General features: G+C 41.6%; 3 protein-coding genes across 6 annotated transcripts; 2 read left to right on the forward strand and 1 right to left on the reverse strand.

The window, feature by feature from the left end:
- The first annotated feature begins 2574 nt into the window (after window positions 1-2574).
- FUCA2 (alpha-L-fucosidase 2) lies at window positions 2575-20626 on the forward strand. 3 transcript variants are annotated; one of them, XM_054722548.1, is made up of 8 exons: window positions 2575-2869; window positions 8847-9034; window positions 11601-11940; window positions 13697-13907; window positions 14152-14342; window positions 16525-16633; window positions 16827-16870; window positions 17400-17480. In XM_054722548.1, the coding sequence occupies exons 1-7, from the start codon at window positions 2631-2633 to the stop codon at window positions 16830-16832; spliced, it is 1284 nt and encodes a 427-aa protein (XP_054578523.1). In that variant the 5' UTR covers window positions 2575-2630; the 3' UTR covers window positions 16833-16870; window positions 17400-17480. The 3 variants fall into 3 exon arrangements, with proteins under 3 accessions (XP_054578523.1, XP_008138501.2, XP_054578522.1); XM_008140279.3 differs by lacking the exon at window positions 16827-16870 and having other exon boundaries at window positions 17400-20626; XM_054722547.1 differs by lacking the exon at window positions 17400-17480 and having other exon boundaries at window positions 16827-17361.
- Window positions 20627-22297: 1671 nt separating this feature from the next.
- On the reverse strand, window positions 22298-52053 carry PEX3 (peroxisomal biogenesis factor 3). Its single transcript, XM_054722549.1, has 12 exons — window positions 51834-52053; window positions 46406-46537; window positions 42268-42349; window positions 38585-38628; window positions 37238-37362; window positions 36882-36948; window positions 36722-36776; window positions 35997-36165; window positions 34205-34275; window positions 29979-30101; window positions 24125-24221; window positions 22298-22860 (listed from the first exon to the last, which is right to left on the reverse strand). The coding sequence occupies exons 1-12, from the start codon at window positions 51904-51906 to the stop codon at window positions 22777-22779; spliced, it is 1122 nt and encodes a 373-aa protein (XP_054578524.1). The 5' UTR covers window positions 51907-52053; the 3' UTR covers window positions 22298-22776.
- Window positions 52054-52177: 124 nt separating this feature from the next.
- Window positions 52178-69419, forward strand: ADAT2 (adenosine deaminase tRNA specific 2). 2 transcript variants are annotated; one of them, XM_054722550.1, is made up of 6 exons: window positions 52178-52400; window positions 57862-57966; window positions 61365-61515; window positions 62931-63037; window positions 64952-64994; window positions 65617-65679. In XM_054722550.1, the coding sequence occupies exons 1-5, from the start codon at window positions 52305-52307 to the stop codon at window positions 64961-64963; spliced, it is 471 nt and encodes a 156-aa protein (XP_054578525.1). In that variant the 5' UTR covers window positions 52178-52304; the 3' UTR covers window positions 64964-64994; window positions 65617-65679. The 2 variants fall into 2 exon arrangements, with proteins under 2 accessions (XP_054578525.1, XP_008159915.1); XM_008161693.3 differs by lacking the exon at window positions 64952-64994 and adding an exon at window positions 65802-69419 and having other exon boundaries at window positions 52218-52400; window positions 65617-65689.
- Window positions 69420-121312: the final 51893 nt, after the last annotated feature.

The raw sequence follows: 121312 nt of genomic DNA on the forward strand, positions 1-121312 counted from the left end.
CTTGCCATGCAGGGACTAGCCCACAGTATGAACTGAAGACATGTGCCGAGGTGGGAGTGGGAGAACAGTTGATTTTTGTTTGTTTGTTTTTTTAAGGTATAACTTGTAGCAAAGAGATGGGTTGCTAAGGGAAACAAAACCACAAACTCACCTTATTTGTTTTCTAATTGGTGGACAGCTGGTTCAGTGGTCAGCAAGTGGGGCTGTGAGATGAGAACAATGGGTAACATATCAGTCATCTGTCAAGTCCCAGTTCTGGCTCAGGGTTGTAGAATGAAAGCTTTGGGTGACTTACCAACTGAAATCCGACAGCACAGAGAGGCGCTGGTTCTGCAGGCAGTTTCCAAGTCCAAGGTGCAGAGTCGTGTGCTATGAAGTAGACTCAGATTTCAAACTGCACAAATCCAAAAGGTGGGCCACAAATTATGATGTTAAAGTTCCTGTAAGTCATCTTCTTTGTTCTTTCATAGGACCTCATCCTTAGAACCCCGGTTCTCACCCATTGAAGGACTTCAATCAACATGCCTTGAGGGCTGCCCTCTGCTTTAAATGCAGTGGCATCCCTGTCCTCGGGAAGCTCACAGCCTAAGAAGTGAGAGCTGTGTCCTTCTAACTACAAGGCAATTTTTGGATCCTCTGCTAGAGGTTGGCAATAGATGTTAATGGGAACACACAGCAGGGAGTAAACTGTCTGGCAGGGAAGGTGTTGACAGAAAGCTGGGAGGAGGTGACACTGAACTGGCCCATGAAGGAGAGAGATGCTTTGCAGAAGCGGGGAGGGGTTCTGGCTTTACTCTGAAAGCATAAGAAGAGGAGACGTGAGCCTTGGTGATGCCCCTTGATGGCTCATTCCACGTCTGGCTTCTTTTCCCAAGCCTGCAGATTTCTTAAACATTGACCCTGATACAGGACTTTTGGACTGGAACATGCTGTGTTCCCCTGGGCAGGATGGCTTCCCCAGATTCTTTGTCCATGGACGGAAGATGGTATGGCAAAGGTGGACATTTATTGAAGAACAAGTACAGATCCCCATGTGGGGAGGGGGAAAGAGTCCCACCGAGTTCCTTTATCCCAGGTTTATAAAGGCTGGTTTTTGTGCCACGATATCCCCTCTGATTTGCCACCATTCCCCTTTGATTTGGTCACTATAGCAACTCCTGAGCTCAAAGGTCAAACCTCACCTGGGAGGTGAGAGTCCCTCCTTCTTTATTTTGTAAATATAGACCTTTGGCTACTCCCAGTTCCCTTATCTTATGGAAATGTAACTTCTGCCTTTCCCTTGTCTTATGGAAATGTACCCTTTTGTAATTCTGTAGTCAGGTGTTTTTTCCATGGGCCCCTTAATTTTAAAAAAACCCCTAAACCTGTCTATTTCACCCATAAAATTCCTATTTCAACCCCACTGGTCTTGTTACAGGCCAGTAAGGAGCTAGGAAAATTCCAGGGCAGGTGGAATAGGGAAACTGAGACAGGAACGTTAAAACAAGGCCAAACAGCATGGGCAATTTGCAGCCAGCTTGTAAATAACAAGCCATTATCTTCCCCAGCCAAGACACTCCAGAGCAAATGGTTAAAAGCCTCCGGAACAAGAGAATGCAGGAAAGGAGGCAGGGAGGGGAAAGGGAAAAAGGGCAATTTACTCCCTAAGCAGAGAAGGCAGCTGTCTTGATGCTTGGCAGGATAAAATTGCCAGGTGCTTCTCATAAAATCTGGGAAGGCCACAACAAAATAAAAAGAATTAATCTGTACCAAAACAGTCAGCAGAGGAATTCTGAAACCTATAGACAGGCGGGTACATAACACCTCAAACCCCCCACCCAACTCACTCTTCTGATTCGCTGAGAGAAAGTCTGTGCTTCATAAACCAGATGTGTAGATTTGCTTGCCTTGCTTCTTCAATAAAGGTGCATGCATTAATTGCTTTAATAAAATTGGCTTCATCACAACGCAATCAAGGCCTCTCGTATAAATTCATTTATAGGAGAAGACAAGAATCGAGGTTGGGGACAGTCCTGACTTAGGGCGCTGTCCGGTAGCACCTCCGGGCGTCTGTGAGCGGTGCCTCTAACAGTGTCACCAGATGCCTGTAACTGTCACCGCCTTAGCCCGCCTGGGTTTCTGATGCAGTTCTGCTCAGAAGCTGGCGCCGGAACCAGCAGGGCAACCAGCGCTTGGTGTGAAATGCACATTCCGAGGCCCCCCGCCCTGAATGAGAAAGTTGGAATGTCACCTGATACAGACTCGGGCTCCCAGAGCTAAGCACGATTCCTGGCGTGCCGGTCCCCTTGCCCTCTCAGGAGGTTTCTGTAATCATCCTGCAGCTGGAGGAGAGTTCCTCCCACAGGTCCCCAAACCCGACTCATTCTCATCCCCCAAACCGGGAACCTCAGCTCGGCAGGCACCGGGCTGGCTGGCGTGGGGGTGAAGCTCCTAGGTTGTGCCAGTGAGCAATGCAGCCCTCCCGGGGCCGCCCGCCCCACGCCCGCCCACAGCGGCCACTACCACGGATCCGGCCCGCAGCGGGGCCTCGCCTTCTCGGGACAGTTTGGTCAGGTGACAGGAGGCGGAGCCTACTTAGCGGGCGCTTCGGAAGGCCGGGGGGCGAGCCGGCAGGACGCAGCGGCGGGAGCATGCCGGCCCTGGCCCAGCCTGGGGTGGGGGCGGGGGTGGGGGTAGGGGTAGGGCTCGCGCTCCACCTGCTGCTGCTGCTGCTGCCCGCGCCCTGTCCCGCCCGCGCCCCGCGCTTCGACCCCACCTGGGAGTCCCTGGACGCCCGACCGCTGCCCGCTTGGTTCGACCAGGCCAAGTTCGGCATCTTCATCCACTGGGGCGTGTTCTCCGTGCCCAGTTTCGGGAGCGAATGGTTCTGGTGAGTGTGCCTCCCTCCGTGACTCCTCGGGCTCTCTTTCTGTCCCCCCGGCCTCCAGCCACCTCCTCGCCACGGCTTGCGGTTTCGCCTCCCAGTGGGTTATCTGCGTTTAGAATTTCCGGGTGTGAAATGTCTAATTTATTGTGTAAGCTTTCGGCCTGGGTGAGCATTGACTTTTTCCTCCAGGTGACTGCAGTTATTGTCAGACACTTAAGGTGGCTCTGACTTCTCAGCTCCTGGATAGTTGCACTTGCCAACTTGTATTTATCACGCTACAGTGTAACCATCCAACGACGAAACTAGCCCAAATTAATCGACTTGTGAGGGTCACATGATGAGCACTGAAGCTTGCACCTTAACTGCCCCTGGAGAGGGCGATGTCCTCTCTGCTATTGGCTCATTTTCAGCTGTTTTGCCATGAAGTATGGTGACAACATAAATGCATGGGTATGAGACACATCTGTTCATTTGGGCATTCACTGGCTCTTCAGTGTTAAAATGTTACCATGTGTGCCTCTAGGAATTAATAAAAAACGTTCTAGAATGTTAGTCTAATAAAAAGAACACCTTACTATATGAAGAGTATTGCCCTTTAGATTTTACCTTGCCTGTGCAAGAATGTGCATGTAATCTCTTACAACTTTGAAGTGTTTCACATACCTTTCCTGATTAAATACTTTGTGTTAAATTCTTCAAGATAAATGCTATCATATATATATATGATATATCTTATATATATAAGATATACACTGAGTGGCCAGATTATTATGATCTCTGAATGCATAATAATCTGGCCACTCAGTGTGTGTGTGTGTGTGTGTGTGTGTGTGTGTGTGTGTGTGTGTATTTGAGGCCTGGTGCATGAATTCATGCATGGGTGGGGTCCGGCCAGCCTGGCCAGGGGAAGGGGACATGGATGGTTGGCCGGCCTGCCTGCTGGTCGAACTCCTAGTCAAGGGGACAATTTGCATATTAGCCTTTTATTATATAGGATATACACTGAGTGGCCAGATTATTATGCATTCAGAGATCATAATAATCTGGCCACTCAGTGTATATATATATAGATATATATATACTGTATATATAAGATATATATGTCTTATACTAGAGGCCCAGTGCACGAAATTCACGCACGGGTGTGTGTGGGGGGGCGTGTCCCTCAGCCCACCCTGCACCCTCTCCAATCTGGGACATCCCTCTCACAATCCAGGACTGCTGGCTCCTAACTGCTCGCCTGCCTGCCTTCCTGATTGCCCCTAACTGCTTCTGCCTGCCAGCCTGATCACCCCCTAACCACTCCCCTGCCAGCCTGATTGCCCCTAACTGCCCTCCCCTGCAGGCCTGGTTACCCCAAACTGCCCTCCCCTGCAGGCCTGGTCACCCCCAACTGCCCTCCCCTGCAGGCCTGGTCCTCCCCAACTGCTCTCCCCTGCAGGCCTGGGTCCCTGCCAACTTCCCTTCCCTGCAGGCCCGGTCACCCCCAACTTTCCTCCTCTGCCGGCCTGGTCACCCCTAACTGCCCTCCCCTGTAGGCTTGATCACCCCCAACTGCCCTCCCTTGCAGGCCTGGTCCCTCCCAACTGCCCTCCCCTGCTGGCCTGATTGCCCAAACTGCCCTCCCTTGCAGACCTGATCGCCCACAACTGCCCTCCCCTGCTGGCCATCTTGTGGTGGCCATATTGTGTCCACATGGGGGCAGCCATCTTTGACCACATGGGGGCAGCCATCTTGTGTGTTGGAGTGATGGTCAATTTTCATATTACTCTTTTATTAGATAGGATAATTAAAGTCTAATATGCAAATTGACCCAACAGTGGTAGAAGGACTGGTTGCTATGATGTGCACTGACCACCAGCAGGGAGACGCTCAATGCATGAGCTGCCCCCTGGTGTTCAGTGTGCTCCCACAGAGGGAGGGCAGCTCAGCCAGAAGCCCTGAGCGAGATTCACTGCTCGTGAGCCCAGCAGTGGTGGCGGGAGCCTCTGCAGTAGCCCTAAGCCTTCAGTCAGACATGGTCCGAGGGCTCCCTGAATGCGAGAGGGTGCAGGCTGGGCTGAAGGACCTCCCCCCACCGCCACACAATTTTCATGCACCAGGCCTCTAGTATATATGTGTGTGTGTGTGTGTATACATATATGTATATATAGATATATATATATGTATATATACATATCTATACATATATATATATACATATGTATTCCTAAGTAAAATAAAAATAATGACTATTTAAATCTACTTTATATTATACATATCATATAGTGTACATCAAATTTAATATATACTACTAGTATATGTAGTATATAGTATAAAATCTACATATTGCATAGTATACCTTGCACTGTTTTCTACAAAGACATGACTTTCTGCAACCAGTAACCTTTGTTAAGTTAGGCCAGTTGTGTAAGAAATGGAGTACTTTTCATCTACTCTTTTGAAATCTTACCTTATAATAGACAAATATGCAAATTGACCGCACCTTCGCTACGCCCAAGCCACGCCCACCAACCGAGCCATGCCCATCAACCACGCCCACCAGGAAACCGTTGCAGGGAAGCGCCTGCTCCGATCGCAGGGAAGCTGGGGTGCGGCGGAGCCCAAGGCCCGGAAAGCCGCCGGGGGCTTTCCGGGCCTTGGGCGCCAGCGGGGTGCCTGCTCCGATTGCAAGAGCAAGCCGACCTGGAGGGTTGGCTCGCTCCTGCGATCGGGTCGCAGGGACGCTGGGGTGCAGTTTTCACCTGCACCAGTTTTCTGCCGGCACCGGGATCCTGAAAGAAAGTAGAAGGCGGTGGCCACAGCCAAGGCCTGGGTCCCCGGTGCCAGCAGAAAACTGGTGCAGGCAGCCAGGTGAATGAAGGTCTATTGCATGAATCTTCGTGCAAACGGGCTACTAGTCAACTATAAAACAAGGGCTTCTTTTTTCCCATACCATGTATTCCAAACATATTTACTTTAGGAAGCTATAGATCTGTAAGTGCAATTTTGTGCTGTAAGACAGTTGGAAGTTCTTTTTGAAATGTTTCACATTTGCTAGGTACCTAAATGAGCAGATTTTTTTTCTTCTTTTATTAAATACCAGAGGCCCAGTGCATGAAATTTCATGTACTGGGGGGTCCCTCAGCCCAGCCTGCACCCTCTCGCAGTCTGAGACCCCTTGGGGGATGTCTGCCTACTGGCTTAGGCCTGCCCCCTGGCCTAAGCTGGCAGTTGGACATCCCTCTCACAGTCTGGGACCCCTCACTCCTTAACACCCACCTGCGGCATAGGCGGGAGAGGCTCCCCCACTGCTGCTGTGCTTGCCAGTCATGAGCTGGGCTTCTGGCTGAGCGGCGCTCACCCTGTGGGAGCACACTGCCCTCCAGGAGGCAGCTCCTGCATTGAGCATCTGCCCCCTGGTGGTCAGTGCGTGTCATAGCGACCAGTTGTTCCGCTCTTTGGTCGATTTGCATATTAGGCTTTTATTATATAGGACTAGAGGCCCGGGGCACGAAATTCATGCACGGGGCGGGGGGGGGGGGGGGTGTCCCTCAGCCAAGACTGCACCCTCTCCAATCTGGGACCCCTCTAGGGATGTCCGACTGCCCAGTGGGATCGGGCCTACATGGGCAGTCGGACATCCCTCTCACAATCCAGGACTGCTGGTCCCAACTGCTCACCTGCCTGCCAGCCCGATTGCCCCTAACTGCCCTCGACTGCCAGCCTGGTCACCCCTAACTGCCCTCCCCTGCAGGCCTGGTCACCCCGAACAGCCTTCCCCTGCTGGTCCAGTAACCCCTAACTGCCCTCCCTTGCCAGCCTGGTTGCCCCTAACTGTCTTCCCCTGCAGGCCTGGTTTCCCCCAACTGCCCTCACCTGCAGGCCTGGTCACCCTAACTGCCCTCCCCTGCAGGCCTGGTTCCCCCCAACTGCCCTCCCTTGCCGACCTGGTCCCCCCACAACTGCTCTCCCCTGCTGGCCCGGTCACCCCTAACGGCCCTCCCCTGCCGGCCTGGTTCCCCCAACTGCCCTCCCCTGCAGGCCTGGTCCCTCCCAACTGCCCTCCCCAGCTGACACGGTCACCCCTAACTGCCCTCCCCTGCTGGCCTGGTTGCCCCTAACTGCTCTCCCCTGCAGGGCTGGTTGCCCCAACTGCCCTCCCCTGCAGGCCTGATCGTCCCAACTGCCCTCCCCTGCAGGCCTGATCGTCCCCAACTGCCCTCCCTTGCAGGCCTGGTCCCTCCCAACTGCCCTCCCCTGCAGGCCTGATCACCCCCAACTGCCCTCCCCTGCAGGCCTGGTCCCTCCCAACTGCCGTCCCCTGCTGGCCTGATCACCCACAACTGCCCTCCCCTGCCTGCCATCTTGTAGCAGCTATCTTGTGTCCACATGGGGCGGCCATCTTTGACCATATGGTGGTGGCCATCTTGTGTGTTGGAGTGACAGTCAATTTGCATATTACTCTTTTATTAGATAGGATAATACATTATATTTTAAGTTATTTTGTTCAACTATGAAGATTAGTTAAATTGTACATTTGGTGCTAGAAGAGGATTTAATGTTTGTTAATTGAAACCAATGCTCTGCCACAGACTAGTTTTGAGTAATTTTATTCTTTGCAGTGGTAAACTTTTTATTTTCTACCAGTGAACACAGGGCTTTTTGTTGTGACCGAGAACAATAAAAATACTTCTCAAACAAAACAAGATAGAGTATATTTCTGACAGTCTTTAAGTGCATTAACCCTGTAGACCTGTGGCTGCCAAACAGTGGTCCAAAGGTTGTCGACCACTGCTATAGATGATTCTTTAATTATCATGGTTTCCCCTTGTATCTTTTCTAAACCTCTGCTCCCCTTCCCAGTTTGACTTGTGGGCAGTCAACAGTACCGATGAGTATATCTGGCTGTCCTTATAGGCAATGCAAAACTAAATATAAATGATGGACTGTTCAAGTGCCTCTTTTCTTGTGCATTTGGATGAAATTTGCAAAGCGGCTCTAGACAATATAGAGAATGCTGGTTCAAACTAGATTGTACTAGGAGGAAATAGGAGAAATCCCTTATCCTTGTTCAACTTTCTGAGTGTCCCAGTTTTTCTTCTGTAGTTCAGTTTAAAAGGTACAAATGTGTTGTGGATCAATTAGGATACTTTCACTTTAAGGTATAGAAAACCCAAATAAAATGTGCGATAGTAGGGGCTTCTTATCATACATAAGGAGAATTCGAAGTAGTTGGCTCATTGATGAAATCAAAGACATAGACACTGTTGGTCATCCTCAGCCTCTTGACTTGTTCCTTTATGGTCTTATGATGGTAGCCGGCCATAACTTGACATAACCTTGTTCAAAGGCAGGAAGGTCAGTTTTTCTTATTATTAATTTCCCAGAATTTTCCAAGTTGGCATCCCCTTACATTCCATTGGCCAGCATGAGGAAAGTTACTGCTACATCTGTCTAAAATGTAAAATTATGTTTTTGATACAGTTTTCCTCATGAAGCCTTGCTTAGGAAGTTTAGGCCCCATTGCTCAGAATAATGCAGATAACAAGGAATCCTTGAAGACTGAGTCAATAGATTAAAATAGCAGCATCTTCTTAATTTTACTGTTGCCTACTCCCCCACTTGTTCTCTGCTAGTGAATAAAATAGATCCATGTTATGTTTTAGGCACTTAGTTTTCCCTTTGAAGCTTTCCTCACTTATGTTACAAAGATATATACTACATGTTGCTATTTAAAAGTGGGGATTAATAGAAAATGCATGGCTGGGTTGTCTAGAATGTTCTAGTTTATGAGTTGAGCGGACTTCACAGAGGGATAGATGAAAAATGAGGGGAGTTTTGGTTTACATAAACTTTCTTTAAGGAAATGTCTAACTAGTGGGGAAGTGAAAAAGTGAATCTGGGTAATATTTGAGTGAGGGAGAATTAGTAAAGGGAGTTGGCCCAATCATTTCAAATGTTTATATGTTTTATGTGCTGTTTCTGTTTGTCCCTTTAGGTGGTATTGGCAAAAGGAAAAAATACAAACATTTGTGGACTTTATGAAAAATAATTACCCTCCTGATTTCAAATATGAAGATTTTGGACCACTATTTACAGCAAAGTTTTTTGATGCGAACCAGTGGGCAGATATTTTTCAGGCTTCTGGTGCCAAATATGTTGTCTTAACTTCCAAACATCATGAGGGTAAGTAACTGTAACATTTGCAAAGAACGATGGTTATGAAATGTAAAGTAGTTCATTTGGAAGCAGAAAGCATGAAACCAGAGTATTCTCTTGGGATCAACCATAAGTGGTTACTGACATTTGCTTATAACTTAAGGGACCACATGTTCCACCAATTAAGAGGCATTAGGCATGCAGAAAGATCATACCCTCCACATAACGGAGGAGGGTGCGGGGGGGGGTGGGGGGGGGAAGGGAGATAACATTTTTGTTATAGGCATATTTAGCAATATTTCCAAAATTTGATTAAAGCTATTTGAAATGGGATGTGGGTTGCAGGTCAAAGTTTATAATTGGAATTCTGCTCTTTCCTTTCATTTCACCTCTGTAATGCATTCTGGGAAGGTATCATGGGGTAAGGCCGCTGTAGTCTTGTGTCATTACTGATACACACGGCCGTGCTTTTGGCCAACTCTTATATGACCAAATGGTGGACAATTTGCTAGTGATGAAAGTGACACAGATTACCTGAAAGAAAAAGGATTATGGAACTGTAATGGTGCCCAGAAATATCAGAAATGGAAGAATATCTCAAAGGAAACACAGTGGTGTGTTAGTCAGGGTTCTCCAGAGAAACAGAACCAATAGGAAGTATAATAGATATAAAAAGATTTATTACAACAAATTGACTCACACAATTATGGAGGCTGAGTGGTCCAGATGCAAGAGCTGATGGTGTAGGTCCAGACACAGGAGCTGATGGTGTAGTTCCAGCCTGAGTCTGAAGGCCTGAAAACCAGGGGAGTTAATGATGTAAGTTCTTTTTCAAGCCTGGGTCCAAAGGTGGAGAAGTCCAATATCTCAGCTCAAAGACAAGCAGAGAGAAAGATTTCTTTCTAACTCAGCTGTTTATTCTATTTAGGCCTTCAACAGATTGGATGAGGCCCACAGCATTGGGAAGGGCAATCTGCTTTACTCCTCCGTTTATCTATTCAGATGTTAATTTCATGCGGAAATACCCTCATAGACATACCAAGAATGTTTAACCAAATACCTGGGTACCCTATGACCCAGTCAAATTGACACATAAAGTTAATCATCACTGTGGGCCTACATTAATAGGATCATTTCCACCCATTATCATTCAACATTCAAGTATTTATAAGATCAAGGAAGCATCAATAAATTGTTATTCTTCCAACTTAATGTTAATTCACTTGGCAATTTCCTCTGCAAGATCATCTTCGCCTTGGTATAAGAAATCTTGCCCCATTGCTTCCTTCAGGGGTGGGGCGGGGAGTAGGAGGGAAGAACTAAAACCACAAATCTGGAATTATCTTAGAATAGTTTCCTCTTTGCCTGAATTCTAGTGGCTTAATGATTTTTTTCCTATAGATGTTTTTCCTATTGGATGAATATTTATGATGTGTATTTGTTTGTGAATGTGTTGATTTTCTTGCTCTTAGAACTTCTCCGAGCTGTAAGGACAAGGTATTGCACAGTGAGCTTATTAAACCAACAGACAAAACCGGAACAGATCCTGCTGGGCTTGTTAGGCAGGAAGACCACTGTGTGAGCGTACAGTGGTGACACTGAGCGGAAGACCCATGTGGTTTCAGCACTGCTTGACCTTAGGGCCTGACAAGTTGGAACATTTTGAATCAGGGTTTAAAATATCCACACTGCACCTTCCAGACAGCATGGAAGGACCTATTTGATTGGTAGATAATTCACTTTTAGGAAATTTAAGAAGCAACATCTAAGCTTACGACTTTAGAGTAGGATGAGATTACAAATGGTGGGTCGAGTATTTTAAAGTACAGACTAGAGTCCTACTCATCCCCACTCCACCCCCTCGTGCAAAGATTTACTGCTACACAAGGATCACCAGCGTTCTAAGAATCACACTATAATAACCCTAAAACTGGGGAATCTACTTTAATCTTAGCTGTGACCTCCTAATGATGATTGCTGATTTCGTGTTAGACCCAGTGCTTACAGCTGGCGGGGACTATAACAGGGAACAGGGCAGACATGATGCCATTCCTCAAGGAGCTTATATTCTAGGAGGGAAAACACAGAAGACAGATTAGACTCTACAGATCTTGTTAGTACCCTGAGAGTTATTTTTATTTATTTTTTAAATAAAAAAATAATGTTTTTATTGATTTCAGAGCGGAAGGGAGAGGGGGAGGGATAGAGATAGAAACATCGATGATGAGAGAGAATTATTGATCAGCTGCCTCTTGCATGTCCCATACTGGGGATCAAGCCCGCAACCCGAGCATGAGCCCTTGACTGGGAATTGAACTATGACCTCCTGCTTCATAGGTCAAAGCTCAACCCCTGAGCCACACCTGCCAGGTGAGAGTTACTTTTAAAAACTTCAGTTTACCTTGTTTAAATTCTCATTTGTTGCTCATATAAAAGCAGTATATCATGAAAAAAATTGCCATAACAGTTGTTTGTAGAAGCAGTTATTTATATACCATGTGTATGATCAGATATGTTTTTGCATTTGCATAGGTAGAGATTTACCTAAAATAAAGTGGACCTACTTACACAGGTTGTTAACCTAATTGTGCAGGCTTCACCTTGTGGGGCTCCGAGCACTCGTGGAACTGGAATGCTGTAGATGAGGGGCCCACGAGGGACATCGTCAAGGAACTGGAGGTAGCCATTAGGAACAGGACTGACCTGCGTTTTGGACTCTACTATTCCCTTTTTGAGTGGTTTCATCCGCTCTTCCTTGATGATGAATCCAGCTCCTTCCAGAAGCGACAGTTTCCAGTTTCTAAGATGCAGCCTGAGCTCTACGAGTTGGTGAACAAGTACCGGCCGGAGGTCCTGTGGGCAGATGGCGATGGAGGGGCGCCCGATCGCTACTGGAACAGCACAGGTTTCTTAGCCTGGCTGTACAATGAAAGGCATGTGTGCTGTTGGACTGCTGTAGAGACCTTAAATGTCCCTAATACATGCATAACATTTCATCCCCTTGCTTCTTGAAATATTTCCTTTCAGGCTCATGTACTGGTATGGTATGGGGAAGGAAATCATTATAAATAATTCTTATTAGATATATCAATATTTACTCAAAATAATCAAGAATTACAAATCAAGCCCTAACCAGTTTGGCTTGGTGGATAGAGTGTCAGCCTGTGGACTGAAGGGTCCCAGGTTCGATTCTGGTCAAGGGCATGTACCTTGGTTGCGGGCACATCTCCAGGAGGGGGTGTGCAGGAAGCAGCTGATCAATGTTTCTCTCTCATCAATGTTTCTAACTCTATCCCTCTCCCTTCCTCTCTGTAAAAAAATCAATAAAATGTATTTTTTTAAAAAGAAAAGAATTATAAATCATGAGTCAAATACAATTCAAAAGTCTGATTTTGAAGACAGACCAATAATCACAGAATGCAGAATTTTGAAGACATTAATTTTGTGGGTCCCCTTTTTCATCTCCTGTTCTGGGACAACTCTATTTACCCATGACTGTTTCTGCTTATGTGCTTTTCAGTCCCTCTAATTGCTTCTTCTTTTCACCCTCTTACTCTTTGATGACCAATGTCCCCCTTGTCTGTCTCCTTTTTCCCTTCATCATTCTCACCTCTTCCTGTTCTTTCCCACTGCTTTCTAGCATGTTCCAGCCTGTCCCATTGGCATAGGGCAGTGATGGCGAACCTATGACACGCGTGTCAGCACTGACACGCGTAGCCATTTCTGATGACACGTGGCTGCTGAGGCGGCCGCATGCCGAGGATGAAACATTTGCTGCTCCTGAGGATGAAACATTTGCGAAATAATGTTTTTTCCTCAAAGTGACACACTACCCAAGTTATGCTCAGTTTTTTGGCAAAGTTTGACACACCAAGCTCAAAAGGTTGCCCATCACTGGCATAGGGAGTTCTGACTGAGCTCTGCTATTAGGCTTAAACTAGATGGAACAAATTTATATTTGTAACCAGAAGGTACTTGGTACTGTGTTATGAAGTCAGGGAGTGTTCTGTTGTGTTCCCTGGGCCCACAAAGGGCCTACATACAATACTCTGGATAGGCCTTGCTATTTAGAACAGCAGTTTCTTCAGGTACCCCTTCCAATGGGAAAGACTGGGAGCCATCCAGTTCAATCTGTGAATCAAAACGGTCCCCTCTAAGTAGAGAGGTGCTGGAGGTACCACCTCTTATGAGAAACAATACTGTAGGGTATTTCATACCACAGGGAATTTCATGATTGCAAGCTGACTTACTTGAAATGTTTCAGTACTAGGCACAATTGTGTGGGAAAGAGCTGAGATGATTCAGTCAATGGTGAGAAGAATGTCTTTATTGTGAATTCACTTTTGGGTATCATTCACAATATTTGGGGGGGAAGCTTCAAAAGTAGTATAATACTCTTATTTGTGCTGTATGTGCTGGGCACTGGAAGAGGTGTTTTATATAAATTTTTCTATTCTAATGAGAGCTGAAGAAATTGTTTACTCAGAGGAATTAGGTACCTTGCTGTAGGATAGGAAGCTTAGAAAGTGACAGACAGGACTGCAGTCAGCCCAAGTCCGTTTGACTTCAAAACCATGGCTAGAGTGCATTTTTAGGAGTGGATTTCAGTCAGACCTCTTTTCAGTGACATTTCCTCTTGTGTTGAAAATTTTTACTTTTTGTTGTTAAAAAGTATGTTTTTCATTCCAGCCCAGTTCGGGACACAGTAGTCACCAATGACCGTTGGGGAGCTGGTAGCATCTGTAAGCACGGTGGCTACTATACCTGCAGTGATCGGTATAACCCAGGACACCTTCTGCCACACAAGTGGGAAAACTGCATGACAATAGACAAGTTTTCCTGGGGCTATAGGAGGAATGCAGGAATCCGTGACTATCTTACAATTGAAGAATTAGTGAAGGTACAGTGAAATGTCTAGTAACAATTGTGGTATTATTCTTATTAGTGTGGGTGTGTGAGAATCATTTTTTGTTTGTATAGCTCAGTGGCTTATAAATACAGGGCACTGTTCTGTCTTCCATGCTTGTTCTCCTAGATAGTGACTAAATATTCCTGTGTAAACCCATAAATACAACATATTAATACATTTGTGATGGAATTGCTTTATCTCTCTAAAAACTATATATATTCTTAATTTTTTTTAGCAACTTGTAGAAACAGTTTCATGTGGAGGAAATCTTTTGATGAATATTGGGCCCACTAAGGATGGCACCATTTCTCCAATTTTTGAGGAGCGATTAAGGCAAATGGGGACCTGGCTTAAAGTCAATGGAGAAGCCATTTATGAAACCAACACTTGGAGATCCCAAAATGATACTGTCACCCCAGATGTATGGTAAGTTATTCTTATTACCAGTGCTATCTGATAGAAGAAGGCACTTAAATTTTCTCAGAGATATAAAGAGAAAAATAGGATAAAAAGGGAAATTGGATGAATGCCTTTCTATACACAACACTTTCTAAACTTTATTTTCTACAAAGAGAAGGAAGGGGAAGCATGTTTTTGAACACTTACTGTTTAGCAAATTGAGCTCAAATCATCTCTAGATACCACTAATAGTGGACAAATTTTGGTGAAAAGTAGTTAACTCTTATAAAAATTATAAGCAATTTAGAAAATTGAAAAACCTTGAGTGGTTAATCCAAAAGAGAGACTTCTGTTTAGTCAGTTAAGTAAATTCTAACATTTGCAGATATTGTATCACATCAAATTAGCAAGCAAGAAGTGCCAAAGGGCATGAAAAAATATTAAAAATCAGCTCCAATAATAGCACTAGTTGATTAAAATAATTGTAACTTGTTCATAGTATCCAAATAAATCTAAACCTTAAGTTTCTTTTAAATTAAGTATCTTAACTTGATAATTTTTCTTTTTACTGTACTTTTTTTTAAAAGCCTTGCCTCAGGCTCCTATCTGAGATTTGGAAGGTTCTATGGACCAATGAGATCCTGAATCAGACTCTGCATATGTGATGGTTTCTAATGTGGGATTTTATATATACATTAGAGGCCTGGTGCATGAAATTTGTGCACGGGGAGGTGTGTCCCTCAGCCCAGCCTGCACCCTCTCCAATCTGGGACCCCTCAAGGGATGTCTGACTGCCCGTTTAGGCCCGATCCTACGGGCAGTCAGACATCCCTCTCATAATCCAGCACTGCTGGCTCCCAACTGCTCGGCTGCTTGCCTTCCTGGTTGCCCCTAACCGCTTCTGCCTGCCAGCCTGATCACCCCTTAACCACTCCTCTGATAGCCTGATTGAAGCCTGACTGCTTCCCTGCCAGCCTGATTGCCCCTAACAGCCCTCCCCTGCAGGCCTGGTCAACCCTAACTGCCCTCCCCTGCAGGCCTGGTCCCCCCCAACTGCTCTTTCCTGCAGGCCTGGGTCCCCCCCAACTGCCCTTCCCTGCAGGCCCAGTCACCCCCAACTGCCCTCCTCTGTCGGCCTGGTCACCCCTAACTGCCCTCCCCTGTAGGCTTGATCGCCCCCAACTGCCCTTCCTTGCAGGCCTGGTCCCTCCCAACTGCCCTCCCCACCTGGCCTGATCGCCACAACTGCCCTCCCTTGCAGACCTGGTCCCTCCCAACTGCCCTCCCCTGCTGGCCATCTTGTGGCAGCCATCTTGTGTCCACATGGGGACAGCCATCTTTGACCACATGGGGCAGCCATCTTGTGTGTGGAGTGATGGTCAATTTGCATATTACTCTTTTATTAGATAGGATAAGAGTAGTATGAGTGGAGCTCTAAAAATTCACCTTGTTTTGCTACCAAAATGAGTATAGCTGATCAAGTATAAATCAACAGATTAGACTAACTGTTCTTTGATTTCACTTGAATTGTGACTTAAAAAAAAAACTATAAGCTCATTGAAGAAAATAAACTAAGGCAATGCAGACAGAAGCACCTGGTTGTAGAATTTTAGAATTTTGGGTCTATGAGAAGCCATAATGAGAAATCAGTACTGAGTCTTCATTTCACAGAGCCCAGTTTAAATCTGGTTGTGGAATTTTTTTTCTGTACTTATATTTGACTATGAGAGTGTCTGATCTGGCACTTCACAATCATTAACAGTTATTCCATCAAGTTTTCTTTAAATAAGTAAAGATAACCCTGTCCAGTTATCAATGATTCGATTGCTGGTCAGGGCACATGCCTGGGTTGCAGGCTCAATCCCCAGTAGGGCGTATGCAGGAGGCAGCTGATTAATGATTCTCTCTCATCATTGATGTTTCCATCTCTCTCTCCTTCTCCCTTCCTCTCTCTAAAATCAATAAAAATATATCTTTAAAAAAATAAATAAAGATAAAAAGTCAAGGCATTCGACAAGGCCTATAAAGCCCCAATGTCTGGCTCCTACCAATGTCAGCTACCTGAGGTGGCCCTGTTCTCTCCTCCTCACTGTGAGAGTTACTTCCCTCTTGGTAAATATTTACCAAATGGAAGTATCTCTGTAAATAATTCAGACCTGACCTATAAATAATGAGAAATATTACTATGCTTCCCCCTCCTTTTAACCAGGTACACATCAAAACCTAAAGAAAACTTGGTCTATGCCATATTTCTCAAATGGCCCACATCAGGACAGCTGTTTCTTGGCCAACCCAAAGCTACTCTGGGGTCAACAGAGGTAAGAGGGAATTTTATCTTTATTGTTCCTTTAAATTGTTGACTAGAATATCCTTGATAAAAACGTAACTTTTAACTTTAAGGAGATCCTTATATGTGCTCTTCTTATTTACCCAGAAGAATAATTTTAAAATGAGCTTCATTAATGGCAATATTTGGCCAGAACCTTTGAAAATTTTTTTTTCATTTCCCAGAACTAAACTTATAAAGCAGATATATCATCTCCATTCACATCAAGGTAAAATATTCTTCTTTACAGCCATTTTATGTTGTTCGAGTTTGCTGTATGCATCCAAAATGATTCTTTTCATAGAACTGGAATTTGTATTCTTCCCCTGACATTCCATCCAGAACATATTAGAATAAAAGGAAGAAGTCTTAACCCTACTATGTTAAGTGCATAAAATACTTTGGAGAAAGTTAAAGGTTAATCTAATAGTTATAACCACTAAGTCTGGTATTGAGTTCATTTAAATATATTTTATAGCTTATTTTAAAGAAATCAACAATTTTCTTGGAGTTAAATTGTCCACATGCTTCTCCTTGCATCATATTTTCATAGTTCATTTCTAACGCTTATGGTTGATCAGGCCGAAAAGAAGATGGAATTGAAATCTAATGTTTAAATAGTTTGTGAACTACTAAATAAAAGTAAAAAATGAATCTTCTGTATACAATGCTTATAAGGAATATCAACCACCCTTCTCAATAAAGTGGGCAAGTCACAGATACACCTGGAGACACTTGTGTGTGTGTTTTAATTTCAGGTTAAACTACTGGGACATGGACAGCCACTTAAATGGATCTCTTTGGAGAAAAATGGCATTATGGTGGAACTGCCACATCTCACCTTTCATCAGATGCCTTGTAAATGGGGCTGGACTCTAGCACTAACTAACGTGATCTAATGTGCAGCGGAGTGGTTCATGCTGCAGTTACATCTAAGACTAGAAAATACCAGGTTTCTATAATTATAGCACATGGAGAAAGCAAATGTAAAATGGGTCAAGAAAAGTCAAGTATTTATTTAGGTAATACAGCCCCTTTCCCCCCTACTCCTTAAATTACCCATGTAACTATTGTAACTCTCCAGTGACCTTGTATTCAGAACAGGCCTTGCCAAGATGCGCCACTTTGGAATGTATTATTTTGAGCTGAGGGCAATTGAGACCCTGAAGGCTCATGAGAAACTTTTATCTCTTCCTTAAGGAATTTAAATTTGGGGCCTTGCCCATAATAAGAGTTATCACCAGAGATACGTTTTTGGTGTTTTGTTTTGTTTTTTAAATATATTTCTCACCATTTTAAAGTTTCAAGTAAACTGACAGATCTACAAAGTAAACACAAAGAATATCTTAAAAATCTTTTTTTTTTTTTACTTATTATACATTTTATTGGTTAAAAGGTTAACAGCTATTTTTTAGTTAAATCTATTACATTGAAAAAGTTGAATAAGCTGGAATAGAAGTTATAGAATAACAAAAAAGATTTTAAATTTTATAATACAATTTAATATTACAAAATAGCTATATTATGCACATATATAAACATAAAAATGGATAAATCAATTATCCTTATCTTCTCATTTTGTCTCTGAGATTTGGCTCATTCAAATTGAGAGGAGTGCACCTTCTTCGTTTTGGCAGCTCTAAAATAAGATCTTCTGACTTGTTTTCAGATGTAGCAGTGTTATTTGAAACAAATTTGGTATTTGTCAAGTCCTGTAGTGTTCTACCACCTTTAGGAAGTATATCAATAATAGAAGAAATCTGTTCTGAGTCATCTAAACCACACACATTTTGATTATTTTCTTTAAGACATTATACTGAGCTGATAAAGATTGTCTTGTTGATACCAAATTAGGAACATCAGATGATGACTTTGATATAAAATTGTTGTCACATTGTATTTTTTCTTTATCTTCATCATCATCATCTTCATCATCATCATCATCATCATCATCATCATCATTTGAAGTTAATGGAACCCTTGCAAATGGAAAACGCATCGACACACACTGTTTACTAACCCGTTTATTCTTGCTGGCTGGGAGTGGAAAGGGACTCTGATGGAACTCAGAAAAATTGCTCATTTCAACTGCGATTATCAAATTTTTCAATTGTGCTTTTATTTCTATAAGCTTCTTATTCAAATTATTTAGCTTTAGGCGAAGAAATGTGTTCTCAAAATTCAATTTTTCCACTTCTTTTTGCAATAACATCTTTTCAGTTGCCATTCTTCGAGAATTCTCTTTTTCTCTACTAAGAGCCTGAGCTAATGCCCTGTTGTTGTGCTTTAAAGTTATTTTGAAAATGGAAGAATTATCGCTTCTTCAGAGTGAGGGACACCAACCGGATCCCGGAGCTGTATCTTAAAAATCTTTGACAGGATATTTAATTTTGTTAGAATTAATATAGAAATTAATATTAATAACAAAGGAGAAAAGCCACAAAATTCCAAGAATAGTGTTGTTACAAGCCTTCTTGGGTCAATCAACAATCTTTACCATCTCCACTTAATTCTGCAATCAGAAACCTTGCACATGTTCTCCCACTTTATTTAAGACATTTTTGACAAAGAAATGTCAGTCATTGCTGTACACATAGTGGAAAGAAATAAATTTTTATGACCTTTCTATAATCAGGCAGGACAAACTTCAAAGCACTGAACATCTGATTTTCTTTTCATCCTGCAAAGACCTCCCTCCCTCTGAAGCCTCCATGGGCCTTCCCTTACTCCTCAACCTTAGCTTAGAATGTCATATATGCCTCATTTTAACTTTCTGTCTCTGAACCTCTCATCTATGTGGAGTTCTCATATGTACACACATGATTAAATTTGATTATCTTATCTGTTTCATATTGATTTGATTAAACCAGCTGCAAGAACCTAGAAGGGTGGAGTAAATTTTCTGTCTCACACACACACAAAAAAAATTTAATTTGCTGTTAAATTCTCTCCACATTGAATTTAATTCCATGTGCGATCCAGAGTTGGAAATTCTTGTTTTAGAGTAGCTAGCAGTTGGTGGTGTTAAGGACTGAATTGTGTCTGCTTCCAAATGTTGAAGCCTTAATCCCCAGTGCGACTGTACTTGGAGGTGTGGCATTTAAAGAGATAATTAAGGTTAAATAAAATCAGGGGTAGGGGCCCTAATCCAATATGACTGGTGTCCTTATAAAAGGAAGAGTCACCAGGGATGCACAGGCAGAGAGGAAAGACCATGTAAGGGTACAGTGAGAAGGTGGGCCATCTGCAAACCAAGGCGAGGCCTCAAGGGAAACCAAACCGGATGACACGTAGAGTTTTCCACCTTCAGAACTGTGAGAAAATAAATTATGGTTGTTTAAGCTGCCCAGTGGGTGGCATTTTGTTATGGCAACCCTAGAAGACTAATACAACTGGAAGGTATATAATAAATTTGGCCTAATATATATATATCCAATGCTTACAGTAATTGTGTCTTTATTTTAAAAATTGTTTTTTTCCTTGTGGTAATAAAACTAATAAATGTTCACTGTAGATATTTTAAAACACAGAAATGCTCAAAGGAAAAGTCATTGTTCAGATCACCACTATTAACACTTTAGTACATACTCTTCCAGGAATCAAACCTGTGACCATTCAGGCACAGGATGACATTCCAACTAACTGAGCCACACCAGCCAGGGCTATTTATTTATTTTTTATGATTCCTGCTTCAGTGACTTTTTCGATTAACCAAACAACTAAGGGTCCCAGACAAGAGGGTTCCTACTGTACTGACAGAAGACAAATTTGTAATGCCTAAGGTCAATTAACTTCAAATACATGTGGTTTTTACCTTGTCATCTCTTCAATTGTCATAACTACAGATGCAGATGATCGTAGGTGATAATTTTCAGCTGATCACTTTGTATTTTTAGAAGGCCACATCTGTTCAGCCTCAAATTTTCTTTGGATGAAATCCTGGGTTAATAAAAGGAAGAGTCACCAGAGATGCATCCTTATTATACACACATTCACTTGTTTCCCAAAATGCAGTTGTTATATCTCCCTATTAGAAATAACATCATATTCTGTCACATTTTGAAAAGAAGCATTTGCCCTATTCCCACATTTAAATCTTTTTTTTTTTTTTTTTGAACATTTTAGACATAGACTCCCTACCTGTTGGCTTCAGGCCAACCTGGACTTAGAAGAGACTTCATAATTCATTTTCTGCCTTCCACTATTGAGCTACCTTTATGTTGGAGGAACACAAAATGATGTTACTGAAATTATTATATTACTGAAATAATATACTAATGATACATGATTTATTTCTGCCCTAATTTCCTACATAAATATAGCACTATAGATTTACTAAAGAAAAGGAATTATTTCGTTTCAGAAGGAAATGCTTATTTTTTTCTAAACAAATTAAAAGACATCAATTATATTACCAGTTAAAGTGAAACTTGAAAAACTAGTGTCTTCCCAACATAACAGCAAAAATGCTATGGATATTGTACCAACCTTGCATCCCTGGAATAAATCCCAATTGATCATGGTGTATGATCTTTTCAACGTATTGCTGGATCCAGTTTGCTAATATTTTGTTGAGGACTTCAGCATCTATGTTCATCAGGGATATTGGCCAATAATTTTATTTCTTTCTAGTCATTATCTGGTTTTGGCAAAATTCACCTGTGAAGCCACCTGGTCCAGGGCTTTAGTTTGTAGGGAGGTTTTATTTTTTTATAATATAATTTTATTGATTTCAGAGAGGAAAGGCAAGGGAGAGATAGAAACATCAATGATGAGAGAGAATCATTAATCAGTTGCCTCCTGCATGCCCCTTACTAGAGATAGAGCCTGAAATCTGGGCATGTGCTCTAACGAGGAATGTAACTGTGACCTCCTGGTTCATTGATCAATGCTTAACCATTGAACAACACTGGCTGGGCTCAATACAATTTTTTTTAAATGGGCAAAGGACTTGTATAGACCTTATGCCAAAGATGATTTACATAAGGCCAACATAAATATGAAGATCACTAATCACTGAAATGCAAATCAAAATCACGAGATGTCACCTCACAGCCATTAGAATGGCTACTGTCAAAAAAACAAACAAACACACAAAACAACTAGTATTAGCAAGGATGTAAAGAAATTAGAACCCATGTGCACTGTTGGATTGTAAAATGTGTAACCACTATAAAAATCAGTATGAAAGGTCCTCTAAAACTTAATAACAGAACTACATGATCCAGAAATCCCACTTCAAGGTAAATATCCAAAAGAATTGAGAGTAGGGTCTTGAAGAGATATTTGCACATGAATGCTCATAGGAGCATCATTCATAATAGCCAAGAGGTGGAAGCAACCCAAATGTCCATCAACAGATGAATGGATAAACAAAATGTAGTTTGCTATGGAACAAATAAATTAATGGCTATAAAGTATTAACAAAACCATATTTTACTAAAATATTTTATTGCAATATCCACTGTGCTTAAAATCAATACAAAGTAAGTTATTAAAGTTATTTACATAGAAATGAATGACACTGTGTAGTTAAAATAATATCTGTGAGTAGCCTCTAAATCACTATGTCATTTTCTAAGGATTGTTAACAGTAAAGGCTGATCATGGTTGTTAATTTCACTGATTTCCATAAAAAGCAAAGTCCTCCATCAAATATATTTAAAACACATAATTTATTCCTTTGAGGAGTAACTGGAGAAAAGTCTGATTTACTACTGTATGCTGCAGTTCAGTGAACTTTGATTCGTTAAATAGCATATTTTCCAAACTTCACACCTATTTCCCAAAGAGATTTTACCTCAGTATCAATGTCAAAGTATACTGAGTTTCATATTATACAAAACAAGTAGCTACTAGTACATTTAGTTTTCAGTCTGTTTGGAACTAATATCCATGGTATAACAAATTCTGATATGTGTGCTGTGTACATTCAGATATGCCCACAAAAACTAGTCTGTTGATGACTTTAAAAAATAAGATGACAAATAAATTTGTTTTCTTATGAATGAAGACTTTCAGAATATTTTTATTAGGCATTTTGGTAACAAATCATTACCCTATATTTATATGGTTCTTATTCAGTGTATATTTAAAAGTAAATTATTCCACTGTAGGTTTTTTGAAAGAAAAAAATCATTTCTCCAGTTGTTGAGAGGTACTAAAAGCTTCGTAGACATTAGCTGCAAAGTCTTTCACTTGCTCCATCGTCAACAGATCCTACAAAGATGACAATAAAATGTTAGTCTGAAAATCAAGAAAGGAGTTTAGCGCTAAATTTTGTGGTGTTAAAGCCAAAAAGAAAACCATTTAATAAAAGGAGTATTTTTTTCTTATAATAAATTTTACGAGATATTTATTGTTTAGGTTCTTATAGGAGGGATGCCATCTTTACCCTTATGCCTAGAGACTCTTCTCATTGCACATTCTTGAGGTAGTTTGGAATTGAGGTATACTGCAAGTAATTCTTTACTTATAATACAGTTTCCAAGTTTGCAAATGACTCAGATAAAAAACACTTACATGGATTTAAAGTTATCCATTTAATAATATCAGTCTTACCCAATGCATTCTAAAATGCTTTCCTAAGAAAGAAGATGGAGAAATAGGTAGTCTAGGGAAAATTTTAAATAGCCCACTGTCTATGTAGCTTTTAGTGAGCAAATTATTGGTTACTATTAATAGTTATATTTATTAATCATTAAAATGCTTTACTTGTCCACAAAAGTTTTTTTACTTTTCCCAAAATTTTGGAACTTGTATCATTGATCTGCCTTAAGGCTCAATATGCTCACTAACACAGCTTAATGCAAAACATTAACACTGTAAATTCAACTGACCACTAGATTGTATCAGGGCTACCATACAGTCTGTCAGGTGTTGGGACTATAACATGGAGAAAGGTATTCCCAACCTCATAAATTTGCCATGATACATTATTACTCGCATGGACATTCTATCACACTTAATATGTGATTTTAAGTTTTTGATTTCTTTGAACAGGTATCACAGGAGAGAAGTGCAATTTTATGTTAGACAAACAGGACAACATCCAAAAATACAATCTAGTTTTTGTGTTTTTTTAGATAAAAAATAAGTGTATTTAATTAAACTTAAAAACTTTATAATCAAAGGACACCTTTACAAAAACAAACAAGCAAAAAACCCCCAAACATCCAAGAAACAAAAACAAAACCCAAACCCAAATACAACCTATATATCTGACAATGGACTTTTATAAGCATTTGTAAAAAACTTCTACAACTCATTAATAAAGAGAAAACCACATCAATAAAAGAATGGGAAATAGCTTGAGCAGATCATTACAAAAGAAAGTCTAAAAAATGGCCAACAAGCCATGAAAGATGCTCAACAGACCACAGAAGATAACACTTCATATTTTTCCAGATTGTTAAAATTTCAAGACTGACAAAAACAAGTGTTAATACAATCTAGTTTTAATACCCCAAAGCTTTCTTCTTACCTGAACAAAATGACTAGGCGTTTCACTGCAAACGGAATGGATCTGTCCATTTACTATTGGAATTATCTTAGCTAAAGGCAGGCTGACACTGGAAAGACTGAAACATCATTACAGTAATTAGTATTGTCTAAAATTTATCTTATATGTATTTAACACTTTAATTATAAATTCATAAACAGCTATTGAAAAGTACTTACAGAAATGTGTTAAGAAAATTAGTCACACATAATCCTAACACTTAGAAATAACAACTCACATCATGGTTAATTTCCTTCAGTAATTTTTACACATATCTATGTTTTGTTGTTTTTTTTAACATACAATTATAACTTCCCAAGCAATACTGTTTTGAATTTTTATTCATATAAGCATGTTTTCATCTTATTAAAAGTTCTTCCAAATTTTTTGTCTGTTTTTAATGATTATATAGTAATCAAACTAGCTGTGATAATTTATATGATCAATTCCCTAGAATTAGGCATTTAAGTTTTTGCCTAATTTTCCTTAATATAAATAACTCTTTGTATTAACACGGAATTACTGGATCAAAGGGTAGGAATGTTTTCAAAGTTTAAAATGTATATTGCCAAATGCCCTCTGCTTCTCCAGCAGTGTGTGAGAATACTGGTCTTTCATGCCTTCTTTCTGTGTCAAGCATTATCTTTTCTTTAATCTTTGTATGTCTGATAACTGAAAATGGTATCTCACAGTTGTGGTCTATATTTTCCTCAATAACTAGCAATGTTGAATGTTTCTTCCCTCTATTTCAGTGAATTGTACCATTATCTATCTGAATGTGTAAACAGGAAACCTGAGCATTATCCTTGGCACTTCCTTCTCTTGTGTATATCCAATCTCTCCACAATCTTAAATATTTCTTAAATGTGTCTGCTTCTCCCCACTGCCAAACTTAGTCCAAGTTAAGCATTATCTTCTGTCCAAACTACAGCAATTACCTTCTAACTTGTGTTCAATAAACATTTGTGAGATGAATAAATTATTGTGTGATTATATATGATATAATGACTGTTAAATGATAAAATGAAATTGTGTGTGTGGGTTACAGACTTAGGTTTATTATATTAAATATCATACTTTATACATTTAAAACTAAGGCTAGACAATAAATTTTCTTTTAAATATAATGAAAATGCTGAAGCAATGGTGTCTAATGAGTATGCTATGCTGAGATTTGAGGCAATGCTTAAAAAGAAAAAAGCAGGGAGGTTTTATGAACTCCTGAAGAAATTAGGCTTTATTCTCTTTTCATAGTACCTATGTAGACATTTTTCAAAATCTGTCATGATTTTGTTACTTGTTTTTTTTACTTGTGAATTTGTTTTCAATAGAAATTGAAGACACCACAATCATACAAGATACAAGGTCTGTGACATTAGGTACCATGTGTGCTCAATACATACTCTTTGAATTGATTAATAAAAGTCTTCACTCATCCATTGCCATGTCCCACCCCAACTTCCCCTTTCCCAATTCCTTTTCCACAAAGCAATCAAAATACTCCCATATGTCACTCTTTTCTCACTTCTCTAGTAGCTCCCCAGCATTTCAAGCCAACACGCATAATCTGCATGTGCTGACTTCTCCAACTTCATCTCACACCATTCTTTCCCTAGTTCCATCCGTTCAGGTGCCACATCAGCTTTCTTCCAGGTCCTCAAATTGAACCTTGGTCCTCCTGTCTTCAAAGTCTTTGCCCTGTGGCTTCTGCCCTGAATGTCAATTGCCTCTTTCCAGTCCAACACTATATTAAAGAGTTATAGATCTTAATTCAAATTATTTCCTCAGGGAAACTCTGCTTGACTTTTCATGTTTGTTCAAATACTTCTATTAAATGTTCTATGTTCTTTTCCTTTATAAAATTTATAAGTTTGGAAAATTATTTTTATTGTCTATTTCTCCTACTAGATTATAATATCCATAAGGACAAAGACCTAGTAGAGTGCATGATGCATAGCAGGTGTTCAAGAAACAGATGTTAGATGAACAAAATGGCCATTTCTCTCTGTTCTTTTGTGAAGTATCTGTTTGTGTCTATGACCACTTCTTTCTTTAGGTGTTTTCTTCCTTAACTGGTGTGTATATACACCTCTTTGTGTGACATATATAGCTTGCAAACATTTCCCCCAATATATCATTGGCATTTATTTTAATATCCTATATAATAATATGCAAATCGACCGAATGGCAGAATGATTGGTTGCTATAACGTGCACTAACCACCAGGGAGCAGACATTCATAGTGACTGGTGGTGGTCCATGCGCTCCCATAGGGGGAGTGCTGCTCAGCCAGAAGCCAGGCTCACGGCTGGCAAGTGCAGTGGAGGTGGCAGGAGCCTCTCCTATACCTCCATGGCAGTGCTAAGGATGTCTGACAACTGTCAGTAGGACATCCCCTGAGGGCTCCTGGACTATGAGAGGGTGTAGGCTGGACTGAGGGGACCCTCCCCCGCCCCCCCCGCAAGTGCACAAATGTTGTGCACTGGGCCTCTAGTTAATTATAAACTTGTTTGATTTATAAGATTTAAATTCTACATTTGTAAAACCTATCATTTTATTTATCTAAAGTTCTTTCAATCTTAGAATTATTTTTTCTCCATTTTGAGATCAGACAAATACTCACCTGTTTTCTATCAGTTCATTTTGAGTTTTTATTGTTTAACCTCCTAGATATATATATTTTTCTATATGTATGGTATAGAGGGGCTCTTAACTTTATTGTTTTACAATTAGTCATAAAATGTCAAGTTGTCTTACTATCATTTACTAAATAATACATCTTCATCTCTTACTCATCTTAATCATATAATAATATCCTATATATTTTAGAGTCTGTTTCTGGATGTTATATCCTATTCTACTGATTTATCTATTATTTTTAAAAGAATATATTATTCTAATAACTGCAACTTATATGTTCTATAGGGAAAGTACATTCATTGCTCTACTTTTTCAATAATTTCTTGAATATTCTTACCCCTTTACTCCTCTGATTACTTTTATAGCAAATTTTCAGGTTCAAAACAATGCAACCACCTTTTTAATCCCTAATGGGATTTTGATGGAACTTTGACTACATTAATAAATCAATTTTGAGATGCCAACTTTATAATTTTTAGTTGATTCTCTTGGATTTCTAAGTATAAAATCAGGTCACCTTCATAATTTTTTCCCCTCCCTTTCCCAAACTGATATATCATTTTATGAAGATAAGAATTGAACTTAGAAAATCAAGAGTCAACGAACAGTTTATGATATAGTAATAAACATTCAGTAAAAGTCTATTTTCAAGTTAATATATAAAAAGTTAATGGGGTCTCTATATTTGGTTCTCAAAATCGGTCTTTCCCTAGCCTTACAACATCGGTTAGAATACTAGAATGATGCTGTTAAATTTTTTTGCTTAACTTACTATGATGGATAGAACTTCCATGATGTTAAACAATACGTAAGACAGCAAGCAAAATGTGAATGTTGCTACCATTGAATCACGAAGTATAAATTTGGTTATTGACATGAACGAGAAAAACTCAGGAAATTTCTACTGAATGCCTACTGTATATAATGAAATATGAAAGGGCATCAGATAGTCTCTGACTCTGAGAGTAGGCTTAAAATGTAAGTAAGGAATAAGATTCCAGTTCATGGTGAAACATGTAGGTTGTATGTGAAACTACAGATTAGTACTACAGGGGATCAAATAAAAGAAGACTATCAATAACTGTTGTGGTTGTAGCAAAATATTAAAATTCTTCAATGTATAAGATCAAGTATTTGTCCATGTTAAAACACTATTATAATTCTTTATCAGCACACCTTGCTAGGTAGAGATTATAGTGAAATTTTATGTATTGGAACACCTTGATTTACGGAGCATACAGGGGCTCAAATTTATTTTTGTAAAATTGAAAAAACTGCTAATAAAAGATCTTAGGGTGATATTTAAATTATTTTAGAAGATAAATTTTATGGCTTAATGAAGTTTAATCCTCAATGTTAATTGCAAGTTATTTTTTTTTTGTACAATAAAGAAAGGCCACGAAGAATTGGGCAAATAATCAAGTTCTTGCCTTATATATTTATGGATTAATTAGGATATTGTACATATACACATACACATAGCATATCATTTACTGTTTCCCTTATTTTTAATGAATGAGTTTATAGTCAGTTAACATCTATCTGTAATTATAAAAGCGTAATATGCAAATAGACTGAACAGCCGAACGACAGTCTGGATGACCTTCCGGATGAAGCCAGGGCTGTGAGGGTGGCCAGGGCTATGAAGGCCTACTCTTGCACGAATTTCATGCATTGGGCCTCTAGTATATCTATAAAACCCTAATATGCAAATAGACTGAACGGTGGAACAACTGAACAACCAGTCACTATGATGTGCATTGACCACCAGGGGGCAAGCATGGAATAAGGCGGGCATTGGCAGCAGGCGGCAGAGCATGGAACATGGCGGACGTCGGCCGCGGCAGGATGGTGAGCAGGGGTGCCAGACCAAGGCGGGGTGCCGGTTGCTGTCATTGGGGTGAGCCTCTGGTGGTTACTGAAAATTCTTTGCTCCCGTGTGCTGCAGTCCTGCCTGGTGCCTGCACCTGCTGCTGGCGCTGGCCCTGCTCACACCTGCTGCCGGCGCCAGAGCTGCCACTTGCACCCGCTGCTGGTGCCAATTGCCCTTCAGGGTTTCTCCACCTCCCCCTGCTCCTAAGAGGTGATTGGGGCCGGCAGCCGCCTCTCGCACCTGCAGCTGGCGCCAGAGCCACCGCTTGCACCCGCTGCCGGCGCCTGGCGCTGGTCCTGATCGCTCAGCGCCATCAGCGAGTGTGAGCGGCGGCTGCTGGCCTCTATTGCCCCTGAGGGCTTCTTCACCTTCCCCTGCAGCAGCCACCACTGGCACCCACTGACAGCACCGGCCCCACTCGTACCCACTGTTGGTGCCGGCCCCAATCGCTCCGCGCCATCAGTGGATGCAAGCGGGGCCGGTGCCATCAGTGCTTGGGAGCAGCGGCAGCAGGAGCAGGGCTGCTGGCAGAGAGGAAACCAGGAGCCGCAGTGGGAGGGCCCGGGCGGGGGCATGGAGCATGGACTGAGACCTGCCCCTGTGCCCACCGCAACCTCGCAGCCCACAGTTCCTTTCAAGGTGCACGAATTCATACACTGGGCCCCTAGTTGATTTAATACCTATTTTCTGAATTTAATATAAAAGACAGAGATTCTTAAAGAGTGTAAAGTTTAATAGGAGATCCAAGGTGCTTATGTTAAGATGATAAGGATGTAATAAAACCATAAAATACCTTTGGCAGCATAAATCCATGACTTAATAATAGTTATCATTAAAATTACTAACAATGGAACTAACTAAATAGTCTCAATTCTACAAAATGAATACACTGATGTAGTTATAGGAGATAATTCATCAAAAAGAAACCTATTACAGGAATGCCTGGTTATTTATATAGACCAATTATGGCTTGCAGAACTGGAATAAAATTAGAGAATGCATTAAAACATTTTCAGTTTTGTATTCTAAAGAGTTAAAAACACATACCAATAATTGGAATTTGGCTGATAGCAGGATAGTTTCACAATCTAAGTACTTAACTATATTGGGAAAATTTTTGCAAGGAATTAAAGTTTTAATACTGAGTCTAGAAGGAGTTCTACTCATGAAGGTGTAATTGGGTTAATGAAGTTTAACTTGTTGAAAAATGAGCATTCAAGTTTACCCTCTAAGATTTTTTTTGTTACAGAAAATAAATAGAACCAAAGCACTACTTCATTAGAGTATTCATTAGACTGGTAACATTTTTACATGTCATCTTACCTATTCATGGAGTTCCCATGCTGCAGGTCCTGTTCCGTAGGTCGAAAGAACTCAGCCATATTGTCCAGCAGTCTACTAAAACCTCGGTTTAAACAGGTGTTCAAAACTGTACTAAAATCTGGACTACACAAAATAAAAGGATAAGTTACTTTTTAGAGTCTCAATGGAAAAGGAAATAAATTCATGAACTGTGGCTACCACTGAGAGCTACCATTTCTAGTCACAATCTAGGTTTTACAGCCTAAAACACTATAAAAATATATCAAGGAGTCAATTCTTAAAAATTAGAATAAAAAGAGAGCTTATTATTTAGCACAACACAATGAGAATATTCATCCACTTCTTTAAATTTTCTTACATTGGTTAGCATTTTGTACAATTTATTTTTTAAGTTTCAATAATAGTGTTACTTCTCTTGAAGAAATTCTTAAAGAGAAATCCTCTTATAACCATAGATTATTGGTTTGCTTTACATATTCCATTAATAAATACCAGTAATTTAGAACATTTTATTATCCTATACAGAAGAGGAACTGGATACTTGAGGGATAAAGAAATTTGTCCAATGGTATGAAATTAGTAAATGGGGTAGCTAGAATTTGAACCCAAGCCTTTTTTAACTTAAAGTTCAAGATCTTTCTGTTATTACATACTAGAGGCCCGGTGCACTAAATTCGTGCAGGGGAGTGGGGTGTCCCTCAGCCCAACCTGCACCCTCTCCAATCTGGGACCCCTTAAGGGATGTCCAACTGCCCGTTTAGGCCCACTCCTGGTGGGCCTAAATGGGCAGTTGGACATTCCTCTCACAATCCAGGACTGCTGGCTCCCAACTGCTCGCCTGCCTCTGCCTGATTGCCCCTAACCGCTTCTGCCTGCCAGCCTGATCACCCCCTAACCACGCCCCTGCCAGCCTGTTTGCCCCTAACTACCCTCCCCTGCAGGCCTGGTCACCCCTAACTGCCCTTCCCTGCAGGCCTGGTCATCCCTAACTGACCTCCCCTGCAGGCCTGGTTACCCCCAACTGCTCTCCCCTGCAGGCCTGGTTACCCCCAACTGCTCTCCCCTGCAGGCCTGGGTCCCCCTGAACTGCCCTTCCCTGCAGGCCCGGTCACCCCCAACTTCCCTCCTCTGCTGGCCTGGTCACCCCTAACTGCCCTCTCCTGCAGGCTTGATCACCCCCAACTGCCCTCCCCTGCTGGCAATCTTATGTCCACATGGGGGCAGCCATCTTGTGTGTTGGAGTGATGGTCAATCTGCATATTACTCTTTTATTAGATAGGATAGAGGCCTGGTACATGGGTGGGGGCCAGCTGGTTTGCCCAGATCAGGGTGGGGGTTTCCTTAGGGCATGGGGTGGCCTGGGTGAGGGGCCTGTGGTGGTTTGTAAGCCGGCCACACACCCCAGCAACCCAAGCAGAGGCCTTGGTATCTGGGATTTATCTATCTTCTACAATTGAAACTTTGTAGCCTGGAGTGGAGCCAAGCCTCCTGCTTGCTCGGTGGTGGCAGCCATTTCTGTTGCTATTTATTTATCTTCTATAATTGAAACTTTGTAGCCTTAAGTGGAGGCCTGTGCTGGCCAGGGTGTGTGGAAAGCTTGGCTTCCTCCATCGCCGTGGGCAACCCAAGCCTCCTGCTCTCTCTAGCTCTGTGGCTGCCGCCATTTCTTTCTTTTTTCTTTTTTTAAAATATATTTTATTGATTTTCTACAGAGAGGAAGAGAGAGGGATAGAGAGCCAGAAACATCGATGAGAGAGAAACATCGACCAGCCGCCTCCTGCACACCCCCCACTGGGGATGTGCCCGCAACCAAGGCACATGCCCCTGACCGGAACCGAACCTGGGACCCCTGAGTCCGCAGGCTGACGCTCTATCCACTGAGCCAAACCGGTTTCAGCGCTGCCGCCATTTCTGTTGGGATTTATCTTCTATAATTGAAACTTTGTAGCCTTGAGTGGAGGCCTCGGCCAGCCAGGGTGTGTGGAAAGCTTGGCTTCCTCCATTGCCAGGGAAACCCAAGCCTCCCTCCTGTTCACTCAGTGGCCTCAGCCATCTTGTTTGGGGTTAATTTGCATAATCACTTCTTGATTGTCTGGTGCGTGGCTGGTGGGTGTGGCTTGTAGGTGTAGCGGAGTGATGGTTAATTTGCATATTACTCTTTTATTAGATAGGATTAGCACTTCACAAAAAATCCTATATAATAAAAGCCTAATATGCTAAGTGTCTGGTTGGCCATTCAACCAATCAAAGCGTAATATGCTAATGATATGCTAAGGCTGCTCAACCGCTCACTATGATGTGCACTGACCACCAGGGAGCAGATAGTTGACTAGTCGACTAGTCGCTATGATGTGCACTGACCAGCAGGGGGCAGATGCTCCGACCAGTATGTTAGCTTGCTGCTGGGGTCCAGCCTATTAGGACTGAGCGAGATGGGCTGGACACACCCTGGAGCCCCCTCCAGTCTCTCTCCAGCTGGCCAACGTCCCGTGTTCCTCCTGGCCGCGATAATGCACTGGTGGGGTCCCTTGGCCTGGCCTGCACCCTCTTGCAATACGGGACCCCTCGGGGGATGTTGGAGAGTCGGTTTTGGCCCAATGGTGGAATGACCAGTCGCTATGATGCGCACTGACCACCAGGGGGCAGACAACGCAGGAGCTGCCCCCTGGTGGTCAGTGCACTCCCACAGGGGGAGCACCGCTCAGACAGAAGCCGGGCTCATGGCTGGCGAGCACAGCAGTGGTGGTGGCGGGAGCCTCTCCCGCCTCTGCAGCAGCACTGAGTATGTCTGACTGCTGGCTTAGGCCCGCTCCCCATAGGATGCTTTAAAAAGCATTACATAAGCCATCAGTCCGACATCCCCCAAGGGCTCCTGGACTGTGAGAGGGTGTAGGCCGGGCTGAGGGACCCCTCCAAGTACATGAATTTCATGCACTGGGCCTCTAGTTTGATATAAAAAATAATATACTGTATGTGGGCTATGAAAATCAGAAAATGCCTAGGGACCAAATTACTTCTAACTTCAACATAGAGAAATCTCAATCCATATCAACTCATGGGAATGGAGACGTAGGGCTATAAATTTGGGAATTATTAGCACACAGTAGTTAAAAAAAAGCAATGGGAATAAAAAATCTTCTTGGAACAATTAAGGATGAAATATGAACAATTACCTGGGAGATTCTAATGTTTAATGGAAAGACAGTTTTAGAGGAACCTAAGAAAATATGATGTGAGAAAAATTAAGAAATTATTCTGCTATGGAAGCCATATGAGAAAATAATTTCAAGAAAGGCTTGATCAACAGTGTCAATTACCAAAGAAAGGTCAAGTAAGATGAACATTAGGGGCTAATGGCTTTGGTAAAAGATCACTGATGACCTTTTCTAGAGCTTCATAGAGTGATTTGGTGGAAACCTGAATAAGAAAAAAAAGGGGAGATCGCTACTATAGAAAGCCACTAGAACTTGATGAATTCAGATTGTAGATTCAGCAGCTGGGTTAACCTAAAAAAATTGCTGATTTCCTTCAAGATCATTAAAAAATGTTTTGATTATTTTAATCACTTAAGGTAAAGTGTGTAAGACTGGTTTTCCTACTCAGCTTTTACAATGATAAAACTACCTGAAAGAGTTTAAGTGGTTCAAGCAAGATTGAGCAGCCAATAAATATGCAAGCCAATCTTGAATCTAGGTCTGGTCTTCTAATGTAGAGTCTGGTGCTTTGTCTACTTTTAACACCCTAGTTCTCTTCTGCATGATTTAAAATAGTAATACCCAATTTAGGGAAGATGTGACATTTTTATCTCTCAAAGTTTAGAAACATTATATTCTATCCCAAAAGGGTTCAGGGGAGTAGTTCTCAATTGAGAGAGAGACAGACAGACAGACACTAGTATACACTGGGTACACCAGAATCATCCCTGAAAGCTTTATTCAAAATATAAACACTATCTTCCAGTCCCTCAACTAGGATACAGACTCTCTAGGCTAGGGAAGTAAGTGGGCCAGGCATGAGTATGTTGAAAAAAATCTCTGCTTCCCTCCCGACCCTAATAAGAGAACCACTAGTTTCAGTTGGAAATCCTACCTAAAGGCAGGGCAACAGATTCAAAATTTAATTTTGACAAGAGATTATGTTGAATATTTTTTTCAAGAAGGACTAAAAGTGGTAAGAGTACAATCAAAATAGAAACACATGTTTTCTGTTACATACAGTATACATACCTTTCCAACATGTCTCTAGTTTCATTGAGTAATTTAATAGTGGTAACATCTCTAGGAGAAAGCCCACAGGCCTATGAAATTAAAATGCCATACTTCAGGTTTCAAATATTAGTATGGGGTTATGATGAAACTAGTCATATTAATAAACTCCAGAGTTGATAAAATCTAAAAGTCTATGTTCTACCAACAAGCAAAAAATGTTAAACTATATAAGAACTATAAAGACTCATGTGTTTTTAAAAGATAAATCAAAGAAAATCATAATACTTTGTAAGATCTTTGTTTATCTGGGCCCCCTCAGACACATTTCTAGCATATATTTGCAAAGAACAAAACAGTCCTTGAAGTTGCAGAGGCCTGCGATTTTTTTTTCTTTTATTGGAAAGACATTTTATCAGGATATGTATGTGTCTTTTGGATCAATTTACGCTAGTCTGGGGCTCTGTGTGACCTTTCAATCTGAAGTTTCAGGTTTTAATTCAGGTAATATTTGGCTCACTATTCCTCTTTTCACCTGCTCTTTTGAATAATTTTTTTGTTTTTTAGTTCCACAGCTGAATTATAAAATTTGAATTTTTAAATTCCAGAATGCTTTTTAAATACCTTATCACATCTCCTTGACATTATAGCTTATAAGTAAGTTTTCTCCTGTTTCTTTGATTAATTCTGTCCCATCTGTTCTGTTGGTTCATTTTAGCCTCCATCCATCCTATAGGGATGCCTTAAACAGGTTGCAACTTATTTTTGGCCTCCTCACGAATACAAAATATCTCCACACCCAACAGGTCTATCTTTTCGGAGGGGGTTGGAAACCTGCAGGCAATTAAATATATGGCATTCTTTGTTCTAATGCTAAGGTATGGCATAGGGACCTTTCTGGTCTAAGGCTTCTCCAGTTGTCAAATGTGAGATTCATGGGTGCAATCCATTTACATATAAAAAAGCCAATAAATATTTTAAAATGAGATATAAAACCTGCAATCTTTGGCATTTTTATTATTCTTAATCAACGAATAATGTAAGTCACAACTGCCCGAAACACACAGGTGCAGCAACACCATGGTGGATAACTGCTAGATTAAGCCTTACTTGTTTCTCAACTGGATGACAACTTCCTTCAGTCCACCTAGATATTGCCATCATTGATTTATTTTAAAAACAAATGTGATAGTGGTAACTGGCCTGATTAAAATTTACCTTTCTTTTTAAAAAAAATATTTGTATTGACTTCAGAGAGGAAGGGGGAGGGAGAGAGCGATAGAAACACCAATGATGAGAGAATAATTGATTGGCTGCCTCCTGCAGGCCCCCTACTGGGAGCGAGCCAGAAACACAGGCATGTGCCCTGACTGGGAATTGAACCATGACCTCCTGGTCTATAGGTCGTTGCTCAACCACTGAGTCACACTGGCCGGGCTAGCTCTATCTTCTGCTACTTGATCTCATAGAAATATAATATTCTCTAGCCACATGAACTGAATTTGTCTCCTGAGTTTCTCACATGTAATGAACATGTCCTATTCATTTTATATCCTGATCATGTATCATAGTATTTGTCACATAACTAATACTCAATAAAATTTGCTGAATATCTAAAATTATAAATGTTTCTAACTAGAAATCATATATGAAATTTGTTTTCTAAATTAATAAGTTTTATTTAAATTATTGAAATATATATATTTCAAATGCTTACCTTTTAAGAGACTCAGAAATCTACATTTTAAGAGACAGTAAAAAATTTAAATATATAAGAGTAAGAGGTTTGGTTAAATGGTCATGAATTAAGCACCTGAACTGCTAATGGAGTTTCTTCATCTGGCATCATATAATGGCATAATAAAGATTTATATCCATTGTTATTAGTCCAAGAGGAAGAATTATGCTCCTCAACGAGATTTCTGATTTCTTTCAGATTTTGCTCCAAGTCCAAAAGGGACAAAGAATGTTTAAGAGAAACACTAGAAACAGAGAAAAGGAAATTGGGATTAATTGAAACTATACCATACATCCTACACACACTCTTTTCCTATCAGGTTACTATCTGAGATCCTGTTTCATCCAGTCAAACCTGAAACTGCTGACTGTGAAATCACTTGAGTAGATTAAGAAATCAGCCATCAGTTAAGGGGAATTATTACAGAGCCAAGAAAAATCTTGCTGCAGATTTCACAAGAAAATTCCTACTGTAATTATAGACATTACCAGTATAAGTGGGAGATAAAAGCCTCAGAGGCAAATTTTAAAGTAGGTTTTTACCCCACGACCCAAATATTTCTGGTTTGGAAATGAATAAAAAACAATGAAACATTAAGAGTTTACCCTTAGTATCAAAAGGTTGATACTAATGAAGAAAATGGGTTCCACAATGCAATATCCAAGGGCTATGTCTCTTACTAGCTTACAAAGAATTTCATGAACAACCTTTGTCAAGTTACTAGCTTCACTAGAACAATTCTAATTTTTCTTTTATTCATTAGAATCAGAAGTCAGAAAAGCCAAAGCAAAATGCCTCACCTTCCTAAAGTCTTATGCACAGCTTGTTTAATGACAGTGATCAGCTCTGTCAGGCCTGTTAAAAGAAAACAAACATACAGCCTTGTTTACTTTTCAAACTCCTCAATAATACAAATGAATGAATTACAATTAGTTTACAGGTCACAAATAAGAATCTTACCATCTCCAAGGAGGTGTTGAATACTTGATAGATATTGCTGTTGGACATCTGGGGGCGCAAGGACTGTCTGTACAAAATAGAAGAAGGTTAAATTACACAATATTATTAGTAAATAATATTTTCAGTGTAACTTGAGCTGAGATTTTCAGGACCTGGATTAATAGGCAATATAACATTCTTTAACATAACAAAAAAGTCTAGTTTCAAAATATAAAAAATAATAATGCTAAAAGTTTATAATCACATGAAATATAAAGATATTTAATTTATAGAAATTATCAATAGTAGTAATATTCGGTTACATTTTGAACCTCTTGAAACAAAGGGCACTATCTATTTAAGTCTATTCAACTTACCGTGCCATTCTTGCCAACTGCTGCATTATCCAGGTAAATATATCCACCAATAATGTTTAACTGGACTCGCAAAAGAACCACCAGCATACATGTACTATATACAGCTACAATACTTCTTGTAAAACCTTCATAGAGGAAAAAAACAACAACATTTGGTACTCTTATTAAAACACAAATAAATGTGTAAAGACACGAATCATTGCTATGGTTATTTTCTCATAAGATGACTTAAAAATACATTTGTAACTGTTTCAAATACAAAAATATATCAATTCAAAATATTTCAAACTCTATTTCATAACTTTTTAATGTACATTAGGTATGATTTCTTAATTAAAACAATAACCAATATATTGAATGAAGGATTATATATTTTTAACTTTAAAAAGTTAAATAAGAAAGGACTGGGAAGCACTAAGAGTTGCAGCCTCAGAACTCTGGTTTTCCCAGGGAGCTAATTCAGAGTAAAAGAATTTTACTAAGCTTGGAAGAACTGCTTTCAAAGGCAGGCAAAGGAGCATGAGCCCATTAAAGGGCTAGGGGAAGGCACAGAAACACAGGGAGACATCTGGAGATGAGGTGTTACAGTAGCATAGAACACAGTGTTCAAAACAGAGGGGAGTGCAAAGGTGTTGACTGCTGCCATGGGGTCTAACAGGAGAAAAACGTCCAGTGGATTCAGCAACATAAAAGTTACTACTAATGTTGCAAGATCTGTGTGGGTGGAGACATGGGAGTAGAATCCAGGCTGTAGTGTGTCAAACAGTGAGTGGGAGGGAGGAGAAGGGAATGTAGAAATATTTGGTATTATATGAGGGGTGTGAAACTGCATAATAGCTCAAAGGAAATAGAGGGTACTACAAATATTTAATTTATTTTCAAACAGGAAGGCTTAAGCATGATTCAGTTGATAAAGATTAGTTGAATGGATGAGAAAATGTAGGAATGATAGTTTGAAGTTATAAGACATGGATGTATATATGCGCAAGGCAGCTCTTTGCTTCAAACTTTTATCACTAATGAAAGTTTGTACACAATACAAAGGAAAGTTACTATCTGGGTTGGAATAAAAACTTCTTTAAAGTATAATATTGCAGATATCAGTACCTAGTATAGGCATATGTAGTCTAGGACAAGTTTACATTATTATCATAACAATAATACCACCTACACCATTAACACTCACTTAGTACTTTCTATGACCAGAAACTGACGTACTTGTTTTATGAGAATTATTTAATCCTGATAACTCTATGAGATAAAGAAGAGTCATCCACACAGAGTACAAAATTTTCTCTTTAGAAATATTTTAAGGATGTGCTGCTGTCACAGAGTATGTAAGCTTACTTATTATCTTCAGATCCTCCCATATTTCTAGCTTGTTTGAAGGCCTAAAGAAAAACATAAGAATATATGAAAATAATATTCAGATCATCTAACAGAAAACTTTGCATTTTATAGTTGTATATTTAATTATAGTTTATTAGAGGGTAAATGCACAAACAAAGCTCACAAAATATAGTAAAAAATAACTATAATTTCAGTAACCAATGATAACTATTTGCACTAGCATATTGATATATATCCTTCTAGTCTTTTTTCTCTTTCAGAGCATATGAATATCCTATATAATAAAAGGCTAATATGCAAATTGACTGAACGGTGGAATGACCGGTTGCTATGACATGCACTGACCACCAGGGGGCAGACACTCAACGCAGAAGTTGCCCTATGGTGGTCAGTGCGCTCCCGCAGGGGGAGCACTGCTCAGCCAGAAGCCCTGAGCCCGGGCTTATGGCTGGTGAGTGCAGTGGTGGTGGCGGGAGCCTCTCTCGCCTCTGTGGCAGCACTAAGGATGTCCGACTGATGGCTTAGCTCAGCTCCCCACGGGCCTAAGCTGTCAGTCATACATCCCCCGAGGGCTCCCGGACTGGGAGAGGGTGCAGGCTGGGCTGAGGGACCCCCCTCAAGTGCACAAATTTCATGCACCAGGCCTCTAGTATGTATTATAAAATCATGTAGGAAAAACAGAAACAATGTTTATTTCTTTCCCACATTTACCATTTTACATATAATGAAGTAGGTCCTATAATCATTCAAAGGTAAATAATGAAGTTTTTATTTTGTTTTAAAGGATCATTACAGACACATGAATTTAAATATATATTTGATATATTTCAACTCACTTTACTTATTCTTATTGATGTTCAAATTGTCCATCTTTGACTAAGGGTGGAGGGACTATTCAAGTTAGTTCCTGAATCCTTTTGACATGACCCCATTTAGTCTTTGATAGCTTCCTTGCTTAATGACATAAAAACCTGGGTGTGTTTTTCTTGTTCATTTCTTGCTGTAGACCTGAAATCAGCTATTTCTCCAAGAGTCCTATTTCCTGGTAGCAGGAAAAGGTAGTTTGAGATGGCAATCTTCGATTAAAGATATTTATCACTACTAGGTAGCAATTCTAAGCTTCTTCAGCAGACTACGGTAGTACATATATGTGTATTTATACAGACAGTCCTCGAGTTACGTCGAACTTGACGTACGTCGTTTCGTGGTTACATTGCCATCTCCCATTTATTTATAAAAAAAAAAGTTCTGTCATTTTGACGTATGTACATATGTGCTTTATGTTTTTTATTATTTATTTACCACAAGTAAAGGTCAGGAATTATCTTTCTTTTAATTTTTTTTTACTGTTTCACTTCATTATTGCTGTGTATGGGCTCCATGTGAGTGACATAGGTGCTTTGTAGGTGGGTTCCAACTTATGGCAAAAATCGCGTTATGTCGTGCCTTAGGAACAAATCTCCAACGTAACCCGAGGACCTACTGTATACTTATATGAACATATATTCAAAGAGATAAAATACATCATGAATTCATACTTGGAATTCTTTAGTGTCACTAAAATGTCTTAAGAATTAAACTAATCCTTTCAAAGTGTTCTATTTCTCTTATGATAGAAGATGTTAATGATTCTTTGTCACCAAAACATCATTGTCATTATCAATCTTCAATAAGAATGCCAAGTACTAAAAACAGTGATGGAAGCTTATTTGCTAAACTTACAAAATAAGGCCACCAAATCTTTTCTTTATTTCTGATCAGCTATTATCATAACTAGTTTAAAGAAAAAATTAATTTGCTTGACAGACTTGTAAGAGATCTTAGTTGACTGAAAACTAATACAAAAACAATCATTAGGTTGGAGGTCTATTTAATTACACTCTGTAAGGGTTCAAGCCCCTCTTTATGCAAATGTCTTTCAAATGGACATTTTTTTTTTTTACTTCAAACTGCAAACAGTAATTTCAAATCAAAAGAAAGGTAAGGAAAAATAACACTGAGATATAAGAAAGAAACAGTGAATTAGAACTGTTGCCCATTTTAAACTCTTAAGAACATAAGAAATTCTCCTGTCTGCAATGCAGTAAGAGGAATGACACCTTTTCTTTAAATATATTTTATTGATTTTTTTACAGAGAGGAAGAGAGAGGGATAGAGAGTTAGAAACATCGATCGGCCGCCTCCTGCACACCCCCTACTGGGGATGTGCACGCAACCAAGGCATATGCCCTTGACCGGAATCGAACCCGGGACCCTTGAGTCTGCAGGCCGACGCTCTATCCACTGAGCCAAACCGGTTTCGGCGACACCTTTTCTTTAAAGCTGTCCAATATTACCCTTCAAAACGAATCCCTGTTTTCTCTAGCCCAACACATCTTCACCCCACAGTTTGCTTTTACATTTTTATTAAAACCACAGATCAAACATAATATGTCTTGAATTATAATTTATTTCATCTACTTCCTTCCTAGGATGGCAATGTCTTAAAGGGAAAGAGACCCTTTGTTAATTATCACAGGGAACCTAGGGCCTTGCAGAAAGAGTCACCAAGGAGGAAGAATGCCACTGTTTTTATGTTGCTTTTATAAAGGTGCTACTCACTTACTTCATTTGTCATGTCTCCCCAATGAAACTAAAACTTAAGACAATAAAATGCATTTTTATTCCCTACTTATGTACATATTTATTTATCCTCTATTTATGGACATATATGTGATAAAAAGGATTTATTTGAGAGTAATCTGCTGATATGTTTCTTCTTCATATAATTATATGAATGAACATAAACTGAACTTACATCTAGAAGTAATGGTGAAATTATGTCAACCTCTAACAATGATGAAATTTAGAAGGAAAACCCCTTATCACTAAAATTACATTTTAATCAGATAAAAAAAATTCCAAGTACACAAATCCATTGTCACTTTGGGAGGTATTCTCTGAATAAAGAAAATGTTTCAAAGAAATTTTCCAGCTTTCTATTCAAGCTATCTGAGCAGTAAATTCATTCCTATGTGCAAAATGAATGAAAATATCTGCCTCACAAGGATATTGTGAAAATTAAATGGAGCAAGTGTGAACATTAAATGGGAGCATGTATGTAAGATAAATTATCATTACTGTTGCTCATGTTGTATTTGTACTTCACTTTGTAAATAATATAAAATGTAAGTTCAGGGTGGTGTGAGGCAATGGGGTGATAAGGACACATATGTAATACCTTAATAAATAAAAATAAAATAAAATGTAAGTTCATATGCCTTATTTACCTAAAATGCATGTTCACATGATTTACCTCTTATATTATAAACTCTCTAAGAAGCCCACTGTTTAACATAACTTAGTATTTGGTTCAGAAACACATTCCATAAGGACTCAATAATTACATTTCTGAGTAATGTCAGTGATATAAGATCTATTTATATAAAAACCAGAATGCATATAAATATTTGTTTACCCAAATATTTTGTGCATCAAGGTAGAGTATAAATAAATTGACAAAATAAAATATGAATTCAAAGATACAGTTAGTAAATATTTTTTTTCAAGTAAGCCTATATTGTAAGCTTTAACTAGAAAGAAAAAAACAAGGAAACAAAGATGTTTGAAAAGTATTTCAGTTAATTGTACACGCTTTAAGTGCAGTATATAAGTAAAAAAATGCTGTACCTTGCATTTACCTGTTTTTTAGCAGAGCTGTGAGGCTCTCAGAATTGAGTTGCTGCATTAAGGCCTCTCTCAGTGTTGGAAGCATGGACAGCACTGTAACACAAACAGAAAATAAAAGAGGTCACAAGTGCTATGACCACCTTCCCTGAGAAATGCACATTGTTTTAGGCCATATGACAGGACTAGCAACTAGCAAGGGTTGGGAGGAAGACCAGGATTAGAGTTTTCAAATTATTATTATTATCCTATCTAATAATAGAGTAACATGTAAATTACCATCACTCCGCTACGCCCACGATTGGGCGGCGGGAGGCTGGGGGGCGGGACTCGGGGTGGCCTATCCGGCCATTGAGAGGCATGGATCCGCTGCCACTGAGGGGTGCTACCCTGCTGTTGAGAGGCGCAGGGGGGCGGGACTCCCGCTCCCTGTGCCTCTCAACGGCCAGATCCACGGCGCTGAGGGGGCCTGCCTCGGACACCCAGCTGCGCCTCTCAAAGGCAGGGTAGCCAGGTGTCCGCGGCAGCCCCCCTCAGCTGCAGTTGAGAGGCGCAGGGGGCGGGACTCCCGCCCCCTGCGCCTCTCAACAGCAGGGTAGCCCCCCTCAGCGGCCGCGGACCATCAAAAGCATGGGAGCTGGGTGCCTGTCTGCTCCGGCACCAGGCCTTTCAGAAGCCTCTGCTGAGCCTGAGGCTTCTGAAAGGCCTGGTGCACCAGCGGACAGGCACCCAGCTCCACCGCGAAAAGCGAAAGCGGGTAGGGGACCCTACACGTGCATGATTCAATCATGCACTGGGCCTCTAGTTGTTAATAAAAATAGATTATATACTAATAAATCATTTATCTACTTATGTTAAGTGAACAAAATGTTATACATACTATGATTATAGCAATGTAAACAAGTACACATAGGAAAAAGTATGACAAGATTATTCCCAGATGCCAACAGTGGTGGTATCTGGGTTATGGATTATGGATGATTCTTTTTTTTCTATTTTCTGTACTCTCCAAATTTTCTTTACAAAAAAAAGTCTATTTCTGATATAATAAAATGATTAAGAACAACATTTTAACCTGTAAAATTGCAGCTGGGTCAGAGAGCCCCAGAGCCTCCAAAAGAAGGCCCACGGCTGGATAGCTGCTTGCATTGCTTCACAGCTGGGCCTCATCTGGGCACCTCCAAACCCCAAACAAAGAGGAGGAATCTGCAGATCTCTCCATAGCTCCTGCTGGGTGGCCTCAGGCAGAGCTAAAGTTGCACCTCCTTGGAGATCCAAGAGCCAGTGTACCCAGTGGTCAGAGTAAGATCATCCAGATTACAACTCTTCACATCCATAAGAGACACACTCAGAAGGCAGACTCAGTGAGCGCCAAAGCCCCACTGAAGCAAGTCCTGCCCAGAAGGGTGTCTCCAGCACAGAAGTTCTCCCATTGTAGACACAACTGGTCCTCACAGCCAATTGGCCTGGAGGTCAATTCCTCCCAGTGATATCAACAGCAATCAAGGCTTAACTACAACAAGACTGTGCACACAGCCCACAAAGGGGTGCACCAAGAGTGTCCACCTCAGGTAACTCGGGAGGCTGAGCCACTGGGCCCTATAGGACACCTAGCACACAAAGCCACTCTATCAACTCAGGGAAGCAGCCAAAATGTGGAGACAAAGAACCAGGTCACAAATGAAAGAAATGGAAAGCAAACTACTGGATATAGAGTTCAAAACCATGGTTATAAGGTTACTCAAGAGTCTTCTAAAAACCTGAGAAATATAGTGAGACCCTCAAGGATATGAAAAAGGACCAATTAGAAATTAAGCATACACTGACTGAAATAAAGAATAATATTCAGAGATCCAACAGCAGACTAGAGGATCACAAGAATAAAGTCAAAGATTTGAAATACAAAGAAGCAAAAAACAAAAAAAAAAACCCAACCAGAAAATCAAAAAGAAAAAAGAATACAAAAATATGAAGATAGTGCAAGGAGTCTCTGGGACAACTTCAAGCATACCAACATCTGAATTATAGGGGTGCCAGAAGAAGAGAGAGAGCAAGATATTGAAAACCTATTTGAAGAAATAATGACAAAAAACTTCCCCTACCTGGTGAAAGAAATAGACTTACAAGTCCAGGAAGCACACAGAACCCCAAACAAGAGGAATCCAAAGAGGACCACACCAAGACACATCATAATTAAAATGCTAAGGGCAAAAGACAAAGAGAGAATCTTAAAAGCAGCAAGAGAAAAACAGTTAGTTACCCACAAGGGAGTACCCATACGATTGTCAGCTGATTTCTCAACAGAAACTATGCAGTCCAGATGGGAGTGGCAAGAAATATTCAAAGTGATGAATAGCAAGAACCTACAACCAAGATTACTCTACCCAGCAAAGCTATCATTTAGAATTGAAGTTTAGATAAAGATTCACAGATAAGAAAAAGCTAAAGGAGTTCATCGCTCCCAAACCAGTATTATATGAAATGCTGAAAGGTATTCTTTAAGAAGAGGAAGAAGAAGAAAAAGGTAAAGATAAAAATTATGAACAACAAAGTGACAATAAATACATATCTATCAACAAGTGAATCTAAAAATCACGTGAATAAAAAATCTGAAGAACAGAATAAATTGGTGAATATAATAGAATCAGGGGCATAGAAAGGGAGTGGACTGACAATTCTCAGGGGTATGGGGGTGTGGTGGGTTTGGGAAGAGACTGGACAAAAATCATACACCTATGGATGAGGACAGTGGGCGGGGGGATAAGGGCAGGGGGTAGGGTGGGAACTGGGTGGAGGGGAGCTATGGGGGGAAAAAGAAGAACAACTGTAATAATCTGAATAAAGATTTATTAAAAAAAACATTCATGAACTGGGTTTTATGATGATAATTTTATAGAGGAGAGAACTAAGATTTAGATTTGCCCCAAAACACACAGATATTACAAGGCAAAACTGGGGTTAGTGAGGGATGACCAAATGACTGAACAAGCAGGCTGTGTGGGGCGACCAGGCTGGCAAGGGGGCTGTGAGGGGCAACGAGGCGGGCGGGGGTGGGGCAGTTGGGGGTGATCAGGCCAGCAGTGGGAGCAGATGGGGGCGACCAGGCCAGCAGGGGGGTCAGTTAGGGGTGACAGGCCGGCAGAGGGGGCAGTTGGGTGCGACCAGGCTGGCAGGAAGTCAGTTAGGGCTGACCAGGCTGGTGGGTGGGGTGCAGTTGGGGGCGACCAGGCCAGCAGGGGGTCTGTTGTGGGCAATTAGGCTGGCGGGGGCAGCTGGGGGTGACCAGGCCGGCAGGGGAGCAGTTAGAAGCAACCAGGCCAACAGGGGGGCAGTTAGGAGCAATTAGGCCAGCATGCAGAGGCAGTGAGGGGCCATCAGGCCGGCAGGGGTGGGGGCAGTTAGGGGTGACCAGGCAGGCAGGCAGGTGAGCGATTAGGAGCCAGTGGTCCAGGATTGAGAGAGGGATCCCGGATTGGAGAGGGTGCAGGCTGGGCTGAGCAGATTCCCCCACCCCCGTGCACAAATTTCATTCACTGGGCCTCTAGTGATAGATAAGGCCCAATGGGATCAAGCCTACCTGCAGCCTTACTTCCTATCACTCTTTTACTGCTCATCGCTCTAACTACAGAGCCTCTGTACTGTTTCTTGAATGTGCCATGCTTGTTCCCACCTCAGGCATTTTGGCTTTTGCATGGCTTCCTCCATTGTATCATTTGGTTTCTCCTCAAAGAGGCCTGACTCTCTTCACTACCTTATCTTAAACAGCAACCCCACCCTTCCCACAGTTTTATTCTCTTCATAGAAGTTGTCACTGCTCAAAGTAACTTATTTGAGGATTATCATGTTTTTTTCTCACTAGCACATAAACTCTGAAGGTCAGGGATCTTTTTTTTTTTAATCATTCATCTTCTGTTTTCCAAAAAAAGTGTTGGGTTCCCCAAATCATTTGCTGAATGAATAAATAAAATGAATCAATGAACAATTATATTGTATATTGATTTTTTAAAATCCACATGTATTTCAGTTAAATCATGAATTAAATACTTGCTAGATTTTACCATTCTTCCTTTGCCTTTTCTGTCCTGGAGGTATAAAAATTAATATAAATCATTAAATAACTTTGTACATGTGTAAATATTTCTCTGGCCTTACCTGTCATATTGCAAGTCCTCTGGTTACTTTCAAAATGATACTGTCGTCGTGCTTGAGCAATATATTCTGCAGCCTCTTTTTCTTGTATTTCTCTGATTTTCTTCTGTCCGTATTTCCCCAGGATATATACTCCTAAAATTGTATATTTAAAACAAGCTAGTATATTAATCCAATAACAAGTATATTAAATATTCCAAACAGTATTTTAATCTGCTTTATTAAAATATAATGTTTATATTAGCAAAATGCTAAAAATTACAACTTTTAAAAATCTAAATTAAAGAATTATTTAAGAATTGTAACTTAAAGACAAGGAAAAAGAGATTGTCATTTTAACAACCAAAGATAGACAGGTACATAAGGACTAGATCTGAAAACAAAGGAATTAAGTCTACAAAGTCTTTAATAGTAAACTGGAGATATTCTAAATGACCAGCAGTAGGGAACTACTTAAATAAATTATGGTGTATGCATACAATGGAATCTGATATAGCTATTAAAAACCACATAACAAAATAGTTAATGACTCAAGGAAATATCCATGTTATATTTTAGATGATAAAATAAGAAGTCTTTCTTTTTAATGTAAGCAACTGCATAGAAGCACAGATGAATTTTAATTTCTAACATATCCTATCTAATAATAGAGTAATATGCAAATTGACCGTACCTTCGCTATGCCCACGATTGGCCAGGAGGCGCAGGGGGGCGGGACTCGGGGTGGCCGGGGTAGCTGATTGGGCTGGCGGGACGCTGAGCTGCGTCGCCAGCAGCGGCACGAGCTCAGCGTCTGCGCCATGTCTGTGCTGCGGCACAGAAGGGGCCTCTGGGGCAGCGAGCTGACGTCCCACCGCCCAGACCATCAAAAACGGGGGAGCTGAGTGCCTGTCCACTCAGGCAGCAGGCACTCAGCTCCCCCGCAATCGAAAGCAAAAGTGTGGGAGCTGGGTGCCTGTCCACTCAGGCAGCAGGCCTTTCAGAAGCCTCCGCCACGCCAGAGGCTTCTGAAAGGCCTGGTGCACCAGCGATCGAAAGGAAAGCGTGGGAGCTGGGTGCCTGTCCACTCAGGCACCAGGCCTTTCAGAAGCCTCCGGCGCCTGGTGTACCAGCGGACAGGCACCCAGCTCCCCTGTGATCGAAAGCGAAAGCGTGTAGGGCACCCTACACATGCATGATTCAATCATGCACTGGGCCTCTAGTCCTATCTAATAAAAGAGTAATATGCAAATTGACCGTACCTCTGCTACACCCACAAGCCACACTCACCAGCCAATCAGGAGTGAATATGCAAATTAACCCAACCAAGATGGCTGTGGCCACGGAGAGAGCAGGAGGCTTGGGTTTCCCCTGCAATGGAGGAAGCCAAGCTTTCTGCCTCCCTGGCCTGCCTTGGCCTCCACTTAAGGCTACAAAGTTTCAATTATAGAAGATAAATAAATCCCAACAAAAATGGCTGTGGCCACGGAGCGAGCAGGAGGCTTGGCTCCACTGAAGGCTACAAAGTTTCAATTATAGAAGATAAATAAATCCCAGATACCAGGGCCTCTGCTTGAGTCGCCAGGGGGCGTGGCCAGCCTGCAATCCACCACAGACCCCTCGCCCAGGCCGCCCTACGCCCCAAGGGAACCCCCACCCTGATCCAGGACACCCTTCAGGGCAAACCAGCCAGCCCCCACCCATGCACCAGGCCCCTATCCTATCTAATAAAAGAATAATATGCAAATTGACCATCATTCCAACACACAAGATGGCTGCCCCCATGTGGTCAAAGATGACTGCCCCCATGTGGACACAAGATGGCCGCCACAAGATGGCCAGCAGGGGAGGGCAGTTGGGAGGGACCAGGTCTGCAAGGGAGGGCAGTTGTGGGTGATCAGGCCAGCAGGGAAGGGCAGTTGGGAGGGACCAGGTCTGCAAGGGAGGGCAGTTGGGGGTGATCAAGCCTGCAAGGGAGGGCAGTTAAGGGTGACCAGGCTGGCAGAGGAGGGAAGTTGGGGGTGACTGGGCCTACAGGGAAGGGCAGTTGGGGGGGGGGCCCCAGGCCTGCAGGAGAGAGCAGTTGGGGGGGACCAGGCTTGCAGGAGAGGTCAGTTAGGGGTGACCAGGCCTGCAGGGAAGGGCAGTTAGGGTTGACCAGGCCTGCAGGGGAGGGTAGTTAGGGGGAAACAGGCTGGCAGGGGAGCAGTTAGGCATCAATCAGGCTGGCAGGGGAATGGTTAGGGTGTGATCAGGCTGGCAGGCAGAAGCGGTTAGGGGCAATCAGGAAGGCAGGCAGGTGAGCAGTTGGGAGCCAGCAGTCCTGGATTATGAGAGGAATGTCCGACTGCCCATTTAGGCCCACCAGGATCGGGCCTAAACGGGCAGTCAGACATCCCTTAAGGGTTCCCAGATTGGAGAGGGTGCAGGTTGGGCTGAGGGACACCTCACTCCCCTGCACGAATTTAGTGCACCGGGCCTCTAGTATGTCATAACAGAAAGATCTTGAACTTTAAGTTAAAAAATGCTTGGGTTCAAATTCTAGCTACCCCATTTACTAATTTCGTACCATTGGACAAATTTCTTTATCCCTCAAGTATCCAGTTCCTCTTCTGTATAGGATAATAAAATGTTCTAAATTACTGGTATTTCGTAACAATACCACTCTTCTCATTAAGTTAGAAAAATAATTATATTAATAGGTTACAAGTTTACTATTTTTTAAATTTTTATTTAAAAAATTTCTTACTTCTAATTTCTAATATGGAAACTATTAATTAGATACAAGTTTTAAAAGGCTCTTTTAGAGTCCTTAATTTTTAAAAGTGTAAAGAACATCACCAGTCAAAAAATTTGAGAACCAAAATCTACTCTTTGCATAAACTGTTAAAATTGTACAATTGGTCTAAAGCAATTACTCATCCAAAATGCAGGAAACTCTACTTAATAAGGCCTGCACCTCAAAGTTTTTACTTAGATTTTTTTCCTACCTCTTAGAGCATACATGTTGATATCTACCTTCCGAACCTGATAATGTGTCTTCCGTTAAGCCCTTACTTGATTTTTTTTATAATCTTACATGCTACCTGTTAGTGTGATCTGTATAATATTTTTTCAGCTTGTTTTGTACTCTAATTATTTGTATACTTGTTGCTAGGTTGTGAATGTTTGTGTGCCCTCCTGCCCCGAATTCATATATTGAGATCCTAACGCCTGATATGAGGGTATTTAAAGTTGGGGTCTCTGGGAGGTGTTTAGGTAATGAGGGTGGAACCCTTCTACGTGGGATTAGTATTCTTATGAAAGGGTTTTCACAGAGCATCTTCTGCCATGTGAGGCTACAACAAGTGTGCAACCTGCAAGCAAGCCCCCAATTAACCATTCTGACACCCCAATCTTAGACTTCCAGCCTCCAGAACGGTGAGAAATAAGTTTATGTTGTTTATAAGCCACCCAGTCTGTGGTATTTTGTTACAGCAGCATGAGTGGAGTAAGACACTTCTCATTTCTACCAGACTATGAAGTCCGTAAAGGCAAAGCAATATAGTGTGGAAAGAGAATGTGCTTTAGGATCTAACACACTTGGATTTGAATTCTAGCTTCCTTCTTAGCAACTCTGAGACACTGGGCAAGTTTCTTAAATTCTTAGGGCTCTAGTTCCCACATTCTTGAATGGGATAGCAATAACTATCCTGTTGTCATCCCCACTGAATACAAGAGCTTAGCACAAAATGGTAACTATTACTATTGGAAATCTCTGTAAATCCTCTATTTCCAATCACATTACTTTGATAAGTACTATAGGCACTTGATTAATATTTCTTGAATTAGATGAATTGAAGTGTAACATGTTATAGGACCTTTTCCTTGAAGCAGAAAAAAATTAGGCCATAACGTCATCTACTTTTTGACTTTTAGATTAACTTTTTTGTTATAAAACACTAGGATTATTTTCTTTGTCTCTCTGAACCTTGTCTTTCTTTCTCATTCCTCTTCATCTGTAACTATGAAGTTCTCAATAGATTTTTGACAAAATCTATAACTACCTCTGAAGTATAATCTTTTGCTTTCCCTATGATTACTCCTAATGTACCATTAGATTTTTCCATAAATTTGGAAGGTATACTAGTCTTTCTGAGATTGCTAAAGAGAGATTCTTTCATTTCCTTTTGTGGTGGAAAAATACTTTATTTAAACTTCTTCCATCACACATATATCTTTAGCTTCTACAAATAAAATGGATTCAACAGTCTTAGCATAATCTAAATACACATTAGATGCCAGTGGCTGAATATATCAGAAAACACATTTTATCTATAAAAATTTTCCCAGAAAATTTACATCTGTTCATTATAAAATTATGACAGATCTCAGAGACTTGGAAAAGCCTCTCTCCTTGCCTGATCAAACTTTCAAGAATTAACAGATCTAAATCACTGATGCTAAGAGTATTGTTAATTTCAAATTGTTTCGGGGGGATAATAGAATATAATCTAATAATAGTAAAAGAAAAGCAACCCAACTCCTTGGGAAATTTTTCTCCTTTTTTTTTTTTTTTAACATGCTTCTGTAACCAAAAGCATGTAGTTAGTGATAATATTTCTCAAAAAACTCAAATTCTAAAAATTTCTTTACATTCCTACATTTTCTTCTCCTATATCTCACCAGGCGTTTTATTCTCTCCTTTACATTCCTGCTCGTTATGAAATGATTGCCAGATGACGAAAAAGGCTCTCAAGATTGTTATCTGTTTCTAAATCTCCTTTCAGCTTCTGCAACTCAGTACTGCCTGGGCATCGATCCCAACCCTGAAGAGCCCCAGGAAGACTGCACATCCGGAAAGCACCGTCTTACTTCACAATTTACTGCACAGTCCGTATTCTAAAGTAGCAGAAACAGAGCTAAAATATCGATTTGTGCTTTTCTTGTCTAGTATGTATCTTCCTGCCCTTCTGTACTAAGTGTGCTATTTTCAAACGTTCAAATTACCTTTAAACAACACTCGACGTACATAGTCGAGGTAACTCCTAGAATATTATTCTGACACTTGTACGAAGGGGGAAAGCCAAGCTAAGCACCAGGAGCGCCAAACAGAAACCCAGAACCTCAGGAAAAACAATAGAAGATCATTAAACAACAACAACATGTGTCTATACGAGAATGGTGCCTTGAAACGGAAACTTAATCGCGGTGAGTTCTCCCAAGGTCCGTGAGAATAAAGGACAGGCGACCCACAGAGTTAGGGGCAGTGTCAGGGCGAAGGGCTCACACTCCACAATTGGGGAGATGGAAAGCACCCTGGAGGTTTGTCGCCCCGCTCCCCATAAGATGGTTGAACGCCTCCCCTCTACCTATGCCGGACTATGGTCCCCAGCCTCTCTGTTTTGGAAGACAGTCACCTCGCTCCCATCCCCTCCTCCCAACGCCCCGTTCCAAGAACGCTGTCACCCACCTCCGAGGACCGTGCCCAGGAAGATACATTTCTTTTTGTGACGTTTGAGAAAATTCCACGTAGATCTCAGCATCTTCAGGCCCTGGAGGTGCGGGCTGCCTAGGGGTAGGGGTCGGGGGTGCACTAGGAAACCGTTTCTCTGTCACCCGCCCTGGACCACCGACCCGGCAGGAACGCCGTGGTCCCGCTGGGTGCTCTCCAGAAATCCCAAACGCGACTTTCTGCACCCTGTCACCGGAGCGGGAAGGGGGCGTGGACTACAGCCGATCAGCTGCGCTTTCTGTGGCAGCCGCCGCGCCGCCGCCTCCCCTGATTGGGCCGGGCCACCCAGGTCCGCCCAGAAATCGCTCCCGAGTGCCTCGCCGATCGAATCCCCCCCGGAAACCGCAGCCTGCGCGCGCCGAGTTCCGGGCAGGGGCTCCCGCGGCGCCTCGGCTTCCGGCGCTGAGCTCGCTGCCGCCCCGGCGCGGTATGGAGGCGAAGGAGGCATCCACGCCAGCTACCGGCGGCGGGTACTCGGTGACAGCGGAGGAGATCGAAAAGTGGATGGAGGAGGCCATGCAAATGGTGAGGAGCCCGGGAGGTCGCCGCCGCGGGTGGGAACTTCTCCGGCTCTCTACCCAGCCTGATCATTTGAGCAAACGCCCCATGTGCTTTCTTGTCACCATAATCTCGTTGGCGCCACGCTCTCTGGGTAAACAGCTGGCTTGAGGCCATTCTCACAGTGGCTCTGGGGAAGGAAAAGAGGAAATACAGAAGTTGTTTCTTTTTCGCTGGCATGAAGTATGCGTCAAATGTCCCTATTCAGCTGCTGTTGGCACATACGTGCAGCGTTCCCTTCTTTACTGTGAACACACTAGCAAACCCGCCAAATCACATTATTTTGTATTTATGACCCCTTGACCCCGTAGAAGGAAGGAAGTTGAGGATGTTTCTGGTAGAGTAGATAAACCAAGCCCCTGTACAGCCATATTCTACCATCCATCCATCCATCCATCCATCCATCCATCCATCCATCCATCCATGCATCCTACTGCCTTCCCTTGCTCGGGCTGTTGATTAAGGAGGGCTCTACTCAGATTTGTGTATAATCCAAGCTTTCCCCACACTTATGTGTGTCATCGAGCTCTTTAACAAGGATAAAAGTGCACTCAGCATATATACAGGGTGTCCCCCAAATGTATACACACAATGTCTGTAGATTCTATTACATTTTGAAAACACTGCCTTTATAGTTATTCAAAGTGTGCATACATTTTTTGGGGACACCCTATCTATAATAATAAAAGTGTAATATACTAATTAGACTGGACATCCTTCCGGACGACCTTCTGGACGAAGCCGGGGCTGGCTGGGAAGCCCGGGTCCCAGGTGCCAGAGGGAAGCCGGTGCCGGCAGCAGGGGGAAGGAAGGGCTACTCTTGCACGAATTTTGTGCGTTGGGCCTCTAGTTAATTCATAATTATGTCTTCATTCACTCCACAGATGTTTCTTGAGTGCACTGTGCTTGGCAGTGGGGATTCAATCCTGAAACTATTTTCGGCACCTTCTCTGTTCTCTTGTCACATTATTTTCTCTGCATTCACGCACTATTACAGCCAAACACTTTTCTCTAAGCCAGGAGGCATTAAAGCATCTATGCATTTGTTACATAATGTTCTTCTAAACTTGTTTCTTATGCTTTTTTGAAAGTGAATCACAGTAAAAAAAAAATCTATTTTGTATTACAGCCCAGTAAACAAATTACACATTATTTTATAATATACATACGGAGTATAGAGGTTAGTCTAGCCTATGTACAGACCCTAGAATGGCCACTGACAGCAAACTAAGATTCTTAACCTTTCAGCCTCTGGTGCCTTGTATAAAATGGTTAGATAGTATCTATCTGTTAGGGTTGTATAGGGAAGTTCTTCACTTATTTGTAATAGTGGAGATTTGAAACAGTGTAAATATCAAACAGTTAAATGGATCATCTATTCATACAAAGGAACACTGTGCAACCTTAATTTAAAAAATCATGTGCTGAAAAATATTACTCAACATGGGAAAATGTGTATATTTCCCAATGGAAAAGGTAGACTGCTGAACTGTATATATAGTATAAATCTATTTGACTTTTTAAAAAACTACAAATATGTATATGCAGGCATAGAGAAAAAACTTGAAAATCTTCTGTTACAGAATAATAAATAAGTGGTTTTATTTTTTAACTAGAGGCCCGGTGCACAAATTCGTGCATTGGTGGGGTCTCTCGGCCTGGCCTGCACCAGTGTACAAATCCATGCACCAGGTCTTTAGTATACATATAAGATCTTTGGTTAATCTCTTCCTGCCCTCCCTGCTTCCCTCTGAGATTCATCAGTGTGTTCCATGTTTCCATGCCTGTGCATTGAGCATATGCCCCCTGGTGGTCAGTGCACATCATAGCTACTGGTCAAATGGTCACTTAGGCTTTTATATATATATATATATATATATATATATAGATGTATGGATATTTTACCCCCAAGTTTTCCCCCTTGAACATATCTTACTTTATAATTAGGAAAAAAGAAAGATGGAGTGTGTGAGTGTGTTTGTGTGTCTATCAATATCTATCTATCTGTCTAGGTCTATCTATCGAAAGAAAGCAAGTGTTCTAGAATAAATCAATTATATATTATTGGAGTATTCATTTCCTAGGTGTCTGGTATTGGTATAATATTGTGCTAGGCCTGAGGAAAATTCAAAAAAGAAATCAAGCACAGATACTTAGCCATTTCAACAATTGTGCTGTAATTGTTTTCCATGTTTTAGGCCTTGTGCGGGGTACTAAGGCTGCAAAGGTGAGCAAATCGAGTTTGCCAGTGCGAGGATCGTGTGCTTGCCTCCCAGGAACATACTTGTTTAATGGATGAGCGTAAACCATGCACCAATGAAAAAGTTAATAAGTAACATGTCTAGGGTCCAAAATTAGAGACAGGTATAAAGTGCTATCAGATAAGAGGCAACACAGTCCTGAGCAAGTCAGTTGAGATCAGTTTGGGATGCTTACTGCATTTTAAAAAGAACAAAAGCAATGTGGGCTGGTGGAAAGGAAGGGAGTGGTTGATCAAAGCAGGGTAACTGTCAAGTGCCAAGAAATGGAGGACTTGTCTTGGGTGAGGAGGTGAGCCAGCTATCTATCTAGAAAAGGGCTTCCTAACCTGAAACTATATAACAACATTATGTGCATGTGCCTGTTCCATGCAATGTGAGAGCGTTCATAACTTTCATCAGATGTTCAAAGGGGATTTGACTGCAGTTTGCACAGACTCCTGTTGAGTCCTCAGATATATTTACTATGAAAGGGTGTGTATGGGGGGAGGAAGAAAGCTGGAGGAAAAAAAAACAAGTTAGCCAAAAAACACTTAGGTAGAAGGTAACAACATCCAAAAGATTACACTACAGCAGTTCCTGCTAATGACACTCAGAAGCTCTGTTTTCCTCTATCACCTTTAAATTCCTCAACCTGCCACTGGCAACCTCCCAACTTCCACCTATCCTCCCCACCAGCCTAATTCTTCATTATTCTTCTAGGTTCTTGGTTCTTAACCTTTTCACCATTCTACCCAGATTGCCTCCATATCACTGACCCTTCTTTCTTGGCCTGTTTTTTCCTCAGGTCTTTCCTAACACCAGACACTCCTGGTTTTCCTCCTGCCTCGCTAGGCATCTCTTAGTCTGCATTCCAAGATACTTCTCATTTGCTCCACCCTTTTTTTTTTTTTAACTTTTCATTTTGAAATAATTATAGTTTCACAGGCAATTGCAAAAAAGTGTCCAGGGAAGGCCCATATACTATTCACCCAGTTTCTTGCAATGCTAGCATTTTACATAACACTAGTACAATATCAAAACCAGGAAGGTGACATCAATGCAGTCTGAGTTTATTCAGGTTGCCTCATCTTTATAGGCACTCGTGTGTGTGCATGTGTGTGTGTAGTTCTGTGTGATTTTGTCACATGTCTAGTTTTGTTTAATTACCACCAGAACTGCTCCATAACTATAGGTTCGCTGATGCTGCCCTTTTATGGCCACCATCTCCGCCCAACCCTAAACCCAGGCAGGCACTTGTCTGTTCCCCATACCTATAATTTTGTCATTCAGGAATGTTATATACAAGAATATGTAAACTTTTGAGATTTTTTTTTTCCATTCAACATAATTTCCTTGAGATTCATCCAACTTGAGTCAATCAATAGTTCATTCCTTTTTATTGCTGTATAGTTTTTCCATGGTATGGATGTACCAGAGTTTGTCTCAGTATTCCCCCACTAAAGGACGTTTGGGTCATTTCCAGTTTTGGGCTATTATGAATAAAACTTCTAAGAACATTTGTGTCTATATATGAAATTAATGTATCGTAGGAACATAAGATTTCATTTTCCTGGGTAAATATATGTGCAAAGAGTGCAATTGCTGGGTTATATGTTAAGTGCATATTTAGTTTTTTAAGAAACTGCCCAACTATTTTTCAGAGTGGCTTGTACCATTTTACATTTTACATTCCTACCAGCAGTGTATGAGTGATCCTGTTTCTCCATAGTCTCCCCAGCATTTGGTGTTTTTAACTTTTCATTTGAGCCATTCTGATAGATGTGTAGTACCATCTCATTGTGGTTTTAATTTGCATTTTCCTAATGGCTAATGTTGTGGACGTTTTTTCATGTACTTATTTGCCATTTGTATGCCTTCTTTGGCTAAATGTCTTTTAATATATTTTGCCCATTTTTTAAGGGGCTTGTTTGGAGTTTCTTGTTGAATTTTTGAGAGTTCTTTACGTAGTCTACATGCTAGATCTTTGTTCAGTATGTGGTTTGCAAATATCTCCTTCCAGTTTTAGTTTGTCTTTTCTTCCTCTTACTGGGGGTATTAGTTTTCTATGGCTTTTGTAACAAATTGCCAAAAACTTGGTGGCATAAAACAATAAGATTATTCTCTTATTTTTCTGCAGGCCAGGAGTCAACAATCAGTTTCTCTGGGCCACCAATGTTTCAGCAGGGCTGAGCGCCCTCTGGAGGCTCTAACAGACATATTTCCTTGGCTTTTCCGGATTCCAGAGCAAGCTTGTTAGCTATTGCGAATCAATCTATTATGATCATTCTTTTGCTGTTTTTTTTTTTTTTTTTTTGTAGATATACAATCCCTTTTCTTGAAGAAACATTCATGAGTAGAATTTGTCCATAGGCAATATGTTTGTTTACTTTTATTTTTTTTTATTTTTATTTTTTTTTAAAATATATTTTATTGATTTTTTACAGAGAGGAAGGGAGAGGGATAGAAAGCCAGAAACACCAATGAGAGAGAAACATCGACCAGCTGCCTCCTGCACACCCCCCACCGGGGATGTGCCCGCAACCAAGGTACATGCCCTTGACCGGAATCGAACCTGGGACCTTTGAGTCCGCAGGCCGACGCTCTATCCACTGAGCCAAACCGGTTTTGGCTGTTTGTTTACTTTTAAAGGAAACTTCCAAAATGTTCTCCAAGGTGGTTGTGCCATTTTCACCTAGAGTGCTCCTCAGCTTTTCAAAAAAAAAAAGTATGTTACTGAAACGCTAGAGGATATTTTCTGTCCTTTTTAGAGAAACAAAATTAAGCAAGTAGAATTTCAACAAGGAAAGATTTTTAAGAAAGGATTTATGTCATTTATTCTTCTACTTCTTTGCAAATATATATATACTCTCTCTGAAAAGGTGCATAGACCCTGGAAATTTAAGAACAAGAGTCAATAAGTCTTTTGATCACCTCTGCTTCCAATGAGGAAAAATACATCAGGAGCTCAGGACCTATGAAGGGATTTGTTTCTGATCTCCCTTCATATGGACGCCCAGAGAGCAAGGGCACTAAGTACTGAGCTGTATCTGAGAGAAGGGAAAGGTCAGCCGCATTTCTCTGTTCTAGTATTTATACATGTGTTTAGTGTTCTTGCTGCATCTGTTTCTTCCCTGTAGTCCTTTCAAGCATTGAACATTACATCTTAGATTTCCCACTTTGTTTCTCAGGCCAAAGAAGCCCTAGAAAATACTGAAGTTCCTGTTGGCTGCCTTATGGTCTACAACAATGAAGTTGTGGGGAAAGGAAGGAATGAAGTTAATCAAACCAAAAATGTATGTGAGTATAATTGCATATACAGGGCAATGACAGTAAAAGTGGGTGCATTTATCACAGCTGGTAAGAAGATGGGTCTCTGTAGAGTCTGATAAGATATCAACGGAAGGGTAGTTTCCCTAAACATTTCTTTTTGTTGAATGCCTTTTTTTTTTTTTCTGATTCTAAAAGTGACACATGTTGACTTTAACACTTGAGTGAAACCTCAGAGGCAATTTTATTACATTGGTATGTCAGTGTAGAAGAAATGAGTCTGTCTCTGTTTTAAGCAAAGCTAATATATGAAAATTTCACTTTAACTTATCTATTTAACTCATATCGCATTCTTCAGTATCTCTAAAACAGTGGTTCTCAACCTTTCTAATGCCGCGACCCTTTAATACAGTTCCTCATGTTGTGGTGACCCCCAACCATAAAATTATTCTCATTGCTACTTCATAACTGTAATTTTGCTACTGTTATGAATTGTAATGTAAATATCTGTGTTTTCCGATGGTCTTAGGCTCTACAGCAGTGGTTCTCAACCTGTATTAAAGGGTCGCGGCATTAGAAAGGTTGAGAACCACTGCTCTAAAAGGAGGTATAAAGAAGCTATTTCTATTTCAGATAATTCAATGGGATGAAGTCTCCACTACATGGAGTATGTACACTTTACTAGGTTGTGAGACTTTTAATTTATTGTGGTTAGGTTGGGAAGTTCATGAATTAAGGCAACCCTTTTTGAATACGGTATCACAACAGTGTGTCCTAGTAACTATAGATGAAGCGTCAGATTTTATGATTATAAGAAGTACTCGGTGGACTCAAGGAGAGCATAAGCCCACTCTCACAGACTTTGATCTTGTTGTGTGACCTTGGCAGCCAGGAACAAGCTGGTGTTGGTCCTAGTGCTATGTGGACTTTCAAGTTCACCCATCTTATCTATCAAAGACAAAACTGAGACTTAGCAAAACACATACAAAGTGGGAACACAGATTCCCAAAGCAATTATGTGGGTGTCAAAATACCTGTGAGATAAGTAATAAACATAATACAGCAATTAGTGACTATATAGATACCTATATTTGGGAGTAGAATTTTGTATTTTAGGTAATTGTCATATGTCCCCATTTGTACTTGGTGATTTATTTGGCACAGTATCTTTAACATAAGAACTTTGGATGTCCTAACAACATTCATCTAACCGCCCAATGACATGTGTTTCTTCTTTACATTGAAATTAACCTGGATTTATTTTGGTATTCTGTGTCCTATAGAAGATTATCCTATAATCACAGTATAGAAAGACTCCTGACCCCAAATGAGGAGACCTGAGTCCTGCTTTGGCTTTAATACCACCTCCACTCCCCTGTTACCACCGTTATCACCTGTTCCATTGTGCAGCTTTAATACATTCTGTCTTAGCTTCTGGTTCTTCTGCCATAAAAGAGGAAGTTGCTTAATATGATTCAGTCCAACAATTACTTATTGAGAACTATGGGGAGATTTGATTTAGTCATTCTGAATCTGATTTATAAAAAGCACTCGAGTTGGGGAAACTTTGTCAAGCTCCCCAGTGGGTTCTGGTATGCCGCCAGGTTTGGGAATCTCTTTTCTAAAATCCCTTCTGGCTCTGAGTTTATAATCCTGGCTTTCATGGTACTTGGGCCATTGTGCCAGCATTTTTCACACCCTGCCCTTGGTCACAGGTAAATGAGCAACTTTCTGTTTACCCTACCAGACTTTAGTCTTGTTGAGGACAGAGAGTTTTATTCCACACAGAATTTAGCACAGTGTCTTGGACATAGATAACACTCAATCTAAGTTGTTGATAAATGTGATGATCATGAGTATCTATATATATAAAAGCCTAAGTGACTGGTTGACCAAATGACCGGTCGACTGGTCACTATGACATGCACTGACCACCAGGGGGCAGACACTCAATGCAGGAGCTTCCCCCTGATGGTCAGTATGCTCCCATAACCAACCTCTCGTGGCTGGCCAACCTTCCATGGTCCGTCCCCCTGGCCAGCCAGGTGGTCAGTGTGCTCCGACAGCCAACCTCCTGCGGCCAGTCAACCTCTTCCCCCCAGCTGGTTGGCCCTGGTCCGGACTAGGCAAGACGTCCCCAATCGCTGGCCAGGCCAAGGAACCCCACCCATGCAGGAATTTGTACACCAGGCCTCTAGTTATAAATAATTGTTGCATAGCAGAGTACATTATAGCATTATACGGCATGTGCTTCCCATAATTCAGATTGCTTTGAGAGGTATAGGCACCAGTGTACCTCATTTTACCTATGGGTAAACCAAGACTTAGAGAAAATATGTAACTTGCTCAAGGCCACATAATTAGTAATCTATATACATAAAGCTAAGCGACCATACGACCGTCTGACTGGCCGGTAGGTATGACACACACTGACCACCAGGGGGCAGACACTTAATGCAAGAGCTGCTGAACTGTGGTGATTTGGCAGCGATGGTTCTTGGGTGACACATCCCAGAACCAGAGAGGAGGGAACCCGATTCCAGGGTGCGTCACCCGAGAACCGTCCTCTCGCAATCCGGGACCTCTCGGGGGATTTCGGAGAGCAGGTTTCAGCCTAATCCCCACAGGCCAGGCCAAGGGACCCCACCTGCCAGAGGGACCCTGCTCACTCCTCAGACACCCTTAGAGCTGAGGCACCACCCCAGGTGCAGCCTGGGAGGGATCATGGGAGGTTGGCTCCAGGGTGTGTCCAACCCATCTCACCCAGTCCCGCCCCGCCAGTCACCTTCTAATTAATTTCCTTTCAATGTGCATGAATCCATGCACTGGGCCACTAGTGTCACAATAAGGATTCAAATTTAAATGTGGTTGATTCCAAATGCTGTGTGATTTCTCCTGTATTCTACTGCTTACATGAGGTATCTGAGAGCTATACCAAAAACCTGCCAGTATATAAAATCTTATCCCAAAGAAAATGCGAGGCATTCAGTAAAAACTAAAAGTAGATTTGCTTAGAGTGAGGTCAGTGACAGCCTTGAAAACATTTGAAACTGGAGCACATACTTAAGAAAATTTCAAGCTTTCCCTAAAATATTCAGATATACTAGGATAATCTTTTTTTTTAAAAAAAAACATATCTTCACTGTGGCATTTTAATTGAAGGAGCATCCCCCAAGTTCTTAGGTACTTAACTAAAATATAGCATGATTCGTACAGCATTTCAGATGAAATGTCTTTTTTGGTGATGTTATGGTACTTGACCTGGGGACTATGTTGCCAACTGCTAAGGGTGTCCTGCAACCTCCATTCTTTAAAACATTGGCAGAAACAGGAGGCCCAATTATTCTGGTATTTATTTTAAATATTTGCAGAATACAGTTACGTGTAGCGAACATTGTTAAGGCAAGCTCCTCTCTCTTTTCAGGCTACTCGACATGCAGAAATGGTGGCCATCGACCAGGCCCTAGCCTGGTGCCGGGGGAGCGGCCGGAGCCCCTCCGCGGTGTTCGAGCGCACGGTGCTATACGTCACGGTGGAGCCGTGCATCATGTGCGCAGCTGCCCTCCGCCTCATGAGTATCCTTGGGCTTCGTGGTTAACGTCTGTACCCTTCCTGTGAACTTGAAAGTGGCCGGACAGGTAACCTGTCCCTACAGAGACTTATGAAACAAATTCTAGGAGGTGAAGGCCAAAAAACTTGAGAAAAGATTTTTAAATAGTAAAATAACCTTTTTGAAAAATGTCTGTAAACATGGAACTAGTATATAAGCCAGAGATAGAAAAGCTTAGCCCTAATTTGAACTGTAATAGAAGAATAAATCATAATTTAAGTTAAAATAGGATAAAACTACATAAGGAAAGGTCTGGGGAAAAAATGCACCTAAGGCTTGCCTTTGGATAATAGATTTTGGTGATTTAAAAATTTTCTTTCTCCGTTTATATGCTTGTGTTTTTTTAAATTTTTTAAAAATATATTTTTATTGATTTCAGAGAGGAAGGGAGAGAGAAAGAGATAAAAACATCAATGGTGAGAGAGAAACATTGATTGGCTGCCTCCTGCATGCCCTCTACTGGGGATGGAGCCGCAACCCAGGCATGTGCCCTTGACCTGAATTGAACCTGGGACCCTTCAGTCTGCAGGCTAATGCTCTATCCACCTCGCCAAACCGGCTAGGGCCGTTTATATGTTTTTATTTGTTTACTTTTGCCATAAATACCTATTATGATATATGACAAATTTTGTCAGAAGTCAATACAAATTAAAGAACAAACCAATATATTATGATATAGTTGTAAATAAATGGAAAATTGATAGTTACAGCTCTTTGTCTTTCATAAAGTGACACAAATACTGAGTGCTGCAAGTTAGTCTTAAAGATTTAAGCAAATTTATATAATAATTTAAAACTCAGTTTCACACTTGCATGTTTTTATCTACGTATTTTGCTGTGTATGGGTGAAACATTTGATCACTTTTAAAATAATACAGAGGGTTTTGAGTCTGATAAAATGTACAATCTCGATAAAGAGGCCAGTTATGGTCGACAGGGTTCTGTCCCCATCCTGCCGTACAGAGTGGTTCAGCTTTAGCCCGTTTTGTATGGGGGCACAGGATATATTTTATTTGGGGAAATCACAGGTAACAATATGTTATCTCTACAAGGTGAAAATCTCTGGATTAAATACCTGCTTATTTTTTGGCTCTTGTTCTCTAATGATTCCAAAACAACTGATTTAGAAAAAACCAGAGAGAACACCACACTGAACATTTGCCCGTTACATACTTAGTTTTTATTCTGTTTGCAGTTATGAGATATTAATTTCTAAATCCTCTAGACATCTTTTGTGTAACTGCATTGTATGATTTTTAAGCTTACGCCCAAGCTTAGTTGTTTTAAGAGTAGCATGAGCTTTCCTCTCCAGAATGGCCGGTGTAAATCCCATTTTGTCTTGAACTGCACATTCTCTGTAGGACCTTAATTCTCTCACATAAATCCCGCTGGTTGTGTATGGCTGTCAGAATGAACGTTTTGGTGGTTGTGGCTCTGTTCTAGACATTGCCTCTGCTGATTTACCAAATACTGGGAGACCATTTCAGGTAACATGAACTGTTATGCTTTTTCTTTCTTTCTAATGACTTTGATCTCATCATGGGCTTGTGAATAGTGAGCATGTGGTGGGTATACCAGAAACCATGATAGAACTAGACAGGTTCTCAGGACTGCTGGCCGAATTCAGTGAGTGACAGGCAGTCATTTCCGGGTGAGTGCCCAGCTCAGAATCAACCGAATCTGTGTTGGAGGAGAGCCCCAGCCTTCCGAGGTATCTTCTGACAGCCTTCGCCCAGGCCTTGAGGCATGCTCGAGGACACTACCGCTGTTGGCATTTTCACTTTGAGTGTTCCTGCCTCCATGCTATACCAAGTTTGTGTGAAGCTTGGCCTCTGACAGTGACAGTAGATGCTGTTTACCATAAACACAATGTTTTTGCACAAATTCAATAATTTGCTAGATTGCTGCATACTATTTTTGGTGTGTAGCAATCAATACCTGTATTTTTATTTTTTATCTGCCCTTGATATCTGAGCGGGTAGTTCCAGTGGAGTCCTGGGGGCACAGGCCAGCAAGGGTGAAGTTGAGGAGGAAATGAGAGCCCCCAAAGTAAAGGCCATGATTCTGGAAAATTCTCAGGGAGCAGCGGGGAGCAGCTTGCCTGGGTGCAGGGTAGAAGGAAGGTCATTGGGCTGTTTTCCCCAGCTTTATTGAGGTATTATTGACATCTAGCATTGTGTAAGTTTAAGGTATAAAACATGATGATTTGATACACGTATACAATGAGTGGCCAGATTATTATGATCTCTGAATGCATAATAATCTGGCCACTGAGTATATATATATTAGAGGCCCGGTGCATGAATTCGTGCATGGGTGGGGTCTGGCCAGCCTGGCCCGGGGGAGGGGACATGGGAGGTTGGCCGGCCTGCCTGCTGGTCAAACTCCTGTTCGAGGGGACAATTTGCATATTAGCCTTTTATTATATAGGATATACACTGAGTGGCCAGATTATTATGCATTCAGAGATCATAATAATCTGGCCACTCAGTATATATTGTGACATGTTTACCACAATAAGGTGAGTTAACACATCCTTCACCTCACATAGTTACCATGTTGTCATTGTTGCTCTGGTGAGAACATTTAAACTCTACTCTCATAGCAACTATAGTATATAGTATAGTTACCTTGCTGAATCTTAGATTTCCTGGAACTTAACCCTCTTATAACACAAAGTTGGTACCCTTTGGCCAGTGTCTCCCCATTTCTGCCACCCCTCGGCCCCTGGCAACCACTCCCTGCTTCTAAAAGAAAATACAGTATAAATATACACACACAGAATATTATTCAGCCATAAAAAAGGAAATCCTTCCATTTACGACAACAAGGATGGATCTCTAGGGTATTATGCAAAGTCAGACAGAAGAGGACAAATACTGCAGGATTTCACTTATATGTGGAATCAAAACATGTTGAACTCGTAGGATGCTATTTGTTTTGATGGGGAAGGTTTATGCAGCCTCTGTAGGCACAGCCTCTGTAGGGCTCATGTTGAGCAGCAGACCGAGCCTGCCAGCCCCCTGTGCTGCTGCTCGCTGGGTCCTTCCTGTCCTGTATGCTCCCTCCAGACGGGCCGTCCTGAAGTCTCTGCTCTTATCATTTCATGCATCTCAGAAGGGTGCAATGTATCAAGTTCAAACTCCTGCCACAAGCTTTCAAAGCCCTATATATTTTGACTTCGTTTTTTCTCTAATTTCTTTCCTTATATTCCCTCAATAATCACCCCTGCCCCATCAGCTGGTTTCCTCACACACAACCCAACCTTGTTCTTACTCTTTCCCTAATATGCTCTGTTTAGCCTCTTTAAATATTCTCTATCATTAAGGCAAGTTCAACTTTCAGATCCTTACCTTACCACAATTTCGCTTTCTTCCATGTTGTTCTTTTTTCCCAATTAGGTACCAAGATAGCACAAAGTGAACACTTAAAAAATCCTCTATAGTAAGTAAGGATTGATAATATTTTTCCCCTGTAAAGAGCCTGATAGTAAATATTTTAATCTTTGTGAGCCATTTATGTCTCTGTCGCATATTCTTATTTTTTTAACCCTTTATAAAGATAAAACCCCTTTTTAACTAATCATTTTTAGCTGTGGACAGGCAACCCTAGCTCTATAGCATCAAACGCTTAATGGGCCACAGTAAATAAGACCAGATAAAAATAACTAATACTTAGTGAACCCTTATGATGTGCTAGGTACTTAACAGGCATGATTTTATTTAATTTTATTGAATCCTCACAAATCCTTCTGGGTTAAGTTGCTATAATTAAATACATTTTACATACGAGGAAACTGAGGCATAGAGACTTTAAGAATCTTACCCTATATCATATAGATCATAACTTCAATAGTAGTTGATTGAGAAATAATAATTAGTTGATTGAGATGATATTTGACAGGCCAGATAGGTATTCTTTGGAAACATACTTCCTGTGTTACTAATATCCACAAAGTGTGTTAACATGATCTGTTTATATAATTATGTATATGTTGCCTTTTTTATGGAACACAACACACATTATCATAGGCCTATGTTCATTCTGAACTTTCTCTTTTCATCAGTGCATTCCAGGGTATCGGGCTGAGGAAGCAGTGGAAATGTTAAAGAACTTCTACAAACAAGAAAATCCAAACGGTCAGTTTTCCCTACTGTATAAAAAGTACCTCACTTCAAACAAATCAGACAAAGAGAGTCTGACACGGCCTGCCTCTTCACCTTCTCTTTTTCTTTTCTGTCCTTCTCATAGCACCAAAATCAAAGGTTCGGAAAAAGGAGTGTCAGAGATCCTGAGTTTGTTCTAACGAAGGACTAATGCCCCTGGATGAAATTCTTGCCTGAACGCTGGTGACATCATTGAATCAGATGTTATGTATCGTCCTTAACCTGTGGGAAAAATGGTCTCTCATCATTTCCTCTGTTAAAGGAACAAGTGAACACTTTGACAAAGTCTGACAATTGCAATAAACTATTAATTAGTTTTTCCACAAGCTGGAAAATGAAAGATTGAGGCTTTAGAAATTAGTAAGCAGTATGATGCACTTCCTGCCAAAAGCATCACCAGTTCGGGACAGTGCTGTCAGAGCATGTACCTGCCCCGGGCTGTGCCACTGCGGACCCCTGCTCCACGCCTGGCGTTGCAGAATTGCATTTTTCATTCTTTGCAGCCTCTGTGTTCTCCCAGTGTGTTTGGGGCCCATGACTTCCTTGGAAATTGTCTGTGTTGCGTACCTGTAGACCATGATTATCTGGTCTTTTGAACAGATTTTTGCCTTTATAAAGCATTTAGAGAAAATGCATATTGTAAAACAAGTGCTTAAATGTCATTTTAAATTGCAACATATTGCTAAAATAAAACCGTATTTGTGCCTTTTTTGAAGATGGATAATGTTAAAAATAGAATATAAAAGCATAAAGGGGACAATTCCTTCTTTGTTATTGAGCAACTGTATTGGGAATCAGTGAACAAAACAAAGAACCCTGCCCTCATGGAGCTTATGTTCTAGCAGGGGAGACATATACTAAACAATAGATTATACAGCATGTGAGAGCGTGGTCTGGATTAGGCAAAAAGAATGGGCATGCCATTGGTGGTGGGAATGCTGGTTGCACAATTAAATAGAATGGTTACTTTGATCTGAAATCGAATACAGTTCTTTCTTTTTACAAAAATCCAGATTTAGAATTTAAAGTCTGAAATTGTACAGTGTGAACACAGCCCTGGAAAGGGTATCCACAGCAGGCACTCCCAGATATTCCCGCTGGCTGGCTGCGGCGCTGCAGAGCTGGGCTGCAGTGCTCAGAGCTGGGCTGCAGTGCTCCGCGTCTGCCCAGAAGGGGGCCTCCGTGTTCTACCGGAAGCCCTGCTCCAGGCCCTGGACAGCAGCTCCTCAGTTGCATTTCTTCAGTGGGTTCATTTCCTTGATGCAAAGCATCTGTATTTGTTGGTTCTGCCATTTGAGCGATGTCTCTGACTTGTTTGTTTTGAATTACATTACAGGCTGGAAAGTAATTGTGAAAGTCTTTTTTATATTGCTGAGAGTAGCGGCTAATCACAGTGACATGCTTCAGAGGATTTATAATTGCTCTATTTTGTACGTGTGTGTTTTTAACTGCATTTGAGTTTTATGGAGAAGAATAAGCATGATTTTAAATCTATAATAATGTTACATGTAACTTCTTTTCAATTTCTCCTGCTTTTAAGATTATCCTCTCGTTAAATTTTAGTGCTTTGACTAGTTTGTTCCTATTTGTAGTCGGTCATAATTCATTTCTGGCTCCTTATGCTTTTCGGCAAGCAGACATCATTGCACTTACTGTCTTCATATCATTTTCTGGAGGATTATTTGCAGGCAAAAAATCTTGGAATCTTTCCTCCAGAGAGTACCACCCAGTATGTCTGGTTAAGCATCTTATGCCAAGTAGGTTCTTAGTAAACAAGTGTTAAATAAAATTATTAATTGGAATTTGGGAGGAAATGAGCAATAAAGAGACTATCTAGGGTAAAAAGCCAAAACCAAAAATGGTATGTGTCTATTTTAACCCAGAGATAGTCACTACTAAACGGATCTAGAAAATATAATAATAAAAGTATAATATGCTAATTAGACCAGACAGCCAAACGACCTGCCAGACGTCCGTCCTTCCAGACAAAGCCGGGGCTGCGAGGGCCGAGGCAGCCACCATAGCTGTGAGGGCCGAGCCCCTTGCATGAATTTCATGCATCAGGCCTCTAGTAAAACTATAAACAGGAAAGGATAGAAAAGACTTACCAATATACATATGTTCTGGTTTTGTTGTGTTTTGGAGAGTGGGTATTTTCTAATTCTTAAGCATGGCTGAAAATTTTAATTTTGGTTATGACCTTTTTGATTATCCAGTGACTGACATAGAAAAGTCTCCTAAATTTTTGGTCTTAGGCACAGTTCCCTACTTAATTATTATTATTTTTTTTTGGGGGGGGGGGGTCAGTATAGATGGTGTATTGCAGATTGGAGGTTGGCACCTCCAGTGCTGGTATAGGACCATTATGGGGTCATAGACATTAAGGCTGAGGCATTCTGACAGCAATTTCGAGGTGGTGGGGAGGAGTTGTGGATAGCTGATGAGGCGATCTTGCTTTCTGAGTACCACATTCCCCAGCTACTTAGACATGGCTTAAAATATTAAGATGCTCCAGTTAAAAAGATAGACTCCAAATGATTGATACTGATAGTAACTAGCTGAGAGACATGCTTTATGTATAGATAATTCTGGAAGTTGTGGGATGCAAAAAGGTTTTAGAATTTCTACCCTGTTTAGAGAGATTACTGGGAAGTGATTGCATATATGTCGCTAGAGTATCCAATGTTTACTGGTTTTTGCAATGGACTCTGCTGAGAATGGGTGGAATATAATGCTCTGGCAGGCTTCAATCACTGATAAGCGATCATGTTAAAATATCTTTGCACTTTCATGTTACTTGGCGAAGCATCTCTTCCTGTGTTGTATTTGGAATATCATGGAGAGAAATTAGACAGCCAATGTAGGCAAGAGCTATTCATTTTTCCTTAAATTCTCTGTTTGGAAATAATTTCAAATGATAGCAGAGTTGCAAAAATACCCATGTATCCCTTATTCTTCAAACCTATTGTTAACATTTTATAACTTTAGCTTTGTTATTTGCTCGCTTTCTTGTCTCTCTATTGGTATATCATGGTTTCTCTGAACCATTTGGTACAAAATTACATGCATCACACATCACGGTCCTTTACCTTGAAATGTTTTCAGTATTTCCTAAGCATAGGATATTCTCTTATATAATCACATTGATACATTACTTTTATCTACTGTGCTGCCCCCTACTCTCCTCTGCAATATTAGATCCATTCTGGGGTCCAATATCATGTATCTCATGTGTCTTTAGCTTCTTTTAGTCTAGAACATTTCCATGGCCTCTCTGCTTTTTAGGACATTTAAAAAAATCATACAGTCCGTCTTCCCCAACTTTTCCTTTTTTTCCTTCATAATGGTGTTTTCTCACGATTAGATTCAGGTTATGCCTTCTAGGTGATGTTATGTTCTCAGAGTGTCATATGTGGAGGTACCCAAAAGCCATCTTCCTTCACCTGGTGAAGATTTTATCTGATTCTACACTATATAATTATTGTGTGTTTTTTCCTTTTCAATGAATAAACAATTTGGATTGGGAAGCAGTTACATTGTTTTTTAAGTGTATTTGACATTGGCAGAAAGGAGGGGAAGAAAATTAATGACATAAATTTCAAAGCAACTGTTAAACTATTCAATTGTACGCTTTCTCTTTTATTATGTTTGCCAAAATTTACAAAATTCCTTAATAAGACAATTTTAAAGAGGGATGTCTTAATAAAAAAATTGAAAGAAGTACCAGAAATAAGTTCTTTCTCTCTGATTGCCTCAGCAGAAGGTAATAATTATATCAACTTAATTATATTTGATAAAAATAGAGTTTGGGAAAATAGGTCTAAGATGTTTCTGGAATCACAGATGGCCCGTAGTGATCCAATAGGATGTGTAATTCTAGGTAGGTAGTCATTTGGCCATAAAATAGTTTTCTTGGGTTTCCATAGAGACATCTAGACTTACAATGTTTCAAGCACTGCTACGTTTCAAATGAGCATCAGTAAAAATAGCCAAGGCTCTTTAAAAAATAAAATTAAAAAATTTTTAAAGTAGTGAGATTCCTGGTTAAAAATCCACATTGAAGCCAAAGCTTCTCCTTCCCAGTCATTCTGCATCAACTGGAGAAGAGGCACCAAGAACTGGTTTCCCTGCCTTTTGGCAGAGGAATGAGACTACATTGACTTCATCCATGAAGACAACTGCCAACTATTTTCTAAGCCATAACTGTTAATTGTATGTGGTGAGGGAAGGGGTGATGGGTGATGTTATTTTTATGGGTATAAGTTCTGGTGGAAGTTTGACATCTTTTGGATCTTAGGTTTTTTCCAAGTGGAGTTAATAAAAACAGGCTCCGGGGATTACTTCTTACCTGATTTTTTAGTGAATGTTGTGGTTGAAGAAGCATGAACTTGGGAGTCTAGGGCAGGAGTTGGTAAGTATGGCCCATGGGCCAAACCCAGCCTGCTGCCTATTTTGGTACCACCCACAAGTTAAAAATGGTTTATGTTTTTAAAAGATTGAAATAAATCAAAAGAATTTAGTGGCTGGTGAGCATTAAATGAAATTTAAATTTCAGAGTCCATAAATTCAGGTTTTTGGAATGCAGCCAGGCCCATTTGTTTCTCTGTTGTCTAGGGCTGCCTTCGACAACAATGGCAGAACTGAGTGGTTGTGACAGAGACCTGTCTATGGCTCCCAAAGCCTAACTATTTCCTGTCTGGCCCTTTAAGAGAAGGTTTGCTGCCCCCTGGCCTAGAGATTCTAAAATGTTGAGGTTGGATTTCCAAGGTGCTTGTTCAAGTTCCGTGATTTTGGAACTGAATAACGTGGCTCATTGTGCAACTGTGGTGAATTGCTTCAGTACCATGATTTTTTAACATTGGTTTATAAATGTGAAACAGGGATCCAAGACACTGACATATTTATTCCGCCTTAAAATATTTTGTTTCCTTATATACACTTGAAGAGAGTGGCAAGGAGAAAAGAATTTATTTTATTAGTGTTTCAAATAAACAATACATTTTATTTATAATCATCATAATACAAATGTTATCAAGTATTTATCATCTTTAGGAACCGTTGTTATAATGTCAAAAGTCTATTGGACTCTTAAGAACCAGAATCTTAACAGAATCTATCTCCATACCATCCCCTATCTCAGACCTTCCCCCATTTTCTCTGCAACAACTTAGGTAACGCTTTGGTGCTAGAATCACATGCACTGAGTTTGAAAGAAAGACAAAAAACAAACATGTATTAGGTGTTCTATTATTATTAGTCGAGGCCCGGTGCACAAAATTCATGCATGGGGGGGTGGTCCCCTCAGCCCAGCCTGCACCCTCTCCAATCCAGAATATCCCTCTCACAATCCTGGACTGCTGACTCCTAATCGCTCACTTGCCTGTCTGCCTGGTCGCCCCTCACTGCCCCCATTGCCAGCCAGGTTGCCCCCAACTGCCCCCTCCCTGCCGGCCTGGTCACTCCTAACTGACCCCTCCCCCCTTGCCATCCTGGTCACCCCTTACTGCCCCCCCTGCCGGCCTGGTCACCTCCAACTGCCCCCCCCCCCACCGGCCTGGTCGCCCCTCATGGCCCCGCTGGCCTGGTTGCCCCACGCAGCCTGCTTGTTCATTCATTTGGTCGTCCCTCACTAACCCCCCTGCTGGCTTGGTCATAGGCAGCCATCTTGTGAGGGCATGAGGGTTAATTTGCATATTACCTCTTTATTATATAGGATTATTATTATTATTATTATTATTATTATTTACCCATCATTGACTTTAGGACCAGGCCTTATGTGTAATAGACAAATACTAGGTCCAAATTCTAAATTGCATAGTAAAAAAGTATTTGAGGGAGACCAGCTGTGCCCTGAAAGGCATGTAGGATTTGGGAAGGTAAGCAAGAGGGTGAGGGTTATCATCTGTAATATTAGAGTAGGAGAGTGACAACGATGGAAGACACAGGTGAATGTGTGGGCCAAGTGACTGTAATGAAAATCCCCAACTTCTTTCTGAGAAGAAGGACTTTTTCATTCTCTGTCTGATGTGTGATTTCATACTTGTTCCTGGAGTATATGTGGTTTGGGTAGAGGATTGCCAGGGACCGAGGTTGTGACTCTCCAGTCACTGAGGTAAGCAGACTGGAATGAGAGATTTCGGGATGGAGCATGTTAATAATAGAAGCCAATATTTACCTAGACCTTACTAGCTGCTCATATCTTACCTCATTAATCCTCATAACAACCCTTGGATTCAGTACTATTATCTCCATTTTACGTCAGGGAAACTGAGGCATGGGAGATTAAATACCTTGCCCAAGGTCACAGAGTACTAAGTGACCATGTCAGAATGGGCTAGTTCCGTGGTCGGCACACTGTGGCTCGCGAGCCACATGTGGCTCTTTGGCCCCTTGAATGTGGCTCTTCCACAAAATACCACGCCCTGGGCAAGTCTATTTTGAAGAAGTGGCATTAGAAGAAGTTTAAGTTTAAAAAATGTGGCTCTCAAAAGAAATTTCAATCGTTGTACTGTTGATATTTGGCTCTGTTGACTAATGAGTTTGCCGACCACTGGGCTAGGTTATTTCAAGGTAACACTCTTCATGAGTTAGCGGCTGAGAACAAGGTTTAATTCTCTCATGCTTCACTTCTTGTCCATCTCAGTCAGGTCAGGGGGTAGCCTTAACTCCCCCATCAGGGTCATCACCAGTCACTGTGGCAGGGCAAAGAGAAGTGGTGAATAATGCTCTATGTCTACAGCAGAGCTTCCCAAACTTGAATGCGCATCTGAATCACCTGGGGAACTCCTTAGATGCACACTGTGATTCAGGAGGCCTGGGAGGGGCCTGAGATTCTGCATTTTTAGCCAACTTCCGAGCGATTTCTGTACTGCCCCACCATGGACCACTCCTGAGTCAGGAGGGCTTACTAGTTTTTGCCCAGAAGTGACACGTCACTTCTGCTCACCAAAGAACTAAAGTAAGTCACATAGTCACGCCCACGTTCAAGGTGGCAGGGAATGTAATCTACCTCCTACCCAGGCAGAAGGACAATTGCAGTATTTGGGAACAGCCCCAGTGAAGAGCAAAAAATCTGAAGCTAGGATTTGAATTCAGGCAGGCTGTCTCTCCATACAGTCGGAAGTATTGGTACCTTCTCCATTGAGAAAGGGCAGCAGGTGGCACCTGCCCTGCTGGGCAGGCCGCCAGGCGGGGTAGCCCTCGAGACTGACTGGTTGTACTCCATTTGTGTGACATCGGTGCCAGGTGTTCCAAGCTGTTTGGTGTCAAAGGCAGCAGTTCTCAACAACGTGTTGCAACTCTGAAATGTTTCAATTCATTTTTTTTCTTAATAACGTGCTGACATCAATGAATTCTTTCTTTTTGTTCAAAGCATACCTTTGTGTAGACTCAAGTCTGTCCCTATGGCACTGTGTCTCCTCTAATCCTGCCACACGTTCTTGTTTTGGAGGAGGGGTGAGGTTGGAGCCAGCGTTCAGAGAGCTGTGCATGATCCCGGGAACGCCCGTTCTTCATGTATGTTTGCTGCAAAGGGCTGGAGGCGCTGGTCTGGAAGAGCCCTGGGTGTGTGGTCGGCACGAACGAACTCCATTTCCAGATGGTGGTGACTGAGAAGCAGCCTCTCGGGGCCTGCAGCCCATGTGCTCGCTGGGAACTCCGGGCATGGTCATAAACATGGAGGGTTGGTGGAGAGAGTGGTGCATTGCAGGCCTACGTTAGAGTCGTACGTGGAGAGCATTGGGCAGGGTTCCTTAGAGCTCAGTGCGGAGCGAACCCCAAACCTCCTTTGATTGGCCTCCAGTGCCCACAGAAAACCCTGCTGTTGGGTCCCAGGCTGAAATGTTAACAAACTGTTCAGAAATATTACAGGGTTTCCCCCCAAAATGTATACACACTTTTTTTTTTTTTTTTCCAGATAGCTCAGTTGATGTTTCTTTCTTTTCAGATTTAACCCACTGGAATTAATAGTTACTCCAAGTGTGTATACATTTTTTGGGGCACCCTATATTTGAAGCAAGGCCCCTGTCTGCCTTATGCAAACCTGATCTGCAATGATACTTGGAATGAAATAAGATTGTTCTTCCTCCATTAGAAACAATCCCTCCCAGAAGGGAGCTAGAGGTACATTTCAGTTTTACCTCATGATCAGAGATACGAGTTCCGAAGTAACCGACTACCCTGGTCCATTCGGTCAGCAATTTAGCCAAACGTGAGGGAGAAAATGGGCCCTGAGAATTTTTGGTTTGGAAAACCAAGTTTGCCAGGTTGAAAAATGCCCTCACCCCTGCCCGCCCCTGCTCTGTCATTAACCACGGGAAGAACTGGAGAAACCTGATCGTTCCTGAGACTCGTTTGTCCTGTAATGCACGGAGTTCAGTGAAAATACGCAGACGAACACAAAGTTAATAATTAAGGGAAAACAATCAGAGTATTGCTCTTTTCATTCGTTACTTTGACTGACACCTGCGGTATGACTTTTACCTTCGTGGAAGTGAATTCTCCTGCTTGATCATTCTTTGGAAAGAGACCCACCACTCCACTGGTGATCCTGATTTCACGTGAAAGTGCTCGCAGCTTTGAATCCAGCTGTACTGGCATCGATAGCCGTTTCTTTCAGTGACGTGTCTATATTGGAGGCCGAAGTGAGTTAAGGATGTCAGCTTGATCTTTCCATTGGCCACATCATCCGATTCAGATGCTAAGCCGTTTCAGGAAAGATTACATTTCTTCTGGACCTGAGAGCAAAACCATTTTGTTAGTGACTGGCGCCCCTGGCAGGGTGCCCAGGGGAACCCGGCACCGCCCTCCTTTGTGGGCCTGCTCCGCAGGTAAGCTCCCCACTCAGCACCGTGTTCTTTCATCCTGAGCACATTTCATCACCTCCGAGAGCTCCAGCCTTCTCGTACTCTTCCCTTCAAAGTCCTGCAGTCGCCCTGAAATGTTTTCCAACTACTGCAGCAGCCCACAGAGATTGTTTTCTTTAAACACTTACTTAGTGTCACCTAGTTTAACACTCTGTGGGGCTCTAATTATAGTAATTAGATTGTAAGCTCCCCCAAAGCCAGGACTTAGCCCAGTGCTAGGCCCTGGGGCGGTTTCAGCAAATGCCTGCTGAGTGATGGATTTCAGCTGTGGATAGTTTCCAGTCTCAGACAAACGGTGACTTAGCGCCACCGGAGAAGGCCGTCTCAGCTGACGGAGCAGGGCCTCTGTCTCCCCGTGTGCTTGTGAAAGCCTTCGCTGCCAGACAGCTTTGGGCAGCCAAGGTCGGGCGACTTAGACACCCAAGGTCGTCCTCCAGCTCCTCTCTTCTCATTTAGAAAGGTACATTTTGAACTCAGGCATGCAATTTCCCATGTTCAGGTTTGAAAAGTTAGAACAAGCAGCAGAGAGGCAGAGAGATAAAATTTTTATATCTGCGTTGCTAGACCCTGTAACTTTCCTGTGCAGGCAGAACACATAAAAGGGAGGACACGTTGAAGAGCAGATATTGTGCTCTGTGGAGACTGATTTATATAACTCTTTTTGCTAGACTAACCCGGAGCTGGATTAATATTTTAATCATATTCCCTTGAGAGGAAAAGGCAGCTGGTGAAATTGTTGGAGGTGACATGCCAATCTACATAGAAACCAAGTGTGGTTTGGAGACCACCATGGAAATAATAACTTCAGTCATTAAGTAGAGAATGAAAGAAACCAGATAAGTTTTCCAGGATCAAGAAGTTATTTTTATTATAAACGAACCTGAGGGAGACCATAGGCTTGATTATTATTTCAACATTTAAATTCAAATACTGATGGTTTTATCTTTTCACTGTTGATTACCCTTGGCAAGAACAGAGTTAGCCCTGAGTGCAATAGAACATCCTTCATTTTTTTTTATTTTTAAGTTGCCATTTTAATTGTGTATGTAAACTTAGTTTGTAGGCAAAGCCTGGCAAGGAGCACACAGTGACACGATTCAGGTCTTGATGTGGGGTTTCTCTCTCCCTTGAACTTGACTTTCCAGGATCTGAATTCTGATGGCTGGTAAAAATTTATTGGCATTTGAAGGAAGTGGTCTTATCCCTTTTTTGTTTTCTTGCAGACCCACATAACACCAAATCTTTACAACGGTCTGTAGCTGGCACTAGCAATAAACGTCTGGAATATAATGTGTTGTGCTCTGGGAAATGCTGGCTTTTGCTTGGATGGAAATTGATATTTAGATAATTACTGAGAATTTGTTTGTGCTTCTGGATTTTGTGGGATTAAGGCTGATACTGTGATATTCTCATGTGTTCTGTTGACCCTTAGGTATTCGAGAAAAGAGGGAAAAGAGTGCCTTAGGGTTGAAATAATCAAATTTTGAAGGGGCTAAGGCTCTACTCCAATTATACTGGCCAATGGCCCAGGGTGCAGCTGCTGACAAAGGTTGTACCCGAAGGCCCAAATACCATCTCTCCTGCCTGGAACTGAGTCAGTAAAAGGAAATAGTGTAGGGCAGAATTTTGGACGGAAATTTCTCTGTGGGAGCAACAGATTGAATTGATAATGGGAGAAAGTTTGTATTGTTAACTTTTATAAGGTGGCGGTAATTTTAGGAATTATATAGTGCTGGCAAATTATTTGGGCCGTATTTTCACCTGGTGCTCATTGTTCACGCTGCTTGGTTGGGTAGCATAGCTGAGCCGGATCCAAGATGAGAAAGAGAATTGGGGCCGACTGTGGCACTGGGCTAATGTAATTAATGTCATGACCTGTTGCCCAGCTTCTGGGAACCACCAGAGAGAGCCATTTACAAAGGCCCTGAGGGGATGAAATCTCTGACACCTGGAAGAAATGAGCAGGAGAGGGTAAGAGAACAGAGAAGAAGTGGCTCCAGGAAGGAGAGAGTAAGGTTTGTTTGTTTGTTTTTGTTAATCCTCACTGGAGGGTATTTTTTTCCATTGAATTTTAGAGAGAGTGGAAGAGAGGGGGAGAGACAGAGAGAGAGAGAAACATGGATGTGAGAGACACACATTGCTTGGTTGCCTCCCACCTGACTGGGGGATCGAGCCTGCAAGTGAGGTACAGGTAAGTACCCTTGACCGAACCCACGACATCTCAGTCCATGGGTCGATGTTCTATCCACTGAGCAAACTGGCCAGGACGTGCGTTTGTTTGTTTGTTTGCTTATTTATTTATTTCTATCTCCTGATCTCCTTTCCTGAGCAAGACAGCAATCCTTGGGGTAGACTATGGCTTTAATAGTTAATTTCACTAGATAAATAAGAGAAATAGCCGAAAAAGGAAGAATGCTGGTGTCAAAGGTGGGGAGAGTCAAGTCACTTTTCTATTCATGCCATTGGTTAGGTGAAGGGCATTTGATATGCCTTGTCCTAATGGACAGAAATACAGTGCAGAGTTAGAAGCCACTTTGAACACTCGAGGCTAGATAAGATGGCTTGGGAGCAGTTGAGAAACATCACTCTTGGCATGTGTCCATACCCTGGTTCTCCTTCTCTCTCATGGGTGTGGCTTTTCCCTACATTGGAGTGTAAAACCTGAGATTCACTTTTTAATCTAGACTTAGGGTGGGTCCAGGTAGTTCAATACTAATAGGCTGTTTTGAATCAAGGCCTATTAGGCCCACCTTGCATAGATAGTGGTGTTCTCTACAATCTAGCTAAGTTAGAAATGCAGTTGTCAGAAAACAGACTCATTCACCAGATTATATTTATTCACTGTTTGTTGTGCACCGTTCTACAGGCTTTGCAGATAGTATATGATCCTTGTAGCAACCTTAGGAGATTACTGTCCTTTTCCCCATTTAAGTAAGTTTATAGAGGTTCATAGAGTTTAGCTTGCTCAAGATCACAGGGCTAGTAAGGGGCACAATCAGAATTTAAACTCCAGAGCTCACACTTTACAACCAGCAAACTAAACTATTTCAAGATATCCAAATAGGAAAAGAACAAAAAGGATGGTGAGTGTTGTTCCCTGCCACACCCTCCACTGGGTGTATTGGAGAGGCTAGCCTTTGGCTTTTGTCAGTACTTTGTGAATTTGAATGTCTTGTTCTACTCTGTGTGTGGGTTTTTTGTTTTGTTTTGTTTTTTAATTTTAGCAAAGTAAATCTTCTAGAAAGAAAAGAGGTGGTTTACTAATAAGAACAGATCTCAGGATACTTACAAGCTTAAAAAATAAAATCGGATCAGCATCTTGGTTCTTTACAAAAATTGGAAACAAAATTGCCTGATTTTATAAAAAAAAATTTTTTTTAAGGCCAGTCAAGTGAAGCAGTGGGAGTGAAGAAGGAACAAAAAAAATCTGTAACTGCTGTGATCAATTAATTGTGGGCACCATTGCACTCGGACCAGCCGAGATACGTCTTGTTCAGGATCCACAGATGAACTGACTTGCCAATACCTTTGCGTATTCTGTAATTATTTCTCTGAAAGAACAGCACATATTATTATTGTGGTTGTTATTATTATCATTAGGTACTGTGCTTAAGTGATTTACATGTATTTTCTCCTTTATATTGATATGTATGTGATAGGTACTACCATCACTTATCAGTTATTTATTGTCACAGGAATGATGTATAACAATACTGACAAAACCCTCAGTGACAAGCAAAAATAACTATTTATTGCTTGTACACTTAAGATGATTGATTCAACAGATCCAATCATGGCTAGACTGGTTCACAACACATAGGGTTTGGCTCACTGAAGACTAAGCCAGCCTGGCCTTGGTTGGGATGAATGAGGAGATTCAGCACCTCCATTTGTCTCTCATCCTTCGATAGACTGGGCTGAGCATATTCTCTTGGCAATTGCGATCGCAAGCTCAGTACAAGCTTAATTGCATAAGATCATTTCAACCTTCTGCTTCCAACATGTGTGTTAATATCTCATTGGTCAAAGCAAGTCACATAGCTAGGTCTAAGAGTGTGGAATTACGCACGACACCCCTGAGGAGAGCCCTGGAAAGCAGCATAGCAAAAGGCCTTAGATGAAGAAAATGGTAAACAATTGGACCCATTTTTGCAATCTAGCACATGTTCTCATTTTATAGATGGAGAAACTGGGACTTAGTAAGTGGCTTGCCTAGGATCACATAGATACTAAGCGACAGAGCTGGAATATAGACCTGGGTTGGTCTTTTCCCAAAGCTGGAGCTCTTGATGATGTGCTATAAATGCAAGATTTAGAAACCAGCTCTGCCTCCAACTCCTGTCCAGATCTGAGCAATCTTCTAACTCCCTTTTTATGCATCTTCACCAATGAAGACAAAATGCAGCTGTTGATATGTAATGAAAATGCTGTGAGGAGTAATTAATGTTAGCAGATTCTCTGAAAAAGTGCTACGTATTATGATCAAAGAAATATACAGACTTTTAAATCACTGCTTGACCTCATTTTACATTTTGTAGTTTTTCAAATGTCTCTCACCTGCCTTGGTTTAGAAAGGTACTGAGTATAAAATCTTTTCATATTCTCACTCCCCCCTCCCCAAATCATCCTAGCAGTGCCCCAACCTTCCTACATTAACAGTAACTATAAATGAGAATAAATTCCTATACAAATTGCTTTTTTTTAAAAAAAAATGACAGTAACATCGTTAAGACTGTCCATAAAATTGTACATTTTAACAATTGACAAATGTGAACTCTAAGCTGGTAAAATTCAGCCTTTATATCAATTCCCCTTTCAACAGATGTGTCTTAGTCTAGTTTTGCATTATAACTAACTACTGTTGCTATTCCTTTTATTAAGTCAATGTCATGGTACATGTTTTGAAATAAGTTGAGAAGTTTTATATATTTCTGTTGACCTTAGAAGCAAAACAGCAGAAGGACACATTGAGACATACTGCTTGCCAAAAAAGCACTCCTAACGAAGAAATTTCTGGTGTACCCTTTGATTCTTGGCCCTCTGGTCCTGTCCCGGACCTTTGACAATAGAACAGAGACAAGTTTATACTTCTCAGCATTTGTCCACCAGCATTTGTGTGAATGCTCCGTGGGTCCATAAGAATGTTGGAAACCAACATTGGAAATATGGAATTAAGGAGACTATGAAGAGGAAAGGGGAACATTTGGAGAGAGGTGATGCTGTGAAGATGAAGGGCCATTGGCTCTGAAATAAGGGGGAAGAACAAGGCAGATAAGTTTCAATCAATATACAAATGATTGGGGAGACTGAGAAATTAAATTCAGATTCTTTATGAACATAAACATTTGGGGAACATGACTATATGCTGTATTTCCTCATCCTAGCACCTAGCACATATTTGGTGCTCACCTGTTCTCCCACAAGACCGTGAACACGGTGAGGGCAGGGACTATGTATGTTCTGAGTGGTGTTATCATCACAGGAGAGCCCAATGCACTGCATGTAGCATGCACTATGTAAATATTTGTTAGTCAAATGTCCCAGAACCAGCTAATACTTCTGTTGATTTCCTCAAGCAAAAACTCAGAAATTGCCTTTATCTTGTGCAACAAAAGAATAACCTATGAGTTGGATGTAATGTGGGAATTAAATAAAATATAATATCCATATTTAATTGTGTCCTGAAGGAAACGTTTCTCATGTGGTAGAGAGGGAAGGAAGGAACATCAGTGTAATAAGTCAAGGGACCTATCTTCTTGTTGCAGATCTGGTTTTGATCTTGGTCACATGACTCAACATCAGCTTACCCTATATATAATACGAACAACAAATGATGTATTATATTTGAAAATACTTCAGAAATAAAAGTGCCAAATTAACACTAGGTACTAATATTGTATAAGACACAAGTTATACTGAAAAGAACTCCAGATACAGGAGCCAGGCAGCTGCCCTGTCTTTTGTCTCTTTCATCTTGTGTGTGCACGACTCCAATGTCTACTATAGTGCATGGTCAACAGTTGGCACTTGGGATGTGTTTATGGAATTAATCAAGGATCCTAAACTTCAACATAGAATAAAAAAGATGCTCTAAGGTAGTTATTCTTATTTATGGATGAAGATTTTCATATGATTATTATCATGCAGTTGAATTGTTAAAATTTTATGTAAGTTATATAGAGTCTTAAGGCAGAGTTTCTTCCCTCAAGAAATTTTCTATCTCATTGGTTCACAAGACTTAATTAGCTCCTCTCCCCTCATATTAAACAGTAATAAAAGGCAATATGAGAGTCCTATTTAAGTGTATTTGGATATAGGGAGAGACATTTATTTTGGCCAACTTAAGGGGAAAAGAGAAAAAGAGTGGGTCACAGAAATGAAAGAAATGTGGAAGAGCCAAGTCCAGGCAGACCAGAACCTATATCTCCCAAGATCAAGGGGGTGGGACTGGGACACAGGCTCACCAGGACCTTGCAGCCGGGGTGGCTTAGCTCCATCTGTTTTCTCTTTTGGTCACTCTATTCAACATTCATATTCTAAGGAGAGAGTCCAGTTAGCATGACTAGGGTACATCTTCACTCGTTGGCCAAGAAAGAGCAGCTAGGCAAAACTGCATAAAGCCGGTACTGTGTAGTTCCTTGAAGCACAATTTGGGTGCACCTCTGAGATACAGAGGGTCCTGTTGACAGTATTACAATATTTCAGAGAAGAACAGTTCTGCTGAGACTTCACAGGTGAAAAGGGACTCAAGCCGGACCTTTAAGGATGGGTAGGACTGAGATAAATGAAGAAGAGGAAAGATTTCAGGTGGGGCCACATAACGAGCAAAGGTTTAGAGTTAGGATTGAGCCTGGTGTGTTCACCAGAGTCCTAAGTGTCAGAGAGAGAAGACAGGCCCTTGGATTTGTGTCAGTAGAGAAGGGAGGGTAGATGTCAGGTTTAAAGGATAAATCAAAGTTTCAGTTAGTGTAGAACTAACCGAATAGCAAATATTCAGGGAAAGTATAGGGGAAAGCTATGTATTTTTGAAAGACAATCAGAAAAAAATAAGTTGGAAGATGCTTCTGGGAAGAAGATTGAGAACCCAAGTAGAGGGGTGAGTCTTCAAGAAGAAGAAAGTCACCACTTGTTCGGATGCTGGACGAGTAATGGGGGCTGAAGAGGGTGAAGATAGCACAGTGATTTATTTATTTATTTTTCTCATTTTTTAAATTAAGGTATTATATGTGTACATATCTTACCATTGCTCCCCCCCCACCCCACTCCCATACATGCCCTCACCCCCCCGAGTTTTGTGTCCATTGGTTATGCTTATATTCTTGCATACAAGTCCTTTGGTTGATCTCTTATCTCCCCCACCTCTCCCTAACCTTCCTGCTATAATTTGACCTTCTGTTTGATGCTTTACTGTCTCTGTATCTATCTTTTTGTTCAACAGCTTATAATTTTCTTTATTATCCATAGATGAGTGAGATCATGTGGTATTTTTCTTTCATGGACTGGCTTATTTCACTTAGCATGATGTTCTCCATTTCCATCCAGGTTGCTGCAAATGGTAGGAATTCCTTCTTTTTTATGGCAGCATAGTATTCCATTGTGTAGATGTACCATAGTTTTCTGATGCAGTCATCTGCTGATGGGCACCTAGGCTGTTTACAAATCTTAGCTATGGTAAATTGTGCTGCTGTGAACATAGGGGTGCATATATCCTTTCTTATTGGTGTTTCCAGTTTCTTAGGATATATTCCTAGGAGTGGGATTACTGGGTCAAATGGGAGTTCCATTTTCAGTTTTTTGAGGAAACTCCATACTGTTCTCCACAGTGGCTGCACCAGTCTTCAGCACAGTGATTTAGATGACATTTTAAATATACTAGATCTTAGCAACATAAGGTAGGAGCCACTGTCGAGTGAAGTGGAACAGTGTTGGGTGAGGACTCAAAGACGAAGATGTTTTGGAATATTCAGTGTGGCCAGAGTGCTTAGGAATCAATCAGGGGTCAGTGAAAGATCACAAAACAACATCTCTGCCTTGGTTAAAGTTAACATGAATTTGAGTTGTGTTTCCAAATGACTGGATGGAAACTCTTTTTGGTTAATATTTAAAAGCTAAGGTTTCCAAAACGTTGGAGCCGATTTTAAAGATAAGATAATTTATTCAGGAATTTAATGTTTGTTCCTAGACTTAAAGGATTATTGGAAATATTTGGAAGACAGCAGATTGGCATATTTTATTTGGGATGGTTTGCATCCCTCATTTATATATGGAACAGTTGCCACAGAAGTCTCTTGATCTTATATCCTTTTCATAAAATAAATGTATTACTAGAAACATCAGACACGTTCGTGTTTGACTAAGCACTGAAATAGCACTGAATAGAATATCTTTAGCCATTTCAACCCTCTTCTGTGCCTGCACATTATTTATGCTGGAGTTATCTCAAAAATGGATTAAAGGAGAAAGCACGAATCTACAAGCAATCCTTAACCTCAAATATTGGTCTATGTCATCACATTTAAGCAGTTCAGAATCTGCTTAGAACAGACAAACCAGGGTTTGGCTTCTCTTTATGCCTCTGAAAGAGCCAACATTTAAAATTTATTAGTGATCCAGACCCTCGCTATGACTAAGTCACCTACTGGTGGCCCTTTCTGTCTGCTTAAGACAATACACAAATAATTGCTCTATGTCATACATCTATTTCTGCAAAATTAAAAGTAAACCAAATGCTCTTTGTTACAAAAAAAAGGCCTATGAATCATGTTTCAAGAAAAAACAATCCCCCATTACTTATTTGTTTTGTAAGTTTAAAATTTCATGTATTGGCCCTAGCTGGTTTGGCTCAGTGGATAGAGCGTCAGCCTGTGGATTGAAGGGTCCTGGGTTCAATTCTGGTCAAGGGCACATGCCTGGGTTGTGGGCTCGACCCCCATTAGGGGGCGTGCAAGAGGCAGCCAATCAATGATTCTCTATCATCATTGATGTTTCTTTCTCTCCTCCCTTTTTCTCTCTAAAATAAAAATAAAATATAATAAATAAAATAAAATTTCATGTATTGGATTTACTTACAATGAGATGCATCAGAAGTTTAGAAACATAGTTTGTGGGGTATCTACTTGTTCTTAATTGTAACTGTTCACAAGTGCGGGGGTCTGAAGCGGCGGGGGCCAAACATGGCGGGGATCTCCCTTTTCCGCGTCCCGCGCGGCAAGAGAGATGAACGAACCAGTTCTAAATGGAGGCGGCCAGGGATTGAGAAATAATAGAAATAAAGAAAACAAGACGCAAAAATAGATTCATGAAGCTGGGGCTGGGTGGGACACCATCTTTCCTCTCTCATGGAGAGGCAGCATGAGCCACCCAGCAGGTTTTTTTTATATCCCCAAAATCCAGGAAGTAACACCAAATCTTAGGATCAAAGGAGCTTATTTGCATTCTTAACTAGGCCCTAGCATTACTGGATTTACATATCTAGACCCGCCCCTGCTGACACCTGGGCTGCTATGAAGTCAGAACTGATTAACAAGTCCAGCCTCATTGGGGAAGCATGTTCCCAGGGCGTGACTCAGCCTAAGCCCTGAGTTCAGCTGATGATAATTAAGGAAATGCCCAGGTGCCTCCCAGGCGGCCCTCTACAACAAGGAATAGCCTAGTCATTAATATGGCTAATTGTAACCAGCACAATAACAACTACTGCAAATTCTATTGGTTGAGTTTTCATTAATTCTTTATAAATATTGTCTATTGAATATAGATAATCATAATAGAGATAGTAGTATAGACAATCATAGTCATATGAAGTAGGTATTATTATGATGACCCATTGTATCCATGAGCAAACTTTGGCTTAGGAAGATTAGGTAACTAGCCTGACATCACGTGACCAGTGAACAACAAGGCCAGAGTTGAGTCTACATCTGGATGGTCCCAAAGCCCATGCTTGTGCCATACATGATCATTTCCTGACTTAATAAATGCTCCTGTATAAGACATTATGCTGTGTTCTTAACCAGAAGCCTGTACCCTGACTGGTTGTTTGTCTTAATATTTTTAAAACTAAAACCTTTTAAGCTTTTCATTTCAAATTAATTTTAAACTTTAAAAAGTTGCACAAACAGTATGAAAATTCCTGCATATCCAGATTCCTCAAATATTAATCTTACATAGCTACAGTACAATGACCAAAATCAGGAAATTAACCTTGATACAATTCTATTATATAGTCTACAGACCTTATTCAAATGTCACTAGTTTTTCCACTAACGTCCAGGATCAAAACCGAGTGACATGTTGCATTTCATTGTCATGTCTCCTTGGTGTCTTTCAGGGTCAGCTCTATGCTTGTATGACCCTCAGAGCAACTGCCTCTTCAAATTTCGCACCCTAAGTGCTTGGCTTGCTTCATCCCAGTCCCTTTAGTGTAGAAGAGTTGCTCAGCCTTTCTTTGACTTTCATAACCTTAACACTTTAAAAAACTACTGGCCAGTCATTTTTGTAGAATTTTCCTCAATTTGGGTTTGTGTGATGTTTTTTCATGAATAAATTTAGGTTGTTCATTTTATTTTTTTGTTAATCCTCACCTGAGGATATTTTTCCATTGATTTTTTAGGGAAAGTGGAAGAGAGAGGGAAAGACAGAGAGAAACATCTATGTGAGAAAAACACATCGATTGGTTGCCTTCTGCACGTGCCCTGACCAGGGCCTGGGCCGGGGAGGAGCCTGCAACCAAGGTATGTATCCCTGAGCGGAATCAATCCGGGACGCTATGGTCTGCAGGCTGACGCTCTATCCACTGAGCCAAATCGGCTAGGGCTAGGTTCATTTTCGATAAAAATGCCATAAAGGTTATCTTTTGATCAGCACATCATTCCAAGAGGCACATGATGCTGACATGTCCCATCACTGGTGATGTTAACTTTGATCATTTGGTTATGGTATCATCTGTTAGATTTCCCCACTGTAAATGAACTATTTTTCCTTTTTAATTCATAAGCATTTTGTAGGGGATCTACTTTGAGACTATGCAAGTATCCTGTTTCTCATAATACTTTTGCCACTAATTTTTATTATTCATTGATAATTCTTTTCTGAAACAATTTTACTATAGTGGTTGAAAATGGTGACATTCTTTTTTCATCTTTAATTATACATTTACTAGAGTTTTACTGCAAGAAAGAGCTTTCTCTTCTTCCCCATTTATTTATGTATTCAATTACTTATTTATCGGTATGAACTCATGGATTCTTATTATATCCTGTAGGTTATAATTGGTTACCGTCATTATTTGTTCGAATTGTCCTCTATTTGCCCAAAAGAGCCCCTTCCATTGGCTCCAGTGTCCTTTTGACATGCTGCCATCATTTTGTTTTAAAGCACTTACTTTCTGGCACCACAAGATGTCCCAGACTCATCTTGTACTTTCTCCATCCAGCGATGGCAGGAGCCATTGCACCAAGGAGCCTGGCTCCTTTGGATGGACAATGGTGTCCAGAAACCAAGATCATGACCCCAGGTGCTCAAATTGCTACTGGAGCATCATTGCTTCTAGTTTCTTTCAGTGGAAAGAGCTAGAAATATATGTGAGTATACATCTATATCTATTGGTACATCTATCTTTCTGTAAATGTAATACAAATCATTGCCTCATAGTGATACCTCCAATTCCAATAGACCACTACACGATTTATTCTAAACTAACTCTTTATTTGTGGCTCCTCTCTCAGACAATGATAAAGCTGGCTCTGATAGCCGTAAGTATAATCTCTTAGAGTCATTGCTCAATACTAGAATTTACAGAAAGTGAATTCCCATATCCCTGTAAGTACATTTGTGTAAGGTTAGTCTTATCTGTAGTTTCAGTGTACATAGTGAAAATACTGTTTTTCAAAGTAACTGAGGTTAGTTAGCTCCTTTTTCTCGTTCCCTTTCTGTGTGGTTGCTATTCATTAGCTCTTATATAGTTAGGTTTATATGTGTGTTTATTTTCTCTGCCGGTTGTCAACTTATTGCCCTTTATCTCCAAATTCAAATTCACCCTTTATTGTCCATTGTCTACTTTGCAATAATGGAGCTGGAATCTTTTGTTTTGCTTTGTTTTGTTAATCCTTACCCGAGGATTTGCTGAGTGCACTTAATTTTCTCATTGATTGGTTGCCTCCTGCATGAACTCTGACCAGGGCCCTGGGCCAGGTAAGAGCCTACAACCGAGGTATGTGCCCTTGACTGGAATCGAACCTGGGACCCTTTGGTGCACAGGCTGACGTTCTAGCCACTGAGCCAAACCGGCTAGGGCTAGGGCTGGAACCTTTAAGCATTTCTCCTCTGTAGCAAGCATGATGTTATGATTTGCCAGTGAAGGGCCCTGGAGAGACTTCAGGAGAGGCAGCCTTCTCTTCCTGATTTTGGAGTGCTGCTGTTGATGTCCTCCCTCTCACCATAGGGCTGCCGGTAGTGTGTGGGAAACCCCGGTGCTGCTCAGCCTTAGCTGCTTGTCCAGACCATCTAGTCCCTTAGTGAGCTCACAGCCCCGGCCCCAGGGACCAACTCACGGTGGCCCTCCCAACATGGTATCACACACTCTAGGCCTCTTGCTGCTCTGCTGGGGGGCAGGCTTCCAAGGTCCCAATTCCTTTTGTGTGCCTGTCTGCAGGCTTGTCTACTTGTACCCAGGGGAGTGCTTTTGGCTTGCTGGCCCTGGCTGGTAGTCCTTCCTGCCAGCCTTCAGCCTGCCTGTGCCACAGAGGGTATTCCCTGCTTGTCTGGGGAATGTGGGGCAGCTACGACTGAGGCAACCCACTGATTTTTAGCATTCACTGACTGTCCCTACCCACCACCTCCCCTTCAATGAGGCTGAATGTCATTTCTGGCGAGTGGCGCCTCCCAAGTTTCTTCATTCCTCAGGCGTTCTCTCTTTCTGCCCTAGAGTAGTCTTTAGAGTTCTCTTTAACCTTTACAGTTTCCTATGTTATAGTTTATATTAAATTTCATTGTTCAAATCACTGTGATTTCTGCTTCCTGATTGGACCCATTCCTTTTCCCATCCTAGTTGATTTTATTTATCTATACATTTTGACTGAGAGAATGACTAGTATGGTTTTCAAAAGTCAGGACTCTATAAAAAGGCTCACTCAGAAAAGTCACTCTCTTGCCCCGCCCATTCATCTCCCCATCTTTTCCAACCTATTCCCACTTACTCCTTGTTTCTGTCTTACTTGTTTCTAGTTTTTCCTACCTCTACTTCTCCTTAAACTATTGAGCAGATACATGTGTAGTTTCTTACTTCCTTTTCCACAAAGGATAGCATCCTATTTATATTCATTTACATTTTGCTTTTTTTCACTTAACAATATATCCTAGTAAGCACACCATATCAGTTCACAGAAATCTTTATCATTTTTTACAGCTATATTGTACTCCATTGTCTGGATGAATTATAGTTTATTCAGCCATTTTTAAAAGTATGTGTATAGTCATGCATCACTTAACGAGGATGATACATTCTGGGAAATGCATCTTAGGCAGTTTCATCATTGTGTGAACTTTGCCGAGTGCACTTACACAGACACCCAGGCTATTTGGTATATTGCTCCTCGGCGCAAAACCTGTACAGCATGGTACTGTACTGAGTACTGCAGGCAATTACTGTAGGCAGTTATAACACAGTAGTAAGTATTTGTGTAACTAAACATATATTAACAGAAAAGGTACAGTAAAATGTGGCTTAAAAGGTAAAAAACAGTGCACCTGTATAGGGCACTTACCAGGAATGGAGCTTACAGGACTGAGTCACTGGGTGAGCCAGTCAGTGAGTGAGCGGTGAGTGAATGTGAAGGCCTGGGACATGACTGTACACCGCTGTAGACTTTATAAGCACTGTACACTTAGCCTACACTAAATTTATAACAAATGTCTTTCTTCACGCATAAACTTGTTAATTTTTAAAAGCTTTTCAACTCTTTGTAATAACTACTTAGCTTAAAACAAAAAGACATTATTGTACAGCTGCACAAAAATATTTTCTTTCTCTGTATTCTTATTCTATAAGCTTTTATTCTGTTTTTACTTTTTCACTTTTTAAGCTCTCTTGTTAAGAGATAAGACACAGATGCATGAGCTTAGGTCTACCCAGGGTCTGGATCATCGCCAGCACTGTCTTCTGCCTCCGCATCTTCAGGGCCAACAGCAGGCAGGGGGCTGCGTCTCCTCTGGTGACAGGGCTGTCTCCTGGAGGACCTCTCGGAGGGCTGCCCGAGGTTCTTCCTGAAGAGGTGCTATCAGAACGGTGCCCATGGTGCTTTGCTTGGCTTGCTTCTTTTTATTTTTTTTTTTTCATCATAGATTTGTTTGTTAGCACCATGAATATTACTCTCTATTAATGAAAACCTTTCAGTGTTGTGGGGGGTCTATGTTTTCAATCTCTTTAAGGTGCTTGTAGAGGTCTTCAAAAGCGTCTGTTAAACCCTTCACTGTGAATTTTCTTCTCCTCCAATTTTCCTTTCTCTTGCTTCTTTTTCAACTGTGTGTTCCTGTTCCAGTTCCAACAACTCCTCATCAGTCAGTTCCTCAGGAGCCACGTCTAGTTGCTCCTCAATGCCACCCTCATCAACACCCAGATGGAAGTTGTTTGCCATCTTAACCACAGCCTTGTAGCGTTTTGCAACCTCCTCATCCTTGGAAAATCCTTTGAAGTCATGGATGAACCTCTCGGGTGTTCCAGATGCCATCATAAACTTCTCGATGACATCATCATGAAAGGTGTTTGGTGCTGTCATGGATGTTGTATTCCTTTCAGAATTGCATCAGTGTTTTCTCAGTTACAGCAAAGCCTGGACAAAGGTTCTACTCAGGCATAGGAGTTAAAAGCTGCTATAACTCCTTGATCCATTGGTAAAGTCAAAAAGCGGTGTTTGGAAGGAGAAACACAGCTTTGGTATTGGCATGAAGATCACCAATAAAAGGAGGATGTTTAGGAGCATTATCAACAATAAGCAAAATCTTGAAAGGTATGTTAGTTTCCAAATAGTACTTCCCCATTTCTCTGGCATAGCAATTCCAGAGGGCTTCTTGGAAGAGAAGCTTTTTTTTTGTAATCCTCACCCGAGGATATTTTTCCATTAGGCTATTTTTCCATTGATGTGAGAGAAACACATCGATTGGTTGTCTCCTGCACGTGCCCTGACCAGGACCCAGGCTAGGGAAAAGCCTGAAACCGAGGTAGGTGCCCCTGACTGGAATTGAACCTGGGACCCTTTGGTCCGCAGTCTGACGCTCTATCCACTGAGCCAAACCAGCTAGGGCCATCCATGACTTTTTATTCCTCCTATAGGACACTGGCAGTGTGTGCTTATTGATATGTGGGAAGGCCCTGGGATTCTCATTGTGCCGGATCACAAAAGGTTTCAGTTTGTAGCCTGCAACATTGCCCTCAAGCAAGACTATTATCCTTGCCCTTAAATGCCTCAAAACCTGGATTGACTTGACCTCCTTGTGGATGAAAGTCCTCTTAGGCATCTGTTTTCAGAATAGAGCGTTTTCACCCATATTGAATATTGTCTCTAGCAAGATATTTTCTTCCACATCAGCTTATCAGGCCTTTCCAAAAATTCCTTAGCTGCCTTCCTTCACATCAACACTCCCAGACTCCCACTCACTTTCACATTATGCAATGCCTAACCATGCTTGAATTGTTTAAATCACCCAGAGCTGGTAAGTGTAACAGTGTAGTTGCGTCCAGCCTTTTCTTTCAACACTACAAACAAACTTTTTGCTTTGGCCTTGATCTTCATGGTGCTGAGAGGGAGATGCTTCTGTGTCTGCTCTCCAATCCAGGTCATTAGACGTTTCTCCATGTCTGATATAGACCCTTATTGAAATTTTGTTAGTTTTGTTGCCTTCAATGAAACAGATCTTTTAACAGCTTCCACCAGTTTGTGCTTGTTCTTCAAGATCATACCTGTGGTGTAATGGGACATGTCTGACTGGCAAGCAATAACCATCACTGACTTCCTACTTTCTTAGTCCTTAATCACTTTAAAAAAATATTTTTATTGATTTCAGAGAGAAAGGGGGAGAAAGAGAGAGATAGAAACATTAATGATGAGAGGGAATCATTGATCAGCTGCTTCCTGCATGCACCCCACTGGGGATCGAGCCTGCAACCCAGGCATGTGCCCTTGACCAGAATTGAACCTGGGACTCTTCAGTCCGCAGGCCGACGCTCTATCCACTGAACCAAACCAGCTAGGGCAGTCCTTAATTACTTTTAATTTTGTTTCCAGGTCAGTCACTGGATGTGGCCTCTTACTGGCAACATTAGTAGTGGATTTTGTAGGCTTAGGGGCCATGATGAACAAAACACCACAAAATTAAATCAAGTACAAGAGAAAGTGATGCAATGAAGAGACAAGGTAAACACAAGATATATGAGGCTGCTGCCAGCATAACATGGCATGCTATTTTACAGCAACCTTTTTTTATAAGTAGAAAGAGTACACTCTAAAATAATGAAAAAAGTATAACATAGTAAATACATATGCCAGTAACATACTCATTTATTATCATTATCAAGTATCATGTACTGTGCATAATTGTATGTGCTGCACTTTTATAGGACTGGCAGCACAGTAGGTTCGTTTACACCAGCATCACCTCAAACACACGAGTAGTGCAATGCACTACAACCTTACAATGGCTACAGTGTCACTAGGCGATAGGAATTCCTCAGCTCCATTATAACCTTAGGACCACCATCATATATGTGGTCCATTTTGGACCGAAGCATCGAGTGGCACATGACAGCATTTAAGCCGTTTCCAAACAATGTTGCAATGAATCACCTCTGCATGTATATTTTTCTATTTTTGGAGTTGTATCTCCAGGGTAGGTTCCTAGAAGTGGGATTGCTCAGTAGAGAGGTAAGTGCATGAATTGTTTTCTTAGTCATTGCCAAGTTCCCCTCTCAAAAGGCTGTGCCAATTTGTATCCCCACCAGCAATGCATGAGAGCACCTGTTTGCCCCTAGCTTTGCCAACAGGATGTGTTGTCAAACGTTTAACATTTCTGCTTATCTGATAGGTGAGAAATAGTATCGTTCTAACTTGCACTTCTTTTTTTTTTTTTTTTAATCCTCACCTGAGGATATTTTCCATTGATTTTTAGGGAGAGTGGAAGAGAGAGGGAAAGACAGAGAGAAATATCGACATGAGAGAAACATATTGATTGGTTGCCTCCTGCAGGAGCCCTTGTAACCTTGACCGGAATTGAACCCGGGACCCTTCAGTCTGCAGGCCGACACGCTATCCACTGAGCCAAACTGGCTAGGGCTCTAACTTGCACTTCTTTAATTATGAGCTATTTGAATATGTTTTTGTATGTTAAATGCCATATATATGTTTTAAAATAAATTTTCTGTTTATGTCTTTTTCCCATTTTTCTGTTGATTGTGGTTATATCTCCCTCTTTAAGATTCTCTAAACATTGGGGATGTTGGCCCTTTGTCTGTGGTATAAGTTATAAACATTTTCCCAGTGTGTCAGTTGTCTTTTGACTTTGTGTATGGTTCTTTTGCCACACAAGTGTTTTTATAATTTCATGTAGCCACATTTATTGATCTATTTTTTTTTTCTGAATTGTGAGTCATGTTAGAAAGACTTTCCCTCTGACATGGTTAAAGAGGAATTCACCCATGTTTTCTTCTAGTACTTGTATATTTTAAATGTTTCCATTCAGATTCCCAATCCACTTCAAGTTTATTGTCTTTTTCCAGTAGCTACCCATTTTTCCCATCTTTTTTCCCATCCCCAAAATCCCCAGCAATTTGAGATGCCCCCTTTGTCACACATTAAATTTCCATATGTACTTGGGTATTTTTGATGGCTTTTTATTCTATTCCACGGTCTGTTTAGGTTGCCATTACCAGACTTTTTTCAGATATGGTGGCTTTATGGCAGGCTGTTGGTAAGTTTAGAAGAGCTAGTTTACCCTCATAGATGCTCTTTTTAATGGACTTCTGGCTATTCTCGTATGTATATATTTTCTATACTAATGTTAATAACACCTTGCCCTTGATAGTTAATAGGATTCAATTATATGATGCCAAATTGAGGAAGCAATTCAGGAGCCCAGAGGTACATTTGCATTAACAGTGAATACTTCATCCAATGGGCATCATGGCAGAGACCTGGATCCTGGAAGAAGACTGAAGACTGGGGTGAGGAACGTCACAGAGGTAGGAGACAAACTCCAGCTAAGAACCAGATCTTGGGAGTCACGGGTGGTTAAAGCATCAAATCAGAAGGTCAGAGGCTGTGGCTAGTCCCAGAAGGACTCAGGAATCATGACCTCACACCCTGATAGTAAAGAGGTTTGATGTGGTGTCAGCAGGTTTGATGTGGGAGCCCGCCAGTTCTGAGCCGCAGGTGAAGTGAACTGGTAATATCCATTTGGTAGGAAAATTCTTAACTCTCTATTCAGATAGCCAACAATGTGGCTTTAAAGGGCATTTATGCCTGACATATTTCTGGAGTAAGTTTTGTTCCTAGGAAATCTTTCTTGCAGACTTTAATCATTGGAAACTAAAAGTTTCAAATGCATTTTAAACAGTCACTTTCCCTCCTCTACCCACACATTTACCAAAATAAGCAAGGCCACTCTACAAGCCACCATCTGATTTGCATAGCAGTGAGCGCTGATGCAATTTCTCACATTTGGGGCTATTTCAGAGTTGGTGGAGATGGCAAAGGGTTCCTTTCCTTAAATAGTCTTGAGAGTGGTACCCTTGAACGGGTGCTTTTCTAAAGCATAGCTACTATAAATTGAAAATATTTCAGGAAGTAAAATACTAATGATAAAATAAAAATTTTAGATGGTGTCAGGTTTGATTTTTGCTTTAAGACAACATGACAGCCCTGAGTGGAAAGTTAGAACTTGTTGCCTGGTCATGCCTCTGTTTCATTGAAGATTAAGTTTTACTCAGTGAGTTTTAGGAGAGGGGACTAGGCTGGCCAGTGTGGCTCAGTGGCTGAGCATGGACCCAAGAACCAGGAGGTCACGGTTGGATTCCCGGTCAGGGCACATGCCTGAGTTGCAGGCTCCATCCCCCAGCAGGGGGTGAGCAGGAGACAGCTGGTTGATGATTCTTTTCATTGATGTTTCTGTCTCTCTTTCCCTCTCTTTCTGAAATCAATAAAAACATATTTTTAAAAATTTAAGAGAGGGATCTAAAGTCCCTGCTTCCTCTACCACATTTAATCGAAATTTAAATTTCAGAAACCTAACCTTATAACTTATTTGAAATTGTCTTTCATTTTGCACTTCTTTTTGATGCTCACTCACTCGTTCGTAATTGGTTTGTGTTTGTCACGTATGCTCTCCACAGAGAGACTATGTACTGAGGTCGCTCGAGTTACGCGGTATTGTTTAAGAACACTTTTCCCCTTGGCTTCTGTGCCAGTAAAATGTTTCCAGTCATCTCTGTTGCTGTACTCGCTCGCTTCGATGTGCTTTTGTAGTTTCCCAAGAATGCAGCTGTCTGGGGAGTCATACGGCAGGGGTCGACACTTAGATCATGGAATAATTCACCCTTTTCCAGTAAACAGCACCAAACCGTGCATTACTGGGTTTCACAATTCCAGGGGACTATGATGATCGTGTTAGCTCAGCTCTCGGCCAGTGACAAGCATGGTGAAATGGTTTGCTTGGCTCTCTGGAAGTCCACTTTGGGGGTGGCATGCAGGGGGCAAGAAATAAAGCAGGGCCAGTTTTGTTGATGGATTTTTTGTTTTTTTTTTGCTTGTTTTTAATTTTCATTTTCCTGGGATGTTCATTCCAACCAGGAAAAGACCAGTTTACAATTGGCCACATAGGTAAAGAGTTGAGGGTGGGAACCCAAATGGATTGGTGCCGTATATTTTTCTAATGTATTGTGACATTTTATGGGTTGTCATCTTGGGCACTGGTCTGTTTGTTAGGCAACCTCTAGTGAGGAGAACCCTTGAACACCGTTTTCTCCCGAAGGCTTTGTGTCTTTGAACTTAGAACAATTACCAACATGCTGATGATGGCCCCAGCGTGCCAGGATAGCGGCTCCTATCCTACACCCTTAGGTTGTGTGACTCAGAATCCAGGGTTTGAAGAACAGCCCTGTGTGTAAATAGCTTCAAAGGACACCTCTGCCTCCCTGGGCTTCTGTTGAGCCATAGCTTCCTGCTTTGTCACTATGGCGGTGGTGGTGGCAGTGGTGGTGGCGGTGGTGGTGGCGGTGGTGGGGCAACATTTTCCTTAGAAGAGAATCTTTCCATTTAAAGAGTCTTTATTTTAAAAATAATATTTTTGGTTTCCAGGTTACTTTTTATAAGCAGAAACCATAACAATATATTCATTTATAAGGAGGAAAGGGGTAAAGAGAGCAGACAAGTAACATATACTCAAGCAAACAAACAAACAAAAGCTGTGAAGATATCTTTGTCTAAGTAGCAAGGTCCAGGACATTGTAAAAAAAAAAAAAAAAAAGAAAAAAAAAAAAAAATCCCAGTAGCAACATGTCAACCTTATGGGGAGGAGTTTGAGTGTCTGGTTTGGTGGAAAATGTAAAAGCACCAACTTGTCCGCTCAGGGTTTTGCTGAATGCTGCAGGCAGAGCCAGGATTGCAGGGCCGCAGCAGTGGTGGGGTCCAGGTCCCGTGTAATTTGCACTGAAGCACAGTGGAAGCTGTTTTCCACAACTATCAACATTCCTTAGCCTAGAAATCAGGGAGTCAGCCCAGGAACCCAGGGGCAGGCTGGGGCTGGAGAGTCAGGGGAGGATGAACAGAAGAGAACCCAGAGTGAGGAGCACCTGACTCCGGGAGGCCCCAGGGGGTTCTGCAAAGCCGAGGAGATTAGCACATTCACTTGTGTGGTTACACCCTTTAAACAATGCAGTCTTAACAGTTATTGCCGCATTAAATAATAGCCTCCCGGTCTTGCTAAAACATATCATACTTCTCGGTTTCTTCAAAGCATGATGAACAAAATAAAACCTTCTCTCTGTCTCCTCTTTTAGAGTTTAAAGTGAAAGAGAGTTTACTAGTGAAGGAGAGGGACAGAGAGTGGCTACTCCATAGGCAGAGCAGCCTAAAACCCTCTCTTGATGTTTAAATCAGAATAGCTTTAAAAGCAACAACTGCTGGGCTGAGCTGTTGGCCCGGTGTTCCAGGCATGCAGGTTTGGGAGACGACCTGGAGACCATCCTTGAGAACAGCGAGTCTGCGTGTTTTTGTGTTTTTTTTTTTTTTGTGTGTGTGTGTGTTTAATATATTTTTATTGATTTCAGAGAGGAAGGGAGAGGGAGAGAGAGATAGAAACATCAATGATGAGAGAGAATCTTTGATAGGCTGCCTCCTGCACGTCCCCCACTGGGGACTGAGCCTGCAACCCGGGCATGTGCCCTGACTGGGAATGGAACCTTGACCTCCTGGTTCACAGGTCTACACTCAACCACTGAGCCACGCTGGCTGGGTTTTGATGGAGGTGTGCCTGCCTTGCTGTCTGGGGCGTCTTCTCAGCGCTATCGGTGGTCTGGCCTGTGGCTTGTGGCCCATAGGAGCTTCTCTTCTCTCTATTTTCTTGCTCTTCCCAGTCTTCTGGGAGCTTGACAACCCTTCAAACACTTGCTAAAGTTATTCATCCAGAGTCAGTGACAACAGCGAAGGCCTGAGGGGACTCACTGCGACCTTTGGTGTGGGTCATGGAGAGCTAGTTTAGCCTTTATAGGTGCCTTTCTTGCTTACGTCCTGATTTCTGGCTGCGTTTTGTGTAGATGGGGTTTTTTTGTACCATAATTTAAGATAGAGCAGGTATTACCATAACGCAAAGCAAGAGGGTGAGTACAATATGGGAACGGCACTGCTGTATATGGAGCTGTGTTCTCCTCTGACCACACTAAGGGAGAATCTCCTCCACGGCTTTAATGCCACATGGTTGAGTGTTAGGAGAATGGTCACCGAGGCTGGACGGTTTGAGACTGTATAACAGAGCCACTTGGGGTGGCTTTTGGGTGAATTTGGTAAAAGGCTATGTGACTTTCAGTCCTGGTTCTGTTGCTTCCTCGAAAAATTACCCATTCACCATGGATCTATTTCCTCATTGTAAGTTGAAAGATTTAAAATAGAATATAAGATTTCTTCTAGCTTAACATTTTGAGGAGTGTGTGTGTGTGTGTGTGTGTGTGTGTGTGTGTGTCTACTTAAAGTCCTTTAAAATACGACTCATGGCAGGTGGCCAAAAGGCAAATCCCATATCTGGTGTCTTCCTGAGATCAGATATGGGGACGAGGCAGTGGAACACATTACCTGGGCCTCTCTCAGCAACTCTGACTTGACAGAACAAGCTGGGTGCCACTTTTCTGCATGGGAACCTTTTAACCAGTATCCATTAGGCAACACAGGGTGGGGCGGTGTCTTTGCTGGGTCCAGGAGCCATCAAAATGGATGAATAAGAACAATTATGACACACTCCTGCCAGTTAGGCTCTGGTTGATGTATGCTGTGATGTCTGAATTTTATAATCTTCCTTATTCTAAAAATTTTAAATTCTTATTCTTATACAGAATTCTAAAATTTTTAATTCTTATTCTTATACAGAATAAGAATTTAAAATTTTTAGAATAAGGAAGATTATAAAATTCAGACATCACAGCATACATCAACCAGATGTATGATGACCTAAGATGACCTATGTTTAAGATTTTTCTGCCCCTTCAGATCTTGCCATCTCTATACTGAGGGGTGAAGGAACGTGTTATTCTGAAAATCTTGAGTAACTTTTTTTTTTAAAACCAAATTGCAGAATTCATAAATTTTAAAAGGAAGGAGGTGGGTGGGAGGCAGGTTTCCTTTTCAACGTATTGGGGGGATGAGTGAACTATAGTCTGGAGAGAAAATCTTGGCCGTGAAATGATGACTAGATACTCATCGTTCTGATCTTTCCCCAGGTCCTGGGTGCTCTGGGGGATGGGTTCATGTTTGGATTGAGAGCCCAGATTTCCCTCTCTCCCTTTCATTCTGTGTTCACAGCATGCTTGCCAGATAAGGAGCCGTAGGAGAGACTCTGAGAACACTATGTGCGATGTGTCGCACTTGCTGTATCTTAAATTTATCATTCCCAACCACACACGTGCCTGGAAATGGAGTATGCATATGTTATTTGGATACTCATGGTACAATATGTATACATGTGAAACAATGTCTGTGTAAGATGTGAGAGTCTCTTTCAGGGTCCAAAAATTACCATGGGGATATGTCCACCTTATCGATCCCAGGTTACACTCTGATCACTAGATAGTTGTCATCCATTCACTCATGTCCCAGGTGCTCTGAGAACTTCTGGGCTTGCCCGTTAGGGTCTAATTCACACACTGTATTTATCATAAGCCTACTCTACCTAACCCCCCACTTTACTTTTCTATTACATATCACAATAAAGTCAAATTCCTTGCTAAGAGTTGCAAGGCCCCCTGTGATATGGGTCCTGCCATGCCTCTCGCCTCCTCTCCCGTCATTCTCTCTCTCAGTCACTCTCCTCAGCTGCCCTGGTCCTCTTTCTGCCCCCGGGCATACGCACTAATCTCATTTCTTCAGGGCCTTTGCACTCTCTGTTCCCTCTGCCTCGAATGCACGCCTTACTCTGCAAGGATGACTACTGCTCATCACGTAGGTCTCTGCCCATGTGTCACGACCTTGGAGAGGTCTTTCCTCAGTCCCCTAGCGAATGCTGCTCCCTCCCAGGCCTTCGTCATAGAATGCTTTGTTTCGTTGAGACACATCACTCTGAGCTGATCTCTATCCACCCACTTGCTATTTGCCCATCTCCTGCTCAGCACAGACTCCGCTGCTGTCAGGACAAATGTCCGAGGCCCACGGCCAGCTCCTGGAGGAGGACCTGGCCCAGAGGGCTGGCGGATACCCACTGGTGGACTCCATGACTGCACATGCGTTGGCTGCAAAGTGAGGCCTATGTTCTCAGAGTCAGAACTACAACAAAACGATTTAAAAAGGTCTACCGAACAACTGTCCCTACCAGGTCATAATCTGTGTTTCCCAGTGGATTCCCTTCAGGGAGATGAAAAAGTAAAATTTTGTGATTCCGCATTCACTTGCTTGCCTCCTTCCCTGTTCCTAACTCGCCGTCTCTGCTGGCCACGCTCCACTTTGTCTCTAAAACCTGATTCAGGGCTCACCACCCTGCAGAGGCCTTTCTCATCACCTCTGCCTCCTGCCTCCCTGAACACTCGTCAGCATGCCCTGGGCACTTGCACACTCAGACGGCACCAGATGTGTGACTTTGCGTGTGCTGATGCCCTGATCTGGAAGAGGACTTTATCCTTCGGTGTATCAGGTGGCAGGGAGGGAATTGACAAGGGTTCTCCCTAATCCTATTTTCAGGTCTTTGAAAAGAAAACTCAGTGATTCTTTTCTTTTGCAAAAATGTTCTTACTCTATGAACTGACATCAGAAGCCCCCTGAGTCTTCTATTCAATGGGCCTATTGTCATCTTCAGAAAGGTACTTCCTTGTCTGAGGGAAACAACGAAGTCATGTTGCCTCTGCCTGAAATTTAAAACACCAACGTGTGTGCTTACAGAATGGACTCATCCTTCCCAGTAATGACACCATGCAATCCGTGGTCCTTGACAGCAGAACATCAGGGAGGGCTTATTCCTGTGGGTCATCTGTTGAAGGATGCTGGAGGGCTTCTCTGCTAACCTTCCACCCTCAGACAGACCCAGTGAAGCCATTCATTGCTGCAGCAGAATCACAGAACAACCCGGTTAAGGCACCTAGTCCTTCCTCTTGCCCCCAGGCACGAACAAAGCCAACCCACCCTAGTCAAATAGAGGGCTTTTTCGAGATCCCTACACCCTGTCTCTCTACCTTCCGGGAGGCAAAGCTTTGTGTGGTGATGTGAAGCGACAGCACAGGAAATCAGTTGTGAGGCCAGGCCAGCAGGGACGCTCAGCTCCCTTTCCCAGGCTTGAGGCCAGCCTGCATCCCTCGGTCCCAGGGAGCAGAAACGTTTGTGGGTTCAGTGATTTCCAGGAGAAGGTGGTCACGAGGTGACGGCTCTTCTTTCCCTGTGCCAGGCGTGAACCCAGTGACTTCTTATGGCAGTGTTTCCCCCACGCCCTCTACCCAATTTTCTAAACCTTAAGGTTTCAAAACTCAACCTGACTCAAAGTGAGGTGTCACTTAATAGCATGATAAAACAAGGATACATATTTTGCCATGTTCACACCTGTGGGATTTTGAATTACAAGACTAGGAAAGGAGAAAGAGCAGAGGCCAGTGAAACCTTATAAATCATTTCATTTCTCACCAGACCTGTTTCTGATACCCAGGCCTTTCTTCTACCATTTTTACCCTCACTGAGTCCTCACTGCTCAAGTAGAAAACAGGCAAGGAAAAGCACCACCAAGCACAATCCAGGGTGTGAGACTTGCTCGGATCTCCTGTGTTTGTCCCACCAGGGCCTCACTGCTTCCATCCAGTGGGAGTTCACTGAGCACAGGCCAGCAGCCCCTATCCGGGCTGAGCGAGCCCTCACCCAGGATTGATGGATCTATGCAATGTGTGCATGAGCATGTGTGTGTGCATATGTGTGAGCATGTGTGAACATGTGTGTGTGTATGCAGGGAGGAGGCCCATGATAGGGAGGATAGGAAAAAGGTTCAAAATTCAACCTTCAAAGAGGATGTGCTAATCCAAGAGTGTCCCACCACAGAATCCTAATACAAAACTAGAGACAAATGTGTCCAAAAGTTGTTGCCAAGAAACATGTTCAATACTTGTGCTTTTCATTCAAACAGAGAGTTAAATTACAGCTAACGAGGCCATTAAGACTGTTAAATAAGCCCTATCCAGTTTGGCTCAGTGGATAGAGCACTGGCCTGTGGACTGAAAGGCCCTGGGTTTGATTCTGGTCAAGGGCACCTGCCTGGGTTGTGGGCTCGATCCCCAGTGTGGGGCATGCAGGAAGCAGCCGATCAATGATTCTTTCTCATCATTGATGTTTCTATCTCTCTCTCTCTCCCTTCGTCTCTGAAATCAATCGAAATATATTTAAAAATAAAACAATAAAAATTCCTGCCAGAACAGAATTACCTAGAGCTCCACAAGAAAAATGGCTGTAAGATGCCTGGTTCTGCTAATGTCATTGGGTCCTGGATGTCTCTCTGAACTTGTTATAGCCCATGTTTACACCATCTCTTTATTCTCCATCTGAAAACAGTCATTTTATTGGATTAATCCCTCATGCCTATTTCTTCCAAACACAAAAGGGAAAGCATCACCAATGCCCTCTGATGCAGTGTCACAGAATCATGGCTGTGACATCTAAATCACAGCACTCCACAGGAAAGCCAACATTCTCTCTGTTTTGCTAAGTGACAGGTCAGAGGGGACAAAAATGACGTTCTCTCAGCTCCCAGCTATTCTGTACTTTAATGCATTTTCAGCCAGATTACTCAGAATGATCAACATTGTATAGCACATTGGAAAAGCGATGGCCAGGTCATTTTCTAAGGCCTGTGTCTTCCTGCATTGTATCCCCAGCCGAGCTGTTGACTTGGCTGCACGGAACCCTCTCAGTTTTACTATTTATAAAGAGGGGTACATGAGATGGGCCTTCAATGTGCTTTCAGAAAGACATGATTTTTACTGTCATTTTGAATAATTTAGAAATGAGCACAATTGCTTTTTCTGCCCTTAAGCTGGCTAATAGAGAATAGGGGTTCTCAAGCTAAGATGGAAATTTCTAGAAGGATCATGAGCTCTATGTCTCTTATTTTAATAGGTAACCCAGGTCTGGGATGGGTGGCTAAGCCCCAGCTTAAAGCAGATGTGGGATGGTGGGTGGGGTGAGAACTCCAGACATGGTTAGGAGTACAGCCTCTGAATCAGGACACGTGGAGTGCCATCCCAGCTCCACCACTCATGTGTGACCTTGGTCAAGTAACTTAACATCACTCTGGATCACAATGATAAGTAGCATAGTTATCAGTGGGATAGCAAGAGTAGCTCCTCAGAGGAGTCTTATAACAGATAAAAGAGCCGATCCATTGAGGTTATTAATTTGGTGCATCATGATTGTAGAGAGAAGAGATTTACTAATCACTGAGAAATTGGGAAGGTAAACAATTTAGAGGAATTCAAAAGGTATTGTAAGAAGGCAATAATTACATGTAATTAGTCATAGTTTATTTTTATTTTACAAAAGCTGTTTGGATTTTTGCATAAGTAAGGGTGCTCACCTTCCTTGCCACTCCTGGCACTTTATGCCAGACCAAGGCAGCTTCCCCAAGGACTGTATATTGTCACTTTAAATTTGGTTAGATGGGGGTAACATTCACCACATTTAAAATGATTTTGCCCCATTTTTGAGGTTTTGGATGATGCTTAACTATTTTCAAAAGCTTGCAGGAAGTTCTCACCAAAAATGCCCTGGTGCATTCTGGAATTACAGAAATTGCTTCTCAAATCATATGCAAAGAACCAGCTATACAAACTGTCAGTTATAAGATGAATAAGGTCTAGAATCTAATGTAGAATATAGTTACTATAGTTGAAAACACTGTATTATCTAATTGAAATTTGCTGAGAGAATAGAACTGAAGGCAAATATCTGAGATGATGGATGTGTAATTCACTTTATGAGGGATGATCCTTTCACAGTATATGCACATAAAATCATCACCTTGTGCATTTTAAATATCTTACCATTTCATTTGGCAACCATACCTCACTAAAACTGAAATCCTATATAATAAAAGGCTAATATGCAAATTGACCCAACCATGGAATGACTGGTCGCTATGATGTGCATTGACAATCAAGGGGCAGATGCTCAATGCAAGAGCTGCCCCCTGGTGGTCAGTGTGCTCCCACAGGGGGAGCACCACTCAGCCAGAAGCCAGGCTCACGACTGGCAAGTGCAGCAGCAGTGGCGGGAGCCTCTCCTGCCTCTGTGGCAGCACTAAGGATGTCCGACTGCCGGGGGAGTGGGCCTAAGCCATCAGTGGGACATCCACTGAGGGCTCCTGGACTGTGAGAGGGCACAGACTGGGCTGAGAGACCCTCCCACCCTGAGTGCACCATTTTGTGCACTGGGCCTCTAGTAAATAAATAAATACTTAGAACAAATGTTTCCATCTCATCTCAAATGGAGAAAGATTTTTTGTTTTGTTTTGGTTTCCTTTTGCCAAGAGGAGGAATTTCTTTTCCTCACTTCTCTCCCCAACTCTCAGTTCATTCCCAAATAAAAATTGTTTAAATTCTCAAATTTTCTTAACGGTCTCCAATGGGACAATGAGCCATGTTGACACATTTAAACACAGTCAACCCATTTTGTTCACCCACGATTGAGCTTCTTTCCGCTTCATTCCTTTCAAAAAATGGAAATTGAGTGGGGAGCAAAGTACCTGCCTGTGAGTTCTCCCTGTGTCCGAGGTTGGTTGAGGGATGGAAATTTGGATGATATGTCTGTCTCACGGGGCAAAGGTGTGCATGTCTCATGGTCATCAGTCATCAGCCTATAGCAGGTGTGTATCCAGCCCAGAGGACATAAAATGGGTGCTGGCAAGTTTTGCTTGGCCCCGGGATGAGGGGTATGGCCTTTGGGACCATTTCTTCATGCTTACATCACCATACAGGCTCCAGGAGGTGGGCCTGGGCCAGGGACCATGGCCTCTGCTGTCAGGGCCCTTCCTCCAAGTCCTTCTCCTCTTTCTTTCCCCCCTCACCTGGCTGCCTTGATTTTTCCCAGCTTGCTCCTCTGCCCACGGGGGCCTTCCTTTCCACCCTGACTGTCTCGGCAAGAGGAGTAATACCAGGCTGGTGGTGAGGGTGAACTCGGGACAGGCTGTTCACCATCATTCTGAATTTCCTAGGTTTTGTCAGTGTAAGCCAGACTCTTAATGCTATTTTAATGCAGTTGTTTTGTGTGTGAATAATATGCTCTTTTTGCCAAACCTCAAGCCCTGGAACTAAGATCTCATAAAAATGCCTAGCGTCCAAAGCTAATAACTGTTATTCAGCTGTTATGGGTGAGGCCTGAAAAGTTTCAGATTGATATTATTCTCACCAGGGCAGCGGGTGACGTGAGGGGTGGCTGGGACTCGAGGGGTGGCTGGGACTCCAGATGCTTGAGGTGTAGGAGGAGATGCACCCCATCAGCCTGTTCCAGCTGTCCCATGGCGTGGAGGTCCCTGGAGTAGATTTTTAAAGTTCATTCTCTCTTCAGTCCCTGGTCACAGATTCCCTTTTGTGATCCTCAACTCAGTGAGTAGCCTCACTTTCCACCCATGCTGAGAGTTCTGGAAGTTATCTTTGACACCTGCCCCAACCTCCCTTCCTCCACCATTTTCACCACATGTATCTGATCACCACCAACGTTCATGCAACAAGAATTTATTGAGGTCCGAAACTGGTTTGGCTCAGTGGATAGAGCGTCAGCCTGCGGACTCAAGGGTCCCAGGTTCGATTCCGGTCAAGGGCATGTAACTTGGTTGTGGGCACATCCCCAGTAGGGGGTGTGCAAGAGGCAGCTGATTGATATTTCTCTCTCATTGATGTTTCTAACTCTCTATCCCTCTCTCTTCCTCTTTGTAAAAAATCAATAAAATATATTAAAAAAAAAGAATTTATTGAGGGCATATACATGCCAGGCAATCTGCTGGCTGTGATGACAAGGTGGCGGTCTGAGAGAGAGAGAGAGAGAGAGAGAGAGAGAGAGAGAGAGAGAGAGAGAGAGAGTAGGGTCCTTGTTAAGAGTGTGGACTCTGAAGCCAGAGGCCACATGCTGGCTCTGCCACCTATTAGCTCTGTGACCTTGGGCAAGGCCTTCCTGTCTCCCTAGGAGGTAATACTAGCACCTGCTTCACAGTTGCTTTCTGATACTAAATGAATTAAAATTTCTATTGCACTCACTGCCTGGACCATGGTAAACACCATGTATTTGAAAAATAAAATAATGGTGGGAAGAAGATTTGTATCAAGCTTTCACATAGACAGGTGAAGTGACTGCTGGGAGAGAGCAGTGCCTGGATCTGAGGATCCTGGGCTGGGATGTGAAGGACAGGTGGGCATCATAGTTCTGTGGGCTCCACTGTCCTAATTCAAGCCATGGTCACCTCTCATCTGGACCACAAAAATGCCCTTCTTAGTGATCTTCCTTCCTGTTCCCCTACTGTCCAGATGGCTTCAGTTGGTTTTTCTAAATCTTAAGTCTAAGCATGTCACTCTTCAGTGGCTCGCCAAGTACCCTTAAGTTTATATCCAAACTCCTCAGTGGGCTCACAAGGCCCTCATCATTTTCCTTCCAGCACTGTCTCTGTCCCCAAATCCTTGTCTCCTTACACCTAGGATACACGCTCACACCTCACATATCCTATGCCAAACCTATGGATGTTCTTTTTGTCACCTCCACCTGGGCTATCTCTCTGGATGTTTGTCATTGCAGCAAGCAGCCCATTTTAGCTTTTGAATGACCTCCTTCCTGATGGGTATTTCAAACACTTCACCCAAATGGGCAGGGGTGGAGGCCTCTCAGCAAGACCCCACAGCAGAGGGATGTGAGTTGATGGACAGGCAGGTGCTTGCTTCTCTTTTCCCTGGCAACCTCCTATCATCCTTCAGACCTCAGCCTCAAACTGGCTTCCTCAGGGCAGCCTCCCCTGGGCTCCATGGCCTAGGATGGGTGCTTCGCCTGTGTGCTCCCTCGGCCCCTCTTAGGACTTGATCACTTTCTTGATGATACCATTTTTCTTTTATTCTCTCTGTCCTCCTCCCCCACACACATGTCCTTCAAAGGTAGAAATTGTCTTTCTTTTTCAAGAGTGTACCCCAGAATCAGCACAGTGCCTGGCATGTGGTAGGTTCACAATACATTTATGGGTTAAATTTTGGCTCCTCAAATTCATATGTTGAAGTCCTAGCCTTCAATACCTCGGAATGTGACCTTATTTGGAGATAGGATTGTTGCAGATGTAATTAGTTAAGAGGAGGTTGTATTGGAGTGAGGTGGGTGGGCCCCTAATTCAATGTCACTGGTGTCCTCATTAAAAAGAATGCCTTGTGAAGAGAAAGACATACATAGAGGGAAGATAGTGTGAAGATAATCAGGGAGAGGACGGTCCACAAGCTAAGGAGAGGGGCCTGGAACAAATCCTCCCTCTCAGCCCTCGGAAGAAGCCAATCTTGCTGACACCTTGATTCAGACTTCTAACCTCCAAACCGGGAGACAATAAATTTCTGTTGCTTAAGCCACCCAGTGTGTGGTATTTTGTTATGGCAGCCCTAGAAAATGAATGCAATGTATTTCTTCACCGACTGGGTTTCCAACTCTTTTAAACGTGCTCCTCTAAGGAAAGACTTTGCATGTGTACAAATACATCCCAAACAGCTCCATAGTCCACAAATAGATGGATCCACAGGAATGGCAGGCCCAGGTGGCTGTTAGTCATCGCAGCAAGCAGCCAATTTTAGCTTTTGAACGACCCCCTTCCTGATGGGTACTCCAAGAACTTCACCCAAATGGGCAGGGGTGGCGGCCTCTCAGCAAGCCCCACAGCAGGGGGATGTGAGTTGATGGACACGCAGGTGCTTGCTTCTCTCTCCCAGCCAGGAGAAGCAGCTGAGAAGGAATGGAGGGAGGACAGGAGGGGGCAGAGCAAAGGGAAGAAGAGAATGAGAGCAGGAATCTGGAGCCAGAGCTGGGTTCGTGCTGAACTCAAAGCTGTGCTGACACCGCAGGATGTCAATGCAGGCTGTGCAGAGCCAAGATGTCAGGGAGGAATTTCCCCCCTTCTTAAGAAAAGTTCTCCCTCTCCATTTGATTGTAGCCTCTAATAAGCAATTCTTCCAAATTTCTTCTGACTTAAGAAGTCCAGAGAGTGTTGAGCTAAAGAAACACCAGGATCATAATTACGGTTATTATAGAGAGCTGTTGTGTGCCCATCACCACAGCATCTGGCTGTAATCACATGCTTAATGGAATGCAAGATGATCCCTGCTCATAATGGGCACTTTCCAAGCCAGGCAGCCACCAAGTGCCCACCTCCCACTTGGGGGCCCAATAGAACAGATGTTTGTGGAAAGAGAAGATGCTTGTGTCTGTCTGGAGAGCGTGTGACCTCAGGGCAGTGTTCAGGGAGTTAGTTCAATCACCTGGTCCTGGAGCTGGTATGGTTCCAACTAGCAACCAGGTCAGGAAGCAGGCTCTCCCCAGCTCTGGGTGGCAGGGAAGGGGTGTATGTGGGCGGGTCCCATTGCTTACCTCTGATCACATTGAATTTGACAGGTGGTAAAGTGGAGAGGTGTGACTATGGGATGTGGGCCCATATTTGCTCTTGGTAACCCCAAACAACTAGGATATCCCAATTCACTGCAAAGGCAGAATGAAAGTCCTTCTCATCAAACAATTCCTCTGAAGCATAACTGTCTTAGTCAGCTTGGGTTGTTTTATGTATGTACTAGAGGCCCGGTGCATGAGATTCGTGCACTGGGTGGGGGGATGGTGGTGGAGGGGGGATCCTTCAGCCCTGCCTGTACCCTCTCGCAGTCTGGAACCCCTTGGGGGATGTCTGCCTGCTGGCTTAGGCCCTGGGGGGATTGGGCCTAAGCCAGCAGGCAGACATCCCTCTCGCAATCTGGGACTCCTTACTGCCCACCTGCAACAGAGATGAGAGAGGCTCCCGCCATCGCCACTGCGCTCTCCAGCCATGAGCCTGCTGGCGAGCCCAGCTTCTGGCTGAGTGGCGCTCCCCCTGTGGGAGCGCACTGACCATCAGGGGGCAGCTCCTGCATTGAGCTTCTGGCCTCTGGTGGTCAGTGCACATCATAGTGACCAGTCATTCCGCCATTTGTTCGATTTGCATATTACTCTTTTATTATATAGGATGTATGTATGTATGTATGTATGTATGTATGTATGTATGTATTTATGTTAATCCTCACCCGAGGATATTTTTCCACTGATTTTTAGAGAGAGTGGAAGAGAGGGGGAAAGACAGAGAGAAATATCAATGTGAGAGAAACACATTGATTGGTTGCCTCCTGCAGCAGCTCAAACAGGGCCCGGGCTGGGGAGGAGCCTGCAACCGAGGTGTGTGCCCTTGACCGTAATCGAACCTGGGACCCTTCAGTCTGTAGGCCGATTATCTACTGAGTCAAACTGGCTAGGGCAGCTTGGGCTGTTTTAATGAAACACCATAGACTGGGTGGCTTAAACAACAACACTTATTTCTCACAGTTCGTGAGGCTGGAAAATGCAAAAACAACGTGCCAGCAGATTCATTTCTTGGTGAGGAGACTCTTCCTGGTTTGCAAATGGCCACCTTTACCTTCTCATTGTATCTTCACAAGGTGGAGACAGGAGGCTCTGGGGTCTCCTCCTTTCCTTGTAAAGTACTAATCCCATCAGGAGGGCTCCACCCTCGTGACCACATCTAAGCTTAACCATCTCCCAAGGCGGGCTTTGGCTTCAACACATACATTTTGAGGGGACACAACTATTTTGTTTCTAATAATAATTAAACTTACTTTATTTTTTTTATATCATTCATTTCTTTCTTTATAGTCAGTTTTGAGAAATGAGAAACCCAGAGCTATAGGTGCCTGGGAAGGCCTTATTCCCTACAGATGGGACCTTGGACTCCTCAGGCCTCACCCTGCCCCAGTCTCCAGACACAGGGCTTACCTGGCACCCTGTGCTGACTAGAGCACGTTTTGGGTTTTGACTATAGTGGGGTCTTAGCTCATGCCTTTGGTGAGTTCCTTTAGATTGATACTATTATTAGCAACCTCAAGGCCACTTGATTCTACTGTGCCCCACATTCTGGGTATCATTGTTAACTTCCCTAAAGGTAAAACCCTATAGTCATCTTACCTCTCCTATGTCATCATGCTCAGTTTCTATGCTGCTTCTCTTTTCTAATTTTCTGCTGCTCTATTTATTCCCTCTGCAGTTCCTATGCAAGTAAACTTTCCTATTTCCTTAACTCATTCCATACCCAAGGATCTTCTGTGTGCCCTCAAAAGCATCTCAAATTCAACATGGCCAACAATGAACTTTTAATATCCCTGCCATCCTTTGCCCTATAAACCTACCTGTGTGCCATCATCCAACATCCTACCGATCAAGTCCTGTAGGGTTTACTCTCAAAATACTGCAGATACCAGGAGAGAAGGAAATGAGCATTTAAAATTGATTTTTTTCAATTAGATCATTTCCCTAAAACTCAACCATATTTTGAGGAAGGCTAATTTAATTGCTACATAGTCAAATATCTATCTATACTTAAATGATGAGTTTAGCTTCACATGCATACTGAAAATAACAAAATATAAGGTACTAACTTAGAAATGAATATCCTCACATATTTCATGAAACAGTTTTAGTCAAACTTCTCATGTACAATTTTGACATCAGGGTCTTTGCCATCACTGGAGCCAACTATAGACTTAAGGTGGTTTTCTAGAGAAAATCACGGTCAATTCAGCGGTGTTTGAGACACAGCATTTTCTGATTTGATCCTGATGTGATTCTGTCTCTGGAAATGTTTCTGAAAGTCACAAAAATTCATGAAACAGCTGGCTTTTTCAACTGTGTATTGTAATCCTTACCATATAATCACTTAATACATTCATTTTAAGGTAATCTTTCAAACACTTCTTTATAACACTCTCTAGCATTTGTGACTGTGAAGTCATAATCCCAGGAAAAATTACTGCAGCTCTATTAGTTGACTATGCCTTATTTTTCTTTGTTAACAGAATCGGTCAATAGACCCCTCTAACACCCCAAACCAGAATTGATTCAAGCCATTTCAGGCTAATGTACCTTTTCTTAACATAGGGTGACCATGTGCCCGGTTGGCTGGGACAGTTCTTGTTTACCATGTTGTCCCCATGTAATTATTAATAGAACCATTTCCAAAGGGTTTAAGTTCAGTTAAATTATATCATCAAATACCAGTTTGCTGTTCCAATGAGAGTAATGGAGAGAACTCCCTTAATAAGGATTTTAAAGGTTCCAATATAATGTCACACTATCTTTTCTAAGGAATTCTGTGGGGATGGGAAGCAGTTTGTCTTACATCCTATCTAATAAAAGAGTAATATGCAAATTGGTCATCACTCCAACACACAAGATGGCTGCCCCCATGTAGACACAAGATGACTACCACAAGATGGCCAGCAGGGGAGGGCAGTTGGGAGGGACCAGGCCTGCAAAGGAGGGCAGTTGTGGGCGATCAGGCCAGCAGGGGAGGGCAGTTGGGGGGGGACCCAGGCCTGCAGGGGAGAGCAGTTGGGGGGGACCAGGCCTAAAGGGGAATGCAGTTAGGGGTGACCATGCCTGCAGGGGAGGGCAGTTAGGGGTGACCAGGCTGGCAGGGGAGGGCAGTTAGGGGCAATCAGGCTGGCAGGGGAGTGGTTAGGGGGTGATCAGGCTGGCAGGCAGAAGCGGTTAGGGGCAATCAGGAAGGCAGGCAGGCGAGCAGTTGGGAGCCAGCAGTCCTGGATTGTGAGAGGGGTGTCTGACTGCCCGTTTAGGCCCGATCCCAATAGGACATCCCTGGAGGGGTCCCATATTGGAGAGGTTGCCGGCTGGGCTGAGGGACACCCTCCCCTGTGCACGAATTTCATGCACCGGGCCTCTAGTTTAGGCATAAACAATAATTCTCAGAACTCTCACAGTATCCCCCAAAGTGGTTTCTCTGTTCCAGGGTGTCCCCCTCAGGTCAGCTTCAGCTGTCCTGTCTGTCCCCGGCTTACAACCATTCAGTAGTTCCCCACTGACTGCAGGGTTATATCCAGACTCCTAATGTGGCTTACAATGCCCTGTTTTTTTTAATCCTTTGTGCTTCCTAAAACCCATTTCCTACCATTCGTTATATGAAAAACTGAATTGCAGCCTCCCAAATATGCCCTCATCCTTATCCCTAGGACCTATGAGTATTACCATAGAAAGGGGACCTTGCAGATGTGATTAAGTTAAAGATCTTGAGATGGAGAGATTATCCTAAAATTCTCAGGGTGGGCCTGATGCAATATGAGGGTCCTAATGAAAGGGAGGCAAGAAGGTCAACGAGGAAGCAGGAGATGGGAGGGATATCAGTCAAAAGAAAATGACAGATGCACATTTGCTTTGAAGACGAAGGAAAGGACCACAAGCCAAGCAATGCAGACCCACAGCAGAAGATGAAAAAAGACCAGGAGCCTCCAGAGGCACCTGCCCTGCTGACATCTTGACTTGAGCCCGTTGAATCTCAATACAGACTTCTGACCTCCAGAACTGTAAAGAGAATAAATCCATGTTTAATCCACTGTGTTTGTGGCAATGTGCTCAGCACCATAGGAAATAGTATATCCTACTCAGTGTTTTATGGCCCAGAAATACTAGTCTGTCTGACGTTTACCACCCACATCACGCTCTTTTCTGCCTCTGCTGTTTTGATGCCATGTCCACTGCCTGGAATACCCTTTCCTTCCTACCCACCTTCCTTTCTCACTCCAGCCCCCATTTGCTTGGTCAAATCCTCTTTACCCATGTGACTCAGCTTGGGCATCCCCACCATGGGAAAGAGTTCACAGACCTGCACAGCTACATCCACTTAGGCAGGATCAGTCCCCTTCCTCAGACTCCCATGTTCCCATTCACATTTCTCTAGCATTTCTTTCACCTGAGTTTACTAAAATTGTCTATGGAATCATCATTCCCAATAGTCCAAGTATGCACCGTGTGAGGGGACTGTGTCTTTTTTTATTTTTCTATCTCCTTATTTAACAGATGCTCAATAATTGTGGAATACTTGAAAAACATGAATTCAAATAGCTTAACAAATATTTCGTAACTAAGAAATATTGAGTATTCCTTGCCACTTTCCAAGTGCATAGAAGAAGAACCACCTATGCTCAATATTATGTTGTGTATTATGTGAGAAGAAACTGTGATTTGTTGCCAATTGGAGAACTAGGAATCAAAATGGAAGCATTCTGGGTCTCCTTCATCCCCCACAGAGAGGGCTTTCTGAAATTCTGGTCCTACAATAGATATTTGGTGTGTCAGAGGAAGCTTTCCCCTCTGGTGAACTTGGTCATTAGGGACCAGGACCCCAGGCTCTATGCTCCTTTGGGTAATGGGGGCTTAAGTTCAAAGTGTTATGTGTCAGAAATGTCTCGTCCCCAACTGGACGGTGCTTGTCCTTAGTCCCACCTGCCTGTCTTGACACCTCTGCTCACTCCTTTTCCTGTTAGAATGCTGTTTTCTCTCTCTCTCTCCATGTTTTCATATTTCAACCTTCATATCCACTGAAGTTACACCTTCTAAAACTATCCCAAATCCTGCTAGGCCAATTCATAGTTTGGATGAATGGATATGAAGAATTCAGCCCAATCAATCACTGCCCTAAAAGTAGCTGAAATTCAAGTTCCTCCAAGATGGAGCCAATATTTCTTCACAAAAGAGAGCACATTTTCCAGGGAAAGCAAGTATAGCTTTATAATGGTGGTGAAATCTGCCATATAGGCCTCTGAGCATTCTCTTGTGTATATTCTGTGGCCCATTATGGTAATTTCTTTTCCTCTTTACCTTCTTTGTAACTGGGTGATTATACTGCAGATCCCTGGGCACTATAATTTGCATTGCAATATGAGGCTTTATTTGATGCTGGCAAATTATGGGCCCAGGGCTGAAGCTCTGATGTGGGAGTTGCTTCCCCATAAGTCAAAAGAAGTTACATATATATGAGTGCAGCTCTGGGAGGAAAGAACCTCTCGTCATAATCACAATGTAATATTTAAAAATAAACTCTCAGTTACAGAAAAATAACAGGAGCAGGCCCACCGTCAGAGGAAGAGGAAAGCTGAAATGAAGTGCTTTCATAAAAGACAGCCCACACATATTATACACTTGGGAGGAATGCCATAAAAATCTCTATTCAGGAAGAGGCAATGTTCCCTCGATCTCCTTCCTGTTCAACGAGGATTTGTTCTGAATTGTGAAGTCCCCACAGGTGAGTGTTCACTTGCGTCATGCATTTCAGAGGAAAGAAGCTGCAGTCACTGGGCTGCAAAGATGGGAAAGAGAAATGAGCTCCATCCAGGGAAATCACAGGTTATTGGTTTCAGAGGACAGGATTTTCATACAGATGTGCTCTTCGTAATTCAGGCTTTATAAGAATACATTGTTTCTGCTGCTCTTGAATTCAGGAGAGAGCTTGGTGTGTTGAGGTTGGGCAGTTTCCCTGGAGGGAAGGAGACCCAAGTTCTGGTCTCCTTTCACCTCCCAATTACCTACTAGTTCTCTAACAAGACCTTGGTTTCCTCATCTATTTATCCTGGAGGTTGAATGAGGGTATCTTCAAGGTCCATTCCATGTTTAATGTTCTAGTTCTATTATCAAAGGCTCACTGCTGTGTGAGGACTATTTTTGTCAGGGTCACTGTCTATAGCAACCGAGGCCAAATCTGTACCTGGAGAATATTATTCCAGCATTGATCCACATAAAGGAGTTAGTAAGACAACAATCCCGAGTCTGGTAGTTAACCCATCTCTGTTTTGTTGGCCTAAGCAAAAAGCATTATATTCTGCCATCCAAATCTTCCATAGAATTGATTTTGCTGTAGAAGGTGTGTGTGTGTGTGTGTGTGTAGAGAGAGTGTGAGTGAGAGAGTGTGAGAGAGAGAGTTTGAGAGAGAGTTTGAGAGAGAGAGAGAGTTCAAGCTTCGAGTCAGGCAATCTTGGGCTCAAATCCTGGCATTGCTACTTCTGTGTGATCTTGGGTAAATTTTGTGATCTGTCTAATTTTAGGTTCCTCACCTGTCAAATGGAGATAGTATCTTAGGGGATATTTGTAAAAATTAGAGATAATGCATTTAGGTACACAGTGAAGCACATTTGATAGGTTGTTATTAACACATAAGCTAAAATTTTCCAGCCCAGGATAAAGAGTGAGCCTCATGTGAAAAAAAAAATAGAACATATGAGCCCTACAGTGTTTTAACAGGAAAATATTTGTTTATAGAGTGCCTACTATGTGCCAGAGGAAGTGTTAAGTATTATTGATGCAAAGAGACTTCACCATGTTCTATGGGCCTAAGAAGTGCGGAGTCGAGTAGAACAGACAGGATGACTTATGTTGCGGTTATAGGAATACTCATTCTGGTGGATGTTGACATATTTCAGATTTCTAATGGAACCGAGGGGATGTAAGCACCTCCTGGCCAGCTCTAGTCTGTGGTTTGGCTGAGGGAGATGCATCAGACATTAAAAATCAAGAGAGGGCATTTTCCTTTCCTTTTCTCCCTCAACCTCCCTTCATCCCTCTGTCCCTTCCTTTCTTCCTCCTGACAACCTTTTCTTACCATCTTCCCACCAGTGTCTGCTCTTCATTTTCTTTCACAACCTAGTGGTCTAAATGAGGAATAACTCTTTGGATCTCTTGTTCCAAAATGAAAAAAAAAAATAAAAATTATGCCCAGTTTCTCAGATTCTTTAAAGTATTTGGTCTCAAAAGCAAATTTACAATAGCTCTTCCAAGAACCGTCCAGCCATCTGCTCTGAAGTCCAGACTTCCTCCTTGCCACAGGCAGGGAAGAGGCTGTATATCACACACTGGGAGTTGGGTCCGGTATGTTTGCTGAACTCATTGCTAGCCTGCTTGAGGGTGATGTTGGTTCATTAAACTGTTTCTTAATGTTCAAGAAACCTGATAAGACCATCTGGACTATACTAGAGGCAACACTAGCTATTTATAATTCCAAATTACCTACACTTTCAAATAAAGTAGCCAGTTTCACTCTCACTAATTAAGTCATAGCACCACCAGGAAACAAAGGCAAAACAATTTTTTAATAGTTTCCTGATCTCTTCTTGCATTGTTTGACGGAATATGGTAGTTTCAGATTTTTATATCATATATTTATGCAAAGTAGTTTAAAGTTAAAATGGATATTTATGTTAATATCAATTATATAAAATTGTCATTTTATACACATAATTCCTTCAAACTACAGCCATACAAGTTAGGTAGTATTATTGCTATTTTTCAAATAAAAAAAGATGATCATCAGAAAAGTTAGGTATCTACAAAAACTACACAACTAGTAAATAGCAAAGCCAAGATTTAAGCATAGATGTGTATATTAACATTCTCATATCTATAATAATAAAAGTATAGTATGCTAATTAGAATGGACGTCCTTCTGGACATCCTTCCGAACGACCTTCCGGATGAAGCCTGGGCTGTGAGGGAAGCCGGGTCCTGGGTGCTTGCTGGTGGCCAGAGGGAAGCCCAGGTCCCAGCTGCCAGAGGAAAGCTGGTGCTGGCAGCCAGGAGAAGGAAGCCCTACCCTTGCATGAATTTCATGCATCGGGCCTCTAGTATATATAGTATATTTATATATGTCATGTAAATTATATGATAAAATCATCCTCATGTTTATTTTATTTTCAAGAATGGTTATTATAAAAATATAGCCCACAAGTCAGTCAAAGACAAGTATCACATGATCTCACTTATATGTGGAATGTAATGAACAAAATAAACCAATGAACAAAATAGGCCCAGAGGCATGGAAGCATTCAATAGACTGATGGATCTCAGAGAAAAGGAGAGGGGGCAGACAGAGACTAACCAAATAACTTATATGCATATATGCATAATCTATGGACACAGATAATAGTGTGGTGAAGGCCTGGGTGGGGTGGTATTCAGGTGGAGGGGGGCAATGGGGGAAAAATGGGTGACATCTTTAATTCCCTCAACAGTAAAGGTAAATAATCTTTTTAAAAAGATGACTTTTGGGAGAGGAGATGACAATTGATAATAGCTTCAACAAATTTTTAGAACTAAGGAAGAAGGTTTTGTCATAAGATATAAACACTAGATATTTATTTAACAACAATGTAATAAAATTACATTAGGATGATAGGGAGGGAAAATGTCTCAGGGGTGAGGAGTCGTAAGTAATAGAGGCCTAATTCCTCTTTGCCTGTGGTAGAAAGCCAATAGAAAAAAAAAAGAAAAGAAAATATTTTTAAAAGTTTAAACCTTGGTTAGAAACATAAAGATAAATATCAAAAGATAGAGTGAAAAAATTGAAAGTAGTCACTTAGTGTGGCAGGACTTGAGTATGGGAAGACTAGCTAGAGCCTTATAGTACACTTGACTTTTAAAATTAAATTTGTGTATTACCCTGATGCAAAACAAAACAAATGCATGTCCATTGTAAATAACAGAAAATACAGATTCGAATTAGAATAACAATGATTATCTCTGAATAATTTTGCCACCCAAATTTGCTATAATTGACATTTAGTGTTTTCCCACAATGAATATTTTCTGTTATAAACTAAGTATATTTATAGGTTTACGTACATGTTAAAAAGGATTCTGTTTGTTTAAAATACTTAATGTCACAGGCATTCTCTATGTGATTAAAACCTTGTCCTAATGTTTTGCACAATATTCAGTTGTATGGATATTACATAATTAGTCATTTTTGTACATTTCGGCTTTAACTTTTAAAATGTATTATTTAATTTAGTCATTACAATAGCATTATGAGTTACTCTCAGTATAATGCTCTTTTAAAAAAGCCAACCTTGAAAAGGTTACAGAATGTGCTATTATGGGCTGAGTTACATCCCTCCAAACGCATATGTTGAAGTCCTAGTACCTCAGAATGTGACTGAATTCAGAGATAAGGCCTTTAAGGAGGTAATTAAGTTAATATGAGGTAATTAGGTGGCTCTAGTTCAATGTCATATGTCTTTAAAAAATATGTATATATATTCTTATTGGTTTTAGAGAGGAAGAGAGAGGGAGAGAGAGATAGAAACATCAATGATGAGATAGAATCATTGATTGGCTGCTTCCTGCATGCCCCACACTGGGGATAGAGCCCACAACCTGGGCATGTACCCTTGACCAGAATTGAACCTGGGGGGTGGGGTGTGGGCGGAACCCTTCAGTCTGCAGGTCGACACTCTATCCACTGAGCCAGACTGGCTAGGGCCAATGTGATGTGTCTTTATAAGGAAAGGAAATGAAGACACAGTTCCAGAAGGAAGACCATGTAAAGCACAGGGAGAAGAATGTTCGTCTACAAGGTTTCAAGAGAAACCAACCCTGCTGACACCTTGATCTCAAACTTCTGGCCTCCAGAACTGGGAGAAATAAATTTCTGTTGGTTAAGCTGCTCAGTCTGTGGTAGTTTATTTGGCAGCCCTAGCTAACTAATGCATGTGTCTATGGTCATGTCACCAGTGGAGGCTACATCTGGATACAAAATACATGTCTCTTTAATACATGTCTCTTGAATTCATATTTCAGATCCCAAGCTCTTTCCCTAATACTCTACTGCATTAATATACAAACACATGAGTGCGTACACATATATTCAGCTTCCATGAATGTCACGATCTTACTGTAAATGAGTTGATACTCTCATCTTCTCCCTTTGCTTTTCTTTTTATTCTTCTCTTTATCTCTTCTTATAATGTTTCCAAATTTTCCTACCTTTTCCCTTCTGCTATTCTTTCCATAGTCATGCCTGGGCAATTTTTCTCACCATAAACATCTGCTTTGGAATATCTACAAATCCACTTTTCATATCCTGACTTGTAAGTCTGTAGCCATCTAATGTTCTGTTATTCTCAATTTTTTTTTCAAGGAACATCTGGTTAAGAGCATGATGCCACCCAGGGCTCTTGGTTGCTAATTGGGATTAATAGAGGCATAGACTTTGCAGTGTAATGTAATTTCTAACATGAATTGAGTGTTGATATGATCAAAGGAAAACAATTAATATAGTCACTGGCCTGGGATGTTCTTGATCTGTAATTATTGTAGCTTTAGCTAGTTTCTCCTTGTCATACTCTCAGGGAGTTGTACCCCCCTCCCCACAGACCCCATCTTCTTCTCCAGGATCCTATGATCAACAAAAAATAAGTAACACTCTGTTTGGAGCAGTTCTTCCTTTATTTAAGCAGGTGCTAAGTAAGTATAGACATACTTAGCATTAAAAAGTCCTTAAAACATATGTTCACATTCATGTTTCCAATGTAAAAACAAATTCCAAAGAGAAGAATAAAATCTCAAAATGTGACAAGTTCTGGTAAATAGAAATTGAACAGGTGGTTTCACCCTCCTGAAATCAATATTTAATTCTGAAGGGAGTGGAAGTCATTCTAGCTTAGAACTTCTTTAGAAATGATGAGAGCTTTGAACTCTTCTTTCTTAAAATACAGATGTGCGTTACATATATTTTCTAGGGAGTCACACACAATTGGTAGATGTGTTGACATCCAGAGATTAGTTGTGTCATGCATCTAATTTTCAAGCTCATGGATTTAAAATATCTTGAGAATGACAATGAGAGTTGACAAGAGTGTTGCTAGACACTGAAGAACTTTTTGAGTTATTATTGTTCTTATGTCCCAGAATCTATTTTTTTGAAATTATGTAAAAATTTGATAGCATCTCATATTTCTCCAGTCGTTCCACCTGAAGGCATAGAAATAGATTTAAATGGCTTTTTAAGACCCCCCTTGAGTCCTAATGAATCTGAGCTTGACACCTCTTCTTCAGGCCACCAGACAGTGGTCATCATTAACCACATAAAGTTCTATAGCCCCCTGACAATAGAAATTCATAAGAGGCATATCCAAAGTCCTTATGGGATCTATTCACCTTCTCCTTAGATGTCTTAAATGTGTCAGAATTAAGTTGAAGGATGTCTATAACATCCAGAGGATGAATTTCAAAAGGATTAATTAAAGATGAAGTCATTTTTATCTTTTTAGTTGTACAATTTCTAATGAAGCCTATGAAGATTCATTGATGTGTTCTAAAGAGCTGTGATTGCAGGAACTTAAACTTCTTTAATCTGGAATTTGAGTTAAAACCACCACCAAATTAGAAGAGTGCCAATTCTCCTTTTTTAAATTTTTTAACCATGTAGATGAAATGTAATCCCAGTAGGGTTTTTCTTAGAACACATCTGGATGCCCAGGAAAAGAAATATGAGGAATCCAAAATGTGCTTGGGTGTAAAAATAATGAGCATGTTTTGATGTGTTTCAGCTCAGTTCCAAATTCTTAGTCCATGGCTGTAAAAGTAAGTTTTAACTTGGAAAATATTTCTAGATTGTAATAGAACTGCTTTTTTTTCTGATAAAGCTATATCTTTTTAAAAATTGTAATTGTATAAAGATACAGAGAATTGAAACTTGCATTGCAGTGAAATCTTGGCAATTGTACAATTATACAATTTCTTCTTTTCCTCAAGAGGCATGTGAATAACAACAATAGTCTCAGAATCACTTAATGTAATCTTTGTTCATTCAGACATTTACTCAACATTTCTTTCTTGTGGTTGAGTTTCTTATTAATAGATTATATGTTATCCCAAGTTTACTTTCACATTTAGATTCTAAGTATTATAAGAACAATTAAATGATTATGGAAATACTATTTGTGAAATACAAAGCAAACCTCTTCCTTCTCTAATATCTTTTTAGACAGCAAAAAGTGTTACTATTTTTATATTTACTCTCCTTGTTTTTTTGTTTGCTGTCACTTTAATTCACATGACCTCAAGTCTATACTTTGTGTATAAAAGGTAATTCAGCATCCTTGGACATTCTCTTTGTACTCAACTTCATGTTAGTGTACCTGGGGAGACACAGATCTGTTTAAAGCCCTTTTATTCCCTATGTTTCCAGTTTAAATACATTGAGTTTTCAGTGGGCAAAAATGTGTTGGTAACACTCCATGTTCTATATTTTTCTTTCTAGGCTGGTCCAATATAGGAAATAGAATCCTCTCAAGTCATAAGTGAAGGGGAAGAGCCTTCAGTTGCTTCTATGTTACTGAAATATTGAAGTAAAATACCACATATTTGAGTCCTTCATTATGCTCTTTTACACCCTTGTTTTTTCATGTGGTAAGTCTTGTCCCTCTTATAACACTTGAGCATTTGAGGTCAGACCCATGCCTCATTTTTTATTTTATTTTTGTATTCTTCTATCTGGGTTTCTAATAGTTGCTTAATAAATACTTCGTTAAGTGAAACAAACTGTTTCTGTTTGGCGGCAGTTATCATTGCCAAACAGTTGGGTATCGAAGTTAGTGTCTTTTGGTCCTCTTGACAGTCTGTTTTTGCCCAAAGCGATCCCTAAGCCACAGTGAGTGACTCTATTTGGTAATGTAATTCATTTACTTACTTTCAAGCAATTCACTTTTAGTTTTCTTGGTTCAAGTATAACTCTATATTGGTTTTATTTTTTTCATGTTTACAATCCTTCTCAAACTTCTGTATCCCAAACTTTATCTTCTCAAACATCTGAACCTTTGCCTTCAGCGGAATTTTCCATCATATCCCCCAAACAGTTGCTGAGTACTGTGTGCTCATTGTCTGGAGCACCGGTCCACAATGAAACCACTTGTATTTGTTTTTGGTGCATGGCTGCCCAGACCTACATGATTATTATATTTATTTCCATCTGAACACACATTGGGGGACTGGTGGGAATTTGGGGGCAATATCAGTCCTCCTGTGTATTCAGTTAAGTCAGAGAAATCACTCCTCAATGTAGTCTATCCAAAAAGGGAAAGTTATTGGACAAACATGGGGTGACTCTCATAGGGGAAGACTATGTAAATCAGGGGTGTCAGGCCTGAAACCAGTGGCCCAATGACCATCAGGTTCCTCCTGTCTTCTCATTCTTTCATCTCTTTTCTGCATTTCCTCCTCTGGGTCCATTTAATTCTCTCCTATTCCTTCATAAATGTGGCAAAAATTTGGCTGTTCCAGATTTATATATTTCCAGTTCTATAAGTTAAAAGGCAAAGTCTTGATTAAAAGAAAAGTTAAAACCTGGGGAGAACTCTAATGGCTAACCTTGACTTATTTGTTCATATGTAGACCTATCACTAGAATCAGAGGAATGAATTACTATGACAGGCCTACCTCGGTCACATGTCCACCACTATGGACAGGAGGTAGCGCAGCACTGTAATAGGCAGACCCCACCAAAACCAAAAGGTGGGAATGAAGAGCAGCTCACAAGGATGAATGTTGACTGTCTCTTATGGACTGAATTGTATCTACCTCCAGATGTATATGTTGAAGCCCCAACCCTCAATGTAACTATATTTGGATATAAGCTTTTGGGGAGGTAATTAAGGTAAAATGAGCATAAAGTGGGGCCATAATTCAATATGACTAGTGTCCTAAGAAGAAGGAGAGAGAAACGCCAGGGATGTGTGCACACAGAGAAAAGGCCATGTGAGGACATACGTGGAAGGTGGCCATGTGCAAGTCAAGCAGAGAACCCTTAGAATAAATAAAACCTGCTAAACTTGACTTTGGACTTTCAGCATGCAGAAGTGTGAAAGAGTAAATTTCTATTTAATTTATCTTATCAGTCGGTGATATTTTCTTAAGGCATCCTTAACAAACTAGTGCATTGTCCTAGGTGTCCAGGTGGTATCTGCCATACCCAGCTCCATCTTGCTGTCTTACAAATTCTGAAACTGTGTTTACAAAAGGAAGTTCTGGGCTCAGGAAATTAGCTAGCTAGCTTTAAAAAGAGATGCTCACAGATTGGGCAGGGATAGTCACCTGAGGGCAGCCTATTCATATTTTAAGCTGGCAGGGAATCCAGTGTGTGTGTGTGTGTGTGTGTGTGTGTGTGT

The sequence above is a fragment of the Eptesicus fuscus genome, chromosome 10, assembly GCF_027574615.1.
Source record: "Eptesicus fuscus isolate TK198812 chromosome 10, DD_ASM_mEF_20220401, whole genome shotgun sequence".
Classification (NCBI taxonomy): Eukaryota; Metazoa; Chordata; class Mammalia; order Chiroptera; family Vespertilionidae; genus Eptesicus; species Eptesicus fuscus.

Bases quoted from the DNA above. Each gene is read 5' to 3' on its own strand.
- FUCA2 (XM_008140279.3), top strand. From the start codon at position 2,631: ATGCCGGCCCTGGCCCAGCCTGGGGTGGGGGCGGGGGTGGGGGTAGGG. The intron at 9,035-11,600 runs GTAAGTAACTGT...CTAATTGTGCAG, and splicing joins AACTTCCAAACATCATGAGG to GCTTCACCTTGTGGGGCTCC. The intron at 14,343-16,524 runs GTAAGTTATTCT...CCTTTTAACCAG, and splicing joins ACTGTCACCCCAGATGTATG to GTACACATCAAAACCTAAAG.
- PEX3 (XM_054722549.1), bottom strand. From the start codon at position 51,906: ATGCTGAGATCTACGTGGAATTTTCTCAAACGTCACAAAAAGAAATGT. The intron at 36,777-36,881 runs GTAAGATTCTTA...TTCTTTTAACAG, and splicing joins TCAACACCTCCTTGGAGATG to GCCTGACAGAGCTGATCACT. The intron at 30,102-34,204 runs GTATGTATACTG...TATTTTGTGTAG, and splicing joins ACTAGAGACATGTTGGAAAG to TCCAGATTTTAGTACAGTTT.
- ADAT2 (XM_008161693.3), top strand. From the start codon at position 52,305: ATGGAGGCGAAGGAGGCATCCACGCCAGCTACCGGCGGCGGGTACTCG. The intron at 63,038-65,616 runs GTAACATGAACT...TCTTTTCATCAG, and splicing joins ATACTGGGAGACCATTTCAG to TGCATTCCAGGGTATCGGGC. The intron at 65,690-65,801 runs GTCAGTTTTCCC...TCCTTCTCATAG, and splicing joins CAAACAAGAAAATCCAAACG to CACCAAAATCAAAGGTTCGG.